The following is a 144179-nucleotide window of genomic DNA, read 5'->3' as shown; positions in this document are numbered from 1 at the left end:
AGTTCCAGTTCAAAGAGACCTCGTGACTGAAGGTGGGCAGCCAGGCCTACTGTTTCCTCCATGATGGAGCAGACTCTCCCCTATGAGCCCTGCCCAGGCACCTAGACGGGACCCTGGCCCCGTGGTCTGGGGCATGCGGTGTGAAGTTTAGACAACAGCGGTCTTCCTCCAATTGAGAGGGGTTTTGGAGTCCACGGTAGTAGGAATAAGCAAAGTTTTGGCAACGGTTTGGGTGCTGACTTCCTTAAGGGGCCAAATCAGGCTAAAATTGATGACTTCTTGGGGCGCCTGGGTGGCTCAGTCAGTTGAGCGTCTGCCTCTTGATTTCAGCTCAGGTCATGATCTCAGGATTGTGACAGCAAGCCCTTCGTTGGGCTCCGCGCTCAGCGGGGAGTCTGCTGAAGATTCTCCCTCTCCCTCTGCCCTTGCTCACTCTCTCTCTCAAAATAAATAAATGTTTTTTTAAAAATGGATGACTTCTCTAAATTCCCTCCTGCATGGAATCCTCAAACGTGTGTGCTCTGTTCTGTGTGGAAGCTGTGTGTCTCGTCCTTTAGAGTGTGAGTTCCAAGGATGGCCAGGGCCAGGCCCTCTGTTTCTGTTGTCACCTTCGAGCTGCTGCCGTCTCCATGCAGCTGTTAATGCAAAGAAAAACAAAAGGAAGAGAGAACAAAGAAACGTGAAGACAGAAGGAAATGGCCCATGTTCCATATTAGGCCACTATGGGATGGCCACAACAGTGACTTCTTCAGCAAGAAGAAAAACTTCACTCCAGGATTTGAGAGGGAAAATGAGAACTTAGGGGGCAAAAAGAAGAAAACGCCCACCTAGAAGATATGAAAAGAAAGGCAATGTTTATGAGACCAGATAATAAGTAACTGATTTGAAAAGAAGTCAAAACATAAATCTAACACTGGAGGTTAACTATACTGGAATTAAAAAAAAATTGGGGGGGGGGTGCCTGGGCAGCTCAGTCAGCTAAGTATCAAACCTTTGAACTCAGCTCAGGTCTTGATCTCACAGTCATGAGTTCAAGCCCCACATTGGGCTCCACACTGGGCGTGGAGCCTACTTTAAAAACAAAACAAAACAAAACAAAACAGGGGCACCTGGGTGGCTCAGTCGTTAAGTGTCTGCCTTTAGCTCAGGGCATGATCCCAGGGTCCTGGGATCGAGCCCCGCATCGGGCTCCCTGCTCGGCAGGAAGCCTGCTTCTCCCTGCTTCACCCTCTCCCGCTCCCCCTGCTTGTGTTCCCTCTCTCGCTGTGTCTCTCTCTGTCAAATAAATAAATAAAATCTTTAAAAAAAAAACATTAGGTAATGTGAAATTCTGAGCCTTGACTGTAACCTATATTCCATGATTTTTTTCCTAATTCGGTTTTGTCTGTATGGTATTCTGGCCAAGTGTTCTAACCAAAGCCCTGAGGAAAGGCGGAACATGAGACAATAGTTCATAATTCAATTCCATCAGCATTTACTGAATGCTCAACATTCTGTTTGGTGCTGTGGGGGACACGGAGGGAGCAGACAACACGGGTGATGCCTGCAAGAAGTTTGCCATTTTGTTGGGAGAGAGAGGACTTCCAAACGTAGAACAATCCAAATGATTAAGTTAGAAAGTAGAGGCATAAAGAACCAAGAGAAACATACTTCAGTGTAAAGATGTATGATAGGTCCAGGTGAGAACGGGCAATTCAACACCACAAGAATGCCAAAGATAGTAAGGAAAGGTCCACAGGATACAAATGAGGTAGACTTCTGGGCTGCCCGAACAGGTCCAGCCAATGGCATTCTGAAACTGACATTAGTGAGAAAACTCTCGAGTGTTGGTGCTTTTATGACTAGGCTACTGGCTCCAAATCAACAAGAGGCTGAGGATGGCTTCTAAACTCTCTAACCGTAAGGCATCAATTTAAAAGGCTAACTGATGCAAAATCAGTTATCTTGATGTGGTAGTGACAAAAGTCTTTGGTAACTGAGTGTGAACACCGCATGAGAAGACCTAGACTTACCTCACTTCTCCAAGTCTCAGTTTCCTCAGATAGGAATAATCGTAATAATATCTCCCCCCACTAAATTCTGATGAGGAGTCAATTAGGTAACACATGTGGAGTGCTTAGCACAGGGCTTGCCATATGGCAGGAGCTCAATTAAAGTTTGCTATTGGGACACCTGGGTGGCTCAGTCAGTTAAGCGTCTGCCTTTGGCTCAGGTCATGATCCCAGGGTCCTGCTTCTCCCTCTGCCTGCCGCTCCCCCTGCTTGTGCACACACACTCTCTCTCTCTCTCTGGCAAATAAATAAATAAAATCTTTTTTAAAAAAGTTTTCTATTGTTTTCCTTTATTGTAATCACCTCCTGATGGCCACTGAGGGCTAGATAAATTCGTAGTTAAGAGTTTGGGCTTTGTAGGGGCACCTGGGTGGCTCAGTTGGTTGGGCGGCTGCCTTCGGCTAGGGTTGTAGTCCCAGGGTTCTGGGATCGAGTCCCGCACTGGGCTCCCTGCTTGGTGGGGAGCCTGCTTCTCCTCTCCCTCTGCCTGCTGCTCTGCCTACTTGTGCTTGCTCTCTCGCTCTCTCTCTGTCAAATAAATAAATATTTTTTTAAAAAAAGACTTTGAGCTTTGTAGGTTAGAGTCTAAATCCTGTGTTCTGCCATTTACTAACTATGTCACTTTAGGCAAATCAGGCTGTTTTATTATTACTATTATTAGCCATTATGGCTATTATTCCTACCAACTTGGTTTCCCGGGTACCTTAATACTGGACAAGGAAGTTAGGGGACACAAGTATTCCAGGCACCAGAAAGGCCAACCTTCCACTGTCAATGAACAAACTGGTCTTCTGAATTAGTCTCCTCGGAGTCTAGTTGGTGTGTATCAGTCCCCCAGAGTCTCCGTGGATGATCTGGGAGTTCCTGTCTCAGCGACCAGCCAGCCTCTCTTGTCACATCTACGCCCCAGAATGAGAAAGGTTTTGGCTCCCAAGGCCGGAAGTCCAGAGTGAACACTGTGATTGCTGTAGCCGCAACTCCTTTTCCCCCCACTCTCCTCCCCGAGTTGCCTCTGTCCTCAAGTTCAAGTGAGACCACGCGGCATTTTCAGACCTCACACCCAAACATGACAGCAGATTAGAGGCAGAGTGACCTCTTAACACCGAGGAAACGCTCCTCAGAAGCCCACGGCAAACGTTCCCTCCTCTCTCGTTGATATGAGGCGGGTCACGTGCCCATTCCCAAACAAATCCTCGTAGCCAGGTAGACCTGAGGCATCCAGGGGCACGGCCTTACCAAGATTGGCTTAGACTAATGAGGCTCCACCCAGTGAAGCTGGAAGCAAATCCCCCAAACTACACTTGTGTTAAACAATGTGAGAATCCATGGTAGGATATCGACATGCAATGGCCACCATCTTAAGCGTAGGATATCCGTGCTCCCTAATGCTAGAGATAATGAAAAATAACCCCTACCACGAATAACTGGCCCCTCCCTGAAAGCTCTAGTTGAAGTTAAGGTCTACCCCAGTGACCTCTTTGGAACTATAGTCATATCCGGAGTAACAGGAATGTCACTGCCTGGAAAAACAGGGTCCTTTTCTAAAATGGGCTTTCCCTTCTGGCCAGACTGCTTGGTCCATAATGACAGTTGATAGGATCTTTGGGAGAGGTTTCCTTGGCCTTTTGTTTGAATGTTGTGCCCCCTTTATGATTCTATACATGAAGAGGAAACCAGCCCTTTCCAGGTTTGTCAGGACCCTGATTAATGCCTCGGTAGCAAGCACGACCCAAGCCACAGTGAGCCTGGTTCCTTCCTTTCCCAGAAGGAAGCTAACATGGCTTTCCCTTTGTTTGAAGGTGCTGGGTTAAAAAACACTAGCTGTAGGTTCAGAGGGAGGTAGGAGGCCCTAAAATCGGTTTCCCTCCTCACCTCTCTACTGTTTATGTTGAATTTAAAATGAACCAGCCCAGGAACGCCTCGGTGGCTTAGTCGGTTAAGCGTCTGTCTTCGCCTTGGGTCATGATCCCAGGGTCCTGGGATCGAGTCCCGTACCGGGCTCCCTGCTCAGCGGGGAGCCTGCCTCTCCCTCTGCCTGCCACTCCCCTTGCTTGTACTCTCTCTCTCTCTCTCTCTCTCTCTGACAAATAAATAAATAAAATCTTCTAAAAAATTAAAAAACAAAGAATCAACCTGAGAAACTACGATTCGTTCAAGCCAAGGTTGAGGCCTCCCTACGCTGACACAGACGAGGCCAGACTGTTCGCAGAGCTCAGCGTTACCCCCCCACCCCCGTTCTGGAAGGTGTACAGCCACAGGCCTGTGCCACAAACTTCCATTCCCATCATTGGCTTCCTCCTTGACCTGGTTTTAATTTGTCAAAACTCCCACCCCTCTTGCAGAACGGTTTCGGTTGCTTGCCTGACCTCTGCCTGGTCTCCCCGGGCAGGTTGCCTTGTTCTCCCTCAGCTAGCCAGGCTGGCTGGCTGCCTAATTGTCCCAAGAGATGGCAAGGCACCCTTTACCTCTCTCCGGTTTGGGGCCATTTTTACTGCTTCTCTGGAGTTACCATCAAGGACTTTAAAAACATCTTGGTAAAGGCAGATGTAGAGGCGAGATAGGATTGTGGTCACCTTGGCCTTCATTTTTCTCGCTGCTCACAGAGTAGGAAAATTCAGTGCTGTTTTTGGACTCGACCCAACACCTTTTCTGTCCAGAAAGCCAATAACTCACTCTCGGAGTGACTTGTTTGGCTCTGCTGGCTATATCACGTATCATATATTATAGATGATATATCACAGTCATTGGCAAAGCGAACCAATGCCCAAACTCCACTCCTAGATCCCAGCACCGACTGCCAGAGGTAACCATACATTAATATTAGAGAGACGTGCTGGGCTATTAAACCAATCTGCATGATTTGAGGTGAAAGGGTGGAAGCTAACAGACTTCCAAGTTTCTTGGATTAGTATCAGTATAATTTCTTTTGGACTGTAAATACCTCGAAAGATCATATTTTCTACATTACTTGGAATTTGTTTTCAAATCAAGTGAATATTGTATACAGAACACTGTGCTCAATGTTCAAGGGGCTACTACCGAGGTTTTAGTATGGGATACATGGCACGTGCTCTGGAAAGATGATAAACAATCCAAGGTACTATAGGCTGAGTCAAAAGGAATGGTATAGAGCAAGCTGTAAGTGAGGCAGACGCACAGAGGACTTTATCCTTAGTTGATGTATAACCGCTTAAACTCATTTCTAAGCATTGCCCTTAGGTCTTTTCAATCGGGACAATGACATACTCTGGAAGAGGTGGGGTGGAACACCGCTGACCATCTAGAGTTAAATGAAACCTCATTAACCCATTGCCACCCTGCACCCAGAGTGCCCTGTGCAGTTGCTGGCTTCCTGTGGTTAACGTTGGTCTCTCCAGGAGGCCAAAAAAGTGTCTGCCCGGTGGTTTACATGGCAGCTTGCATTCTGATGCGGAAGGGAAGATTAAATAAATGTGGAAGAAGCTGAGAAGACTGGTGACCTGACCTCCCTGGGAAACGCCCCGCTATATTTCGAGCTGCCTGGTCACTTCTTTTAATGATTTTAAAAGAAGACATTATTTTGTTCAGTGGCCTGTAGTGAAGGTTGCAGGGGAAGAGAAAATAAATGTCCGTGGGAGTGGGGAAATAGTGGGGACCTCCTTGGGAAATTATCTGCTGATCACTTAGCTTATTAATTTTTAAGAGACATTCTGAGAGCCTACGGTCAGGAAATGTGCTGTGGGGGGTAAGAAGCCATTTAGCGGAGATCGGGAGAATATCAGCCCCTGGGAACCTACCAGGAGCATTTATAAGGATGAGGACACGTGTCACATTTTATTACTCTACACTTTCCGAAGCACTTTCACGTTTACTACCACAGAATCATAGAATTTGCCCCACCTAAGAGTGGGACTTTAGGACTTATCCAGGACTTTATGGAATTATCCAGTATGGCCTCCCACCCCAGGCAAGACTGTCACCTACAAAATCCTTCTCATTGAATTTTTGAAGAAGTGCTCTGTGGATCCAGCTTAGCACCTTGCACCATCTCTATTTTACAGAAAAACCAACTGAGGAGGACATAGAGAGTTTCAGGCCAAGATGATACAGTCAATTCATAACAAAACTGGCCTTTGACATGGGAGTCCCAGTTCTTTCCAAGCTATCACATATCTCTTTCATCTTAAGACTAGAGTCTAGTCAATCTTCTGGTCCTTACTATGTAACTTAGTACTGAATTGTTCTCTCATTGCTTTAGAAGCTCCAGATCTGTTACCCCAACTAGAGTACAGGATCCTTGGGGACTAGATTCATAGCTCCTACTGCCTTTGAATCTCCATCCTCTCCCCACCTCACCACCAATGTTAGGGGTTCCTGGAAGATATTTAACAAACGCCTAGAATGAATGGATTGACATTCTACAATCTCTGAGTTATTCCTATTATACCTTAGAAGTATGCCAGATTCTACTTTCCATGGTTATACCATTATCTTTGGAAATTTCATTTGGTTATAGCTATTGGGGTTACTTAGGCAGGTTAAAATACTCTGCTATCAGGGCTTAAGTAGGGGGGATGTCTTGATACCTATAGCAGATCGCTTTTCCCAATGGATGAAACAAATGACAATTACCTAGGTCTGATATTGGCAAGCTGAGGATCCAACATCTTTATTTCCCTTGAAAGCCCCGGCTGGAATTCTAGAGAATGGAGTAGTCGTGTTGCCCCTTTCTGGCCATTGGAACATATTAAACGAGACATGTTGTGCTCATATTATATCTTAATGTGAAAGGAAGAGTTCTAATCAGGGTTATTTGTCATGGGCTTTTAACATAAACTAGTGTCTTCCAAGAGTATTAGGCCACAATAAAGATAAGAATCAATTACACAGAAATATCCATAGGATTGACTACTTAGCCAAAATACGTACTTTTTTCTGAAGTTAAAATTTGGGATTTGGTGAGATATTTCTATAAAAAAAAAAAGAAAACAAGATTTGGGGCTGGCTCAGTCAGTGGAGCATGCAACTCTTGATCTCACGGTTGTAAATTCAAGCCCCACACTGGGTAGAGCGATTACTTAAAAATTTTTTTAAAAAATCTTAAAAAAAACACAAGATTTTAAACTGCTCTCTATACCTATCTATACCTAGACTTAAAAAAAAATCTCTTTAGTTCATAATTCTTTTGTTGTTGTTGACATACAGAAAAACCCTAGCCAATCCATTTCCATTCCTCTCTGCTCGTTCTTTTAATTCTCCTTTCCCACAAATAGAATCTATATTGCAATAAGCATCTCCTACTCCTGCCCCCCAAGGAATCCGGAAAGGGTGTTAGTTAAGTAGCTATGAGTTTGCACAGCGCTGTAATTTTTATAGCTATAAGGGAGCCTCCTGCCACTGCCACTCCTATACCAGAGATGGGTTAGCTGCCCCAAAAGTCTTTCAAGAGGAGAACAAGCAATGGAATCTGGCAGATTACCCTAACCAAACACCACCCAGGTAGAAGGGGCCCAACCTGTCTGGTGAGATTCTTTCAAACACATTTTACACTATCAAGGCTTAAATTCACCAGGGGGGGAAAAAAAAAAAAAAACCAACAATGAAATTTACCAGGAAACGTTTAAAGTAGAGTAACAGAACTGCTAAGATACACTTAAACATAACTTTCTAAGCTTAAACTGCATAATAATCTTTTCCAGATCCTTTTAGCTGACGTCTTAGTCCAAAAAGAACCTTATATGGAATTGCACACATTTAGCCCAGTGCAAATTTGGCCCCTATCAAGCCCCTTAGACGTGGCCCACCACAAATTCACGCTGTCAACTGCAGTCTGGCTCCCATGGTGGCCGAGTTGCTCCTTACAACACCTTATCCTGTGAACATTCCAAGTCTTTCTCCTCAGGCCCCCAAGGCCTCTACCTCCCAACTCCCCATTCTTAGTAGATGAGCTTGACAAAGGTTGCTGAAAAAAAAACTGAAGCTAGGAGTCTGAACTCTTTTAGCGACTGGAGGTGTGAGACGTCTCCCATATCAGGTGACGACTTTTTTTTCTCAAGACTCTCAAAGCTATCCCGCCCTTTCTGCTTTAGAGTTCACCCCTTCCCACCTTCCTCCTTCACATTTCTCCTGTCCCTGTAGACTTGCACTGTCCTATCTGGTAGCTACTAGCCACTGGCCATTTAAATGTAAATGAATTAAAATTAAATAAAATGTAAAAGTCAGTTTTGCTCTTGCCTCAGCCACATTTCAAGTGCTCAGCAGCTACATGTGGCTAGTGGCCATTGTATGGGACAGCAAAGATATAGAACATTTCCATCACTGCAGAAAGTTCTAGCTTTCATAGCAATGATTGATAGGGTCCTCCGATTCCTTACCTATCCCATGGGTTCTTCAATCTCATCACAACAGCGACAACTACGTTACAATGACTGTCCTACCCTCATAGCTAGCAGTCTCTAAATGTCTCCACCATTTTTTAGTCAGTCATCACCCTCTTCAAATGTCTTCTCTCTAACCTGTTCCTCCCACCTCGGGTCCCTGGCACAGCACCACTGCTGAGGTGTTGGTAAGATGAGACCATGGGCTTCCCTCCTTGATCATCCACTCCTCCAGGATCCTTGCTTGCCTCCCTCCTGTCCCGAAAGTCCCATCCTCCATTTTTTCTGCCAGTCCTCCTCTGACGAGCTCATCTTCCCTTGCTCACCTTTAACTATCTGCTCTATGAAAACGGGATTCAATCTCATGGCTCAAGATGGTAATTTCGCACCGACATGCCTGGCATTACTGGGAGAGCACCAAGAATGTGTGTTTGTAATATCAGTGAATGCCCCCAGTTATCAATGAATGCAGGGCAATCCATCTAGCTCCCCATCCCAGTTCATTGCCACGTCCCCCGCGACACTGTGGGCATGTGAAGAGTCAGGGACTGAAGGGGGCAGAAACAAAGACTACAAAATGAAAGACGCATGAAGGCTCTGGCCAAAGGAACTTTGCTTATATAATAATTCTGCCGTAGTCTTTCTTACGGCTAGTTTCAAAGTCTCAAGAGGGCATAGAAGTTCTTTTTCTTTTCGACTTCTTCCTCCTTTTTTGGAGGGAGGGGCAGGTTAGTAACTTCCACACTGCCACTTCATAGCGAACTACACAATAGTTGTAGATCAAAATGGAAAACCAAGCACTTGCACAAAGGCAATAGCACTCAGCAAGGCTGCAGCAAATTCCACCCTGGTGTTGTGTGAAGGAAGCTGACAGGACAACACCTCCTTCCCTTCTCAAAACGAACGCATAAAGTACACTCCAACCTTTAACAGCATATGACGTCTATAACTAATGTGAAGGGAAGTCAGAACTTGTTTTCTCCCTTTGGCTTTTTTTTTTTTTTTTTCCCCAGCAGACACATTGCTCTGCTGATTAGAAAGCTAAGAAAGTGAGCAGGTAGAAATATACAGCTCATTCAGCTAAAGGAAAATTAAAGTAATGCAGACAACACAGGGCATGGTGCTGGAGTTGGTCACACTTAAAGACAACTACGTCCTGACCAGTGTTCCTCCCCAGCCCTCACCCCAGTCTTATTGAGGTATATACAGTTGACCCTTGAACTACTGGATTTGAACTATGGGCTTCTACTTATATGCGGATTTTTTTTACCGTAGAGTACTGTAAATGTATTTTCTCTTCCTTATGATTTTCTTTCTTTTTATAGATTTTATTTTATTTATTTTTTTTTTTTTTAAAGATTTTTTTATTTATTTATTTGAGAGAGAATGAGAGACAGAGAGCATGAGAGGGAGGAGGGTCAGAGGGAGAAGCAGACTCCCCGCTGAGCAGGGAGCCCGATGCGGGACTCGATCCTGGGACTCCAGGATCATGACCTGAGCCGAAGGCAGTCGCTTAACCAACTGAGCCACCCAGGCGCCCTATAGATTTTATTTTTTAAAAAAGATTTTATTTATTTATTTTGACAGAGAGAGAGAGCACAAGCAGGGGGAACTGGAGAGGAAGAAGCAGGCTCCCTGCTGAGCAGGGAGCCCTCTGTGGGGCTCAATCCCAGGACCCTGGGATCAGGACCTGAGCCGAAGGCAGACGCTTAACCCACTGAGCCACCCAGGCGCCCCTTCCTTATGATTTTTCTTAATAACATTTTCTTTTCACTAGCTTACCTCATTGTAAGAATACAGCATATAAAACATACAGCATACAAAATATGTGTTAATCGACTTTATGTTATCAGTAAGGCTTCTGGTCAACAGTAGGCTATTAGTCGTTGAGTTTTGGGGGAATCAAAAGTTATACATCGATTTTTTAAAAAGATTTATTTATTTGAGAGAGAGAGTGCGTGTGCATGCGTGTGAAGTGGGGGGAGGGGCAGAAGGGAGAAGGAGAGAAGCAGACTTTCCACTGAGCGCAGAGCCCAACCCAGGGCTGGATCCCACGACCCTGAAATCACGACCTGAACTGAAACCAAGAGTCGTGCACTTAACTGACTGAGCCACCCAGGCGCCCCCATCAAAAGTTATACATGGATTTTTGACTGCACAGGAGTGGGGGTCAGTGTTCCTAAGCCCCGTGTCGTTCAAGGCTCAACTATAGCTGACAAATAAAATTGCAATGTATTTAAAGTGTACAACGTGATGATTTGCTATATGTATACATGGTGAAATGATTAACGACAATCAAGTTAATAAACCCATCCATTACCTCACCTCGTTTCTTTTTTTTTTTTTTTTTTTTGGTAAAAATGCTTAAGATCTACTCTCTTGGCAAATTTCAAGTACCCAACACAGTATTATTAACTATAGTCACCATGCTGTATATTAGATCCTCAGAATTTATTCATCTTATGACTGGAAGTTTGTACCCTTTGACCAACATCTTCCCATTTCCCCCACCCTCCAGCCCCTGGCAACTGCCATTCTACTCTGTTTCCATGAGTTTGACATTTTTTTTTTTTTTTTAGATTCCACACATAAGTGATACCATACAGTACCTGCCTTGCTCTGTCTCCTGACCAATGCTCCTGAAATGTAAATTCAACATCCAAAATCCACAAGTGATGCTAAGGGCACTGGGAAACCGGAGAAATTTACACTGGACAGATGTGGGTAGTTCCAAAACTCAGTGATCTTTGACAGCTACAAGGTCAAAGACAGTTTTTCACAGTGATTTGTACGAAGTTTGCTTAGAAAAGAAAAACAAATTTAAAAGAGGGCATTCAGTTATATACAAGGTAATCAAAGTGGCAAAAATAATCTCTAAAGTGAGCATTTACTAGGCAATTTGGGTTAAAATGATATAAAAGGCAGATTGTTTGGGCCAGCATATCTGCTTTTCTTGCACTTGAAGAAAATTTATAGATGAAGAAACTGCTTTAAAAAAAAAAAAAAGAAAGAAAAAGGAAAGCCTTCTTTCCCACAGCCTTCTGCCAAACAGATTCTGTTGCTAGGTAAACATAAGCTACCAACAATTTATGTACCAATATATATAGCAAATTATAGCTGAGAGGAAGCTTGCTAGCTTATGAAACAGATGGTAGATTTGTGTCATGGCCCAAGAAAGAACAGGGCTTTGCCATTGCAAGTCTCTGACAATTTCCTCGCCTAATAAACACTCGGACTTCTTACGTTGTGAAGTTGGATGAGAGTGGAATCGTGTAGAAAAGGGAGGAGGAAGGAATGGCAAAGAGGATGCTGAGAGTTGGAATTACTGGTTTTAAACTTTGTGTTTAAATATACGGCAACGCAGAAAGTAAACCAACACAGCTCATAATAGATCCCTCAGACTTGCCATGTGGGTTGAAGTCAAATTTCATAAGCCCAACTCCATCAACTCCATGGCTGCAGCACTCTAACAAATTTAAGAAAGTCTGGTCAAACAATCAGGGGTGGGAAAAGAGGGTATAATCTTCTGTGAACTCTGTAACTAGAGAATGCATCCATGCTTATGAAAATTATGCAAAAAGAAATTTCAGCAACTTAAGGCCCTTGCTTGTGGCTCATATTTCTCATCCGAACTAAACTGGTGTTTGTGTAATAAGCAACTGGTTCACAACTGGACTTCAACTGTCCACCACATCCTGGAACAAACTGTTGATCTACACTCAGATCCACACTGACATCTGCAGGTAACTGAAACAGGACTTCTATGAATTGATTTCTAGACACAGATTCTCAAGCCAAATTCATCACAGTAGTGTGTGAACCCATAAAACTTAAATACCCTGGATGACTATTTCTTTAAAAAATACTCACAATGTTTAAGCCTTTTCAGAGATGAAAATATTGTATATAGAGCCTGAACTCAATTATGTAGAGAAAACCCACAAACATAGAGCTATTTCTCCCTGGTGTATTTAGGGTGACTTTTTATTTTCACTTTAAAATGTTCTATTTTCCATTGCTTTTCATTTATTCTCCAACGTCCATACAGTACTTTTATAATAACTTATCACTACCTCAATTTTAACCTCAAACCCTTCCTTGTCCCAATTTGTATTCACGTTCATCAAAGCCTTAAAACAAAACAACCCTGCAGAGCGTTGTTTTATTGTATTCAACTGCTGCTAAGCAGCGTGCTTATTTATATAGGCTCTCAAAACTCCCAAATACACACAGATTGGTAGCAGAGTCAAACAGCTCTCGTCTAATACATGTGATTTTTCTACGGGACCTTTCAACTGAGCGAAATTTCCAAGTCACATTTATTGGATCAATCTATAATTACAGTATTAGAATATTAGAGAAAATAGGATCGACTACCAAGAGGCTCCTTGTACAATGACTGGAGGAAAGCCTGTTTTTCTGGGCTTGAAAAATTCAAGTGACTCATTCAAGGTCTGAGGTAAAAATCAACATTCGAAGAAAGCCTTATTCTACACGTTAAAAAAAATTAAGTGTAATAGAAAAACACATGGAGGATTTCTAGTCGTAGAGAAGAAAGTACAAGTGCTGAAGGCTCATTAGCAAACTCCATCAACAGGCGCTCATAAACACGCGGACCCCCAATGACAGTTGTGCTACGTATCAAATGTTTATTGATGTATTTATTTTTGGGTGCCTGGGATGCATTTTCTTGAAGAACCGGAGCTATGGTTATTAGAGTTCCCAAGTGCACTCACAAAAGGAAAGCTCAAATACTGTAGGTTTACAGTAAAACTGTAGGAAGCGATTTTAGCAATGAGATCAAACAAACGTAGGAATGATCTTAGCAATAAACTACTCCTCAGTTTTCTTGTTTGGGTGCGTGAGAAAATAATTCTAGGAAGATAAGAAAGCAGGACTTTTTCTAGCCTTTTCCTCGCTGGCCCCTAATTCCCTTTACAACTTGCAACTTCTCTCATTTTTGATTTTATGCTTATGGGCCTTGCTTAACGTTTTACTTTAGGTAACAAATTGGCAAGAGATGAAAGTCTGGGAGAGGGGTGCCTGAGTGGCTCAGTCAGTTAAGCATCTGCCTCCAGCTCAGGTCATGATCCCAGGATCCTGGGATCGAGTCCTGTGTCGGGCTCCTTGCTTAGCAGGGAGCCTGTTTCTCCCTCTCTCTCCCTCTCTGTCTCTCATGAATAAATAAACAAAAAGAAAGTCTGGGAGAAAAATTAGGAGAGAGATTTTGCAATAAAAACCAGGTAGAAACTGAAACAGAATGGGGAGAGGAAACGAAAGAAACCATGGATGTTGCCTCCACTTGATTCACCCAGTCATCCATCCGACTATGAAGTGGCAGGACCCAAGTAGTTCATTCATTCAACTATTCAGCCCTCTCCCCAAGGACGCCACACGGTCAAGTTGACTGCATATTCTCAAAATCACATTTGCATCTCCCTTCACTATGTATGAAGTGGAATATCTTTTCATATGTCTAAGGGTCATTTGTTTATTCTGTGATCTGTGTATTCATGTTTCTACCCATTTTCCTTTTGGTATTTTTAGCCTTGTATCCCCCTGTGAAATTCGAGAGCTTTTTATGTATTGGGGATATTAACCTTTTATGTAGGATATAGTAGAAGTATTTTTCTCCAAGTTTTGTCATCTTGCTTTTGACTTTGCTTATGTGTTTTTTGCCATGCAAAAGGTTTTTACTTTCATTTTTATGCAGTTGTCATTTTCCATCTTTTTTATTACATCTGGATTCGGAGTCATATGTAGAAAAGTTTTCCCCATACCCAGGTTTTCTTCTAGTACTCATATGGCTTTATTTTTTACATTTAGATCCATCTGGAGTTTACTCCAGTGTATAGTGTAAGGTGTGCAACCAAATTATTTATTTTTTGTGGTTATCCAGTTACCCCAATAGCATTTATTAAAAAGTCCGTCTTTGCCCCAGTGATTTGGGTATTATTATATATTAAAAATATATTTACATATTTATATATAATAATATAAAAACATACAATATGTTATATTTATTATATATTACTATATAATATATTTAAATATTTATTATATATTAAATTTTCATATATACCTGGGTCTACCTCTGGACTTTTTGCTTTATTCCATTGATATGTCTGTTCATGCACTAGTACAATAATGGTAGCAGGTTATAGCACATTGAATAATAATTTAACAAAATAATTTGAAGTGATACGCAAAAAGAAGGGGGGGCAGCTTTCTTTAACAGAATGCTAGTTAATAAATGACAAAACTAGAAAAACATCATTTTGCAGCCACCATTAAAAAGTGATTCAGGGAGTGCCTGGGTGGCTCAGTCGGTTAAGCATCCGACTCTTGATTTCGGCTCAGGTCATGATTTCAGGGTCGCGACATCAAGTCCCACGTTCAGCTCCAGGCTCAGCAGGGAGTCTGCTTCTCTCTCTCTCTGCCCCTCCCCCTGCTCGTGCTCTCTCTCTAAAATAAATAAATAAATCGGGGCACCTGGGTGGCTCAGTCGATTAAGTGTCCGCCTTCAACTCCAGTCATGATCCCAGGGATCAAGTCCTACATCAGGCTCCCTGCTCAGCAGGAAGCTTGCTTCTCTCTCTCCCTCTGCCCCTCCTTCCCTGATCCTGCGTGCTCTTTCTCTCTCTCTCAAATAAATAAATAAAATCTTTAAAAATAAATAAATAAATCTTTAAAAACAACTGATTCAGATAGGCATCACTAGTGAATGCTAAAACTATCTGGTGAAAATGTTTGGGGAAGAGGACATGTACACGGTCACACCTACTTTTTAATGTCAATCCGTTAATTACAAAGAGGAAAGAGTACCTTTCCAGTGGAAGAATCTGGAGAACACTACTTTCACCAAGTGATCAAACTTGGCATCGCCAATGGGACAACCGACGTCACCTACCTCCTGATGTGGAACAATGGGAATCACCTACGTGGTATTCTTGCCAAAAATGTTTAACGTTTCACTGAATCTAATCATGAGGAAACAATCTGAAAAATCCAAATTACAAGACATTATGCAAAATAACTGGCCCAGGCTCTTCAAAATAAATATTTCATGAAAGATGAAAAAGGTGGAGGACTGTTCTGTATTAAAGAAAATTAAAGGGGCGCCTGGCTGGCTCAGGCAGTAGAGCGTGTGACTCTTGATCTCGGGGTTGTGAGCTTGAGCCCTACGTTGGGCTAGAGATTACTTAAAAAAAATTAAAAATCTTAAAAAAAAAAAAAACTAAAGAGACATGACAACTAGATGAATTTGCATGACCTCTGATCCTGAATTTTGGATCCTTGATTAAAAAAGAAAAGCTCTGGGGCGGCGCCTGGGTGGCTCAGTCAGTTAAGCATCTGCCTTTGGCTCAGGTCATGATCCCAGAGTCCTGGGATCAAGCCCCGCGTCGTCGGGCTCCCTGCTCAGCAGGGGAGTCGGCTTCTCCCTCTCCCTCTGCAGCTCCCCCTGCTTGTGCTCTCTCTCTCACTCTCTTGCTCTCTCTCTCTCTCAAATAAATAAACAAAATCTTAAAAAAAAAAAAAAAGAAAGGCTCTAAAGGAGATTATTGGGACAATTTGAGAAATTTGAATATGGACTGTGAATTAAATAAAATTATCTTATCGATGTTAAATTTCTTGGGTGTGCTAACAAAACTGTGATTATATAGGCAAACACCTCTGTGTCTCTGTGAGACCATTCTAGACCAACTGAACAACTGGGAACAGCTGAGCCTAGTCCTGAACAGTAGGACCTTCCAGCTTGCCCATAAACTCTTGAGAAAAAAACAAACAACTATTGTTATAAGGCACTACGGTTTGGGGGTGGTGGGGAGCAGGGGGAGAATACATAGTCATAGCTCATACAAACAATGATACTGTCTGTGTATAACTTTGGGAAAAAGAAAAAAAAGAAAAAAGAAAATACTGATGCATATGCAAACTCTCTGTAAGGAAACACAAGAAACTGAAAATACAACTGTTTGGGGGAAGATTAACTAGGGTGGCTGGGGGATGAAGATGGGAGGGAGACATTTCACTGTCTGCTCTTTTGTACCTATGGAATTTCGAAACATGTGAATGTATTTCCAATAAATGAATAAATAAGTGAATAAAATCTGTTACTTTTACTCAGATCTTTCTAGAACCCTTAAATCATCTCTAGTGGGTAATGGGAACTCTCATACCCTACAGGAGAGATTATAAATTGGTACAATCTGGAGGGGGGGTGGAGGTATGGTTTTAAGCAGTACCTATAAAATATGTAAATGCATATGCAACGCACAGACTGTCTCTGGAAAAAAAAAAAAACCCCACCAGAAGCTGGTAACACAGAATGCTTCTGAGGAAGGACCTTATGGAACTGGGGGTCAAGAGTAAAAGGAAGACTGGGGTGCCTGGGTGGCTCAGATGGTTAAGCGTCTGCCTTTGGCTCAGGTCATGATCCCAGGGTCCTGGGATCGAGCCCCACATCGGGCTCCCGGCTCAGCGGGGAGTCTGCTTCTCCCTCTGCCTCTGCCTCTCCCACTGCTCATGCTCTCTCTCTCTCTCTGTATCTGTGTCTCAAATGAATAAATAAAATCTTTAAAAAAAAAAAAAGAATAAAAGGAAGACTGACTTTTTTCTATATGCCCTTTTTACTACTTGAATTTTTTACACTGAATTTGTATTACCTTTTCAAAAGGAAAATTATGAATAAAATGCACATGCCCTTTGACCCAACGATTTATCACTTTTAAAAATCTCTCCTGCAGAAATACTTACAGAAGCAAAAATAAATGTATGTTATTACTTATGTATACTAATAAATTATAAAGAGCCTAAATGACCATCAAGTAAGGATTAGTTAAATAAATTATGGAATGTTTGTACAAGGGAATAATACACGGTTGCTAAAAATGAACCCATAAACCATCACCCAGGTCAACACAGAACATTCCAAAACTCCTAAAATACTCCCTAATGCCTACTTCAGCTATTCACCCCCTATGAATTATCACAAACTGAATAAACCCATGTAACCATCACCAAGGTCAGCACAGAACATTCCAGAACTTTTGAAGTGCCCCCTAATGCCAACTCCAGCCATTTAACACTCGATTAATTATCACAAACTGAACAAACCCATTTAACCATCACCCCGGTCACAGAAAATTCCAGAACTCCTGAAGCGCCCCCTAATGCCCACTTCTAGCCATTCACACTATGAATTATCACACACCGAATAAACACATGTAACCATCACCCAGTTCACACAAAACATTCCAGAACATTCCACAGAACATCTAGTTTGTGCTAATTCATCAAGCAGTACACTCTTTTGTATGTATGCTATAATTCAATAAAAATCTCTAAAATATGCATGTGTATCTATTATAAATGTTTGCATATTATAAAAAGGCTAATTAGTTATACAAATCAAACTATTACATTATAGATGAGAAGGCTGTGGGGGCAGGAGTTTATTTGATTCAAGAAGGTTTGAAATTTTTATAGTGAGCTTTTTTTCTTCATAACTGATGATTTTAAAATGAATAAAAAATAATGAAGAAAAATACACACAAAAAAGAAAATAATTTTAAGTACGGCTAAGAGATGTTAGTTTTGTCCTTGAGGACAAACTATACACCATCAGGATTATAAATCCTAGAATCCTTGACCCACCACCTGCAACAGCCAGCGTCCCCCTTCCTGCCACCCCTAGCCATAGGTCTTGGAGGGAAATAAATGCCTGAAGAACAGATTCAAAGAAACACTTTACCAGCCCAGGCTTTCACCTCAGACCTCAGTGTAGTCACTAGATAACTAAAAATATAGACTAAAAATTTTATAGACTAAAAAGTCCTTTTGCCTGGGATGCCTGGGTGGCTCAGGCAGTTAAGCGTCTGCCCTCGGTTCAGGTCATGATCCCAGGGTCCTGGGATCGAGTCCTGCGTCGAGCTCCTTGCTTGGCAAGGAGCCTGCTTTTCCCTCTGCCTGCCGCTCCCCTTGCTTGTGCTCTCTCTCTCTCCACCCCCCCGACAAATAAATAAATAAAATCTTTAATAAATAAATAAATAAATAATTCCTTTTGCCCAAAGTAGACAGGCTTCAGTGACCTAGACTAGAAACTTCTTTCTTTGAAGCTGACCTTCTGACCTTAGCTTTGGAGCCCTAAACACTCCTTCAGTCAGAAGAGAGGTAAGGAAAGAAACTGAAGGAAAACCACACCTAGGGAAGGCAAGAAACCTTTTAGGGTAACTGAACAGTCCTAGTTTGTCCAGGACTTTCCTTGTTTTAGCACTGAAAGTCCCCAGGAAACACCTCAGTTCCAAGCAAACCAAGACCTAACAAACCAGGCCTCAAGTCCTCTTTAGGCTTTTTCCCTGAGCCCCAACCAAATTCCCCCTTGGCCTTCAAGGTGAGAGAAGGGTGTCTTCTCCTCAGAAGCTAAAGAAGAGGTACCAGACTTCTCTTACCACACTTCACAGGAGAAGAGCAGAATCAGAATCCCAGAAAGAGAGGATCCAAGAGGCACCCAAGAAGAGCACTCTACACAGATTCAACAGCTTTTAACCGCTTCAAACCATCAGCTCCACACACACTGCGACCCAATGCTTTCCCTGGATCTAAATTCTGATTCAGATTTTACTTTGAAGATTTGGGCCATATCTAGGTATCACTCATTTCAACTAGCTTTTTGTTACGTTCATTGCTTAAATACACGTATTTAAAAATATTGTTTGCTAAATCTATGCCACCAGAAAACTTCACATCACCATCATAAATGGGAAATGGGTACCACATGCCACAAACAGAAGGAACATATTAGGTATATACTAATAAATATTACCTAAAGGTGGTGCTCCTTGACGCAGACTCCTCAAGCAAGTTTTCCTCAGCAATGCCTGGAAGAAGCCTGAAGCTCCTCCTAGAGGTCAGAGTGTGTGGTTAACACTTCCTCAGGGGTTTCTTCCAGCTCCTTCTACAGATGAGAGTGAGTTTTCTTTTAGCTCCCCCTATTGGTTAGACTGTGGGGTTATTGTTCAGCAAAATTTTATTGAGTGACTGTTATGTTTTGGATACAGCGCTAGCCGCCCAGGCTACAGAGGAGAAAACGGGGAGCGATTTGGGGTTGCAATCGAGCAAGGGCTGGAAGAGAAGGGAAGGAGGAAGTTAGAAGGTTTAAGCACAGACCGTGCTGCTTGTCTCCATTTCCTCAGCCACCCCCCCATCCTTTATTCAAGCCACAGAAACCCGACTTTTGTCCTTTCCACCTCACCAAAAGTACTCTAACAAAAGTCTCTAGGGGACCTGATTATCAGGCCCGATGGGGAGTTTTCGGTCCTCATCTTAAGTGACCATGGAGACGACTCTTTCCTTAGCTCCACTGAGAGTGTCGGCTTGTGTCTCCAGGTTTTTCTCCTACCTCTCTTGCCACCCCATCTCTCCTTCAGCCTGTCTCTTAGATGTTTGTGTTTGTCAGGATTTCGTCCTCAACCCTCAGCTCCATTAATCTCGCGACTTCCATCTACACGCATGGCTTCCATCTCCATAATCTGACTCTCGAGTCCCAAAAGACCACAGGTGGCCCCCGTTTCTCTCTCCAGCCTCATTTTCTCCTATTAGCAAATTACGTCTGTGTGATGATAGCAACTGTGTCCTATTTCCCTCCACCCGACTCCCACTGGCACCCCAGCTTTGTTCTTCAAGATTCAGCTTCCGGGTTACCTCTTCGAGCAAGCATTCCGGAAGCACAGCCCAGGTTGTGTTAGGTGCCCTCCCTCCATGTTCCCCTGCACACTCAGTGCTTCGCACACCTTCTAATGCTTGCTCTAGTTTTTATTGCACTAGGCTGGTCTACTTGAAGGCACGAACGTAATCTGCATTCAGTTCCCAGCACAGGGCTCAGTATTTGTCAAATTGATGAATATAAGAAATCCCTGAGCTGTGAACCATTCTATTCAACACAGAGGAAGAGGAGCTTGGGAGCGGTACCTGGGATGGGTGTGAGCCAGGGAGATTTAAAACCTGAGTATGTAGCCCTTCTTCCCTCTCCCTTCTGCAGAGGCAGCCATGGGTGCAGGGTCAGAAATTGTTTACATACAGGGGAAATGAGCAGTCACATTGAGGATAAAGGGAACCAGGGTGGTCCCTATCAGAGAACGGAGTTACAAATATGGATAGGGTGGACACTGGAAGGAACCCTGTGGTATTGAACTGGACTTGGAGGTACCAGTTTAAACTCATTTTTAATAGATGAACAGATATATATGTGTATGTGTGTGTGTATACACACATCTACATAGATTTTCTCTATGCTGAGAAAGCCTTTAAACCATGATGCCCTGGTAGCAATGATTATACTTAGTGCCTACACCTTGGCTTTGAAATACCACTTTCCATTAAAAGGAATTGGGGCTCCTTAGAGAAATGTCCGATCCCAAGGCTGGGGCAAGGAAAGTATGAATCTGGGACATCTTAAGCCAGGTAGTGAAACACCGCTAAAAAAAAAAAAAGTGAGATTTGTCAAAAGGACACAGGAGCCAGCTTGGAGGAGCTGTCAAATCTGAGATGTGAATATCAAAATAATGAAAATGATTTTTTTTTAACATTTTATTTAGAGAGAGAATGTGCGTACGCAAGTGGGGGGAGGAGGAGAGGGAGAATCTCAAGCAGACTCTGCGCTGAGAGCAGAGCGCCACACGGGGCTCGATCTCAAGACCCTGAGATCGTGACCTGAGCCAAAATCAAGAGTCAGACGTTTAACCAACTGTGCCACCCAGGTGCCCCAATAATGAAAATGATTTAAAACCCACTGACTGAAATAAGGAGTCCACGAGTCCACACTGATGCAAATAAATGGTGAAGGGAATTTTTACAGTAGAATGCCAACTAATAAATGTAGAAAGAATGATAGAATGAGGGTCATCATTAGGTGGCCATCCTACTACCATCAGGCACGAAAGAGCAACGGATACTAAAACTAGTGAGTGAAAGTTTGAGGAAACAGGATATTCATATACTGTCAAAGTATCTCCGCACAAAGTATTTTATTAATTTCAAAGGGAAAACATTAACTAGACAGGAATCTGGCAGACACCACCTTAACTGAAGGATCAAGGTTACCATCACCAGTATTAGGACAGTGACATCATGTGCCTCCCACAGTAATAACACAGAATGCAGCATCAATTCTGTCGTATTTCTGCCCAGAATGCATAACCTGAATTTAATAACTAGGAAACATCAGTCAAACCTAAATTAAGGGACATTTTCAAAATTGGCCAGAACTTTTCAAAAGATATGAAAATCACAAAAGGAAAGGCTGGGGGACTTCCAGATTGTGGGAGATCAAAGACCCATAACAACGAAGTGTAACACATTATCTTGGATTGATTCCTGGGTCCCAAGATGTTTTTTTTTTTTCCTTTTTGCTAAAAGAGCATTATTGGGACCACAGGCAACATTTGAATGGAGTCTCTAGATTAGATGGTAGTTTTGTATCAAAGGTAATTTCCTGATTTTGATAGTTGTAATATGGTTGTGTAGAATGTCCTAATTAGTCTTTAGGAAATGTACTGAAGCAGGTAAGGGTAATAGGGTATCATTTCGGTAACTTCTCCGCTGGTTCAGAAGAAATATGTGAATACTTAAGTACTTACACATATGGAAGGGGGGAGAGAGAGAATGATAAAGCAAATGTGGTGAAATGTTAACAAACAGGGAACCTGGGTGAAGGATGCACAGGAATTCCTTGTGCTATTCTTGCCACTTTTCTGTGTGAAATATCCCAGTTCGTGTTTTTAAGACATTGAAAAGAAAATTGAGTGTTTAGAACCTGAGTCATGCAGAAAAGGCTTTTATTTTTTACCTGTCAACCCCCCATCTTATTCAGAAGACTAAATTGTTTTGGAACATGTAAAAAAATGAAAAAAAAAAAAAACTGAAAATAAGAAATATGTGTGGCCTTGGCAAAAACTGTCTAAATTGTCCAGTTCTACAAAATGCTCATGAAAGTTTGACAGATTATGTGGAAAGAGGTTTCTTTTTGTTTTGGGAAACGGCCCAAACTTCAATGCAGCTATTCTTCTGTGCTTCTGGTATCATTTTACTCCAAACTTGACTGCAATTAGACACAGAGCATGCGATACTGGGACACGGAGGCAGAAAATAATTATTAATAAGGATAAAAGAGATAGACTTGAAAAACTTTTACAGAATTTTATGCATGTGTACACACTTTATTAAATTTGCATTCTAAGATATACACAAGGTCAGCATTTCACAAAACTTCCTATTATTTATTCCAAAAGCAGTTATCATGAAACAGAGTATGATTATATAAGTTAGTCAAGCAAAAAGAGCATCTATAGGATTTTCTTATCATATCATCTCTTGTACTTGCTTTCAAATAGAAGCCTGAAATATGATATATTAGAATAGGAAGAGAGAATTTTACTTTATAATAGTGACCACTTTTCAAATATTAGACTTTATATAAAAATAAAGGGGTACTGTCAACAAAGCTCATCTGAAGGTTAGCGTCTCTATCTTTTATTTATTCCAAAACAATCCCTGCATAAACTTAACTTCCTAGTCAATTTGAACAATAAAAACGAACCTCAGTTTAAACGATGAAGTGACTCATCTCGTCTCCTGGTTCTCACACTACTGTAACAACTTCATTTTCCTGTCCCAATTCTCACCCACCACTGAATTTCAAGAAGAAATTTAAATACCATCACATTCCGAAGGTTGTTTCTTTTGAGTCCTAAATTAGAGCCAAAAAATCATGGCCAAAAGTATCCCTTTAAGACAAAGAAGACAGTAGGGTGAAGGTGGATAAATATCCTGTAAAAGAGAAAACCATCTCTTGGCATTATATGGGCAGAAACGTGGTTCTTTCAGAAACAGAATAGACACACTGAATACCATCGAAGTAATTTTTCTTTAAGATGGCACGCTAGGGACCACGCTTCATAATATGTACACTGATGTTAGGCTTGAAAGCTTCTGGACTTTGCACAGGCGAAAGCAATACGAGAAATCAAGCCATTAATAATGGCCACCGTGGCGGTTATTACAGTTTAAAATCAACACCACAACTGATGCTGGACAGAACTACTTACTGCAAGCTAAGTGATGCTCTCTTGTAAGTCAAAGAGGCTAGATCTCCCTTCAAGCCATACAGGAGGACTACTCTGTGAGTGCCCTCAAAGCGCATCATCTTCCGTTAAAATTCAAGAATCTTGGCCTTCAAAGGACACAGAGGCAGGAGTTTCCATTTCTTACATTCATTTCAAAAGTGGAATATTATGATCCTAGCAGGCAAATTTGCATATTAAACACAGACAATCCAACCACGATGTCTGAACATTAAAAGAAACCTAGCACAACAGACATTTTTACACATTTTTAAATAATAAATAACACAACGATAGATTACACTCGGGTTTTGTTTTTTTTTTTAAATAGCTCTAGCAGGATTTTCCTCTCTTAAAAATTAAATAACTTACGGTACCTCAGACTTAACTATCATGTACACTGTTCACAGCTCAAACAGCTTCTTAAAAGCAGAATGCACAGTAACATTGACTTTTTGCAGCTCCTAAAAGCTTCCCCATAGATATTAAATCGCCCTTACTAGGAGGCAGCATCAACAAGAACTGGATTCGGACTCTGGTGGCAACACGATAGCCCACAGTCGGCAGCAGCACGCACTCACCACGTGACAAAACCAACAAATCCAGTAACAAGAAAAGTAATCAGGAAAAAAAAGCAGCAATCGAAACAGTATGTGGCAATCGGACACATAAAGCCCCCTCTTCTACCCTACCTTATGACATCCATCTTTACAGCACAACACTGTACCCCGAGGCACCTCAGGCCTCCTAAGACCACCCGAAACAAGCTGTCAAGCTCCATGTATGCTTTTCTACACAGTGCTTTGGGTGTAAATAACATTATTCATTCATTTGTAGATGCTCCACACATCTGGTCAAGGCAGGAATTTCTTCTCCTTGATAACACCACCTAGAAACATTAACAATATTTTATATATTCCTTCGGGCAACAGGTTTGGGGAGAAAAATATCAACTGTGGTGGCTAAGGCATAAGAACCTGTGGTGAGTCATCCAGGCATCCTGTCAAGTCCATTTACATTCTCAGCACTAAAATCAATCCTCACGTCATACACTCCACCAGCAAAGCGATATGGACAGTAATGAAAGCGACTACGTGTTTCTTCCCCTCTGAGAAATGGCAAGTAAGCAGCTCAAACAGGAAAGGGAAACAAAATGATGTACTTTAAGCTGATGCAGAAAAATAAAAATTTAATATAATCGAAAGCAATCCATCTATTATTGTGAAATAAAGAGATCTGAAACTAGTCAACAGAGAACAAAACAAAAACAAAACAAAACAAAACAAAACAAATCTCTCAAGCAAGAGAATTTCTGATCAACTTTAGCTGTCGTGTCACTGCTGGGAAAAAGAACTACACATCAGTGCTTTCCTTAAACGTATAGACTCCACAATAGGTGCTCTCTGAGGCACTGAGGACAAAATATATATGTATATATATATATATATGTATATACTCTAGGCAATCGAAAATGAGTATTGGAGATTTAGTCACTAGATCCAAAATGAGATCCACAAAAAGAGACATGAGTAAGGTCACTACACTCGTAAACTTGAACTTTTAGAGGAGAGAGATGCCGAAAAGAATGGCATCAAAGTGGTTTTTTTTTTAAGTCTGTCACACTTTAATCCTCATATGGATCAAAGTTCTCTGCGTTCCTCACTGAACATTTTACGCAAGGAACAGCAGTTAAGACGCTGAATCAGAAATGGGTAAGTCACTTGGGTGAGAGATCATCCATCAAGATGAACGGAGAGCATGAATTGGAGCATGCTACTGGAGACTCTGCGGTTGTGCTGCCTTTAGCCAGTGAGTCTGAGGATAAGCCACTGCTGCTACTACTGCCATCCAAAATATCTGAACTGAGGACAAAGCAAAAAGAATTATAAGCAGATGCATCTATCAGGGTAAAGGTAAACATAACATGCAACAACACAGTTTCAAGAACTCACACGTCGGTAAGAGCATTTGTAAATCATACCAAGCATAAGCAAGAGCAATGAACTACACGGGCTCCCTGCTTCGCGGGAAGCCTGCTTCTCCCTCTCCCACTCCCCCTGCTTGTGTTCCCTCTCTGGCTGTCTTTCTCTCTGTTAAATTAAAAAAAAAAAAAAAAAAAGAGCAATGAACTACATAATGTACTGTATTCAGATACCTGCACAAACAAGGTCACAGAAGCCCAAAGTAGGACGCTCAAGGTTCTGTATCACTTTAGGGCTCTCTTGGAGCCACCAGAACGTCCAACATAGAGTAAGCACTCCTCTTGACATGTCATGACTTTGGTGAGGGAGTTCCCTTACCTTCAGCTCAAGACATTGCTATCTTGAGATTTCGCTTCTTTCCTCCCCATCAGCCTTCGAGTAAGAGGACTGGCTACTCACTGAGGTACCCTGCATCATCTGAAGTACTCTAGTAAGTTCACTGCTTCATGGTTCCTCTACTCCAGAACATGGTCGTTCAACTACCCTAGATTTGACCACTTCCCCCTTCGCAAGAGGCCTTCAATTCAAACACATTTTTTTTTTTCTAATTTCTCCCTGCACTGTTTGTCTTTCTTATTCTTCTCATTTGATGAATTTGACAGTTTCCTTTTCTCTTCCTTTCAGAACCCAAAGGTGTCCCTGATATCTCTACAAGCCTCCCTCAGTTACTATCCAGTTAGACTGTTAAAAGGAATGTTCTATTGCCACAGACCCAATACCTTCACCCTCCGTTGGCCTCTTTGATTCTGACAGCTAGCTTCTGCTCCCATCCTTCCAATAAAACTCCCAGTCTGGGCATCAGAGCCTCTAGAATCCAGCCCAGGGATGCCTTACCCATCCAGCCCAGGCTCTCGTGGCTGCCGACCACCCATCTGGCCTGCTTCATAAACCTGGCTTCATACTTCAGTATTCACAATTAAGAGCCTTCACAATTTCGCACCAGGCTGCCTTTCTGGCTCTGAGTCCCATCAGTCCAACATTGTAAGTGCTATGCTCTATATCTGGCCTGAATTCACTCCTTCACTTATTCTAATATTTACCAAGGACCTGCCAAGTCCAGGAAGTATTATGCTAGATCTTAGAAATATAATGGCATCTAAGATAGACACGGTCCCTGCCCTCATGGAACTTTACAGTAAGTACAGTGGGGGACACAGGCTTTTAAGTAATCACGCTAATACATATGTACTTTGTGATCAAAGCAATAAAAGCAAGATACAAAGGGCTCTGCAAGCATATAACATGCGTAACCTGATCTAATTTGGAAGAACAGGGAGGAACACGTTCCTCAAAAGTGATACTTGAGCTGTCATCTGAAAGATGAGTAGGCATTAACTAGGTCTGGTTTGGGAGGAAGCAAGGGTAGTTTTAGGAGCCGAAAGCAGGCTAGTGTGGCTGTTAAGTACAGAGAGTGAGAACACAATGAGAGACAAAGCTGGAGAGGTAGTTGGGCAGTTTTAGGATTTACACAGACACACTTTAATTCTGAAAAGGGAAGCAAGCATAGAATTGGGAGAAGGAATAATGAATGAATCAGGAAATATGGGTTCTAGCTGAAGTCTGGTCACTAGCTCTTTTACAAAAGCCCACCCTGGTCTAATATGCTCTGAGGCTAAATATTAGGAGTCTTTAATATGATCACCTTTCTGGATCTCCAAGTTAATACATTTCCGGTGTTAAGCAACCCATGGTACATTTGGAAGTTTCTGGGCCCTATACCCTACCCCCCACCTCAATGACATGTAACGCTCTCCCCCCTCTTCTCTGCTATTTTTCTATTGCCTGTGGATTGTTTTTAGGTGGAGACAGAATACAAATAAACTTCGGAAAAGTAAACATAAAAATGGAAACAGTACAGTCCACAGAACTCCCACTCTATGCTCACTGCTGTGAAACGCATCATTAATAACAGCACTTTTAAGTAAGAAGTTCGGAAAATTTAGCTGGCACTGCTATTTTTTCAACCCAATGGTAAAACAGGTCTAAAATATGAATTATTCAAACTACTGAAAGAAAGTTACACAGATAATCTAAGGCATTGGAAAATCAAAAGACCTTTATATTTGCCTTTGGAACATATGTGATTTTTCTTCCTGCAGCATTTTGCCTAGACTAATATTAAAATGAATTTACTTTCCTAAAGCACATATTGGCCAGGCAGCCGAAGGACACGCTCTGTGCTACTTGGCAGGAAGAAACAGGCTTAGATTAAAATTTGGCCACCCAGCAGATAATCTGAATATAAATAAAGACTTTCTTATTCCAACCACCAGACTTACGGTGAGCCCTGGGTTAAAAGATTCCATTTGTAACAAGACCTGCTTGCTTAGGTGAATCCTGTATTCATTCAAAAACACAGAACATGGCTCATGAGGAGAAAGCTCTCATGTAACATGGTTGATTACCTTAAGAGAAATAAGCTAACAGGGAAATTACCAAGAAGTTACCAAGACAAAAAGAATACAAATCTGAACATTTCATTTCATATATTCCTTTTCAGGAATTTCTTCTCTATTATTAAATATGAACGTATGAAAAATTGTGTTCATTATTAGTGAAATAGCATACTTATATATAACCGCCAGTGTAATTTAGATACAGAACTTGGTAAACCGTTCACCAGGTATTTTCACTAAAGTCTAATTTCTGTTCTAATAAATCTGATACTACTACACTTGGTCATGGAAGCAGAGACTACAGGTAAATCCGTGTAAAGCAAGACTTACGTGATTTTTTTTTTTTATTCACAGAGAGGTCCCTGAATAAAAGTGACTTTCACAGCGTTCATTACTAAACCTTCCATCAGGCTTTCTAAAAGCAACAAAGTACGGTCCAATTTGAGTTTATCTTTTTCCTTTCCTAGCTGAAGCTCTGATGGAGGGGTTAATGGGCTTCAGACTAATGGCTGAAAGCCAGACAATGCAAGGAAAGCAAAGGACCTAGACAGTTCAAGTTGCACACAGTACACGAATCAAAAATGAACTAATTCTAATTCATTCTGGCCACTGAGTATACATATTGATGCAAAATCTGAACCACACATCAAAAACACTTACAACTATTAAGGTAGTGCCCTCAGTCAAAAAAAAATAAGGGCGAAAGTATAAGAGAATTATTAAAACATTCAAATGATAAACAATAAAATCAGGACGTCCAGTGTGACTCATGCTATTACCCATCTGGTTGAGCCACTTTGTGCCTTGTCCAGTCAATAAACTGGGTTCTATCCGATTAAGGACAGGCAGGTAAATGCACTAGAAATTAGACACAGCCCTATCAACCCCTGCACAGATTCTGGTATAAGCTAAGACTATGTAGCATCCCCTACCCCTTGGTGTGGGTTAAAGTGGTCCATTGGGTAGGTTTTCTGGTCTCTACTATCTTATCTTAGAAAGATCCAACATTGTATTTCTGCATAACTTCTAAGTTTTTAAGATCACACATTTAAATATAATCATTTCCATAGTCACCTTGGAGATAGTTTAAAAGTACCAGCACAGATGTCTAAGCTGCTCACTTAAACATGTTCAAGGTATATGTATACGTTCTATTATTAAATAAATCATGATTAAATCTTATTCTTTGTACATGTCACATATTCCTGATTAAATTTTCTTGCCATGACACATAAACCATTAAAAATAATGTGAAAACCACGAAATGAAATCCAGTGAAAAATGTTAAAATAAAACTGTAATAAGGTTAAATTACCAGTCATACTAACACTGATGCACTGGGCAAGAATTTCATGGGAGAACTTTTCCTTTCCTGTATGAGAAACAGACTATCACTTAATCTTCACCACATGGCTAGTAGCCCTCAAAACAGATCATCTTGTTCCCATAAGAATGAGGAGCAGAACAAGAGTCCACAACACACAAAAAGAATCAAAGCGCCATGGAAAGGTGTACTTCCAAGCTATGATCAAATTCTTGAGGTTCGGAAGAACTAAATGCAGAATGACATAATTCCTGCCTTGTGCTTGACAACGTTCCCCGGATTTGGCTGGCAAAGATTTCAGAGTTTTCATCTAGTAAAAAATACGGTATCAAGAGTGGGCCTACTATTCCTTTGGGCAGCAGTTGCCACATTGGACACAAACCCCAAATAAGTCTATACTCAAACTTCACGCTTAATTTACACTTCAAAGATGTCAGGTTTTATTTTATTTTTTTTTAATATATTCTTTTTTTAAGATACTATTTATTTATTTGACAGAAAGAGAGAGAGAGCGCGCGCACAAGCAGGGGGAGCAGCAGACAGAGGGAGAGAGAGAAGCAGGCTTCCCTCTGAGCAGGGAGCCCGACGTGGGGCTCAATCCCAGGACCCTACGATCACGACCTGAGCCGAAGGCAGACGCTTAACTGACTGAGCCACCCAGGTGCCCCAAGATGTCAGATTTTAAAGACTGTTACCTAATATATGAAGTTTAAGTTAAAGTTTTAAAACCCATCTTCCCTTTGTGGGGTGGGGCAGGGAAACAAACTATGACAACTGAAATGATGAGATACCATCTACTAATGATCCGGTACCTTTTCTGCTCCCTAAAATGTATAAAAATGGTTTCCTTGGTTATCAAGTAGATTGGCTATCCTTGGCAACAGAAACCAGAACACAGCTAGTCTCTGTCTCTGTCCCCATTTCTAAGAATACGGATGTCTGATCAATGAAACTGCATTACAGAGATAGCAAAAAAAAGGTTTTGCAAAAGCAGGATCCAATTTTTACGGATCATGAATAACTCCTGTTTAAAATCTCTTCGTGGCAGACATAAATGTCAGCAATATTAGGATACAAGGTGTCCCCAAAGTCGGAGCAATTTTAAGCTTTAATATCCTCTGGAGTCCAGACGCTACAAACTTACCAAAAACATCTTTTAAAGTTTAATTGCTTAAATATCTTTCACACTTAGTTTTGTGAATTTGGAGTAATAAATTTCTTTTTAACCTATGACTTGAGCCACACGTTGGCCTGTTACTGCTCTGACTGGCCGTAAATGAAGCAAATCTTTCCAGCGTGAGGCAACGCTTTTTGTCTTTATGGATCAAAAGTGCCCTTGGTTACCAGTGTCGAGGTACCCAGGGCTCTCATAGCTAGTCACAGCTCTGAGGAGAAAGAATGGGAGTAGTGGCAACAGAAATAGGACCCTCACCATAGCCACCATCACTGACAACTTAGGCTTTGCTGTTCAGAGGAATAAACATCTGGACAAGGGGTGAGGACCCTTGGTAAATCCCAGACCCTTCTCTTTCCTTTTTTCTTTATTTGTCTGAACCTGTTTCATGGCATCCTGTACAGTCAGTCTGTGACAGTATTTTTTTTTAAAAATCACTTCACCCTGTACGTTCTCAGCTTGGCAAAATGCTTCCCTATCTTTTCCCTAACTTGGTTACTTGGTTAGCAACTGGGTAAGCAAAGCTATTTATAATGTCATGTGCCTATATTAAAACACACTTTACCATAAAAGTGATAGGCAGTTTCCACTAAGTATAGAGTTTCAGCCGCTAGTCCTCTTGACAAGCCTTAGAAGTTTTCTCTTTGCAATCATCTACATACCTGGAAAGGCACTCTATACCAAAATTAGCACACTGAGCTACCAAGGACAGACACAGATGAGAGAGAAGAGAGACTGTGGGGCTGAAAATAGCTAGAACAATCTAAAAGGCATCTGTTCCAAGGTCAGAACAGTACTGATCAACGAGTCTAAGAAACTAGAAGAATCTGTGACTTCTTGGTCAACTAGAAGTACAGGTTATCTTACACAAAACAATTAACATGGGATCTGGAAAGACAGAATCACTAATCCTTATACCTTGTAAGTGGTGTGCACAATTCTTCCATTTAGAGTACACCATCCTTTTATTTTTAAAATGAATGTACTTTTGGGCTCTTAAAAAAGATCCTCAGCTATAAAACTCAGGAAACAAAAAGTCCTGAAAGGCACTACACAGTTGTGTCTAGAACACGGGTGCTCACTGAATTGATTAGAAATATGTACCGAGGGGCGCCTGGGTGGCTCAGTCGTTAAGCATCTGCCTTCAGCTCGGGTCATGATCCCAGGGTCCTGGGATAGAGCCCCGCATCGGGCTCCCTGCTCGGTGGGAAGCCTACTTCTCCCTCTCCCGCTCCCCCTGCTTGTGTTCCCTCTCTCGCTGTGTCTCTCTCTGTCAAATAAATAAATAAAATATTAAAAAAAAATGTACCGAGGGGCACTAGGGTGGCTCAGTGGGTTAAGCGTCTGCCTTCGGCTCAGGTCAAGATCCCAGGGTCCTGGGATCGAGCCCCGCATCGGGTTCCCTGATCCACAGGGAGTCTGCTTCTCCCTCTGCTGCTCCCCCTGCTTATGCTCTCTCACTCTCTCTCTCAAATAAATAAATATTTTTAAAATATTTAAAACAAAAGAAATATGTACTGAAAGATTTCAAAGTATTACCTGGCCACTGCCACTATCCCTTCCCCTTCTTTCCAATATGTATGTCAGCGTCCAAGTACTCAACTTCAGGTATATGAAAAGAAGTTAACTTTTGCACAAAAACACTTAAGGGCCTTAAGTTAGATACCTAAACTTGGATGAGTAAGGCTAAAAAAAATTATGTGACTAGACCACAGGAATCAGGAAGTGTATACTAACACTTGTTTTTATACTGAAAAAAAACAAAACCTGGGTAGGATTGTGACAGAATACCCCCAAAATTTAAAAAGATTTTATAACAACAGAAAATGCTATAGAAAATGCCATGCTTCAGAGGATGCTGGTATTCTCTGCTAAGTCAAAAGGATAAGTCAAACACAAGCAGAGCAGCTACAATCAATGCACATTATCCACAGCAACCCAGAAACTCTTTCTCACGCCATCCAGCTGTTGCCACTCTCCCACACCATTAGCACCTACTGAGAGAGGCTGACCTAACAGGAGTTAGGAAGGAAGGTGAAGGTGCCAAAAACATACACACACTTCTAAAGGAGTACTCAATGACTTTCAAATTATCTTTTTTTTCACATTTTCTGTACCTCCATGGAGCTTTCCCCTCTACAGAGCATGAATAAAAAGCCGAATATTATTTCAAATGATCCCAATATACTTTTGATGTGGCTCTTTTTTAACAGATCATACCCTAACATCCTTTGGATTTGATTTCATTTTTTACCATGAACTGAGATCAGACAGTTGCGCAGCCTCCGGAGACAGCATGCTGGTAGTGCCTTGGAAGAGCCTCTTGGGCTGGCTTTCTGTCTCCATTTCACCTAAAACAGAAAGAGATGATGCTACCGTAAAACAATTTTACAGATACAGGCATGGTGCTTAAATGGGATGAGCTTTGTTTAACTAAAGCTCAGAATACTTCGTCAAGCCATTACTTCAAAGCTGTTTTTCCACGGGCTTTAAGGTGGAAGAAATATACTTCCATATAACCTCAACCAAAAAGCAAGCAGCCCTAAAAAAAAAAAAGGCCTTCTTATTTAGCACGCTAAGGATATAGTCATGTTCTTTAATAGAAGAGCAGAACACGGACTGCATTGGGCAAAATGAATCAAGGCTTACCCCAGCAGAAATAAAGAATCCCCAAACAGCTGAAGTTCACAGTGAATAATGATTTATCCTGAGAATTAGTGAAGCCTATTGATTTTATATTACTTTAATATTGGAATATTTCCTGAGTTGAAGTCAAATGGGTTAAAAAGTATGTAGTCTAATAAATGGTGTATAAATCAAAGATTGCTTTAGACTACTTAGTGAAAATGAACTTTTTAAAAAGTAACTTTGGGGGCGCCTGGGTGGCTCAGTTGGTTAAGCGACTGCCTTCGGCTCAGGTCATGATCCTGGAGTCCTGAGATCGAGTCCCACATCGGGCTCCTTGCTCAGCAGGGAGTCTGCTTCTCCCTCTGACCCTCCCCCCTCTCATGCTCTCTCTCATTCTCTCTCTCAAATAAATAAAATCTTTCAAAAAAAATAAATTAAAAAAATAAAAAGTAACTTTGAATGCCCATCTGTAACTGAAAGCAATTATTAATCCATTCACGAAATTGGTGTTGTACTGGCCACCTCAATCTTATAAACTGTCTCAGAACATCTGTAAGGTAGCAGAAAAACTTTGCATCAATCGGAATAACATTTTGCCACCAGGAGTGCAAACACTAAAAACCCTCTGTTAAGACAGAAAAAGCCCCTTTCCAAATAAGCTATGATTTAAAACACACAAATACCTTAGTTTTGAGGCTCCTTATCTGAGCTTTAAAATGGAATATTAAATAAAATCTAATTCTTGGGCCTAACTATATGCTCCAATGGGAAATTAGTAACTGAATTTACAGCTGTACAAGATTCTTCTGATGGAAAAAGATCAAGCAACAACAAATGCAACATTCATTTTTTTCCTATTATCAATTAATTCATATTATCTTTCTTCTGGAGCTATTTTGAAAATTACTAACTCAGGAAAGGTTATATTTTTATTTGCTTTTGCCATGCTTTAATATGGAGCTTTTAAAAGCTATTGCCTGGCTTTCAACAACCCCTCATTAGCAAAAGACTTTAGCCCTTTTCAGCAAAGAATTCCTCCATCTGCTGGTATATTTTGGAATAGCTTTGAAACCAAACAACCGTACTAATTCCACCAACTTCCTGCAATATATCAAAAATTAATAATAACAATAATAATAATGGCTTTAATTTCCAAGTGTTATTTTCACCTAACAGCTCCTGAGAAGGTTCTTAGGGTTGTAAATAATTCCTTGCAGCATTAAGGTAAAAGACTACTAGGTTATAAAATAAAATTTATTCACTAAATACAAACATCGTCACCATATCAAAACCTATTTTCCAGAGCACACCATCTTTAAGTTACCTGCAATATCGTACTTTTTGAATCTGTGCATGATGCTGTATCGGTGGAAAGCTTCCACCAAAGCTGCAAATACCTGTTTACCTAGTATTAGGAGAGGGACTGTTTTCCTGGCCCCAAAGGTGATCTGCACAAAGAAACCACTTGCTGAACTGCTTTTTCAAAATTATGGTTAAAACTCTTGTTTAAAATGACATCCAACACTTGCAATCATATGGGTATAGCCCCAGGAATAATGAATGACTCAACCTATGTTAATTTTTTGTGCTTTTTTAAAATAGACTCCATCGGGGCCCTCACAGGCATCTGAAACTAGCACCGAGTGAGATCATTTTAGTTTACTACCCTGTGATTCAAAATAAGGTAATTAAGATCACCCCCATCATATCAAAAACCCTATGTGTTCGAATATGAGGCAGTCTCTCTCTGGGAGGCATAATTTGATGGTGGCTTATATCTGAATATGCAGCATGTTTAGAGACCTATTTACTAGGACATAAGCACATACTTCTGCAACGTATTAACTTGCATCTGTTTTCTATTCAGATCACTGAGAGGCAAAATTTTTGGAATATATATTGGTAATATGAATATATGAATAAGATTCAGTTATGAAGTGCAAAAAACATAGACAGTATCAGATAACTAATTTACAAAACTTAGTATCCGTAAAGCATATATTGGGAAGAATATTTCACATTTCTTTAGAAAAAAGGAGTCGTGCCTTGAGCTAATTTCAGACAAATTCTAATTTGTCATTCAAGCTCAACTACGTTTAGTATCAGAAGTGTGATGCTTACCTTTTCTTTTCAGAGGACCAAGAACACTGGGCCTGATGCACTTGACTGGACTCTGACTCCTCCTGCTTCAGAGAATAAACAAACAGGAGGATGTGAAGTGCTTCTAAGATGCAAGATTAACGTTATAACCCACCAAACAAATCAATAAAATTGACAATCATCTAGAAAACAATGGAAAATGCCTCTGCTGTAAGCTGAGGAACTGAAATACCAAAACATGATCTTAGCTGGCCTATGGCAATCTGAAACAACACGGCGTTTTAAGCTATTTTTAGAAATCATTCTATGAGACAAGATATCTACAAGTTTTGTTTTTTTTTTCTAAGATAAACCTTATTAAAAAGGTATTTAGATTTGACTGGTCTACAATCTTACATTTTTTCCCTTATCCTTACAAAGGATATATTGTGTGTGTGTGTGTATCTGGTAAAATGTCACTGGTAGAACATAGGTGATAGGTATTATATGGAGGCTCATTGTGTTCAATTTTGTTGTCTGTTTGAAAATTTCCATAAGAAAACCTTGGGGAAAAAGTTCATCAGGAGAGACAAATTTTTGAAAGGCAGGTTCACTTACCTGGTAAAGCGTCTTGGACTAGGAACGGGACTTGGTGGCAGCCCGCTGCTGCTCACAAACATTTGTAAGGATGGTGAAAAACATTGCTAGAAAAAACGTATTTAATATTAACATAGTTCTAGTGCTCCAGCTTTCAAAAGGTTCTCATGATAATAGAAAAAACACCCTAAGAATTGCTTAGCGCGCACACACACACGAGAGAATATATATATATATTGATAGACCGTTTTTTCAAGTTACTATCACTGACTTTCATTAATTTTCCTTCTAGTCATCGGATTCTTCACAAATGAGGGTGTGTGTGTGTGTGTGTGTGTGTGTGTGTGTGTGTGTGCGTGCGTATTTGAGAGAGTAAAGAGCTCAGTGTGTGAAAGAGAGTTAGCATCTTGTCAATGAGCCTACCTTTCCAAATCCTCTGGTGGGTGATGGTGCCGGAGAAACTGGAGTGAAGTCAATCCTTTTTGGAGAATATAGTTTCTCCGGCTTCTCAAAATCGCTGTCACTCTGTAAACATAAAGTGTTATTTCCTCACAATTCACAATCCAGCACATCACAGCTCTTTACTACTCAAGCATGCCTACATTTTTAGAATAGAAATGTACAGACTCTAAAAAGTTGCAATCTCACGTTCTGGTGGAAAAGCAGAGATCATAAACGAATACAAATTTGGAAACAGGGGTGGACGAAACGGTATGAAAAAATTAATGAAGCCAATGAACAACATAAAGGTTTCCAGAGAATAAAAAAACAAGTAAACATGGGATTAACTTTACCAGGCTCAAGCTCTCATCCCATGATTGGCTTATCTGCATTGCGGTCTGCACTTCCCTAAAACAAACAGAAATGAAAGGCCATCAGTGCTCAGGAACAAGACATACAACCAGCTAGGCCCTGTTCTTATGAAGCACTAACCGTTCGTGTGCAGTTTCCCTGTTCATCATATCCATGCCTTCCTCCTGCAAAGATAAACATGTGCTGAAAACACAGTATCCACATCCACACGGTTCTCTACTTCGAAGAAAATTTTAAAAGACTTTTTTTTTCTGCCTTCTTTGACATCATCACAGCGCAAGCAGAACATTCTAAGACTGTCACCCCTGCCACGTCTGTGTTTTACCTGCACACTCGGAAGAATTTCCAGCTGTCTGTGGCTACCCAGAGTGGCAGCCTGACTCATGTTTAATGGATAAATCTTCAGAATGAAAATAAAAGCAAAGTGGACAATTCAGACAATTGTAGCTCTGAGCTAGGAAGTAAAATTTACCCTTTTGATCTGATGCAGTCTGCTGCTAGGAACACGGTTAGGCGAGGATGACAGCAACTGGAAAGGAAAAGTAAACATTTACTATTTTCTGAATCACAAAGCAGCAGTCTGCTGTCAGTCCCAGTGTCCAACTTCCTCCCAGATAAGATTTCATATTCTTCTCAGAGATGTAGCTCTTTAGATCACTGAACATTAACGCACTAGAGGCAGGACATTCAGTCTTTGGAAAGTACACCAGGTGTCCAACCTCAAAGCACCATCTGTCACTAGACAGGCACTGACTTTAACACTTTTCCCAAATGAATGCAGGGCTGTGTACATTTACGTAAAAAAAGAAAAAAGAAAAAAGATTCCAGGCCTTGGAAATATCCATTACCCCACTTATCTAAAATAAGGAACTAGGTAAGAAGGGAAAGAAAAAAACTGATTCTAGTCATTTTAACACCAATGCACCAATGGAGGAAGGCTCAGAAGCCCAGTATAATATTCTGTCTATGATTAGGGTTGATCAAAAACACTTTAAAACTGCAATCAGAAGACTTTGCTTGTGTGATCTAAATCAATTATAAAATTTGGCCACTACCACTATCACCGCAAACCCTACTTACTAGTTAAGAAAAATCAATGTGGAAGGCAATGTGTATTTTTCAGATAACTGCTGCTTTCCGTTAGATCATCATTTTTTGACAACACAAAGCTAAAATGATTTGGCGGGGGCAAATTATGTTCCCTCAAAATAATCACAATCTGATCACAAGATGAAAGGTACAATTCATCTCAACAGCTCTTACAGGGTTCTAACAGCCATAATGTAAACAACTGCTACTTATTCCCTAATTAAGTGCAAATAAATCTGTAGTGCTGTAAAACCAAGTAAGACAACGATCTTGTTACAAGAGGCCCTATCCTATTAAAATGTCTAAAAATCCTAATGTAGTGAGTAGTATAAAATGGTAATAAACTACTCCAAGTTTTTTAGGCAAAAGCTAATCTGGGTGAAATTTTTTAAAGTTACACACTAAAATGGGATTTTTACCTCAAAGGATATCTCTTCAGTACCCACCCCTTCCTCTTACTTTTTCCTCTCCTGGGCTCTGAAAACAGAAAAACTTTACGAATAAAATACTCTTAAAGTTTTTTTTTCTACTAGAAAACTAATATATGTTTACTGGTCAACTCTTAATAAAGGTCATTTGAAAAACACTAAGCGGGGTGCCTGGGTGGCACAGTCGGTTAAGCAGCCAACTCTTGGTTTCGGCTCAGGTCATGATCTTGGGATCCTGGGATCGAGCCCCAAGTCAGGCTCCGTGCTCAGCCGGGAGTCTGCTTGTGATTCTCTCTCTCCCTCTGCCTCTGCCCCCTACCCCCAATGGTGCGCGCTCTCTCTCGCTCACTCTCTCAAGTAAATAAATAAATCTTTTTTTAAAAAAAGAAAAACACTAAGCTACTAGGCAAGTAAATAAGGCAGGAAAGACTAACAGGATACCATGGAAGAGAGCATGGATGTGTCCATCAGAGAACAAAAGAAACCCTAGAGGCCGCGAAATCATCAGGAAAGCCAAAGATTGCAAAAAGCTGATGGCAGAGAAAGTCAGAAATTTAGATGCTTCATCTATATGATGTACAACTTGTCAACGTAGGCAGAACTGGAAAGAAGACCCAAAAGGGGCACAGGGAAGAACAATGCTGTGTCTAGTACTGGAAACAAGCGTTAATGTACAGGCTGAGAAAAAAAGCCAAGCACGTCAAGGAGGGTGCTGGTTAGTGGTGTTAAGTGAAGCAAAGAGCTCAAGTGGGGTAAGAAAAGAGGCCCCTGCCACTGGCATCAAGTGGGCACTGGTGACTTTTGCAAGAACAGGTTTTTTAAAAGATTTTATTTATTTATTTGAGAGAGAGAGAGCATGCGAGCAGGAGGAGGAGCAGAAGGAGAGGGAGAAGCCAGCTCTGCACTGAGCGCAGAGCCTGAGTGGGGCTCGATCCCAGGACCCCAAGATCATGACCTGAGCCGAAATCAAGTCAGACGCTTAACCGACTGAGCCACAGGCGCCCCTCCAAGACAGTTTGGTTTTTTTTTTTTAAAGATTTTATTTATTTGAGATAGAGCAAGCGAGTGAGTGAGAGAGAGAAAGAGAGAGAGCACGAGTAGTGGGTGGGCAGAGGGAGAGGGAGAAACAGGCTCTTCACTGAGCAGGAAGCCCGACGCGGGGCTCCATTCTAGGACCCTGGGATCATGACCTGAGCCGAAGGCAGAGGCTTCACTGACTGAGCCACCCAGACGCCCCTGAGAACAGTTTTTTAATAGTATGGTGATAGAGGTAGTGAGATCACAAACAGGCTGAGTAGATGGCAAGAAACTAGGAGACAAGGAATTAGAGGCAGTATGGTGTGGATTAAGCTCTGTGAAAGCTCAGAGGGGTGGAAGGAAAACAGGGAAAGAGAGACCAATGAAAAAAGACAAGTCTGTGTTCCAGATATTAGATATGTGAGTCAGAAGAAAGTGGGAGCAAAAAAGCCAGGGAGGAAGGGACTAGAGGGGAGACAACAGACCGAGCAAAGAGACAGGAGACTCAGAAAACCTAGGAATCATTAGGACACAGCACCACATGTGGAGGTAAAGACATTTTCAGAAGAAAGCCGACACGTATACAAGATAGCTGTCTGCAAGCTCTGTGAACAGAGAAGGGTCATCTGGCAAAAGTGAAAGGTGGAGGAAGCCTGCAAAAATTTTTTTTCCAAACTAGAATATTGCTTTGGAGAACAGCACAAAGCAAGCGGCACCTTGAGCCCAAAATGCCCAGGAAGAGTTTCTCTCCTGGCCCTTCAAATGACCAATTCCTTGACATTTCCCTACTCGTAATATAGACAACATTTTTCCCCTGGTCACTAAGAAATAAAAGTTCAGTCCCCTGGTGTCCTCCTACGCCCTGCATTTACACCTAATCTGTTGTCACATCATGAAGAAACGACCTCTGCACGTCTTCTTGTGCCAATCCCCTCCTTTCCATTTCATTCCTCCCCTTGCTTTTGGCAGCAGACACAGGGAAGTGTATTTAAAGATTTATAGAGGGGGCGCCTGGGTGGCTCAGTGGGTTAAGCGTCTGCCTTTGGCTCAGGTCATGATCTCGGGGTCTTGGGATCGAGCCCCCCATCAGGCCCCCTGCTCAGCAGGGAAGTCTGCTTCTCCCTCTCCCTGCCGCTCCCCCTCCTCTTGTGCTCTCGCGTGCACTCTCGCTGTCAAATAAATAAATAAAATCTTTAAAAAAAAAGATTTATAGAGGACACTGTGATATAACAGATAAGGTGTAATCAGTGGCGACCGAAGTACCCAAATGGTGCTGCAGAAGGCCTCCCGAACCAGGAATCAAGAGGAGAAGGGGACGGAGGGAAAGACGACATAAGGATCAACAAAGAGCAGTGAATCAACATGGCTCCTCCCGCAAACTAGGTATTTAGTGCAGCCAGAGAAAAAGGTATTTTGTCAGGGGGTAGGGAGAGATGAGCCTAGACAGAGTGGACAAGAATCTTCGCATCTTAGAAAAGAGCAAAAGTCAAGTGTAAAGAGGCAAATTCATTTTCCCTTTTTTTTTCCTACTACTGATATCAGGAACATAGCTGTGTAACAAGTGGAAACATTTTTCATATACACAGCAAAATTAAATTCTACTTTCCAGTATCCTCAGGGAAGGTGACGTGAATCAAAACTCCAGATAGCAAACATTTTCCCCTTTAAGTATTTTTGGCCACTTCAGCTGGAAATCTTTCTTGAAAGTGTTGTATCTACCCCCCCCTTTCTTAAACAGATTTTACCAAACAGAATGGCACTGGCATATCTCTATTCTAATCCCAGCCCTGCCGCTTACCAATTATGTGATTCTAAGCAAGTCGCTTCTATCAGCTGAGTCTTAGCTGCTGCCTCTTTTAACTGGGAAAAACATCTTTTGTCCTGCCTACTTCACACGGGTTGCTATGAGAATGACAAGTGTGAAAGGACTCTGTAACATGTAGAATACCATACAAGCATAGGTACTACTATAATTTAAGAAAAGGTTAATGACCCAGGTATCTTTAAGAACATCAAGTATTTTACAGTTCTATGCCAGCAAGACCCTCAGGGTCTATTAACGGGCTCTTAGCCCTTGTACTAAGCCACGGACTAATTTTTTAAAAGCCTCTTTCTGCTTTTCAGTTTTTCCCTCTCCTCCCTTGCTAGCAGCTATTAGTATACCTTAAACCCGAATGTACCTCTTCTGATTTGCTCTTTCTCCACACTACCGAGTTGGAAGCTTATTATAATTGTGCATAAATTTTAGATGATTCAGAGGTCAGAGAGGCTCCCTATAAATAAACTGATGAACCTTTGTGCACAGACTATGGAAATCAAGCGCAGCCATTCAGAGGTCTGTTTGCTTACATCTCAGATATCTTCCAGAGCGCTGCAGCTACTGGATAAGTGGGCCCCGCATGTGAAGTGCTACTATATAAAAAACCTCATCATAATTTCTCCCAATGCGACCAACTAATAAGGTGATCCCTGACAGCTCTGGCTGTACAAAACAGTCACTATTAGCGACTCTACCGGGAATATAAATACAAGCATTATAAAGGAGATCTTACTGTGGATAAATAACGTTGTCCAACAGACATGTGTCAGAAATAAATACTCTGCTACAGTCTAAATGATTTTTGCTTCCTAGGACAAATAAAGACCACTTTTCTCAGCTATATTTAGAAGTTAATCCTGACTTACCTCATAACCATGATGCAAGTAGTGACAAAAAAACAATGAATAGTTTTTAAAAATACGAAGTCCCACAGCCAGGAAGAAACTTTAACCAGATCTCTTTTTTGGCACCAAAAGCTGAAAATGGCCACAGCATAAGCAAGGGAGGTAAAATGTTTTTTTCTTTTGTGAACAATGGTGCACAGCACATCATCTTAAGAGCGAGTAACTACGTTTGAAAGAGTTTTCTCCAATCCATGCCACTAAAAATACTTACTTCTATACTTACCAGGCTATGACGGCTCATAATCGTTGTACTATTCCTCCGAGTTCTAAAGGTATAAGGTTGAAAAACCTGTGAAAGGTCACTAAAAAAATAAAAATAAAATTGTTAATGTCTTCTCATTAAGATATCCGTCAACTCTCTAGTCAACAATGAAATCTTCCATGGCTCCTCATTTCGTACAATGGATAAACTCCTCACCGACCTCTTCAGAGCTTCCGTGGTGATGTGCTGTGGATCACAGGTTTGCCCAGATACTGATCTCCTCAGTGGTTGGGGGGCGGCTAGGAGAGGTATGGGGCGGAGCTCCAGACTGGTTGCCTCCAGCTGCTTCTGGTCAGAGCTCACGCCCCCAAACCGGTTCCCACCAGACATGAGCAGCCTCATCTGTTTACCCCAGAGGACCCAAACATATTACTGCTTTCTGTGTGTGCCATGATGGTGAGAAGGGCTGGGGAAGCCCTGTTCTACAGCACATCTCCCACTATTGCCCTAAATACGTGTTCTGCCCATGAACCTGCTGTGCAACTAAATAAACATGCCTGGAGTTTTGCTCCTGTTGCCTCTTCTGCCTCTAGCGTCCTCCCTCCCACCACCATCAGCCCAAATCCTCCCTCTCCTTGAGCCCCCATTTCGATGCAATACGCTCCGTGGGGCCTCTCTTCAATCCACAAACTGAATGCAATCATTCCCTCCTTTGAGTCCAAAGAGCACAATGGGAAAGGAGATGCTTGAGACACCGACTTTACCTTTTATTACAGAAAAGTGTGCGTGTGTCTTATTAAACTCCGTGGTCAAGGCCTTTTGATCCTCTTTGTATAACATCCCTGCAGTGCCTAGCAGAGTGCCATGCCCATGATAAGAAGTCAAGAAAGATTTTCAGGACTGAACTGAATTGGGCTTCAAGGGACCACTGAGATCACCTAATTCAGCTCTCCTAAGTTTCAAATGAGAAAACAGACACTCAGAAAGGCTAATTCATTCATTCATGATCACAGTTAGGGAGAAATATTGGGACTAGGTCTAGTCTCCTCAGCCCTTCTTCTGTCACATCATACTACCCTGCAAGTAATCACTTGATTCCTGATTCAAAAAACAGTGTGTTATTTCTACAACAGTCTAAATGCAGGTCAGCAGGATCGCCCCTAGTCCCTAGCAATTGCTTGCTTACCAGATTTAAAAAGACAACCCCAAAAGACCGATTTATTCCTACAGAATCAAAAAATAAATGTAGAGCTGAAGACAGCATTAGGAAAGCAGTCACTCCATCATTCCCTCAGTTTCAAAATTTAATAAAAGAAAATGAGTTAATTCCATTTTCCCCCAAAATACAGATATTATAATCAGTTTGATAGACAAGAATTACCTATTTCTTTGCCTTCACTGTGCTTGATTAATGATTTTGGCTAATTCTACTCCCATCCCCTTTTTTGGACTAATTCCATTTCTACAGGGTCTCGCAAATTAGCTCTCTACTAAGATGAATTGTCTACTTAGAAGAGTGAAATGTAATAGGCTCAGGAGGTCTGCCAACCTAACCTTCACTATCATAAGATTCTACCTTAAAATAGACCCTTTGGTGACTTATTCACATGAAAATACAAGACCCTACCACTAAAATTCAAGGGTTGATTTTTTTCCATTGTTTTCTAAAACCTGTATTTTCACTGACCTAAGCTACACGACACCCTTCCTTTTTTTATTCACTGGAATGCATTTCTGGCTGTTTTAGGATCTGAAAACATTACGACAAATCCGAATCACTTAATGTGCCATGAACATGCCACTTGATTACAAGTTATTAGATAAATTGTGATTTATTAAAGTAAATGCTCTGTTAATGCCAGGGTTCCTAAACTCAGCTTAGAAATAGCAGCTCTTAGAGACAGGTGTCAAGTTGCAAGTCTAGTTCCAGGGGCTTCAGTCTGACATTCAGTGGTGTAAATTAGGCAGGGCAAGCAACCTGTTAGAAGAGCCAGAAGCTTCTTGTAGATCCTTTCAGAGTGGGCCAAGAGAGCCCCAGGTAAAGAGGGCCCCATTTTTCCCACAGTTCCCAGAGTTTGGGGTCAAACTTTCACTCCACCTTGGGACCCAAGTCACTGTGTCAAGCAAACAAGTCCCCACCCCCTCAGTTTAGAAAACCCAAACGAGCGCCAACTCTCACTTTAGGGAAAGAAGACTGCTTGCAGGGGGTCGAGGAGGCCCTGAACCCCATACCCGTACTTCATCGTCCCCAGCCCGCCTCACCTGAGCCCATGGATCAGGGGAGCGCTGCTGGATCTCCTCAGGGTGCCCCCATCAGATGTATCAGGCTCAAAGTCCAGCTCCATTTTCTCCTGAGCCATGTCGGAGACTTGCAGGCAGGCACAGCGGACAGTGCTCAGCTCCTGGTGCTTAGCTATGGACTCCCAAGACTCTCACTGCAGGACTGAGCTGCTGGGGACTGGCAGCTGGGGGCGGGGGCTAAGGGGCGGAGGCTTGGGGGCGGGGGCTGAGGGGCGGAGAAAAGCAGGAGAGGAGGAGGAGGGAACGAGGATGAGGATGAGGAAGGGAGGATGACAGTGAGTGAGGGGAGGAGGAAGGGGAGGCGGTAGTGGAGAGGGAGGTGGTGGTGGTGGACGGTGACAGAATAAAGGAAGAGGATGGAGGAAAGAGGAATGGAGGGAAAAAGAGCAAGAGGCAGGAAAAGCGGATAGATGGAAAAGCAGGAAAACAGAGAGGGTAAAAGGACAGGATCGGGAAAGGAAGAAGATGGGGGAAAGGAGGAGGACCGAGGGGGAGGAGGAGGGCAGGGTGGAGGGAAAAGAGGAACACGAGGGAGGGAAAGAAAAAGACGAGGTATGGGGAAGAGGAGAGAGGAAGGAGAAGGAAGCGGACAGAGGGAGAAGAGGAGGGGGAGGAAACTAGGCAGCGGCGGAACTCATGTTGCTATCTTTCGGCCGACGACCTCAAGCGGGGCCGGGCTAGAAACACCGCAGCTGCCCGGGCAGCGCTAGCACCGAAAAGCTGACAGTCGGGCAGGGCCCGGCCGGGTGGCCTCGACGGCTCCAGCTCCCCATGCTCGGGGACCCGGTCCAGCCCCCCATGCTCTGGGACCCGGTCCCGAAGGCTCCTCAGCCCTGTGAGGGGTGCTTCTCCCCTCCCTACCCCCCCACCCCGCCTGGGGGACAGGTGGGGGGTTCGGCCCCTCAGCCGCCGCCGCGGTGCCTCCTCTTCCTCTCTTGGGTTCTAATGGCCCGGGGGAACCCCTTGGGGCCAAGACCAAAATCTACAACCTGCCGCCTCTTCCGCCTCCCACGCTTCAGAAGCGGGAACCTCCGCGGTGCCAGGTCTTCCGCGTCCGGGCACCCATCGGGTCCTGCGCACGCGCCCGGCGGCCGCGCCAATGAGCCCGCGGGCACGGAGCATGCGTGGGAGCCCCGCCCCGCAAACCTCCTCCAAAGGGGAGGAGCGTTTCCAGTGGGCCCGGCGCCTTCCTCTTTGGCATTGGCCCGGGGACCCTGGCGCCCGATTTTGAAAAGAACCAATAGTTTGGAGGCACTGGAGCATCCTCGTTCAGAGGAGTTTGGGCCGATATTCATGGGAAGTAGAAACCTGTGGTTTCCAGGTTTTTTTCAATGCCAGTTTGTTTGCTCTGATCTCTGTGATCTCCGCCCACTTCTTAAATCCCTTGATTTTGTTGGTCTTTGGAGGGGCTGATTTCTTTTTCAGATAATCCATTTGGATGCACTAGACAAAAGAGAAATGAAAAAAAGCAATGGTGTAAAAATAAAGAGAATCTAATGAGAGTTCATATAGCGAGTGGCAAGCACTCATCTCCATTTTACAAGCACTGTTAGCTTCAACGATATTAGGAAAAGTCCTGAAGAACAAGTAGCAGAGCCAATTTTTTTTTTCTTTCTAAGATTTACGGAGACCCTAACAATAGCCATTCAGCATGTGTGAGGCCTGGAATAATTTATTTTATTTAACAAACACCTACATAGCAGTTACCGTGTGCTAGGCCCCATTCTAAGAGCTTTAGAAATATTAACTCATTTAATCCTCACTACTTGAATGACCCTGGGATAAAGATGGTATTGTATTGTGTTAATCAAACATAGAGAGAAATATAGGAAATTTAATAGTTATGAAATTGGTTTCAAAATTTAGCCAAAGTAGTTTTACCTGCCTCTTCAACTTAGTTGTCCCATATTAAACTTGCCAAGCCCAATCATTTTATTCTTCAATGTTAGTATTTGCTGCTTGTAATACAGAGTTTTTAAGAGTTTTTGGATAGTTTCCTTTAAACTGCCTATATTTTTCTGCCAACTGGATTAGAAAAGCAAGCTCTGTTTCGATCAATTTATGTAGCTCTTTTTATCTCAAGCTCTCAGCAACCCCCTCATCTGCTCAAAAAAATATAGTACATTCTATTGTTCACAATAGCTAGTAAATAATCATCTGTTGACCACATGCAGAGTCCCTAACTCTGAGGAGTCAAACAATTTAGTAGAATCCCTGGGGCGCCTGGGTGGCTCAGTCGTTAAGCGTCTGCCTTCAGCTCAGGTCATGATCCCAGGGTCCTGGGATTGAGCCCCGCATCGGGCTCCCTGCTCGGCGGGGAGCCTGCTTCTCCCTCTCCCACTCTCCCTGCTTGTGTTCCTTCTCTCACTGTGTCTCTCTCTGTCAAATAAATAAATAAAAATCTTTAAAAAAAATTTAGTAGAATCCCTAACTTTCAGGGGTGCCTGGGTGGCTCAGTTGGTTAAGCCGCTGCCTTTGGCTCAGGTCCTGATCCCGGGGTCCTGGAATCGAGCCTGGCATCGCATCGGGTTCCCTGCTCATCGGGGAGTCCGCTTCTCCCTCTCCCTCTGCCCCTCTTCCTTGCTCATGTTCTCCCGCGCGTGCTCTCTCTCAAATAAATAAATAAAATCTTAAGAAAAAAAAAAAAAGAATCCCTAACTTTCAGGAGCTTAACAATTAGGAGAAACTCAAGGGCATGTGAGAAGATGGATGCTACTTTGGCCATTATTTCCAGATTCTATTCATATCATTCTTGCCTATCTAGTTTCTTTTACCCTTCATGTAAATCTTTTGGGAGGTTTGGGGTATTTGTGGTTTGTGGGCTTGAGTTCAACTTGTCTTTGACTTGCTCTTGTGATAATTAAAAGTTAACCAGTTGCTTAAAAGTTGCCATGACGACTGATAAATTAACAACTGATTATGACATATTTGTGGGACACCTGTTATAAGTAAGAGGCCTGGTTCAAATGGCAGCAGACCGGGACAAAGCAAAAACAGGAGTAGCGTAAGTGGCAAGGTATAGATCTAAGCAAACCAGCAATCTAAGATCACGGCATATTGCTATGGAACAGCAGGAGATGATCATGACACACAGCTAGGTTGGTATAATAATGCATGAAGAGAAAGGGGAAAATGTAAAAATAATTTCTTTAAATGTTGTGTTTGCCACTGTAGTATATAGAATTGTTTTTCCAGTACTTGTTCCTTTTGACATTCTAACTTGCTTATGTACTATGGGTTCCTGGCATTCAGCTACACTTTAGAGAATTCCTCCTCTTTGATAATAGCTGAAAACTTCCTGCCATCTCAAGCATGTAGTCGTTTCATATTACTACCCCTTTTCTTGAAAGTCTCTCAGTTGCTATTTCTTTGTCATTTTATTATCTATTTTCTTAGTGTTCTTGTACTTAGTTTTTAAAAAATTAGGATCTGTGATGCTTAGGCATGATAAGATTGTCTATTCATTCAAAATATATCCTTTAAATCTTATTACTTGCCACAAATATTAACAAACTCTTTGAAAAGTAAAATGAGCAGTAGAATGGAGGGAAGGTCTACTTACTTTCTGGTGTACCCACCATTTTTCTGCTATTCAGTTTGGCTTTGACCCCTGTTCTGTATTTAACCACTGCCTTCTACATTCACCCTGTCTTTACTCAGCTTTAACTGCCATCTTTTGTAAACCTTCCAGGTACCCTGGGAACTTTAACAGTGGCCTTCAGGAGATCTTGGTATCAGCTCAGATTCTACTGCTACCTAATTATGTGCCATTAATCTCCCTGGAATTTTAACAACTGTAAAATAGAAGTGACTTGCGTACCTTACAAAATAGCTGTGAATGACAGGTTATTTAAACTTGCATTTATTCATAAAATAATTTAATAAATATTTATCAAAGTGCTTATGAGTATAGAAATAGTATCCAGAGAAATATCCAGAGGCCCCTCATCTGTCTTTTCACTTAAATAAGAGGGCAGAGGAATCTTGGCTTTGCCACTTAGCAGTTATAATTTGAGTAACCCCTCTGGGCTTCAGCTTCCTCCTTTGAAAAATGGGCATTGTGATGGTGCCTACCTCACAGAGTTACTGTAAGTATTAAATGCAATCACATATTTAAAGTGCTTAGGACAGTGCCTGGCATATAATTAAGTGCATGAAAAATGGTAGCTATTGTTAACCTGTCTTACATTAGGAAAGGAGACTCCAAATCGTCCTCATGTCTGGGATTTAGATAACCCAATTCTGCCTAATATAATTAAGCTTTTCTTATTCTATTCTCAGAATGAATGAAGAATGATTATGATCATTCGTGTCATAACTTGTCATGAACTCTTTCAAGATAATCCCATTATTTTAAGTTCACCACTGATTAGCTGAGCAGGGTTCATGACTGAACCAATTGAGATAAATATGTGAAGACATTTTTTTAAACTGTAAAGTGTTATACCACGTAATGATTATTTTAATTAATAACTCTAATTTCAGTAGTTTCACTTGCCTTCTCTGCCAGTCCTCTATATGGTTCCTTTTTAAAAGGTATGGTTTTACAAAATTGTTAGTGTGGAGTTAAGATTTCAGTACTCAATGTGGCTCATTAACTGGTGGTGAAAAATTCTAAAAGAGCAATTCTTACAATGTTTGAGCCATGACAGCATTATTAAATGGAAACCCTGATCTGGATGGATACTAAATTCTGAGATTTGTTTTAAGTAAATAAGCTTCTCTAACTCAAATCATTTTCTTAGATGAATAGCTTTGAGAAGCTAAATTTTATTTAGTGTAAAAATACACTTACGATTATGGTTAAAAAACAAACAATGAGATCACATGGAAAACAATGATTCGTCCGCACAATTGGTTCAACTGAGTTAGCGCCCTACAAGGCCACTTTAGCGGCAGGTGGCAGGTCTTGGGTTGGTTTCCGCTCCCCCCCGCCCCCGAGGTATAGCTTTTTTTTTTTTTTTTTTTGACATATAGCGTTTTTTAAATTACAATTGTGTAGTGTTGGCTATAACAGGATGGAAAAATTCGTCACGGGAGTTAACAAGCTTATTGGCCTCAGTTATACGGGGATAATGGGCTAATCAAACCAGAGAAAATTGAGTATTAGACATAGCGCAGAAAGGACGGCGCTCCCATACAGCTTACTCCTCCCCACCCTTTCTTTCCTAAATAACGGTCAGTGAAAAACGATCCCTGGGTTCACATAGAAGCAGAGGAACAACCACGGTGAATCTCCACGAGGAATAAAGAGAGGACCGGGCTTGGAGTAAAAAGTCGGCTCCTAAGACTGCGCGTGCGCCCCAGGCAAGGCTGACAAAGACGCCCTCATTGACTCTCATTGCTTGCGTAATAAGCATGCGTCAGCGGGCAGGGCACCGGGCGCAGGTGCAGAGGGGCGGCACCCGACGGATTCGCGAAGGCGACAGGTTGTAGTTTTTGTTTTGGCCGGAAAGGCTTACCTGGGGTTTCTTTTGCTGAGAGAAATTAAGAACGATTCACGGGGTGACTAAGATAAATTCCTCATTTTCATTATAGACTTGGAGGTGGAAGATCTCAGCGTTAGGGACCCCGAGGTTGGGGGATAGGAGGTTCGGAGCCAGTCCTGCCCGACTTTGTGCCCACTGGTATTAGGGATGGTAGGGCTGCAAAGGTGAGCACCTCACTCGTCTAAGAGGTTCCTCCTTCCTTCTCTTTTCCCCCTTTTCCTCTCTGCCTGCATCTCCTCACCCAGGTGACTTGTCCTTATGTGAATGGGAGCCAGAAAACCTTGAGAACTTGGAACCAAGCAGTGGTTTCTTCCTCGACGTGGACATGGCACAAGAGAAAATGGAACTAGACTCGGAGCTGCTGCCGAGTTCAACTACCACAGATGACATGCTGAGGAGATCCAACAGCGCCCCTTTGATCAATGGGCTTGGGTGAGCAAGCAGGGGGTGGGTGGCAGGAGGTGGGGAAAGTGACTTCGATAGCATTCCCATGACTCTCTCCATCGAGGTTCTACAGGTGTCTCCCTTGTTCCTGCTGTCGGGAGATCTCACCCTCAGCCTTGGGGGGAGTGGGATGGGCAGGCCGGAGGGAGAGCGAACACCTCCCCTGAGGTTGACACACATGTGAACCTGGACGTCCTCTTCTGACAGTCCACCAGGACCCAAAAGCAGCAACCTATTGGTGTGGAGCACGACTTTTTTTTTAACTTCACCCCACCTCTTACCCACTCCTTTGAAGAAACTGAGCATTCCCCACCCTCACCTCCAGATCTTCTGTGATGACTGTAATTTTCTGTCATTCTCTCAGCTGCTTTGTCACCTCTGACCTTCACCTCTAGCAAATGGAAGTGGTTGCCAAGCGAAAAACCTTGGGCCTTTTTTACACCTAGTTTTTATTTGAACAAAAAGTTTGTTAGGTACCACAGAAACTTGATCTCCTAAATTTTGCATTCTCAATGGCCAGTACTGCCCCAAACTTGGTTCTTGGGGGTGTGTGAAAAAAATCTTGCTCTTTTTATGTATAAGCCACAGCTATAAATACAACAATTACGTGAGAATTTTCAAGAGGGAGTAATTGGTGGGGGGGAAATGTCAAAAACAGTTCCTTAGAGGGCTGATAATGAAAAGCATAAGATTTAAAAACACTGTCCTAACTGATGGTTCACTATTTCCTGCACATATCCAAAAGTCTGGCATGACACATGCTTATAATTTCTTAAAATAGAATTTGAAAGTAAGATCTTGGATCTCACATCCAGTGTCATGAAGTTTTATCAGTATTGTGAAAATGTTTGAAAAATGCATTCACTCCCTGTGTTAGTAATTTTGCTCCTCCCTTTTCCTAGCATCATTCTAATTGATAGTTATAAATCACAACTGTTAGAAGTGAACTCAGAGACCAGATCTACCCTCCTTATTTAACATATGAGGAAACTGAGGCCCATAAGTCTCTAAAATGACATAGTAATAGAGCCAGTATGTCCTGGCTGTGTCTCCTGATTCCTAAGCTAGTGATTTGTCCACTACTAATCAACTTCTAAGCTTTTTTTTTTTTAAAAAAAGATTTGTTTATTTTTGAGAGAGTGCAAGTGTCGGGGGGAGGAGCAGAGGAAGAGGGAGAGAGAAACTCCAGCAGATTCCGTGCTGAGCATGGAGCCCGACTCGGAGCTTGATCCCACGACCTGAGCGGAAACCAAGAGTCAGACGCTTAGCCGACTGCCCAGCCAGTGCCCCTCAGCTTCGAAGTTTATTTAACCAAATTCAGCTTTCTGGTCATTTGAGATAAGGAAGAATATAGTATACAAAAGGAAAAGCTAACTAAGATTTAACAAAAAAAAATACGTGATCTTTTCTAATAGGCAGAGAAATAAAGGGGCAGCAGCTGTGCATGTTGGGCTGAAAACAAGAACTTCTACAAATTCAGGATTGACTCTAATCCTGTTGTATGAGAACATGAATTGTTATGAACCTGCTCTGCTAGAAGAAAAGACTTGGGGAGAATGTTGGTTTTATTGGAAGCCTTTATGAAACGTAAAAAAAAAACAAGTTGCAAACAGTCTTAGAAGCAGAGTGATGGCAGTTATCCCTTCATGCTTTGTTTTGTTCTGCAGGACTTAAATTTTTTATTTTTTATCATATTAGAGTATAGTTACAGTGTCAGATTCTGTAGCTTAAGCTCCTGATGGATGAAGTGAAATTGGTACAGAAAGGTAAGAGGCAACTGCATATTTACCTAATAGGAGTTAAAGATAAAGAAACTGCAAGGTGGACCAAGTCCAGGGACTCTTGTCTATCAAAAAAAGGTAGCATGAAGATGATACATGACATGCCTGAGGTCAGGGAACTTGGCCAAATGATCTCCTGAGGGCAGATTTTGTGCCGTTGTGGCCAGTTTAGGATGTGGCCAGGGAAGTGAGAACAATTTAGAGTAGAGTTACACAAGGCCTCTGTTGAATTCATGTTCACCTCCATTCTTTTCAGTTGCATATGTACACTGCTCACTTCCCTCACTTTCACTTAATTGAGCCTCTAATACTTGTTGCCTTGCCTCTTTCACCGCTCACTAAATAATTGTTGCACTTCTTTCAAGTAATTTTCTAATTTTGCTTGATGCTTCCTGTATATAAACACAATCTCTCTTGCACCAGCATTTGCAGAAATTTGTTCCTTAAATATAAACTCCTTAATACAAGTATTAATGTTTTTAAAGTTCCTGCACTGTTTTGTGTACATCTTGTATTAATAAAAATACCAATGTCAAAAGTTTTGAACCTCTTGGTTCTTTATCCTCTTTAGCCCTCTACTTAACTGACTTCACTATTGGTGTCAATAACTTTGTTTAAAGGTAGTAGGTTTTTTTTTCTTTCACTTCTCTGGCCCTAATGAGAATTAGAGAGTAAGTTCTGGGATTTCTGCCATTGCCTTCCCCCTGTAAATACCTCTAGCCTGATCCTGCATTTAAACTGTTTGAAAGTCAAACTACTGCCTGTAGGCCAAATCCAGCCTGCCACTTGATTTTTGTAAATAAAGTTTTATTGGAAGATAGCCATGCCCATTTGCTTACTTATTGTCCACGGCCACTTTCCCACTATAGTAACCAAGCTGAGTAGTTGCCACAGAGATTGGATGTCCCACAAAGCCCAAAATATTTACTGTCTGGCCCTTTGCAGAAGTTTGCCAACCATCTGTTTTATTAAATTCTTACAAACCTGGAAAGAGAATAGTGGCCATAGAGAATGATTGCTTTGAGAATATAACTGGCATAAACATATTGCAGTTTAGATATTTAGACATAAATAAGCATATTTATGCTTATTGATCATTTGATGTGGAGCATTGAACATGTATCTAGTTATCACTTTTTCTAAGTTGTAGCACTTAACTCAGTTGTAGATATCACCTAGGATTTTATGAATTCATGTTGAATGATTCCTACCAATTGAAATATATGCTTCCTCAATGATTTTTTTCATTTATAGTCATTAAATTGACAGACAAAAATTTAGGCGAGAATATAATTGCCAGCCTTAAGAATTACCCCCCACGTACAAAAAAGTGGAAATATGTAACTCATTAGTGACCCTCCAACTTTCTTATAATGATTGCTAGAATCCATTCCTATTCTTGTAGGGGAAAATTCCTGGAAAATGAAGTAAAACTTAGACCCATGTATACACCCATCCTCTCATAAAATATTGAATTACTGCCTGTTATATACACATTACCATGCTGCAAAGATGTATCTCGACCCAATAAGCTTTTAATTTAGTAGGGCAAATATATAATCAAAGGATTTAAATATATGATGGAGTAAGATCTATGCATAGGGAGGGAAAGAAAGTGCTAGGGAGATTCGAAGAATGGAGTGAGAAATGACAGCAGGATTGGTGAGGGATAAGGAAAATGTTCTTGGAGAGGAGGCATATGAGATGGGTCCTGATGGACTGATAGGAAGCAGACAGGAAGAGGGGACCCAGAGAGCTGGGACAGCATTCCAAGTATATGGAATAAGCTTGGAGACAGAAAAACATAGGTGTATTCCAGAGAGCTTGTCAACTCTGCCTGGATCACTGGCTCCCAGATACTCATCTGCTGACCAGTGCTGATCCTAGGTGACTTTTTCACTAACCCATGTTTTTAAAAAAGTTAAGTGCAGAGTACTTAAATACGTTGTGATATAGTTGGCCAAATGTCTTTTCCTGGGCAGGACTGTACTTTATCCTGAGGTTGTTTTAATTTTTTTAATACCAAAATGCCCTTTTATAAATGAAATGATGGTGTTGGTAGATGGTGGGATTTTTTTACTTGGCAAAAGAAAGATGGTTAGCAACTGTATGTTTGTGCCAAGATTTTGTTTTGAAATTTTACTAGTCCATGAAATCCAAAAGGCTAGAGCTAAATGGTGGCGAGCTTTGAATGTCATTGTAAAGAATGTAACTGAATTCAGCTCACAATGAAGAGTTACTGAAAGTTGTGAGCAGGTAGACTGCCGTAGGGACAAAAGCAAGATGAAGGGACAAATTAGACTATTGCAGAGTACGTAGGAAAGTACAAAGGCTTTGAATTGGTTTTTGGCCAGGAGTCTGAAAAGAATAAGATGGCTATAAGAGAGACCTAGCACCTGATTGGATGTGGCAAAAAAAAAAAAGGAAGTGCTAACGTTGACTTCTTACGTCATCGGGGAAACCTGGGTATAAGGTACATGGGAACCCTCTGTATTTTTGCAATGTCTTGTGAGTCTTAAACTCCTTCAAAATAAAAAAGTTAAAACAAAAAGAAGACATGAAAAAGAAAAGACTTGTTCAGGGTCCCAAGCTCAAATAGGGCCGAGGCACCACGGAAGCTGAGGAAGACAAGCCCCTGCGTAAGCAGGGAACAGCTGCTTAGCTCCAGTCTCTTGTTGCCATGTGGGAATGTGGCCCAGTGTGGACCCAGCTTGCAGATTTTCAACAGAAGCTAGAAATCCGGAATCTGGATTATTTATGTGAAACCTCTCAGCATTTCAAGTGTGTGTAACTAACTTAAAAACGTTTTGATCCCGAGTAGGTCAAACAAAACACATCTGTGAAAATCTCCATTCTGTTAACTCCTGCTATTGATTATCCCTCTTGTTCATGTGAAAACTTCAGAGTTGAGAGGGAATTGGGACTGCACATGGTAGCTGCAATCATAAATTTAAATCAGTTACAGGTTTACACAGAAAATGATGCATTTCCAGGGTCACGATAAATTATTCTTATTCTTGGTAGCATGATTAGTGGCATGCTTGAGAATTCCTTCCCTTACATGGAGATTTGTTTAGGCTCAGCCAACTAAGGCTTTGTGTGCGTGTGCGTGTGTGTGTGTGTGTGTGCACGCGCATGTTCTAATTTCTCCATCTGTACAGCTGTCTCCACAAAGAACCTATTTACATTAATGGCATTGCTGTTTAAGTATTTGAAACCTTATTTCTTTAAAAAAATTTTTTGTAACGGATTTCAAATGTTTTCTTTTTCTTCATAGTGATAACTCACAGGTGTTCCAAGCTGACACGTTAACAACTCCAAGAAATAACACAACATTTATGGTACAACATTGTCTGGTAAGAAAATGCTTGTAGCAGCCTCACTGGCCAAGACTTGTGCTATTGGTCTTAACTAGTGGTCCTCAAACTTGAGTGTGCACCTGGAAGGCTTGTTAAAACAGACTGCTGGGGGCGCCTGGGTGGCTCAGATGGTTAGGTGTCTGCCTTCGGCTCGGGTCATGATCTCAGGGTCCTGGGATCGAGCCCCACATCGGGCTCCCTGCTTGGCATGGAGCCTGCTTCTCCCTCTCCCTCTACTGTTCCCCCTGCTTGTGCTCTCTCGCTCTCTCTGTCAAATAAATAAATAAAATCTTTGGGGGAAAAAAATAAATAAAAAATAAAACAGACTACTGGCCCTCAACCCCAGAGTTTCTGATTCTGGGGGTATGGGGCAGGGCCTGAGAATCTGCATTTCCAGCAAGTTCCCAATTTGAGAAACAGTGCTCTAAACATCACTGAAGGAAAAATAAATACGTTGACTACAGTTTTGATTGCTTGGCTGCAGCTGCAGCAGAATTAACTTTTAAATCCCATCTGGATTTAACATTGAGATTTGTTTTCATGTATAAGACCATCTGGCTTCCAATTTTTAAAAGAACATTCTAATTTTGAGAGGAAAATTTGCAAGCTCTCCTAAGAGTAGTTTTTAGGCTTTTACTTCAACTTTTATCTCTCATTTATCTTGAATTGAAAATAAGGTTTGTTTTTCATGGTGTTATAATGTAATCTCTAAATTATAACTCTTATCTACTAATTATCCTGTAAACATAGGAAATATGCTTGTAGATCAGTAAACCAAAACGAACAAATGATTCACTATATGAATCTTTTTATTGATGTGAAATTCATATAAGATACAGTTAACTATTTTAAAGTATACAATTCAGGGGCATTTAGTGCATTTACAGTGTTGTTCAGCTACCACCTCTCTTTTCTTTCAGAAAGCATACATCCTAGGGCGCCTGGGTGGCTCAGTCTGTTGAGCATCCAATTCTTGATTTTGGCTCAGGTCATGATCTCAGGGTCATGAGATCCAGCCCCATGTCAGCTCCGTGCTGGGCGTGGAGCCTGCTTGAGATTCTCTCTCTGCCCCTCCCCCATCCTCCCTCTCAAAAAAAAAAAAAAAAAAGCACACATCCTTCTCTTGTTCCCTAGGTGGAAAGCTTGCAGTCTTTCATCATTGAATATGATATTAGGTATAGGTTTTGGTAAATGCCCTTTATTGTGTTAGGGAAATTCCTTTCTGTTCCTACTTGCTGAGTATTTTTATCATGAAAGCATGTTGAATTGTTTCAAATGCTTTCTGCATCTATTGAGATGATCATGTGTTTTTTTCCCCCTCTGTTCTAATATGATGCATTACATTGATTTTCTTATATTGAACCACCTTTGCATTCCTGAGATAAATCCCACTTGGTTCTGTTGTATAATCCTCTTAATGTACTGTTAGATTTGGCTTGCTATTATTTTGTTGAGAATTCTTCCATCTGTATTCATAAGGGACGTTTGTCTGTAGTTTTCTTATAGTCTCTTTGCTGGCTTTGGTATCAGGGTAATGCTGATCTCATAGAATGTGTTAGGAAATGTTCCTCTTCTTCTATTTTTGGAAGAGTTTGAGTAGGACTGGTATTGATTCTTCTTTAAATGTTTGGTAAAATTCACCAGTGAAGCCATATCCGGTCCTAGACTTCTTTGTTGGGAGGGTTTTGAAACAGATTGTATCTCTGTACTTGTTTACAGATCTGTTGAGATTTTCTCTTTTCTCTTGAGTCAGTTTGGTAATTTGTGTGTTTTTTAGGAATTTGTCCATTTCTTCTAGATTATCTAATTTGTTGACATATAATTGTTCATAGATTTCTCTTACATGATTTTTTAGTGAAATGTTACAGCTTGGAACCCATTTTAAAATATTGCCTCCTAATCTTGAAACTGGATATTTTCCAGGGTGCCTAGGTGGTGTAGTCAGTTAAGCGTCCAACTCAGTTTCAGCTCACGTTGTGATCATATGGGTCATGGGATCAAGCCCCACGCTAGGATCTGCGCTCAGCATGGAGTCTGCTTGAGGCTTTTTCTCCCTCTCCCTCTGCCCCTCCCCCATATGCATGCACACTCTCTCTAAAAAAATAAATCTTTTTAAAAATTATTTTAAAAAGAAACTGGATATTTTCTTCTTTGTAGAACGATATCCAATATTATTTCCACAAATGCAATATTATACTGGGGAAAAAATAGAATTGTTTATTAAACAAATCTTCCTTCTTCCATTCACTCACTCATTTACTCATTCATTTAATGGTATTTATTGAGCACTTGCTTGTATGTCGAAGACCTCCATACCTAGTCGTTCTTCTTTTCTGCTCAGCCAAGTCTACAAATTTTTTTAGGAATCTCCTATGTATTAAGCCCTGATCTAGTTGCCAGAGAGATCTAACCTAGTATGAGGGGCTGAGGTAGGAAATGACCTCCTTTAGTTGAGCTCTTACTGATGTGTAGGAGTTAGCCAGCTTGGGATATGGATCATAGGGGCAGACAAGATTCCAGGTAAAAAAATGGCTTGTGTGAAGGCCTGGAAACGAAAGGGAATGTGGTGCGTCGAGAATAGAGTGTGTAGAGAATTTGAAAGAAGTGCATTGTAGCCAGTGTGGACGTAAAGATGAAGTGGTGAGAAATGAGATCGGAGATGTGGATTAGTACAAGATCTCGTAGGGCCTTCCAAGTCATGTTAAAGATTTTTCACTTTGTCCTCCTGAGGTCAGTGTGAAGCCATTGAAGAATTCTGAGTCTGTGATTGACATGACCAGATTTGAATCTTTAAAAGATTACCCTGGCTGCAGCGTGGTAAGTAGATTGGAAGTGGGCAAAAGGAGATGCAGGATGATCACACAGGAGGCAAGTGCAGTGACCTTGGCTACTGTGATGGCCATGGACGTGGAGAAGAGTGAGATTCATGAGATATTTGAAAGGTAGAATCAATTGCTGAGAGATTTGATGGAAGGTGGTCAATGCTTGTGGCAAAGATGACTACTAGGCCTCTCACTTGGGCAAGTGATGGGTCTGGTGGGGCCACAGAAGAGGGGAAACTTTGGCAAAAAAGTGGATTTAGAGGGGAAGATAAGTTTATTGTTGGACATGTTCAGTTTGAAGTTCTCTGGGATCTCTCAGTAGAGATATTAGTTATACTAGTTTGAAGCTCAGGATAGAGATCTGGGCTAGAGACACACATTTAGGCATCATCAGTAGATCCTTATTTAAAGCTGTGGGAATGAATGATGTGACCTATGGAGAGAGTATAAAAGGAAAAAAGAGGCTATAGGAAACAGCTTTAAAGATCACTAGTAGTACCATGAAAATACAAGGAAAAGTGTTAAGTTATATGCTGTCAAGTGGTCAAACATGATAAAAACTGAGTGTCCTTTGAGTTACCAAAATGGAGATTATTAATGAATTTCTTGTATTCGAAAGCAAGTTCCATGGAGAGAGGGGTGGGGTGAGATGAAGCCAGATTGGATTGGGTTGAAGAATGCCTGAGAAGTGAGGGCCTGTAAGTGGCATCATACAGACTAGCTTGGTTATTTGTATGCACGTTACCCTTTCTGCGCCTTAATTTCCTCTTCCGCAAGATGGGAATGTGACAGTATCTGCCTCATAGGTTTGTGGAAGTTGAGTACATTAATCGATGTAAAATATCTCAGAAAAACTGGAAGAAAGAGAAAAAGAGAAAAACGTAGAGCACATAGCACAACAATGTGACTATACTTGACACTACTGCACTGGTGCATTTAAACATGGTTAACACGATAAATTTTATGTTATGTGTATTTTACCACAGTCTAAAGAAAAAAAATGCAGGGCGCCTGGGTGGCTCAGTCGGTTAAGCATCTGCCTTCGGCTCAGGTCATGATCCCAGGGTCCTGGGATCGAGCCCCGCATCGGGCTCCCTGCTCGGCGGGGAGTCTGCTTCTTCCTCTGCCTCTGCCCCTCCCCCCTGCTCATGCATGCTCTCTCTCTCTCTCTCTCTCTCAAAAAAAAATAAAGAAAAAAATGCTTATAGCATATAAAAAAATCAGCGTAAAGCACTCAGCACAGCACTGACACATACTAAGCGCTCAATAAGTACTAGATGTTTTATTAGCAATAGTACATATAGAGAGCAAACATGTACCTGGCAGTTTTTTAAATGCATAATTTTCCTTAGGAATTCTAGGCTCTTAATTTGCGTAAGGTTCAATTTAATATGATACACGTTCCAAACAAACCATCTTACAGAACGGTTGTGTTTGGCAGAACTGACGTCATTCACACGGACTTGATGATGGGAATTTCAAGACTTATTGGTTTGGTTTGCTGTAACAGCATAATGCATAGGCTTTTATTTTGCTCGAAGTATCGCTTCGTTATTATTGTAAGACTTACGCAGGTTGATACTTGCTTTCAGGATAAATAGGCTGAATTGTCTGGGATAATGACATGATAATTAGAATGCTTTCGGCAGAAGTAACAAAATCCTGATATATCACGTTACAAGATAGAAACATCATTTTTGAAAAAATACACGTATTGTTGAGTGATAACATAAATCCTAAGTGTAAGGGTCCTTTCCCATACTAGACTGTCCTTAAAATTGGTGCTGCAGGAGCCTAGAGTTCACAGAGACAGAAAGTAGAATGGTGGTTGCCAGGGGCTGGGGTGGGGGTGGAATGAGAGGGGTTTAATGGGTATAGAGTTTTGGTTTTGCAAGATGAAAAGAGTTCTGGAGATTGGTTGCACAGCAACATGAATATACTTAACACCACTGAACTGTACACTTAAAATGGTTAAGATGGCAAATTTTATGTATATTTTATCACAATTAAATTTTTTCAAAATCAGGACTACTTTTCATGTATTTCACTGTAGGTAAAAGTGTTTTAGAAAAAATTGCAGTGGTACAGGGCACTGAAGAACCATGGGTGCCATTTAACATGCAGATAAAGATGCACATTTCCAATCCTTGTAAAAATCTGTTCTCTCACAATTATTTTCTTAATTAAGCTCCAATATTTTCCTCTGCACTCTCAGAAAATCACTCCATCCCACTTCTGATGAGCAGAAACCCAAGGCCCTCTTCTGACCTTGGGGACCGTGCCTTCCCCCTGATTATCCCTTCACTGTATCTCCTAAGAACTCCAGGGTTGGCGTGCCTGTTCCCCACTCTTCCACTAGGAATTCTCTTCCTGGCACCTCTGTTGAATTTGGGGCGGCCACATCTCTTCTCCATCTCCACCCCCTCCTACTCCAAGAAAAGCAGGAGAAATTTTTCATCTTCCTGTCAGAAATGATTGTGCTCTTCTTGAGCAATTTGTCCCTTTTAATTTTATGGCTACTGATATTTATCTGATTAGGTTTTGCTTTTCATGTGGCAACTACAAACTAATTTAATTTATGGCCCACCCCGTAGTGAGTGTATAATACATTCCTGGCCCTGCTTTATTCTCTGTCTTGCTAGCCTACATTCAGTTCATGTTCAGGATCAGTCATTGCAGGAACTAGGAAGAGGCATTGATAAACATAGCATACAGCTCCTGTTCAGGATTTTCTAAGCGCTTTATCTCTAGTAACTACAGAAGGAATGGGTTAAAAATAGCAAACGTAGTGAAGTTAAAATTCTTTTCAAAGAATTTAATGTCTTTACAATATTAGTTTTCTGCGGTTTCTCTTTTAAATGGAACTAAGCTTGATCTTTCCTATCTTAATTCCTTCATTGAAGATAATGCTTGGGAATCCGCTTCACCCAGCCCGCTTCCGCAACGCCCCCTACTCCTCCCCACCCCCATGACCTCGTTCCTTGGTGCTGGTACTCTTGCTTCCTCCCAAGGACTCCTCTCCCCTCCCAGAGTGTGAGAAACAGGCACAATGAGAAATTTACATAAAAGACACCAGTGAGGTTTATTGACCTCTCAGAAAATGCTTTGTTTCTATTTTAATACTTTGTTTCATGTAGAAGAATTATCTGGGGACTCCTGGGTGGCTCAGTCGGTTAAGCATCTGCCTTCGTCTCAGGTCATGATCCCAGGGTCCTGGGATCAAGTCCCGCATCGGGGCTCCCTGCTCAGCCAGGAGCCTGCTTCTCCCTTGCCTGCTCTGCCTGCTGGAGCCCCCTGCTTGTGCTCTCTCTCTCTTTAAAATCTTTAAAAAATTATCTAAGGTAATTCCCTTTCAAACCACCTGTAGTGCTTAATTTGTGGGAGATTGTCTTCTAGAAGCCTTCTTTTCTCCAATTAATTTTCCGTGTTATTCCTAAAAAATCAGCCAAGTCCAATATTTAATCCACATTTTGTGGCTTATGATTCTATAGCTCAAGTTCAAATCCTACCTCCCCCAGACATTTCACACTACATTCCTGTTGATCTCATTAATTTTAGTCAGGTAGTCTTCTCAGGATTTCCTAGATAAAGTTTTCCAGTAGGAAATTCTAAACCTTTATCTGAAACTAACCAGTTCCTTCCCATCTCTTAGATTTCAATTAAAAATAATCTCTTCCAGGGGCGCCTGGGTGGCTCAGTCGTTAAGCGTCTGCCTTCGGCTCAGGTCATGATCCCAGAGTCCTGGGATCGAGCCCCACATCAGGCTCCCTGCTCCGCAGGAAGCCTGCTTCTCCCTCTCCCACTCCCCCTGCTTGTGTTCCCTCTCTGGCTGTCTTTCTCTCTGTCAAATAAATAAAACCTTTAAAAAAAAAAAAATAATAATAATAATAATAATCTCTTCCAGGAAGTCTTTCATAGTTTGGGACAGTTTGCCACACCACGCAATTCTCTTCTTTTGTTTTTTATAACATGATATCATAATACAGTTAAAGTACCATAATTTCTTTATATAGTGCGTATGTATATATTTAAGTTCAGGTTAGCATGTCTTTCCAATTAGAGTGTTTCACATTTTATATTGTGAACTTTCTGGGCATTTGAATGATAACAATATGAGCATCAGTAGCATGAATTAAATGTATTAACATTCTGTTTGTTCAAAAGATGTGTGTGGGTATTTGATGGGGTTTTTTAAAGGGAAAACCTGTTTTTCAGATTTGGTTCATGTCACTGTATAACAGCTTCTCAGTGATCAATGCTAATAAAGGGAAGCACTGGGGGAGAATATCCCAAACTGTGGATAAATCACAATATTTTCTACTTGCTTTGGAAAGTAGATTATTTTTATAGCATGCTTTAAAAATGGCTGTACAATTTTTTAAAGTTAGTAATAATATCTAATGTTGGAGAGATAGAAGAAAATTGATATTCTCATACACTGCTAGAAAGTAAATTTGTATAAGCTTTCTGGAGGACAATTTGGCAATGCGTATCAATAGCATTGTGACCTAGAAATTCCATCTCTATGAATTTCTCCTAAAGAATTCTTTAAGGATATGTGCAAAGATTAGCTTCGAGGTTGTTATCACAGCATTATTTATGAGTGAGCAAAAAAATGTGGCAAAAATATGAATGGTTAGGGAATAGGTTAAATGAATGAGCTTTCATTATCTGTGTTTGAATCCCAGTTCGAGCAATTACTAGCTGTATGAACTTGAACAAGTGGCCTAATTTCTCTGGCCCTCAGTTTTCTAATCTTTAAAATGGAGACAATAATAATGTCTACGTCATGGGGTTGTTGTGAGAATGGAGTGAGATAAGACATGCCTGGCACATAATGAGTGTTTCTTATTATGGTACATGCATATAGTATAATATTCAGCCTTTAAAAATGCTGTTGCAGGTGGGGTGCCTGGCTGGTTCAGTCCGTAGAGCATGTGACTCTTAATCTCAGGGTCATGAGTTCAAACCCCACAATGGGTGTAGAGCCTACTTAAAATAAAAATTAAAAAAAAAAAAAGAAACAAAAATAAAAATGGTGTTGCAGGTGAATTTTAACATGGAAAGATATGTGGAATGTATTAAGTTATTTTTGTTTTGTTTCTACAGTAAAAATTCAGTTTATCCATCTGTTTATAACACAATACACAAGAAGCAAAGTGTTTCACATCATAGATTTCACTTCCAACTCCCTGAACTGTTCATTTTTTTGGCTGAAAGGAGATACTAGTGGGGAAAGCCAAACAATGCCTAGGCAACTAAAATAAAGTTGGGGTGGGGGGCAACACTAACATCATCCTCACAGGGATGGGCACAAGGGGCTGTTCATCGCAAGCTGATTTTCTAGAACTGCTAGCTGGAAGCACAGGAGCACCACTTGGACGTTTGCACTTCATTCTGCTCCGCCCCACGGGCACAGCAACACCTCCCGGTAGTTGCCCTTACTGTCTTCCTGGATGTGCTAGTGCAGGGACATGCCATGCTTTCTCTTGAATTCAGACCTAATTTTTAACATGTCCCCTTCCTTCACTGTGGGTGACCATGATCCTAATCAGGACCTTATCATGAGCTCCCTTACCCTTCATGGAATCAGTCAGTCATCAAAATAGGGGAGCTTGTTCTGAATACACTGGACCAGTTGCTGAAAAGCATTATTTTTTTTAAGATTTTTTATTTATTTATTTGACAGAGAGAGACACAGCAAGAGAGGGAATACAAGCAGAGGGGGTGGGAGAGGGAGAAGCAGGCTTCCTCCCTGAGCAGGGAGCCCGATGTGGGGCTCGATGCCAGGACCCTGGGATCATGACCTGAGCCGAAGGCAGACGCTTAACAACTGAGCCATCCAGGTGCCTCTGAAAAGCATTTTCCAGGTCTCTTTTGACCTCCTCCTTGATCATAAGGGCTGTAGCTCTTGTACCTTTCAAATTCTTTCTGGATGTGATACACACTTGCTCGGTCATGATGCTGATCCCCTTGGGAACATCAGTTCCTTTCCTCTTCACTCCAACATTAGAGATCATAGGCATCTAGGGTCAGACAGTTCATAATCAATGACAGAGTCATCCTCTGCTCTTCTACCCTTTGCAAGGGCAACCGTCAGCTTGCAGAAGTCACCAGATGTGTTGGAAACAATGTCCTTCTCCAGATCAGTCTTGTACATCTCCTTGTAGACTGTTAATTTCCTCTAGCATCTAATTGGTCCTTGAGCAGATGATCTCAGTGAGGGAGTCCTCATCAGTCCTCAGCACCTTCATAGGAGAGGCTTTCAGCTTGGAAGCCTCATACTGAGCAGGTGTTTTCAGTAGGTCCCAAATCACCTTCTCCAGGTGGCCAGGTGGCCAGGCAAGGCTGAGTTCAATGCTGATGCAAATTCCTTTTTGGTCCTTGTCTGGTTGGTGAAGACAATATCCTGTCTCTCCTCGTTGCTGTCATTGGTCAACATGTTGATGACAGTGACCTCATCCACACCTTTAGCCTTGATGCCGTTTCAATGTTCAAAGCATTACACTTGACATCAAAGTTGGTGTATGTTTTAACTGACCTGTATGCATTTGGGGGTGTAGAGTGGTCACCCTCCAAGCAGAGTTTGCACAGAATTCGTGAACAGTGGACATTTTGATAGAAGCTGGCCCATAAGCTGAAAGCTGTGAGCATCCTCAGATGCAGAGCCAGAATGTATTAAATTATAAAGAAAAAAAAAAATGGGGCACCCAGGTGGCTCAGTTGGGTGAGCATCCAACTCTTGGTTTCGGCTCAGGTCATGATCTCAAGGTCATCAGAGCAAGCCCTGTGTCAGGCTCTACGCTCAGCATGGAGTCTGCTTGAGAGATTCTCTCTCCCTCGCCCTCCCCCTCTGCTCTTCCCCCCACTCATGCACTCTCTCTCAAAGAAATAAAATCTCAAAAAAATTATAAAGAAAAACCTAAACTGCAAAATAGTATTGTGCAGTAGGATCCAGTTCTGGAAAAAGAAACACTGAGATCTTTACTATGGTCATCTCTGGATGGTGGGTGCTGTTGTTTTTTTTTTCCCATTAATTATGTTTTATACTGTGCATGTATTGCTTTATTATGAGAAAAAAGTAAGTCAGTTTCTATTGAAAAAAAAGATCAGGATGAATAGGTGGAGCACAGAGGGTTTTTAGGGCAGTGGAACTATTCAGTATGATACTATAATGATGGATATGGGTCATTATACATATGTCCAAACCTGTAGAATGTATAACACGAAGAGTGAACTCCAATGTAAACTATGAACTTCGGGTAGTAATGACATGTCAATGTAGGTTCATCTCTTATAACTATTTACCACTTTCGTTCAGCTTTTGATAGTGGGAGAGGCTCTGCTTATGTAAGAGCAGAGGAAATCTTTGTACCGTCCACTCAGTTTTGCTGTGAACGGAAAACTGATCTAAAAAATAAAGTCTAGGGGCGCCTGGGTGGCTTAGTCTGCCTTCAGCTCAGGTCATGATCCCGGGGTCCTGGGATCGAGCCCCGCATCGGGCTCCCCTGCTCAGCAGGAAGCCTGCTTCTCCCTCTCCCACTCCTCCTGCTTGTGTTCCCTCTCTCACTGTGTCTCTCCCTGTCAAATAAATAAATAAAATCTTTAAAAATAATAATAATAAAGTCTATTAAAAGTAAATCAAAAGATCAGATGGGAAAAATAATAAAGAATGCTGGGTAGCAAGGAATAGATATCTAAGTCTTATAAAGCTACCATATATAATTCTAGTTGTTGTTTTTTTGTCATTAAACATTGATTGTAGAAATATTTGATGATGGTGGTGATAATGGTGGTAGTGGTAGTAATAGTTACCATTTACTGAGCACATACTATGTGCCAGGCACTAGGTGAAGCATATTACATGCATTATCACCATTACCATATTTCATACAAATAGACACTTGAAAGAGAAAGTCTTGTTACATCTTTCATAGCACTATTCCACATAGCAACAAATCATATGTCCAATATATCCCTTTTATGCAAGTTTTATGGAGAAAAGTGCTGACTTTTGTGAAAAGGGTCAGCTAGTAGCCTTATTGATTTGAATTAGGAATTTTCTTTTTTTTAAACTATATATATATATATATAATTTCTTTTTTTGAGAGAGAGAGAGAGAGAGTGTGTGAGCGGGGAGAGGGGCAGAGGCAGAGGGAGAGAGATCCTAAGCCGGCTCCCCACTCAGCACAGAGTCTGACATGAGGCCCAACCTCACAACCCTGAGATCGTGACCTGAGCCAAAGTCAAGAGTTGGATGCTTAACCAACTGAACCACCCAGGCGCCCCAAATTAGGAATTTTCTTGAACTATCAACCCTGGAACATGATTAGTACAGGCTAGTCTGAATTTCTGGCCAGTCAACAGTCATTAGCTGTCTAATACTCCTTCTTCATACCCATCCTGGATAGAGCCTGAACCAGGCTCAGGGCCGATGAATATGTGAGTGTGTCTCTTCCAAAGTTAAATAGACAGCGCTGTTAGGTATAATCTGCTCATCTGTGTATACCAAAGTAAATCATTTTGCCACAGTTCAATTTTTTTTTTTTTTAGTGTGGCATTCAAGGCTTTCCAGCATCTTCACCCTCTTGGCCTCAGAATCTTCTATCCCTCCAGAGACAACTCGCATTGCACTCACACAGGACTAACAACCTTTCCTAAAACATGTTTCCTAAAACATGCCTAGCACTTTTCCTTTTCTCTTGCTTATGCTGTCAAACTCTTCGCCCTACGAGGCCCAACTCACACCGCCACCTTGTGCCTTACCTGTCTCCCATCTCCCACTCCCTGTGCCCATTCACTTAATCTTTGCTTTTTATCCCCACCCTACTTTGTCTCCATTTGACACTCATTTCCTTGTCTCTTATATAATAATTAGCTCTCGTGTCTGGACTGTAAGGTGTCTGTGGGTAATAACTATGGCTTATTTTTCTTTTAATCTCTCCTTCCCCTCTGTAAGAAAAACAGTTCCTTAAACATAATAAGGGCCCAGTAAATATTGAAATACTTAAAGAGCCCTATTTTTCTGAGTGACTTGTTATGATGGAGTGATTATGGCTCATTGTCCAGTGTAATTTAGATGTAGAGAATTTTCAGTGATCCTCATATGAATTTTCTTTCTTTCTTTTTTTTTAAGGACTTTATTTATTTATTTGACAAAGAGAGACACAGCGAGAGAGGGAACACAAGCAGGGGGAGCGGGAGAGGGAAAAGCAGGGAGAAGCAGGCTTCCCGCCGAGCAGGGAGCTGGATGCGGGGCTCGATCCCAGGACCCTGGGATCGTGACCTGAGCCGAAGGCAGACACTTAACAACTGAGCCACCCAGGCGCCCCCCCCTCATATGAATTTTCTGTTGTTACTTCTATACCTTGGCTGTTGCCTCCACCCTCTAGCAAATGATTAGAAAAAACAAACTGGTTTTAACACCTTTCTTTCTTTCTTTTTCTTTCTTTCTTTCTTTTTCTTTCTTTCTATTTATTTGTTTATTTATTTATTTATTTTAAATTTTATTTTGTTGTTAATCACCATACATTACATCATTAGTTTGTTTTTTTTTTAAGACTTTATTTATTTATTTGAGAGAGAGAGAATGAGAGAGAGAGCACATGAGAGGGGGGAGGGTAAGAGGGAGAAGCAGACTCTCCACTGAGCAGGGAGCCCGATGCGGGACTCGATCCAGGGACTCCAGGATCATGACCTGAGCCGAAAGCAGTTGCCCAACCAACTGAGCCACCCAGGCATCCACATCATTAGTTTTTGATGTAGTGTTCCATGATTCATTGTTTGCGTATAACACCCAGTGCTCCATTCAATACGTGCCCTCTTTAATACCCATCACCGGGCTAACCCATCCCCCCACCCTCCTCCCCTCTAGAACCCTCAGTTTGTTTCTCAGAGTCCATAGTCTCTCATGTGGTTTTAACACTTTCTTAAGCAAAATATAACTAGTGAGAGAAAATGCCCCTTAAAGAGTCACATGATACATTTTAAAATCTAATAAAAATTCAGACTAGCTACTTCATAAAAATGCTTATATATCCAACACACCTTTTTGAACACTCATCTTCTCCCCACACACCAACTCATTCCTCTTACTGCCTTTCCTGGCTACCACCCACCCATGGGTTTCAGCTAGGAACTTCAGACCAATCTTGAGCTCTTTTCACTCTTTCTTTTTTTTTAAGATTTTATTTATTTTTTAATTTTTTATTGTTTTAGAGAGAGAGCACGTGTTGAGTGCAGGGCGGGAGGGCCAGAGGGAGAGGGTGAGAGAGAATCTTAAGCAGGCTCCATGCTCAGCTCGGAGCCCCACTCAGGGCTCAATCCCACGACCTGAGATCATGACCTGAGCCAAAATCAAGAGTTGAACGTTCAACTGACTGAGCCACCCAGGCACCCCTAAGGATTTTATTTTTAAGTAATCTCTACTCCCAACATGGGGCTCAAACTCACAACCCTGAGATTAAGAGTCATGTGCTCTACTAACTGAGCCAGCCAGGCACCCCTCTTTTCACTTTCTCATCATTTCTCCAGTCCGCCTCCTTCTCTTCATCCCACCCTTTTTCATTCAGACTCTCATTTTCTTTTACCTGGCCTTTGATCCTGCTTCTAGTCCCTCTTCCCTCCACCCTCAATTTGTTCTGTATATGCTGCTAGGGTTGCCTTTCTAAAACAGATATGATCTTGTTTAAAATGCGTTGAGTTTTTTTTAAAAGATTTTATTTATTTATTTGACAGAGAGAGACAGCGAGAGAGGGAACACGAGCAGGGGGAGTGGGAGAGGGAGAAGCAGACTTCCTGCCGAAGCAGGGAGCCCAATGCGGGGCTCGATCCCAGGACCCTGGGATCATGACCTGAGCTGAAGGCAGATGCTTAATGACTGAGCCGCCCAGGTGCCCCTAAAATACTTTGAGTTTTAAGAACTCAGAAGGATCTATGCTTTAGGTTTCCTATTGGGCTCAAAAGACTAAAGTCCAAAATCCATAATCTGGTTTCAGCCAAATTTCCCCAGATTTGCTTCCTTTCATGCCCTATCATGTACCAAATTTCAGCCACCCTGAATCTCCCTGTTCCCCAAACATGTCTCTGCCTGAGCATCTCTTCTCACTTCCTGAAATACCCTGCTTCCTCTTTCCTGTCTATTGAATTCCTACCCTCCTCTATGAAGCCTTCCCCAGGAACCCCAGGCAGAAATATAGTCTCTGTGCTTTGACTTCCCACGAATCATAACTTGTTCTGGCACACTGACCTATGGCCTAATTTTTCCTACCTACACTTTGAATTTCTCAAGGACAGGAAAATGTTTTATTTCTCTTTGGATCCTCAGGGTCTAGCACAGTGGTTTACCTCATTAAATATTTCTGAATGCACAACTCAGTGTGCTCTTAAGATATAATGTAAAAGTAAGATATGGTAGATTCATTGTCTGGCATTTCAAGAACTAACCAGGATACAGGTAGAATGGATAAATGAATTCTAAAGGTACTTTTCAAGCCTCATTTTCACACTTAGCTTTAAATCCCTCCATTCTTTCATGCCCCTCTTGTGTGGGTCCTCATAAGCTTTGAGATAAGACAGAACAGGAGAAAGTAGTCTAAATGACAAGTATCTGAACAAGCAAGAGAAAATGTCCTGAGCTACTTGGAAGTGACTGCCTTAAGTCATTTCATGTTATGAAAGTGTGGTTTCTTCAGCTGGGTTCTAAGATATGTGATGGGGTTATTTTGTTTGTTTTTTGCAAGATAAAACTGGCAAGAAAAAGTGAGGTGATTTCAAGATCCAGTGACTTGGGAAAGGGAAAGTAGAGATAAATAAAATACTCTGTTGATGTTCTGCCCGGTATCTTTTATGTTAACTCAGTTATTTTGTTCTGTTCTGTTATATATATGTACTTTTGATTAGTATAATTTTCAGTCAAGAGTCAGTTGGATCTTTTATTATTTCTTTAATTTTAAGTTTAACTAATACTGTTGCTAACATGCATTAGGCACTCAGACATTTTAGGTAATTCAACATTGACTTAATTAATGTTTAGAAATAATTAATCAGAAACATTCAAGCCAGCTTGACTTCTGTTTATTTTTTTATTGAAGTATGATTAATATTCAATGTTATGTCAGCTTAGGTGTTGACTTTTATATTTTAAATTTCAGTTTTTGCCACCCTCTCACATCCCCATCCGTGCTTCCTATGGTCGCCTTCATCAAATCAAACAGGTAAGAAGACTTTCAAAACTGATAGCTGTTCAATAAAAAGAAAACTTTATTTTTCTTTAAAAAAATACCTGTGGTTCAGTAATTCCAAATTAGGTCACATGTGATTCTGTTTTTAATTCTAGTAATGGTTCCTCTAAAACAAAAACAACTAAGGAGTCCTATATTTCTTTGAGTTATTACCTATTTTAATAAACTGATAGTTTCCAGAAAGACAATATACTCTTCTGCCTTGAATCTGACCTCTTTCAGAGATCGCAAAGAAAAAAGAAAATTAATTTTTAGGTTCATAATGACCATAGTTATCATGGTTTTTTTAAACCGTCAGGTGAAGAAATTTTTTTGACAGATGAAATGGCCTTTATGCTATCATTTTGTGTTCATTTCTTAGTGATCTGAGTTCAGGGACACATTGTACCTCACTGGCTTATGTTCTGTGCAGGCGTGTATGTGTGCATGCATGCGTGTGCATGCGTGTGTGTGTGTGTGTTTAATAGCAAATGCCTAATACACAGTTAAACCTTTTAATTATCCAAAGATTAGCCACAGAACTCAAAAGATCAAATCACCACTCCGCCACAGGTGGTAGGATTTTTCTGACCCAACTACAAGCAGATTTTTGTTCAAGGGCGGCTTAACTGTTATGAAGCACTTATTATTTACTTAGCGCTAAAATAGGTACTTTACATCTGTGCTCTCATTTTATCTCACAACATAAGATCAGAAACTCATGACAGGAGAAATTTAGTAATTTACCCAGTGTTCAGAGTTAGTGAATGTCAGAGCCAGAACTAGCCCCAAATTACTGGATTCCTTTCCAGCTACCTTTTCCCCGTGTCAGTGGCGCAGAAGCCATAGTATCTCAGGAGTCTGGTGTTTAGGACTCCAACTCCTGCTTCCTTTCCCTCCCTCCCTCTCACACCATGGCTTCCCTGAAGTCCAGCCTGTCATCCAGTAGCAAACAAGTATGGTAAAAAGATTCTTTTACTTTTTAGTGGATAAAACATTCTTTAACTGTCTTTGCAAGTATGGAGCTCTTTTAGAAGTTCTTAAGGAAAGAACCTAAAATTAGTAGGTAAGATGACCTCTGGTTTATCTGTGCAATTTGTTTTGTTGCTTCCCCTAAATGAGATCACTACTTTAAAATTGACTATATGTTGCTATTTGATTATGAAGCTTGAAATCAAGGTAAATATTTGAAAATTGATTACATGTTGCTATTTGACTATGAAGCTTGAAATCAAGAAAAATTTAACTGGTCAGTAAATTGTAAAGCAGTCTATTTCCATAGTGACAGAATATATGTTATAAACATTTAAAATGAAACACAAGTAGAAAGTGAATTAAATGGGAAAATAGAAATAATATTAGCTTTCAATCTGGGCACTGATTGAATGGAAAATCAAGACTTATTTTCAGCAGCTTAATGGTCTGATAGATATCTTAAATTGCATATTTCTTTATATGCATTCTTTTTTTTGAGAGAGAGAGAGAGAAAGAAAGAGAGAGTGCGTGAGCCGGGGAAGGGGTGAGGGGCAGAGGAAGAGGGAGAGAAAGAGTCCAAGGCAGGCTCCATGCCCAGGGCAGAGCCCAACACAGGGCTCAATTTCATGACCCTGAGATCATGACCTGAGCTGAAATCAAGAGTCAGACGCTTAACAGACTGAGCCACCCAGGCACCCCTCTTTATATGCATTCTTTGACCGTGATTTCTTTTTAGCTGTTGAACTTACTAACCTTTTGGGGAGGATGCCTGAAAGTAAATCCCTGATCTCTTTTTACCCACTAACACTCAGTATGAGTCTCTGAGAAGGACTTTTTTTCTTACATAATCACAATGCCATCATTACATCTAGCAAAATTAAGTTATTCTTTAATGTCATCTAATAACCAGTCCATGTTAAAATTCTCACTGTTCTCAGAAATGTCTGTTTTACTGATTCAAACATGTTCCAACCATGATCTCTCAGATCTCTCTCTCTTTTTTAAAGATTTTATTTATTTATTAGAGAGAGAGAGAGCACGAGGCAGGGGAGGGTCAGAGGGAGAAGCCAACTCCCCACTGAGTGGGGAGCCTGATGTGGGGCTGGATCCCAGGACCCTGAGATCATGACCTGAGCTAAAGGCAGTCCCTTAACCGACTGAGCCACCCAGGCGCCCCTCAGGTCTCTTTTATTTAAAACATTCCCTTCCCCTCCTGGTTTTTGTTCCATGCCACTTATTTATTGAAGAAACCAGGCCATTTGTCCTGTAGACTGCCCCACATTCTGATTCTGTTTCCATGTGGTGTTTAATATGTTCTTTTGTTCCCTGCGTTTCCTATAAACTGATTTGATTACATTTTTTTACTTTTAAATAAGCACACAGCCCAAGTCAATATTAGGTTCTGGGTCAACATTTAAGTCAATGTATGATTTAAGTTACCCCTTTCCTAGCAGGCAGTTAGTGCATAATTTTTTCTCAACTGGGGCTACTAGCTGTTTTCTAGGCATTAGGGAGCTTGAGAAAATGAAGCTGGAAGTTAATGTTCTGTTTTCCCCCCAGCTTTACTGATATGTAATTGACATATAACATTGTCTAAGTGTAAGGTGCACAACATGATGATTTATGTATATATTGTGAGGTGATGACCATGGAAGTTAATTTTCTAAACACATAGGACTTCCTAAGTGTTCAGGAACTATTCTTTTTATGTAATTTTCCTTTCCTAGTAACAATCAAGTTTATGTTTCAAGAGGTTTGGAAGCGCTCAGCTTTTAGTTCCCTATCCCAAAACCCTAAACATAATTAACCACCCTGCTGAAATAGTTTGTGTATTAGTTTGCTAGGGCTGCCACAACAAAGTACCACAAACAGGGGGACTCAAACAACAGAGATTTAGTTTCTCACAGCTCTGGAGGCTGGAAGTCCGAAATCAAGGTGTTGGCAGGATTGGTTTCTTCTGAGGGCTGTGAGAGAAGCGTCTGTCTGTTCCAGGCCTCTGTCCTTGGCTTGTAAATAGCCATCTTCGTGTTCAGCTGGTGTTTTCCCTACACATATGTCTGTCTCCAAATTTCTCCTTTTTTATAAGGACGTATTGGATTAGGGCCCACACTCATCACCTTATCCTAATTTGATTACCTCTGCAAATACCCTATCTCCAAGTAAAGTCATATTCTGAGGCGCTGGGGGTTAGGACTTCAACATACTAGATTTTAGGGGGACACAGTTCCACCCATAACAGTTTGTTCACAGTATATGGTTCTATAACTTTACCTTTATTTCCTGCCTTGTTCAATAGGATAGAAAATCACTGAGACCCAGTAAGAACGTGACTTTTTCCAGCAGTGCCTTAAGTAGAATCAGTCAGATTATCTACTTGCCTGTCACCTCTGCATTTCTAGCATCTCTTCCTTTTATATCTTCACAAATGTAAACTTTAGCAACACATATTCCAGTCTTTGTTTTATCTTAACCTGGTTTGGATAAATTAAACTGGGTTTAGACACAAATGTAAGGGAACTTTATGAAATGAAGCTTTGGAGACAGATGGTGCCAGCTGAAGTGCAGGGCGTGATTCTGAGAGGGGCCATCTAGGTACCACAGTGTAGTTTCCGCAGTCTAGGAAGGCGCTGGCATTAGATCTCGGTGGTATGTTCTTCAGTTTTCTGGTCTTCCTTGAAACCTATGAAGTACGCAGTCTTTTTTATGAAGAGATGTTTAATTTGATCTTAGTGTACCAATCGTTTCATTCTTTCAGCAAGCATTTGTTAAGCACTGTGCCAGCACTGGGCAACTAAAATCTTTCAGGCATACTCAACTTCAGAGAGCACAAGTGGCTAACTTACTATTTCCATTTTTACCTTGGATCCTAAAAACCTGAAAGCTAAGTTTAGCACTCAAGTGCAGCAACTCCCCTTAACCTGGGTTTCTAGCATATAGTACTCTTTGCCCTTGACTGGGCAAAGAGTACTATATATAGGCAATAGTACTATATAGTACTATATAAGGCAAGCATGGCTCTTGACCTTATTTTAACAATTGTATTTCATTATAAGCACCTCATAGCCATTTTGGAAATAGGCAAGATATAAACAATTAAAGAGTCAACCTGCTTTTACTAACAACCCTCAAAATGTCTGATGTTGGCTAATGCTCTGACTTTCAGTGGGAGGAACAACAGGCAAAATCCTGTCCTGCTTTGGGAAAAATTGCTCTTGTTGGTTGAGTAAATTACAAAATACTTTGAACTTCTCACTACAGGAAAACACCTACATAAAATATTAAATGGAAGGACTATACTAACCTTACATTGTATTGAAAAGATTTACTGTTATTCCATTATTTTTTTTTTTAGATTTTTTTTTTATTTATTTATTTGAGAGAGAGAGAATGAGAGAGAGAGCACATGAGAGAGGGGAGGGTCAGAGGGAGAAGCAGACTCCCTGCCAAGCAAGGAGCCCGATGCGGGACTCGATCCAGGGACTCCAGGATCATGACCTGAGCCGAAGGCAGTCGCTTAACCAACTGAGCCACCCAGGCGCCCCCTTTTTTTTTTTTAGATTTTTTTTTTTTACTTATTTATTTGAGAGAGAGAGCACATGAGAGGGGGGAGGGTCAGAGGGAGAAGCAGACTCTCTGCCAAAGCAAGGAGCCTCCATTATTTTAAAAGACTAACTTCTTAAACTTCCTTTCCCAATTTCCCTCATTTTCCATAATGACATCAAAATAACTCAAAGCTCTAGGTTCACCTTCAGTTCTTCCTTATTTTCTCCTGTATCTAAGTAGGCATCTAATCCTATTAATTCTTCCTTGACAACATCCTCTGTTCCCACTTCCTTCTGTCCCTTGGGTCCAGATTACTGTAATAATATTCTAAGAGATTTCCTATCTCTGCCAGTACAATCCAACTTCCACAACCAACACCAAGATAACTTCTCGAAGACATCATTTTCACCTTTTCCTCCCCTGTGCAAAAAGGTATAATGGCTTCCCATTACCTATTGAAGAGGAGTAAGAATAAGAATAGCTAGGTTGTAGTGAGTGCTTACTTACATAGGTTTCCAGGCACTGTGGAAAAGAGCTGTACACCCGCCTCATTATCCTCAATTCTTATCATCATCTTCATGTGGATGAGGACACTGAGGCTCAAGTTCAGTCACTTGCCTAGGGTTGCACAGGTAATAAGTTACAGAGCTGAGATTCAACCCAGTTCTATTTGGCTCCAAAGCCTGTGGTCCTAACAACTATGCTATTCTGCCCAAACTCTTTAAGCTCAAACCCTTCAGTTATTTAAGATCCTGGAAATCTGGCCCTATTTTACCTCTCTAGTTTTCTCTCTCATTACTTCATTGTACAAACTCTGTTTCAGTCAAGCTAGTCTCACTACCCTGAAACCTGCTGTGTCTTTCCCTCTAAGCTTTTGTTCACATGGTTCCTTCTGCTTGGAATACCTTCCCCTTCACCCTGTGTTTGTCCAGATTTTAAACTACTTTCAAGGCCTAGGTCACATTTTATTTATTTTTTTAAGATTTTATTTATTTGTCAGAGAAAGAGAGAGCACAAGCAGGGGGAGCGTGGCAGGCAGAGGGAGAAGTAGGCTCCCCGCTGAGCAAGGAGCCCGATACGGGGCTCGATCCCAGGACCCTGGGATCATGACCTGAGCCAAAGGCAGACGCTTAACCGACTGAGCCACCCAGGCACCCCTAGATCACATTTTAATTCACACAACTCAACCCACTTTTCTATTCCAGACTACCCATAACGTGTATTGTTTATATTGACAATAATATTTAAACTCTTGATCATACACTGCATCAATACAAAATGTTTTAGCACATCCTTCCAATATATGTAAATAATGTATCCTTAATACATGATGGACATATACTACCAAGCTAGTATATAATATGAATCACTGAATATATGCAAAATACAAATATAAAAATGATGAGCTAAAGATGAAATGATGTTTTTAGAACATTTTAAATTGTATTTTATTAACTATAGGTCATTATTGAGAGTGAATATGAGTTCATATTTCCAGTAGTCTTCATGATTTAAGATTATTTTAGCCAGTGCCTTGATAGAGATTAGCTCAGCATTGTGTTTTCACAAGAAGGTGGCAGATGATGTGTGCTTTGCTAGGTAGGAGCTTCACCTTTGTCATTTCCCTGTCATTCACTTAGACTTGTATTACAAATCTTCTGTCCAACATTTCTTTATAGAAATCTTGTTAAGATACTTGTCTATTTTGTGGAACTTGGTTTAATTAAAACTAGATAATATATCCAAATGGCCACCTAACTTGCAATTAGTTATAATTAGCTAAAGGCCAAAAACATGCTGGTGTTTTGCAAGATCTTTGGACCCTCTGGGCTGATGAGGGCACCTGTGTCAAGATGGCTACTATGAGCAAACCTTCCTTCCTTACTATCTTAGATTTTAAAATATATAAATTGAATTTCTGTGTTTTTCTTTTTGCTTCCCAGTGGATCACCTTGTATACTTCCTGGGCTATGATCATGCTTACTTTGGAGAGCACCAACTTAATGTGTATAAAACTTGTCTCTCAAATGTGATTCTAGGCCATTTTAGGGAAAGCTCATCTGCTTATTTCATGTGTTCCCCATAATATTTAGCACCATATTTGCCCAGCACTATCCTAGGTACTTTATTATGTGTGAAATACGTTTTTTAAAATACCAGGACAAATTTAGACTGTGCAATTTCTTAAAGCCATTTCAACCATTTTTAAGAGTACAATTCAGTGTTATTAAGCACATTCACAATGTTGAGCAACCATCATCACTTTTCATTTCCAGAAATTTTTCATCATGCCAAACAGAAACTCCATACCCATTCAGCAGTAACTTCCTTTTTAACCTCAGTCTCCTGTAACCTCTGTTCTACTTTTTGTCTCTATGAAGATTTGTATTCTAGGTACCTCATAAAAGTGGCATCATACAATATTTGTTCTTTTGTGTTTGTTATTTCACTTAACATAATGTTTGCAGTATTCATCCATGTTGTAGCATGTGTCAGAACTTCCTTCCTTTTCATGGCTAAATGATAACTCCATTGTATGTTTATATCACATTTTTTAATCTATTCATCTGGTGATGAACACTTGGATTGTTTCCACCTTTTGGCTATTGTGAATAGTGCTACTAATGAACATTGGTGTACAAGTACCTGTTTGAGTCCCTTTTTTAATACTTTTGGGTATATACATAGGAACAGGATTGGTGGATCATATGGTAATTCAATGTTGAACTTTTTGAGAAACCATCGAATTGTCTTCCACAGAGTCTGCACTATTTTACATTCCCACCAACAATGTGTAAGAGTTCCAATTTCTCCACATTCTCACCAACACTTGTTTTTTTCTGCATTTTAAAATAATAGCTATCCTAGGGGCACCTGGATGTCTTAGTTGGTTAAGCGTCTGCCTTTGGCTCAGGTCATGATCCCGGAGTTCTGGAATGGAGTCCTGCACTGGGCTCCCTGCTCAGCAGGGAGTCTGCTTCTCCCTCTCCCTCTGCCCTTCACCCTGCTTGTGCTCTCTCTCTCTCAAATAAATAAATAAAGTCTTTAAAATAAAATAAAATAAAATAAAATAAATAAAAAATAATAGCTATCCTAATAAGTGTGAAGTGTTAGTTCATTGTGGTTTTGAATTGCATTTCCCTAATGACAAATGTTAAACATCTTTTCACGTGCTTATTAACCATTTGTATGTCTTCCTCGGAAAAATGTCCGTTCAAGTCCTTTACCCTTATTTTAATTAGGTTGTTTATCTTTTTGTTGTATTATAGAAGTTCTTTATATATTCTGGATATATAAAATATAAGATTTGCAAATATCTTCTCCAGTTCTTTTTTCAAAAGATTTTTTAAATTAATTAATTAATTTTTTTTTAAAGATTTTATTTATTTGAGAGAGAGCGAGAGAGCATAAGCAGGGGGAGTGGCAGAGTGAGAGGGAGAAGCAAACTCCCCACTGAGTAGGGAGCCCAACACGGGGCTTGATCCCAGGACTCCAGGATCATGACCTGAGCCAAAGGCAGATGCTCAACCAATGAGCCACCCAGGCGCCCAATTAATTTATTTTAGAGAGAGAGCACCAGAATGGTGAGGAGGGGCAGAGGGAGAGAATCTTCAAGCGACTCCACACTGAGTGCCGAGCCAGACGTGGAGCTTGATCCCACAACCCTGAGATTGTGATGTGAGCCGAAATCAAGAGTCAGACGCTTTTAACTGACTGAGCCACCCAAGAGCCCCTATCTTCTCCAATTTTGTAATTGTCTTTTCACTCTCTTGATAGTGTCTTTTGATACACAAAAATTTTAAACTTTATGAGTCTAGTTTATCTGTTTTTTTCTTATGTTACCTGTGCTTTTGTATTATATCCGAGAAATCATTACCAAATCCAATTCATGAGGTCTTTGCCCTATGTTTTCTTATAAGAGTTTTATAGTTTTAGGTCTTACATTTAGGTCTTTCATCCATTTCAAGTTAATTTTTATACATGGTGTAAGGAAAGGATTCAACTTCATTCTTTTGCATGGGGATGTTCAGTTTTTCCAGCACCACTCGTTGAAAAGACCATCCTTTCCCCAGTGAATGGTTTGGCACCCTTATGGAAAATCAATTGACCGTATGTGCGGGTGTTCATTTCTGGGCTCTCTGTTCTATTCCATTGATCTATATGTCTGTCCTTATGCCAGTACTGCACTATTTTGATTACTGTTGCTTTATGGTAAGTTTTGAAAGCAGGAAGTGTGAGTCCTCCAAATTTATGCTTCTTTTTCAAGATTGTTTTGGTTATTCAGGGCTCCTTGAGATTCCATGTGAATTTTATTTTTTCTTCCATGTGAATTTCAGGATGGGTTGTTCTATTTCTGCAAAAAATGCCACTGGGATTTTGATAAGCATTGCATTGCATCTGTTGATCACTTTGGGTAGTATTGCCATCTTAAAAATACTACATTTTCCAATTCATGAACACAGGATATCTTTCCATATGTGGGTTATTTTTTAAATAACTATTTATGTGAAAAATGATACTTGCATTTATTAAAAAAATAAAGGTCAAACAATATGGTAAAGTACAAAGAAAGAAAGAACAAATTACCCTAAATCTCACTACTCATTGATAAGTACTGTGAACTTTTTGGTGAACATCCTTCAGAACATCTCTTGTTTATAATTTTACATAAATAGCCTCTGAGGGGTTTTTTTCCTACTTAATATGTAATACATGTTTTTCAATGTCAATTACTAGATTTAAATCATGTTTGCACATAGGGGTGCCTGGGTGGCTCAGTCGGTTAAGTGTCTGCCTTCAGCTCAGGTCATGATCCCAGGGTCCTGGGATTGAGCCCCGAGTCAGGCTCCCTGCTCAGCGGGGAGTCCGCTTGTCCCTCTCCCTCTGCCCCTGTCCCCTTCTCATATATGCGCTCTCTCTCTCAAATAAATAAAATCTTTTAAAAAAATAAATAAATCATGTTTGCACCCTCATTTAATTAAACAAACCGATACTGATAAACATTTAGTTTGCTTTGGACTGTGAGTAATACTTATTAATATCATAGTATTAATGGTAGGAAAAATAGTATAATAATGAATGTTTGATGTTTGCTCTTTTGAATGAAGAAAGCTACAAAGTTTTTCATCTAAAAAGTTTCTGCATATTTGATGTACTGTAATGCATTAGTAATAGATCTTTGGTGTAGTAGGTGCAACAATTAAAAGTAGAGAACTAGACACTTGTTTAGAGATTTTATACTCTAGCTCTTCTATAGCCCAGTGAATAATAATAAAGGTACAGCCAAATGAAATAATTTTGTAAAACCATAAGATCTGGTATTCATTTATTCTCACGTTCTGCCTTTCAGGAAGAAGGCATGAATTTAGTAACTAGAGAAGCAATGCATGAATGGTGAGTAGTGTACTTTGAATTACTAGTCTGATCATCTCTATATTCAGTTACATCTTTTTTTTTAGTTAGGCAAACTCCAGTACTGATATCTCTTCTTTTGCAGGGAGGTACAAACCGCAATACGGATAAGTCGGTCTTGGGAAGAGAGTTTGAAGCTGGTATGGTATTAACACTTCAATTTTATAGAAAATTTGCAATTTTTACTGATTTTTAATATTGGCACTACCTAGTTTTGCTGTAATTTCTAGAAATCTAAGCTCTCACTTGAAATTGAAATTTATATGCTGCATAAATAATTTTTGATTGCTCCTAAGAAACAGTTGATGACTTACTCATAAAAATAACTGATATCATTTGAAAGTGGGGTTCAAAGTAAATAGTTGTCTGATACAAAACCATTGTTGTTGTGGACCAGCTTCCTCTCTGTCCTAGTGAGTCTAAGAAAAGTTCAGTTCTGCTGGTCAAATTGCTTAGATGACAAAACAATAAATGATTTCACTCCTTCCTACCTAATTTATTAACTAGGTATTAGAGTTTCAACCCACAGACAATGGGTTTCCTGGATAAATACTACATTTCTATGCCTGTAACACATATACTCCCACTAACACTTTAACATGCAACCTTTAATTTGAACATATTTGGAATTTAGTTACATCCCCTGCTAACATTTTTTAATGTCTCTGTACACATTATGATTACTTAGTTGTGGAAGTTGAGCAATGTTTAGGGTTCTTTTCCATGGACATTTCAGATAATGATAGAGAATTGAGCTGAAAATTGGGTAGAAGAGATTCTGGCTAGATGTCAGTGTCCAGATTTGGGAGTCACTACATTAGGAAATGGGTCATCAACAGAAACAATGACATCTTATTTTCCTTTGGCCCTGAGTGCCTTAGATGGACATCTGTTCCTGATTTAGGAGTAGGTCCTGAAGATTGAGTAGATAACCTCTGAAGCCTGCCCCTTTTCATGTTTAGTGCTAATACAATTTATAGATGCTGTTGGATTCCCTTAACTGACCCAGTTCTAATTACTTCAGGGGTTGGCACGAGTGAGTGAATCTGTGAATGTGTTAGGAAGAGGAAGGGAACATGTAACATAACTGTACTGTGTCTTAGGAAAGAAAAGAGCACATTTTAAAGTCCTGAATTATGCAGTACTGATTTTGTCCACATAAAATCTATAAACATTTTTTAATAACTGTAATTATTTTTACTGTCCCATTTGTATCTTAGTTCTAACCAAATCCTTTTTTATTGTTTCCTGGACATAGCATTGTAGTTTTCAACAACAAAGCACAGGTCAGATGCCAAGAGAAAAATTTTAATTTAGGATTTGTGTATATACTAGTAAGTATTGCTCGATATCAAGTGCTCACATTCTAGGCCTTTTGGGGACACTAGGGAAGCCCCTCAACTTGCCATGAGCTCTCTTTCCCAAAAGGAAAGAGTGAAGTGAATCTTGGGTTCCCTGCTTGCTTTAGGATGATATGAGCTCCTCACCATGGTACAACCACTGATTCAGTAAGGATTCCCTTGCCTGTGCAGCAGCTATCTCCCTAAGTATGTGCTAGGGAAGCAACTGGTGCTACAATGGTACACTGCTTTCTGCTTACACAGAGTGACAATGATTTAGAGAAACCGTCTTCAAAGCGCATCAATTTAATTCCAGTGTCCCCAGCAGCTCCTCCCACCAGGGGGATTGGGAAGGTAAGAAAGGAGAGCCTAAGAATCTGTGTCCTTTGAAATTTTTATAAAATATTAATGTTTCACTACCCACATTTTGGGGGGATATGTTTTGCCATGGGACATCTGATTCTAAATGACATTTTTCCCTTCCTTTTCATCTCTTGAACTATTATTAACATATAACAAAAGTCACCAACTTTGAAGTATATGATTTGATTAATTTTCGTAATTGTGTACAGTTCTGTAACCATAACCATAATCAAGATACAGAACAGTTCCCACACTCTAAACAATGTCCTCGTGATCTTTTGCACTTGATATCCTCTTCTCCCACCCCCCCGCCCACCCTAGAAAACCACTGATCTGCTTTCTGAGAAGAGTGGTGGTTTTAAAACCTCTGTTCTAATTTGGTTTTAGCACTGTTTTCCTCCATCGTTACAAACTTGTGTGAGTTGCACCACTATGCCTCCAAGCCCTTTTCCCAGTCCTACGCGACAATTTACAATGTAAGTTCATGTTGTATGAAAATATACCAAATTGCTTATAAAATAAGAATTTTAGAAACTTACAAGAAATAATAGCTCCAGGTTCTATGACAACCAAAGAAGTCGTGTGTTTTTAGCTAAATTAAAATGCCATTGTTTTGATTTATTATTTTGTATATTGAAAAGAATTAAGTGACTAAGAACATGTGAGAACATGCGAACACACGAAGAATCAGTAATTCATTAGCCCTGTTGAACATATGCTTCCTCTCCAAGCTTGATGATAAGGATCAGAGCTAATTCTTAAACTGTAAACAACTGTACCTGGTCATTTACCCATGATTTTCACCCTGATTCAAGGCAAGTCACAACTAGAACTGTAGGTCTTTCTAGCTTTTCTCCCCCCCACAATTTCAGAGAATCCTGAATCCTTACAAATTACAAGACAGTTTGCTATCCTGAAGCATTCCTGTTTTTAACCCAGATTTAGAGAAGAGCAATAAAACAATGTGATACTACACAGTCCTTTTTTAGTGTATGTCCTTAGATCTATTATAATGAAATAGTCATAGCTGAATTTGTTCAAATTTTTTCTTGTAATGATTGTCATAATTTTATTTTAGAAGAAGTCAAAACCCCACCAACATTATTAGACCAAGTATCTGTGGACCATTAAAAAGAAAAGGTACTTTTATCTACCAGCAAAAATAAATATAACTTCGAATTATTTTTATAAAATATCATATAAAATCAAGTGTTATAAGAAATTAATTTTAAAGGATTTTTTATTTAAAATATATTTGATAAGTTACTAGAGGCCTTTCGTTTTACTCAAACAAAACTATATGTAAAGATAATTTTAAAAGCTGTAAAGTACCATATAAATGTGAATTGAGAAATTTAATTCCAGTTTAGTCAACTATTATGATTTTCATTATATAATTCACCAAGCTAGCTGCCTTAAATACTTTCTGAAACAAGGTGGGGGATGAATGAATGAACAAACAGAATGAATCAGTCCTAGTATTCCACTGAATCTCGACCCCTACCCTGCCTGCCGCTGTACCTACTTGTTGACTTCATATGAATAAGTTGACACAAATCAGATCCACTTACTACACTAAAAATATATGCTATGTTTCATGCTATCTTAATTTTGGTTAAATATATGGAAAATGACCCACCCAGTAATAAAAAGGCAGAAGAAAAAAACAGAAGTTGTTTTTTGTTGTTGTTGTTTTTTGTTTTGTTTTTTTTTAACTCCCACAGCCCTGGATCCCATTTCTCAACCCTGCCTCATAAGCTAGGTTGTTCTTCCTTTTTTGTTAATACCACTACTGAGTTTATAATAGGGAGGGAAAATGGATAAATAGGAAAGGAGGTTAAACTTTTAAAATGCGTCTTTGTGAAAAATCCATTAAGATAGGAAAGAAGAAGGAGAAGAAAAAAAAGAGGAGGAAAAGGGGGAAGAAAAGGAGAAGGGGAAGGAGGAGAGCGAAACTATAGGGAAAGAAATTGAAATTTAAATGTACTTCAGTCTTGCTTGTATTTTGGATTACTTAATGGCAGTTGTCCTAACAACACATCTAACTCAGCATGTACTTATTATATTCTAAGACTAAGACTAGATCAATTCCGGAAAACACTCTTTCAAACTAAGCACTTTGTTTTATGATGATGGATCAATGACCTAGCTTAGGGGTCTTTTGCCTGTGCTGTGAAGTTAGGGGCTAGTGTTGACAAAACATTTAAATATATTAAGTTTAAGAGCTGTTAGAAAGTTGGGGTCATTTGAGTATTTAAAATAAAATATGCTGGAGCGCCTGGGTGGCTCAGTCGTTAAGTGGCTGCCTTCAGCTCAGGTCATGATCCCAGAGTCCTGGGATCGAGTCCCACATCAGGCTCCCTGCTCCACAGGAAGCCTGCTTCTCCCTCTCCCACTCCCCCTGCTTGTGTTCCTGCTCTCGCTGTCTCTGTCTCTGTCAAATAAATAAGTAAAATCTTAAAAAAATAAAATAAAATATGCTTAGGGGCACCTGGCTGGCTCAATTGGTGGGGCATGTGACTGATCTCAGGGTTGTGAGTTCAAGCCCCATGTTGGGTGTAGAGATTACTTAAAAATAAAATCTTAAAAAAAATAAATCAATAAAATACGCTTAAATTGAAGACAGTGTTTTACTAAATTAAAATAATTCTCCTTTTGGGGAGCCTGGGTGGGTGGCTCAGTCAGTTGAGCGTCCAACTCTTGATTTTGGCTCAGGTCACAATCTCAGGGTCGTGAGATCGAACACCTCGTTGGGCTCCACGCTCAGCACAGAGTCTGCTTCTCTCTCTCTTTCCCTCTCACTCTGCCCTTCCCCCCATTCGCATGCTTTCTGTCTCTAAAATAAATAAATCTTGGGACACCTGAGAGGCTCAGTCGGTTAGGCATCTGCCTTTGGCTCGGGTTGTGATCCCAGTGTCCTGGGATTGAGTCCCACATCCAGCTCCTCACTTGGCGGGGAGCCTGCTTCTCCCTTTCCCTTTGCCTACCACTCCCCCTGCTTGTGCTCTCTCTGACAAATAGATAAAAGCTTTAAAAAAAATAAAATAAATAAATAAGTCTTTTAAAAAATAAATAAAAATAATTCTCCCTCTAAGACATTTACACATAAAATGTTTTATGACATTGAAAATTCCTGGAATTTTCTTAGAATTTATGATTTAAAAAATTGTTTTTATATTATAATTTTCACACAATACATTTGGTTTCTGCCCAGTATCTTGGTGGATGTGGCATGTCTCACACAAGCCTCTCATACTTGGTTTTCAGTTCCTCTGGAGGATGACTGCCTCCTTTCTTTGAGGTATCCCTAAGAACTCCAAAGCAAATTCTATATGTACTGCATAGTCTGTATTTTAAGTCAGACCCTTCCAAACACAGCCTATACAAGTTTAGTCAAAATTCTTGTGGAATTTTAGATATAGTAACAGATTAAACAGAAATTTAATTTTATTTATCTATTTGGGAATATGAATATCCATTTGGGAAACAACAAATGATGTCTTATTTGGAGCCTATTAATACAAATGAAATGTGGGGAAAGAAGGTATAAAAAAATCCAAAGAGGTCTTGGGTGGGGGAGAAAAAAGAATGAGGACTATATAAAATGGGAGAGAGTATGAGATAGCAGTTAAAATCTCCAAGCATATGAAGGCGCATTGTATGGTGATAAGCTACACCTACTTCCACTAGAAATAAGCAAGAGCAAATAAGACTTCAAGTGGGAATTCTGAGAAATCTGCAGAAATCAGATAGCTATAAAGAGTGTTTTACAAGTAATAATGGTTTCAGCAAAGATAATTTTTATATGATGAATTTGTCTTGGTATGTCTGGCTTTTAATTTAAACCCAAAAAGAAAGGTGAGTAGTTTTTCCGTAATGATGTAATTGTAATCTGGCATGGGACAGGATGCCCAGACCTCTTTTGAGATTTATGAGCCATGATTATACTCCTAAGGAAGGTTTGTGGAATCTCTACTTCTAGCGATATATATATCGCTTATTATATTATATTATATTATATTATATTATATTATATTATATTATATATATCGCTAGAAATGAGATTATATTTATTTAATTTAAAGATTTTATTTATTTCTTTAAGAGAGAAAGTGTGTGAGCAGGGGAGGAGCAGAGAGAGAGGGAGACAATCTCAGCAGACTCTGTGCCTAGCACAGAGCCCCTTGTGGGGCTCGATCCCAGGACCCTAAAGTCACAACCCAAAGTCACAACCCCAAAGTCACAACCTCTCTTCTGATACTACTCAACAGTCTGATATGAATGTGTGGTGAGTATTAACATGAGGTTTTAAGAGTCTAACACTTCACTGACTAAGCCACCCAGGTGCCCCAGGATATATATATATATAAATAAAATATATATATATATATTTATATATATATAAAATCTTTTTAAAAATGAAAAATTTTTAATTTTTAAAAAGATTTTATTTATTTATTTATTTGAGAGAGAGAGAGCAGCAGAGGGAGAAGGAGAAGCAGGCACGGAGCCAGACTCAGGACTCTATCCCAGGACCCTGGGATCATGACCTGAGTTGAAGGCAGACGCTTAACCAACTGAGCTACCCAGGTGCCCCATTTCATTTTTTTTTTAAGATTTTTAAAATTTATTTTATTTTATTTATTTATTTGAGAGAGGGAGAGAGAGAGGTCAAGCAGGAGCCCGATGCGGGGCTTGATCTCAGGACCCTCAAGATCATGACCTGAGCTGAAGGCAGACACTTAATCGACTGAGCCACCCAAATAGGTGCCCCTATTTTATTTTATTTTTAAGTAAACTCTACACCCAACATTGGGCTTAAACTCACGACCAAGAGTCACATGCTCGACTGACTGAGCCGGCCAGGGGCCCCTATTCCTAGGGATATTTTTTAATGAGTAGTTGGCCTTAGTGTTTTACCATTCAAATTCCACCCTATGAGTTATGGGCTTGAACATCAGTTTTCTCTCATCCAGACATGGTTATCACATGATGGTGTAATAATGTGCAGATTTTAGCATTTACTTTGATGTAAAGATTACAGCAATGCAGTTTTTTGAGATTAGATGTGTCTCCTTAATCTTTAAAAATATATTTATTTTGATCATTGTATGCTATAAAAGAATTGATCTATTTAGTTCATTGTATATGTTTGGCAAAATAAAGATAGCAACAGCCTAAACATTTAAAATAAGGAATGAGATTAAATTATGGTATGGCCATACTACATAGCTCTATAAAATCACGTTGTAGAATTTAGTTAATAATATGAGAAAATTATAATCATTAAAAACAAAAAATAGGTTACATGTTGGTATTATATATGATACAAATCAAATTTTGTTTAAAAACAATCATGTGTACACACACATATTTAGGAATTACTGAAAAGTGGTTATCTCTGGGTAATGGGGACATAAAACTTTTTCCTTTGTTTTTATGTATCTTATAAATTATTTGCAATGAACAAGTTTTACTTTTACAATTAAAAGCAAAAGCATGTTAGATAAAACATATCTACTTTGATCTGCTTTTTTGTCATAGGTGAAATGACATTTGAAGATCAGCCAAAGAAACTTTTCCAAGGCACAACCAACATGCTTTCTTCTGATACTACTCAACAGTCTGATATGAATGTGTGGTGAGTATTAACATGAGGTTTTAAACATTCATTGGCCATTTTTCACTTGCTTTTTAAATCTGTTCTTACTATTGTATATATTCAGAAGTATTATTAAATATTTTTAGAAGTTATAAAACTAATATCCCAAATGAATGCTATTAGCTTTAGTTCTTCTCCCTAACATTTATGTGTGACGTTAATATATGCTGGATACATTTTTAGAAGTGGGGTCTTGGCATTTGATTAAGAGGTATTAGAGAAGGGGCTCCTGGACAGCTCGTCAGTTAAGCAGCCAGCTCTTGGTTTCGGCTCAGGGCATGATCTCAGGGTCATGATCTCAGGGTTGTGAGATCGAGCCCCTTGTTGCAGGGGGTTGATGGTTGCTCTGAGCTCAGCACGGAGTCTGCTTGAGATTCCCCCTCCCTCTGCCTCCCCTTCTGCTCCTCCTCTCTCTCTGTCTCTCAAATAAATAAAATCTTTAAAAAAAGAGGTATTAGAGAAATATATAAAAATGCAAGCTTGGAAAAAAGTCATCTTCTGCCCATCTTTTCTTCCTTGGATTTTTGTGTGCTTTGTTAGGCTGAGCGTATTATTGAAAGGCGTGCCAAGAAAGCATGTTTTAATAATCAAAATGGGAAATGCAGTGAATGGGTTTTTATTTAATGTTACTGTTGGCTTTGTTTTACTGCTCTTGTGAAATTGCTCTTGTAACTAGTGCCAGTTCTTTGCTTCATATATTTTGTGTTCATTTGTAGACAAAGCAGAGTGCACAGAGATCTTTTGAATTCTGTTATCAACGAATGGCATTTTCTTCTCCTAGTCTATCTTTAGATATTCTTGATGGAAACAATAGTGGTACAGGATCTTCTTGAATTCATCAGTTAGAATCAGCACTGTCACATTCTCCCATATCATCTTCTGATTCTCGTTCTCCATGTATGTAGTAGATGAACTTTCAACCAAGTGATTCACCCATCCCAAGACTGTCTCACCAGTGGAGAAACACGTTTGCTTCTCTCTCCCTGCCCCCACACACACACAAGTTAGAGCAACTATTTCTTATTACCTTATTTTCTCAATTTCCTAAAATTCTGTTTATCTATGGAATTTGCATATCTAATTGCTCTGTATGCCCTTAAAACCAATGTAGTGATACTTTCAAAGATGTTTTCCAAATAAGAACTATATTGAAGATACAATCATGTCTTCAAGCTGCTAAAGTGTAGAAACATGCTGCACCTTGGTTTTTTAAAAACATAATTGAGAGCTCTATTTATTTATATGAATAAGTAGATAAAATTATAAGTCCTGATGAAATATAATTGTTCCATTAATCAACAAGTAAAATAATTTTTTAGGTTATATGCTGAGTGCCCATGCTAGTTCTTTTTTTTTTTTTTTAAGATTTTATTTATTCATGAGAGAGAGAGAGAGGCAGAGGGAGGAGCAGGCTCCCCAAGGAGCAGGGAGCCTGATGCGAGGCTCGATCCCAGGACCCTGGGACCACGATCTGAGCCGAAGGCAGACGCTTAACGACTGAGCCACCCCAGGCGCCCCCCATGCTAGTTCTTAATGATATTTTCAATAATTGCTAGTTTCCTCTTGGTAAGGAAAAATCACCTATCTTAGAGCAGTTTTTAAAACTAAGCTAGTTATACTATGCTGATACAAGGATTGCCTATTTTGCACATGAATCCTTGGATGTTTAATTTGTTGGGAAGGAATAGGTAGGGGAAACAAGATGAAGAAAGGTAATTGAATAGCATGAAAATAATATGTAATTGGCTTCACTCAATTTGTACTTAACCTGATTATCCCTGATCAACTTTGTATCCTAATTCAGTATGGAAAAAAGACAATGTTGATAAATTGTGGTCTTTTACATTTCTATGAATTACTTTTTATTCATCATCATGACTACTGATTTGATTAAATAAGGCTTAATATGTTAGAGTTTTTCTGCAAGAATCATATACTTCCAGTTGTTCCCTAAGGACTACAAATGTTTGTTTAAACTTCAATTTTCTATTCAAAAGTAAGGGTTTTCTGAATAAGAAAAATTATTTGCTAAAAATTTAAAATCTAAAGTGAGTGCTTTAAGTAATTGAGGATGGCATTAGCATTTTGAAAAATAGAAATGTATCCTCATGAAGTTCAGAATTGGTTTAAATTTCCTCAGCTAATGAAATAGGAATGGTTATCTAAAATATTCATAAAAAGTTTTTCCTTGTTATTAGAAATAATCAGAATGACGAAAATCAGATATAGGTATGCCCCACATGGGAAAAAGACTGTTACATCAAGAATTGTTTGCCAGGGGCACCTGGGTGGCTCAGTTGGTTAAGCGTCTGCCTTTGGCTCAGGTCATGATCCCGGGGTCCTAGGATCAAGCCCCATGTCGGGCTCCCTGCTCCTGGTGAAGCTCCCTCTCTCTCAAATAAGTAAATAAAATCTTAAAAAAAAAAGAATTGTTTGACAGTGGCCCCAATGAAATTGAGTAGCATGGCTAGATATGTGGGAGAAGATTTTGTTCACCAATGAATAAATGAATATTTATGAGATGACTGGGATCCTGATGGTCCCTGGAAACTGGGACAGGATTCTACAAATTGGTCAAGGACAAGTGAACTATCAATATTGCCTTTGTAACTCAGCTCCTATACTTGCCAGACCCTTAGTGGACCAATTGTGAACATATACGGGGGCCCTCATGGGCTGAGGTGTGACTGCAGTGATGTTCCTTGCTGAAATTGTACATCATTGACAGACAGTGTCCTCATGTATTACTGACACTTGAGCAAAAGGAAAAAAAAAAAAAGGTTTGCGAAATATTCAGGTACAAAGACCAAGGATGGAGAAAGTGAACAGTGGGAGTAGGACTACTACTCAGTTGTATAAAGAGCTTTTATTTTATTTATTTATTTTTTAAAGGTTTTACTTAGTTATTTGTCATAGAGAGAGAGAGTACAAGCAGGGGGAGCGGCAGGCAGAGGGAGAAGCAGACTCCCTGCTGAGCAAGGAGCCCGATGTGGGACTTGATCCCAGGACTCTGGGATCATGACCTGAGCCGAAGGCAGACACTTAACTGACTGAGCCACCCAGGCGTCCCATAAAGAGCTTTTAATCAATAAATCTTGGTAATACTGACAATCTGAACACACCTCTTTCAACTCAGACAATTCCTTTCATTCTATTCAATTAGTTTTTATTGTTTTAGTTGTACTCCAGGATGCCACACTTACTATAATATGCTCAGAATCAAGGACTTCGTAGTTGGTTTTCCCGTCTGTTGCCTTTTGAGCTTTTGTATTGGGAAGATCTGTTTCTTATATGATTTTTCATTTCTTAAGTGGTTTTCAGACCATAGTAGTTCTAACTTTTACATGATATTTTTTGTGGTTGATTTTTTCTTTTTTGTTGTTGTTTTTGTTTCAAGTTTTTATTTAAATTCTAGTAACATACAGTGTAATATTAATTTCAGGAGTAGAATTTAGTGATTCATCACTTATATATAACACCCAGTGCTCATCACAACACCTGCCCTCCTTAGTGCCCATCATCCATTTAGCCCATCCCCCACCCACCTCCCCTCCATCAATCCTCAGTTTGTTCTCTATAGTTAAGAGTCTGTTTTATGGTTTGTCTCTCTTTCTCTCTCTCTCTCTCTCTCTTTCCCTTAATGTTCATCTGTTTTGTTTCTTAAATTCTACATATGAGTGAAATCATATGGTGTTTGTCTTTCTCTGATTAACTTATTTCACTTAGCATAATATACTCAAGCTCCATCCATGTCATTGCAAATGGCTGAGTAATATTCCATTATATATATATATATATATATATATAATATATATATACACACACACATACACACACACACTACATCTTCTTTATCTGTCCAGCTCTTCCTATAGTTTGGCTATTGTTGATAATGCTGCTATAAACATCGGGGTGCATGTGTCCCTTCAAATCAGTATTTTTGTATCCTTTGGGTAAATACCTTGTAGTGCAATTGCTGGGCAGGGAAATACAAATCAAAACTACAATGAGAGTGGCTGATTATTTTTAGTTATGGTAAGACTATATTTTGTCATCCTAAACATGCCAAGGAATTGTCATGTCAGTTTTCATAGTAAAAGACACGTATTAGTTTCCTAGGGCTGCCATAACAAAGTACCACAAACTGGGTAGCCTAAACAAAATAGATTATCTCACAGTTCTGGGGGCTAAAAGTCCAAGATCAAGGTGTCATCAGAGTTGGTTCCTTCTGGAGCCTCTGAGGGAGAATTTGTTAATGTCTCTCTCTAGCTTCTGGTAGATGCCGGAAATCCTTACCTTGCAGACATATCACTCCAGTCTCTGTCTCTCTCATCGTATGGGCTTCTCCCTGTGTTCCTGTGTTTTCATGTGGTTATTATAAAGACACCAGTCACTGGATTTAGGGCCCAAGCTAATCCGGTATGACTTCATCTTAGCTTGACTACATCTGCAAAGACCCCATTTCCATCTAAGGTCACATTTGCAGATACCGGGTGTTAGGACTTCAACATCACCTTTTGGGGTACACAATTTAATCCACAACAGAATACTTCTGGGATTTTTATTTTGCTTGTTTCATTTTTCTTAAGTTAGTTTTTTAAATCATCTATCTTATAACCCATTTTAAACAAGAGGTGACCGTATTGAACATAACATTGGTATATCTCCTTATATATTATACATATATGCTTATTTATATATATATATATATGTATGCTTATGTACAGATATACTAGTTTTCACATTGTCAATAAAAGGATAAATGAAAGTGGAAGTATGGTTTTAAAATATTTTCAAAGCATCATTTTTAAGCCTTAATATATATTCGTGTTCAATCAAATATTCCTATTTTACTTGTAATGTTATAAAAGAGCAGGACTCCATGGGACGCCTGGGTGCCTCATTCAGTTCAGTGTCTGCCTTCAGCTCAGGTTATGATCCCAGGGTCCTGGGATCGAGCCCCACCTCGGACTCCCTGCTCAGTAGGGGGTCTGCTTCTCCCTCTGCCTGCCGCTCCTGCTGCTTGTGCTCTCTCTCTCTCTCTCGCTCTCTTACTCTCTCTCTCTGACAAAGAAATAAATAAAATCTTTGAAAAAAAAAAGAGCAGCACTCCAGATTCATCCTAACATGAAGACTCACTGCAGTAATAAGTAAGATTCTCAGGTCAGGGAAAAAAATATGGTTCTGAAGATTTATAATGACTAAATCAACCAATCAAGCTTGTAATTTCAAGTATATTCAATTAAGTATCTAATGAGTACTTTCTCTGTACAGGAAACTATACTTAAAATTGTAGGATATAGGAAGATGAGTGAAATACCATCCGTCTCTTCAAGCAGGATAAGTACAAAAATAATACTGATAGCAGCAGTCTAAGATGACTACAGATATGCATATGAAAGTACCTCTGAACTATGAAAGTAGGAGAGGAAGACAATGTTGGAATGATAGGATTTTTAGAAGCCTTCTAGTCTACCTTTCTTTTTTTTTAATTTTTTTAAATTTTATTTTATTATGTTATGTTAGTCACCATACATTGCATCATTAGTTTTTGATGTAGTGATCCATGATTCATTGTTTGCGTATAACACCCAGTGCTCCATTCAGTACGTGCCCTCCTTAATACACATCACCGGGCTAACCCATCCCCCCACCCCACCCCCCGCAAAACCCTCAGTTTGTTTCTCAGAGTCCATAGTCTCTCATGGTTCATCTCCCCCTCCAATTCCCCCCCCTTCATTTTTCCCTTCCTACTATATTCTTTTTTTTTTTAAACATATAATGTATTATTTGTTTCAGAGAGTCTACCTTTCAATGCAGAAATCCTTTTAAGAATTCCAGACAGGGCGCCTGGGTGGCTCAGTTGGTTAAGTGACTGCCTTCGGCTCAGGTCATGATCCTGGAGTCCCGGGATCGAGTCCCGCATCCCGCATCGGGCTCCCTGCTTGGCAGGGAGTCTGCTTCTCCCTCTGACCCTCCCCCTCTCATGCTCTCTCTCTATCTCATTCTCTCTCAAATGAATAAATAAAATCTTTAAAAAAAAAAAAAAAAGAATTCCAGACAAATGATCTTTTAGCCTTAGTTTGAAATCTTGTAGTAATGAACTGACTTTTGTCACACAACAGTTCATTCTGCTGTTGGACCACTCTCACTATCAGAAAGCTCTTACGTTAAAAGAGGGGATGGGGTGAGAATTTGTATCTAGGTGGCCTGTTTCATTGGCTCTTTAGAACTGAGGCAAATCAAATGAGCTATTAAAAGCAGATGAGTTAAGATTCTAATTCTGCATTAATCTTTGTCCCTGCTCCTTGTTTTTTGTTTTGTTTTGTTTTTAAAGATTTTATTTATTTATTTGAGAGAGAGAGAGAATGAGAGACAGAGAGCATGAGAAGGAGGAGGGTCAGAGGGAGAAGCAGACTCCCTGCCAAGCAGGGAGCCCGATGCGGGACTCGATCCCGGGACTCCAGGATCATGACCTGAGCCGAAGGCAGTCGCTTAACCAACTGAGCCACCCAGGCGCCCTGTCCCTGCTCCTTGAATTGTTACTACTCCCACTACAGGACATATTTAATCTCATCTCCTAAATGAATTTTTAAAATTCACCTAGAAGCAACTATATATAAATATCCATGATGAAAATGCATGTATGATACTTTGGATATCTATGGAGAAAACTAATTACAATTTGCCTCAAGTGTTTTTAAATATTTTAGATCTTTAAAAGTTGAGCTTGAAAGATCTATCATATAGGTAGACTTCACTGTCAGATAGTTGAAACTATGCATTTAGAAAAGGCCAAAGAACAGTAAGTACTGCGGCAAAAATGTAGCTTTGTTTCCCTTAAGTTCCATGATATCTCAGATTTCTTCCAATGTGGTTCTTAACCCAAGAGTAAATGAGATTGCTTTTTATAAATGTCTATAATGTATGGGTGGAGAGCGTCATCTGTCATATTGGAATCTTGGAAACTTGCTCAACTTTCTTAATTAGCAATAATCGCGCCTCGGATAAACCTCATTGGCTACGATACTGCCACTGCGCAAAGCTTCAACTTTCTTAATAGTGGGAGACTTAATGACCATGGCTTCTCAGAAGAAATGCATTAAATTAATGCAGTTATTAATTGAATCCTGTAAATTGACCAGTAAGATATATATATATGAATATGATTGGAGAGCTCTGTGGCATCAGTGACAGCAAACTGGTAACATAACTTCTTATATCAGCCTTTTACGGGAATGCCCAGACTACATTATGTGTGCAGGAGTCAGGAGACCTGACTTAGGGCTCCAGCTCTGTCACTCGCTGTCTATGACTTCCAACAGGTCACTTCACCAATCTGGGCTTCAGATTTCCAATATGTAAAATAGAGTTGAACTAGGTATTTATAAGATCCTTTCTGCCTCTTAAAATTTTATTGATTCTGTAAAAGCATCTGCCTTCATCTTTGCTCCTGTAACAGTGAAAGTCACGATGGCATTAAGCTTCAGAAGGCTTTAAGAAAATATTTAGGAAATTAGAGAGCTTTATGCCTAGTATTTTTATTCTTTCTGGCAACAAGAAACTCATTTTGTTCAGCCTCATCAATAGTTTCCTCTCTTCTATGAATTATGCATGCTTTATGATGAAATGTAGAAAGCTAATTTCCCCCTGGTTTCTTGTTTTGTGTGGATAAATGATCCTCTCAGGATTTCCATATTAATAACAAGTTCCCACTGACAAAGCACTCACCATAAAATTTTCTTTCTAGTAACTACAGCTTGAGACAAAACAAAATAAAGATACACTTGGTATGTTTGCTTCAGAGAAGCAAAAGAGACAGGGCAAAAAAGCTACATCAACTACAAAAACTCATGCACAATTCACATTCGGAAGTGCTTAACTAGTACTAAAACGCAGACTACCAGCAGAGTAGTTTTTCTTTTTCCTTGACAATCATTATATGGCTCTAAGAAAAACCCTCTAACTTCAGTTTAGTTGATTTCATGGCCTGGCTCTTGTGCTTGGTAACTCTCCACTGAACACAAAAAAAGGACACACTTGAAAGTCGCAAACAGCTGGTTTGTGACTTTGTGCTGAGGAAGGAAATATTTTGAAATTGCATTATCCCGTGGAGGAACCTAATTATAGTTTCCGTTTCTAGCCCCACTCTTATGAGGGGGGGGTTTAGTTTGCTTGCTTAACTAGACTTATATTAAACTCCGAAGTGGTTTACATTGAGTCCTATTCTTAGATAATCTTTTCATAAGTGTGAAGCCTTTGGAAAGGAAGGTGCTGGGCGCCTGGGTGGCTCAGTTGGTTAAGCAACTACCTTCGGCTCAGGTCATGATTCTGGGCTCCTGGGATGGAGTCCCAAATCGGGCTTCCCCTGCTCAGTGGGGAGCCTGCTTCTCCCTCTCCCTCTGCCTGCCCCTCTCCCTGCTTGTGCTCTCTCTCTCTGTCAAATAAATAAATAAAATCTTTAAAAAAAAAAAAAAAAAAGAAAGGCTAGCATGTTGGGGCTATCAAGGCAAGTTCAGCTAAAACTCTCTTAAACTTTAATTGGAATACATTCCCATGCCACATTGATTAGCAGAGATTTAAAATTTGATTGTAGTATACATGGCTGTTGAGAGTTTGGTGAAACTGGTGTTTGAATTCCCTGTGGTGGGTTCTTAATGTCCTTTCTGGAGGAAGTTTGGTAGTATGTATTACAAGCCTTCAAAATGTGCACATCTTTCGATACAGCAATTCTTCTAGAAATTTTTCTTAGGGAAAAATATGGGACAGGTTGAAAAGGATGTTTACTGTAATGTTATTTGTAGTTGTGAAAAATGTAATGTTTTCAACAGATGGTGCTGGAGCAACTGAATATCCACCTGCCAGATAATGAGGTTGGACTCTTACCTCACAGTGTATACAAAAATTAACTCAAAAATAGATCAATGACCTAAATATTAAGAGCTAAAACCATTAAATTCTTAGGGAAAGAACAGGGGTAAATCTTTATGGCCTTGGATTTGGCAATGGATTCTTAGATATATCACTAAAAACATGAGCAACAAAAGAAGAAAACAGATAAGTGGAACTTTATCAAAATTAAGAACTTTTGTGCATGAAAGGACATTAACAAGACAGTGAAAAAGATAACCTGTAGAGTGACAAAAAATATTTGTAAATCATATCTGATGAGTTTAATCTAGAATATGTAAAGAAGTCTTATAACTCAGCCACAAAAAGACAAACAACCCAACTAAAATATGGGCAAATGACTTTATAAATAGACATGTCTCCCAAGAAGATATACATATGGCCAATAAGCACATGAAAAGATGTTCCACACCTTTAGTCATTACGGAAATGCAAATCAAAACCACAGAGAGAGAAATCACTTCATACCCACTAGGTTGGCTAGAATCAAAAAGATAGTAACAAGTATTGGTGCAGATGTGGAGAAATAGAGGACTCTTGTACACTGCTGTTTGGAATGTAAAATAATGCAGTGACTGTGGAAAACATTTTGGCAGTTCCTCAAAATATTAAACATTAAACATATAAAACATATTAAACGTCCACAAAATATTAAACTCTATGATAACATAGAGTTGTCATAAGATCCAGCAATTCCACTCCTTGAAAACTAGCCCTCAGACAGATACTTGTATGCTAATATTCCTTGTGGCACTATTCACAATAGCCAAAAGGTGACAACAACCCAAGTGTCCATCACCAGATGAATGGATGAAAATGTGTTTGATACATACAATGGGATGTTCTTGAGCTATAAAAAGGAATGACATTCTGGTACATACTATCACATGGATGAAATTTGAAAACATTATGCTAAGTGAAATAAGCCAGACGCAAAAGGACAAATATTGCATGACTCTGCTTACATGAGATATTTAAAATAGACAAATTCATAGAGATAGAAAGTAGATTACAGGTTACCAGGAGCTGGTGGGAGGGGGAATGGAGAGTTATTCTTAATGCATATTAAGTTTCTGCTTGGGATGATGAAAAAGTTTTGGAACTAGATAGTGGGAATGGTTGCACATCGTTAATATAATCAATGCCACAGAATCGCATACTTAAAAGTGGTTAAAATGGCAAGTTCTATGTAAAAAACAAAAAAACCTAGTATTTAACACTAATGGATCAGTTAAGCCATCATTTCTCAGGGTGTTTTATAAAATGTGAATAAATAAGTGTCCTGAAGAATGAAAGAAGGGGAAGGCCATGGGGAGTCTATGGTCAAGTAAGTTTAGGAAAATCATTTAAAAACATTTCTTTACCATTGTGAAAGCCCAGCGAAAGAGATACGGTATGAAGCATTTTTAAACTGTTTAAGTTCTTGTTTTTGAGGGTCATCTTGTGAGATTTATGTTATGTAGACCCTTTGGAAAACATTGGGTTAAACAAATTACAGTACCTTCATTCCATGGAAATCTGTGCACCCATTAAGAATGATGACATGGTCATATATCACTTGACATGGAAGGATGTTTATACTATATTGTAAAGTAAAAAAGCAGTGTGATTAATGGGATTTCATTTTTGTTTTAAAAAAATATATGTATATATTTTATATGGATATATAACAGAAAAAAGTTTGTAAGGCTGTATGCCAAAATGCTTAAGTCTCTGGGTGGTGGGAAGATGGATGATTCTGTTTTCATTTGTTTTTCTCTTTACTTGTCTGTATTTTCGTATTTTTCCACATGGAATATTGGTTACTTGTATAATTGAGAAATAATAGAAGTTAAAATAAATATATTTTAGAAACCTATCTGCAGTTATTAATTATATGAGGGAGGGGATGAGAGGATCAGGATTCCCTTACCACTTATTGGACTATTCACTTACTTCTATTTGAACTTTCACTAAAGGAGAGTCAAAGGGCCTTTCAACTATTAGAAAGTTCTACTCATTCAAAAATGCTTCCTGATAATGAACTGAAATCTACCTTCCATCATTTGGTCCTAATTTGTCATAGGGAATACCACAAAATAAACAAAATCCAGCTCCTAGTAACAAGGATTGGTGAGGATATGGAGAAATAGGACCCTTGTACATTGCTGGTTAGAATGTAAAATAATGCGGTGAGTGTGGAAAACATTTTGGCAGTTCCTCAAAATATTAAACATAGAATTATTATATGATCCATGAATTCCACTGCTTGAAAACCAGGACTCAAACAGATACTTGTATGCTGATGTTCCTTGCAGCATTATTCACAATAGCCAAAAGGTGGCAATAACCCAAGTGTCCATCACCAGATATTTGGCAAGAGCGACCATCTTTCTCCTCTAGGTTTCCATTCTAGTCTTTATGAGATGGTTTCTAGACCTTGTTACCATCCTAGCCATTGGCCTCTGAATGTTTTCCAGTTTGTCAATATCCTTCAAGTGTGGTACCCAGAAATGACCACAACACTCCACATGTTTCTTTTCCCATCTCATCAGTTCCTTAAAAACTGTGATATTCAGGGGCGCCTGGGTCGCTCAGTTGGTTAAGCGACTGCCTTCGGCTCAGGTCATGATCCCGGAGTCCTGGGATCGAGTCCCACACCGGGCTCCCGGCTGGGCGGGGAGCCTGCTTCTCTCTCTGACCCTCCCCTCTCTCATGCTGTTTCTCTCTCTCTCTCTCTCTCTCTCTCTCTCAAATAAAATTAAAAAATCTTTAAAAAAAAAAACTGTGATATTCAATTTCTCTAATTAAAAAAGTAATTTCAGAATACTTCCCAGTTCAGTGTGACTGTACTTGAAATCCTATCATAAGATTATATATGAGAGATACTCAATTAGCTATTTTCCCATCTTTTAATTTCTAAGCTATATAGATGAATAAAATATTCCAGATCAGTTCCTTATCCAGTCTTCTGCATTTATTAAAAAGTTTAGTAGAACTTTTTATCAAGCACTAAAAGGAGCATGAGAAGAGATTTCATACTGATGGGGAGGGCAAGAAAGTCCCTGCAGTCTGGCCAAGGAATGTGAAGAACCTCTTGTCCTATACCATTTTCTACTCTTTTTCCCAATCATTGGTCCCAGTTTTTGGACAAGGTCCAGCTGCATCCAGAGTGACTGGCCTCTCTCTCAAGAGGCACCTAACAAGATGACAGCAGCATGCCGGGGTTCATGGTGAGGTAGAATATCATTGCTTGTCCTTAATCTGATCCCAGTTCCCCTGACCAACCTAGTTTATACATTGGTCTTCTTTCCAGCCTAATGACTCCTTTGCCTTTTATCCCTTTTGCCCTGCCTCCCACCTGGTAGGCACTATTTAAAAGAGCCTAGTAAACTGTATATACCAGCTCCAAAGAGCATCAGCCCAATGCCTTCCACCATGCATCTGTGCCTGTGTGCTCAGTCGTTTTGTTGGTTGGTTTTTTTGTTGTTGTTGTTTTTTTCACTGCTCCAGTTAGTGGAAGGCAAGCTTTATTGAGGCCACAGGGCCTTGAGGCTTGGGCAAGAGGCTGCCCTGCAGGCAAAGTAAGCCAGTGGAGGGGCCTCATTTGACCTTCACGCGACACAGCTTGTGGATGCAGCCCCACTTTTTCTCGGCAGCAGGTGACAGCACCGGGGTGCAGATGAGAATAACACTTACGGCAGATCACCTTGTCACGGTTGTATTTCTGAGCCAGCCGGTGGAGGGAAAGCCCTATGATGCCACCCCACAGGCGAAGTACCAAGTGCAGGGTGGACTCTTTCTGGATATTATAGCCTGAGGGAGCGTGGCCATCCTCAGCTGTTGGCCTGCAGAAATCAGACACTGCTGGTCAGGCGGGATGCCCTCCTTGTCTTGGATTTTGGCTTTGACATTTTTAACAATGTCACGGGGCTCGACCTCGAGGGTGATCGTCTTGCCCATCAGAGTCTTCACAAAGGTCTGCATCTCTGTGTCCACAAGGCTTCCGCCATCACCCCACTATGGCCACCTCATTCTGTGTGCTTCGTTTTTTAGTTTCCCCTTTGTAGGGACTGCATCTCGGTGCATCATTTACACAGGATGTTGAATACATATACTTGCTAAGCAGAAGTAACTTTTTTTTTTTTAAGATTTTATTTATTTATTTGACAGAGAGACACAGCCAGAGAGGGAACACAAGCAGGGGGAGTGGGAGAGGGAGAAGCAGGCTTCCTGTGGAGCAGGGAGCCCGATGCGGGGCTCGATCCCAGGACCCTGAGCCGAAGGCAGACGCTTAACGACTGAGCCACCCAGGCGCCCCTAAGCAGAAGTAACTTTAAATCTTCAACTTTTGGGGGTACCTGGCTGGCTCAGTTCAGTAGAGATGTGACTCTTGATCTTGGTGTTGTGAGTTTGATCCCCACATTGGGCATAGAGATTACGTAAAAAAACATAAAAAATAAATTAAAAATCATAAAAATATTTTTTAAAGTCTTCAACTTTTGAAGAGTTTTCCATTTACACTAATTCTTAAAATCAACTTTATTGAGATATAATTTACATACTTATCACAGATTGCACCCATTTTAAGCTTGCAATCAAGGTATAGACCACTTCCATTGCCACGGAAAATGCCCCTTTGTAGTTACTGCCCACCCCCACTGCTGGCTTCAGGTCCTCACTGATCTCCTTTTCTTTATCACTATAGATTAGATTCTCTTTTATAAAATTTCATGTACATATATAATGATATAGTATGTACTCTTTTGTGTCCGGCTGGTTTTGCTTAGAATGTCCTTAGACCATCCATGCTGCTTCCTATATCAGTAGTCATATTTCATTGTATGCATAAGGCACAATTTGTCCGTTCACCTTTTGATGCACATTTGGGTTGTTTCCAACTGGGAGCCATTATGAATAAAGCTGCTAGGGATAATTGTGTTTTAACTTTTGTGTGGATGTATATTTTAATTTCTCTTGAGTAAATACCTAGTAGAATTGCTATATTATAATATATTAAGTGAACACAGTGCCTAAAACAGCGTATGGCCTATTGGAGATGGTCACTAAATGCTTGATGACTGACTGAATGAATGACCATGGCCTTGGCCATCCGTTATAATCTGGTCCCGCTCTGTTTTCCAGCCTCACCTCTTGTCATTCTCTCTCTGTGTGTGTCCCAGATGCCAGCAGTCCTGGGCACACCATGTGCCCCCCCATCTCTGTGCATTTTCTTACACTCTTTCCTCCGCCTTGAATAAATAATCATGGATCTATGCAAAGATTTGGTTATAAAAATGTTCATCGCAGTCTGAGTTTGTATCCGTGAAAAATTTGAAACAGCCTCAATATCCATCAATCAGAGTTAAGTTCGAGAAATCACAGTAACTCCCACTTGATGCAGGACAGTTGGGCTGGGTAGGGGATCTGAGCAGAGGGAGAGGATTTGTCATCAAAATTACAAATGCGCCTCGCCTTTGAATGAGGAACTCTGCTTTTCGGAGTTTATCCCACAGATATACTTGCTCACATACCAAATCAATGTGTGTTGGTGACTCACTGCAGTGCTTTTGTCACTCCTATTAGACACAGCAGTGACAGAACTCATTAAATTATTATGTGGAGCTATATTGATTGACATGGGAAGATCATAATAGCTAGCATTAATTCAGGCACTGTGTTAAGTGTTTTTATATATTTTTATCTCATTTAATCCTCGTAACAGCCCTGTGAGGTATTACTATAATAGTCCTCATTTTACACAGGAGGAAATGGATTCAGGGAAGTGAATTTACTTATCCAGGGTCAGACAACTAATAAGTAGCAAAGCTGAGATGTCCGAAATATATTATGACAAAACAATATGTACACTATGATCCACTTTTTTTTTTAAAGGTTTTTTTGGTTTTTTTTTTAAGATTTTTTATTTATTTATTTGAGAGAGAGAGAATGAGAGAGAGCAAGCACAGGAGAGGGGGGAGGGTCAGAGGGAGAAGCAGACTCCCTGCCGAGCAGGGAGCCCGATGCGGGACTCGATCCAGGGACTCCAGGATCATGACCTGAGCCGAAGGCAGTCGCTTAACCAACTGAGCCACCCAGGCGCCCATGATCCACTTTTGTAAGAAAAAATACACATAGGGGACGCCTGGGTGGCTCAGTCGGTGAAGCGGCTGCCTTCGGCTCAGGTCATGATCCCAGGGTCCTGGGATCGAGCCCCGCATCGGGCTCCTTGCTCAGCGAGGAGTCTGCTTCTCCCTCTGCCTGCCACACCCCCTCCTCTTGCTCTCTCTCTCTCTCTCTCTCTGACAAATAAATATAATCTTTAAAAAAAATACATATGGATATATAAATGTATAGATGTGCACATAAAAAACTTGGAAAGAAATATATCAGAATATTAACAGTAGGCTGATGTGATTGTGGGTGGTTTCTCTTTTCTTCTTTTTGCTTATAGTTTTCTGATTTTTCTGTTAAATTTGGGGGCTGACTCGGAAGGAGGATGTGCCGCCAGGGGAGGCATGAATTACTTGTGTAATTTTAAAGATGACTAGATTTTTTTTTTTTTTTTTTAAAGATTTTATTTATTTATTTGAGACAGAGAGAATGGGAGAGAGAGAGCACATGAGACGGGGGAGGGTCAGAGGGAGAAGCAGGCTCCCCGCCGAGCAGGGAGCCCGATGCGGGACTCGATCCAGGGACTCCAGGATCATGACCTGAGCCGAAGGCAGTCGCCCAACCAACTGAGCCACCCAGGCGCCCCTAAAGATGACTAGATTTTAAAAGTTTGGTGGTAGGGTGCAGCAGTGACACAGATTTGTGGGAAGTGTTTCTAGACTGAGAGGAGAAACACCAGCGGGGAGGGAGAGCTTGCCCAAAGGGAAAGAGGATGGCTCCTGGGACCAAGTGCAGGAGAGAGCACGGGTGGGAGAGGCAACCTTGAGGAGGAAGTCCCTCATCCCCGTGAGGCTGGTTGGGGTGGGGGGGAGGCAGAGAAATGGGGGAGGGCAAGGAAAAGAGGGAGAAGTGAGAGAGTTCCTGCCCAGTGATCTGAAATCCCAAGCTGGCCCCCTACTGAGGGGTCAGGCGGAGTGGGCTGGGTAGGGGATCTGAGGAGAGGGAGAGGATTTGGAACAATCACTGAGAGCCATTTGATCCAGATATATAAAAGGACTGCCTCGCAGCCCTTGGGGCCCCGCTGAGGCTGGCTGGCCTGGCTTTGTAGCAGAGCCAACTTCATGACCTTCTCCAGCAATAGCTAGCAGCCTGGGAGTGGGGCGTGGAGAGAGTGGATGGTGGGGTTTTCATAGGGCTGGGGATCGGCAGAGCAGGTGCTGCTGAAGGTCACTGGGAGAGTGAGGCCAGGGGTCAGTGCTAGCATGGCTAAATGGCTGGTCACGGGCCCAACTTGGAAGAGGGAAGGGTGCCAACAGGCTACTGACGGCATCTGGGAAAGGAGAAGGGAGGAAGGACAGGCCGGTGGCCGCGGGGGCCTGAGAGGGTAGAGGGAGACCAGTAGGAAGCTGAGGTCAGGGGGCTGTTTCTGAGTCTGAGATGTTGAAGCCTCTCGTATGGAGCCCTGGCTGGCAGCAGGAAAGCGTGCGGATGAAAGGGTGAAGAGAGCATTACAATACCGCCTAGCTGACAGAGGACAGCTTGGGAGTACCCATCAAAATTGCAAATGCAACTTCCCTCTCATCCAGCAGTTCAGCTTTGAGGAGTTTCTCATCCGGATATACTTGCTTTTGTGCGAGATGAATTTGTAAAAGCAGTCATCGCAGCGTTTGTCTGTCATGGCCACAGGTTGGAAGTAGCCTAAAAGTCCAGCCATAGCGCACTCGTTAAACAAATTGTGGCTCATAAAACGGACTGCTAGGCAGCTGAAAAAAAGGAGGACGTTTCTCTTTTAAGTGTTAGAAGCGAGGTACAGAGATCAGTGGGAATAGTTCGCAGTCTCTTTGCTAATGCATGCTTTATAAAACACCTCCAGAAGGACACAAAAAACTGTTCATATAGGTTGTGTCTGAGGAGGGAGAGCTGTTGGCTGGGTGACTTGATTTGTTTGGAAAGCAACTTTTCACTTGTCCTTTTGTTTTGTAGCTTTTTTCTTTTTCTTTTCTTTTTTCTTTTTTTTTTTTTGCTTTATGGAAGTATAATTGACAAATAAAAATTGTATATATTCAAGGTATACAAAGTGATGTGCCTTTTGAATTTTGAGCCATGTAAATATATTACTTACTGAGGGAATAAAGTAATTAACTAAAAATATTATATAGAGATATACATATATCTATGTATAATTTGGAGCTCTTTTCTAGATAGTAAATCATTCAAATAAAAGCACAACAAGAACTCCCACCGGAGAGTTTGCTCCAAACCAGTTTGCCAGGGTAACAGGTGGGAATTTGGCCACGATGAAATTGACCGTGTGTCTAAAATAATTACTGAGCCTGGGTGACAGGTATATGTTTCATCTGAAACATGAATTCGCCACTTTAGTAAGGCAAAAATGGTCACGTCGCAGCCATTTCTTGCAGTTTAAGCTAATGGTGTCCTCATTATTTTTGTAAAATTTCCATAATAGAAAAGTTTTCAAAGGAAGGAAAACAAATGAGCTGCCACCAGGCTCTTGCTAGGAATATTCAGGTTCTTTCCCATCCCAGCTCTTGTATCCTCTAATTGAGCGGAAATTCCCAATCCCCCATCTACCCTCTGAAACAGCAGTACTGCCTCCTGATTCCCTTTATTCTAAGACCCGGTACTATTCTCAGGACTTTTCCTGCTAACAGCAACCTCTCCCACCCTGTTGTGTGTTAATTGGGTACCACCTTATCCTCATTGCTGGTGAAGCTCATCGTGTTCTCAAAAAAAAATCACTTCTTTAGTTTCATATGATCACTTGACGTTCTCTTCCTGCCTCGAAGTCTATTATTAGCCATCCTAACTAATTTGGGGCCATGCCCTTATCCAGGTTACGTATAGTTATCATTCTGGGGGCTGATGTCTCCAGGACATCCAGTGTACAGCCCCGCCAGGTTCATCCTATGCCATCAGTAACCACACTTGTGTTCAGCTTTTCAGCCTTAAGTTGTTTTGCTTATGTCTGCGCTTCTCCTGTTACCTCAGAAGCTATGGTGACTTTGGCCTGGCCCCCAACACCTGCTAATCCATGCCTCGTTGTCTGTCCTCAGGGGGGCAGATGGCTTCCCCTTGCTGTGTCCCACAGTCTGTCAGCCAGCCCTGCTTGCATAGCCCACCAGCGCCCCAAACTGAATGAGTTCCCCCAACTTGAAGCCTCCCCTTTACCTCCTCTGCAAACAGCCTCCTCTGGCCCCCTTCCCCAGGCAGCCTGGGTTTAGCGTACCTTCCCTGTGCTCTCGCAGCTTCCTTTATCACACCGAAATGTGCTGGCCTCTTTTTTGGTCCTGTCCATCCTAGACTATGAGCTCCTGGGTTAAGGATCAAGACCGTGTCTTATGCTCCCTTGAATATCTCACACTGAGCACAGCATCAGTCACATGGTTAAATGCTCAAAATAATCCTTGTTTACAATTTTAATTTGAAATACTTTCAAGGTCCAGAAAATCGTATGCAAAAATAGTAAAAAGAACTTTCACATGCCCTTTATCAGGATTCATCTGTGGTTAGCATCTTGTTATATTGACCATTCTCTCTACACACACACACACAGACACACACATTTTTGTGTGTGAAGCACTTGAGAGTGAGTTGCAGACATCATATTCCTTTGCCCCCAATACTTCAATATGTATTTCCTAAGAACAAGGACATTCTGTTAGATAAACACAGTAAAGTTGGCAAATTCAAGAAATATAACACTGATATACCATACTATTATATAATCTACAGGTCATATTCCAGTTGTGCTAATTGTCCCAAGAATGTCCTTCATAGATATTTTTTTTTCTGGTCCATGATGCAGTCTGGGATCACACATTGTATTTAGTTGGCATGTCTCTTGATTCTCTCAAGTGTCCTTCAATCTGGAGCAGCCCCCAGCCTTTCTTTGTCTTTCATGACATCAACCTTTTAGAAGAGTATAGGCCAGTTACTTTGTAGAATGTTCCCCAGTTGGGGTTTGTCTGATGTGTCCTCATGATGAGAGGTTATACATTTCTGGCATGAGTAAAACATAAAAAGGCATATGATGATTGTTGATGATGTTAACTTTGATTAATTGGTTAAATGCCTACCATGTTTTTCCACCATAAAGATACGATTTTTCATGGGGCGCCTGGGTGGCTCAGTCGGTTAAGAGTCCAACTCTTGATTTTGGCTCAGGTCATGATCTCAGGGTCTTGAGATCAAGCCCCGCATGGGGCTCCGTGCTAGGCGTGGAATCTGCTTGATTCTCGCTCTCCCTCTGCTCCTCCACCCCCCTCCCTCTCTTAAAAAGAAAAAGATACGACTTTTCTTTTCGTACTTAATAACTAATGTATGAGGAGATACTTTGAGACTACGTTAAATAACATGTTTCTCATAAAACTTTCACTCTCTAGCTTTAGGATCCATTGATGACTCTTGCCTGAATCAGTTCTTACTATGGTGGCTGCCAAATAGTAATTTTCAAAATAACACCTATGCATTGATTAAATGAATTGCTCATTTGTCCTCCTTTGCTAGCACAAAGTCTAGGTAGTGAAGTCTAGGTGCAGACAAGCTGGCAGGGCTTGGAAACCTTAAATGAGGTCAGTTCTCCTCCAAGCCCCGCTGGCCTTTAGCAGGACCCAAAATGGACTCCATGGCCTTCCCAAGATGGTCTCCATGCTGAGGGCCCACGGCAGCCACTTGCTTAGTCGGCCCCATGCCTATAGGACCCATGCCTGCCTACTCTTACTATTTTCCATCAAACTTGGGGGCAGAGAAGGTAAAGGTTGGGGGTGGGGAGGCATTCTTGCCTTCCATTTTGACTTATTTGAAAAACATAAAACAGAACTCAGGATTCCACCCAACCTCTTCTGCCATTCTGGAGACCCACATTTTTAGGCACTGGGATCAAGGCATCATTTTCACGTGGGTTCCTGACAGAAAAGGAAAGTCACCATGACTACATGGAGGGCAGAGGGAAGTCCACAGGGGAGCTATTTTTGTTTGGGGACTGTATTTGTTTCCTAGGGCATCCATAACAAATTACCACCAACAGGGTGGCTTAACACACTAGAAATTCATTCTCTCACAGTTCCAGAAGCTAGAGTTTGAAATCAAGGTGTGGCAGGGGCATGCTCCCTCCAAAGCCTCTAGGGTAGGATCCTTCCTTGCCTCTTCCAGCTTCTGGTAGCCCCAGGTGTTTCCTGGCTTGTGGCTGCACGGCTTCAGTCTCGGCCTCCATCTTCCTCTAGCTATCTTCCCTCTGTGTCTGTGTGTGTCTTCACGTGACATTCTCTCTGTGTCTGTGTCTGTTCCCATTTCCCTCTTCTTATAAGGACATCAGTCATACTGGATTACAGCCCACCCTAATGACCTCATCTTAATTACATCTGCAAAGACCCTATTTCCATAAGGTCACATTCACAAGTACCCAGGGTTAGGGCTTCAACATATCTTTTTGGAGGGGGACCTGATTCAACCCATCACAAGGACCATGTCTGAAAATCCAACCCATCTGAGAACAGGAAGTGGAGTGCTATTCACTATGACGCTTCAGCCTAGTATCATAGAGCTCTCTGTCCCTCCTGCTCACTCTGGTCTTGGTCGGCTTGCCAACATGTAAGGAAGGAAAATGAGATAGGCAGAACATCCTCAGCCCCCTTGAAATAGAGTTTGGACATAATTTTCAAATGAGCGCAAGCTAGTCACATGACCATTACCTAGAGGACAACAGTAGAGAACAGTAACAGTCTGCAAGCCTCTGGCCCCTGCACTCCTTTCTAGAATTCTCATAATTGCCATAGAAATAGATTTGTTACCATTTGACAGCTGGGGAGCATGAGACCCAGAGAGATGAAGTGACTGACAGTAAATTTCACACAGGGCAGTTTCGTGTCTATGGAGCATAGAGCCTCGCCCCGTGGCAGGCAGGCAGTAAATATTTGTTGCCTGAATGAGTGAATGAATGACTAAATCAGAGACGGTATCTCTGGTCTTCATTTTCTGATCCATTCCTCTTTCCACTGTCCCTCACAAATGACTGCAGACTGAGGTGTGGTCCCAAGACAATGGAGTATAGAAGGGTCACTTCTTTTGCTATCTTTAATAGCAATTTGCTATTAAATTCTTTTGCTATCTTTAATAACCTTCTGAATTCTGTGATAATGAACATGTCAGTCTAGTTGATTTCTTTTCCTGCTCCACTTCTGATAAACTGATCAAGATGCCATTTTGTCAAGATACTTAGGCATTGGCTTTAATTTTACTCGAACTATGTAACTGTCTAAAAATTATTTTTAAAATTGTATATTTTAAAATATAGATTATAAAATTATATTTGCACTAAAGGCAGGCCTTAGCACATAGACTGTTTTACTGTAACAGTGTATCAAGGAAGTAAAGAATTCAGCATGTTACTTTCATATCTTTGAAACAGAATATTGGGGCGCCTGGGTGCCTCAGTCGGTTAAGCGTCTGCCTTTGGCTCAGGTCATGATCCCAGGGTCCTCGGATCGAGCCCCACATTGGGCTCCCTACTCAGCAGGGAGTCTTTAAAAAAAAAGAAAGAGAATATTGATATTCCCTTACACCCATTTCTGGGTCTCCGTCAGCATCACTGAGGTACCCAGGAAGGGCCATGCAGCCTAGCCAACAAGGACTCATTAACAGTGTGCTGTGTACCCAACCACATGCTAGGTGCTGGGGTGGGTGGGGGAGAAGAGAAGGAAGCTCTCTCAAGGAGCTTCCAGTCTAGTGAACCATGTGGCATCCCCATGGGAAACAGTGAGCAAAGAGAAGTTGACACTTGCTAAGCACCTATTAGGTGCCAGTCACTGGACAAACCCTGTGAGGCAGGTATGACCCCTATTTAACAGATGAGCAAACTGAGGAGCAGAGAGGTTAAGACGACTTGCCCAAGATCACATCGCTAGTAAGTGGTAGAACTAGGATTTGAACCCAGCAGGCCTGGGACTCACCATAAGAGAATAAGATGAGACAGCTTATAGTCAAGTATTTGGTTGAATGGGCCAGATGAGATGCACTCAAGAAGGTTCAGTGAGATGGGTGGAATCTAAGAAGGCCAAGATGGGGCCTCTGGGAGATAGAGTGTGTCAGGAAACTGACAGCCTGTGGCAGGTGCCCCCACGCCAAATTCCTGTAGAACCTGCCCATTCCAACCACCTGTTCCCACTGAAGGGCCCAGGCTCGGTCCATCTCCTTGTCTGCTGTATTTGGGAAGGTGGGGAGGAGAAGCTGGGTCACATTTCTCCCTTCAACTCAAACTGGCCCTCTCTGAGGCTAGCTGAGCCGTTTATCTTCCAAGTGCCTGACCTCCTGGGGCAGTTTCTCAACCCAGAAGCACAGCTCCGTTTGAGCTGAGAGGAGCCTCTCTTTCAAGAACCACAAGACCCCACATCCCCCTGGCCTGCCCTCTCCCTCCTTTCCTACCCTTATGCTTCTGTTCATGTAGAAGGCATGAAAGGAATTTAACGTGTTTCTGCTTTTTTTTCCATGGCAGGGAGAAGAGCTGGCCTAGTCAGATATAGAATCTTCCCAGTCTGCTCAAGGCATTACCAATCAAATAGCCTCCGTCTGACACATCAGATTTGTAGAGTAAAATAAAAGAAGGGCACGTTCACTCTTCTTTTCCCCCCAGTGAAGAAAAGGAAAAGTTTCTTCCTAAGTTTGTAGTTCTAATTCTCAACAGTTATGGTGTTTGGGGGTGGGGAGGTGGGGGTAGGGTTCTCTCAAAAGAAAAATGGGATAAATGAAAGGTTTTGTACGTCACTTAAAAGAAATGCAGAGGGGCACCTGGGTGGCTCAGTTGTTAAGCGTCTGCCTTCAGCTCAGGTCACGATCCCAGGGTCCTGGGATCGAGTCCTGCATCGGGCTCCTTGCTCGGGGCGGTGGGTGGGGGGAGCCTGCTTCTCCCTCTGCCTGCCACTCTCTCTACTTGTTCTCTCTCCCTGACAAATAAATTTTTTTAAAAGTCTTTTAAAAAAATAAAAAGAAATAAAAAAGAAAAGAAATGCAGAATTGTGCTCGGATCTTTTAGACTTTTTATTTTGAAATAAGGATAGATTCACAGGAAGTTGCCCTTCACCCAATCTCCCGCACTGATTATATCACACATAATTGCAGTACCATATAAAGCCCAGAAAATTGACATAGGTACGATGTGTGTGTATAGTTGTATTTTTATTACATGTATAGATTTGTGTGACCACCACCACAATCAAGATAAAAAACTATTCCGTCACCACAAAGATCTCCCTGGTGTGTCCCTCTGTATTCACACCCACCCTGCCCCCCACCACCATCCCTAACCTCTGGCAACCATCAATTTGTTCTCCCATCTCTATAATCTTGTACTTTAAAAACTACAGTTCCCTTATCAAAATGAATTGGCACCTCCAGCTTTCACAGAGTCTCAGGCTCGAAGGAGTGACTTCTCCAGCCCAGTTCCGCGCCTCCCCCCACTCCGGCCCCTGTGCCCAAATTCCCTCTCTAGTCCTTCCAAGCATCCATCCAGCCATTACAACGTGCAAACCAGAACCTTCTCCAGGATCCTGAGGTATGTGATATAAATATTTAGAGCAAGAACATCGTTTCCTCCTACAAAATTATAATTATCGAAACTCTTACCCTTAGATTAAATATTACAAAAACCTCACTCATGTGCTGATTTTCCCATCACAAGCTGTTCTATCCCAAGCGAGCATCTCCTTTTTCCATTCTTTGACCTAGTGAGAGGGAGGAGGTGCAGGAGGCCTGGAAGGCTCACAGAAAATTCCAGAAATCCCTTCCTTACCGATAGGTTAAATCGTCTGGCCTCCAGCAGTTGGGGCCTTTCAGATGTAAGTGGCGCATGTGTGGAATTTTATTTCTCATCTGATGGTGACTGTGTTATCTCCATCCTATCTACAAGTCATCCCCAGGGAGATAATCTGAACTGGAGCCCAACCGCCCTGGAGCCCAACTCCCCAGGACTCACTTGTGGTGGGTCAGAGAGCTTCGCAGGGCGCTCCGTAGCCTGGAACATTAGAAACTCATGACTCAAAATCATGCGAAGACCAGAAGGGGCTAGCAGAAGTCAAGCCATGGGGCTTCAATGTCTAGGATTAACTTGGATCCCCCACCTCCTCTCCCCTGGACTGTTTTGAAATCTTTCCACTTTGCACAAACTGAACTTGCTCTTCACAAGGAGCACCTTGTTCTCCTCCCCCAGAGAGCAGCGCGTACACAAATCCAGACTCAGACCCGTTAGGATGTGCCCTTTAGAAGAGATGACTTCAAAAATGTAGAGGTGGGGAGGGCACCTGATTGGGGGGACAGGAAGCATTGCAAGCTGATGAATACCTTCCTCCTTCTTGAAGTATGGCCAACAGTACCTTAGCTTCCCTTAGCTTTCTGAGTGGGGGGCTCCTGCCTTCCAGAAGTGGGGGGCTCCTGCCTTCCCTTAGCTTTCTGAGTGGGGGGCTCCTGCCTTCCAGAACATTCTGCACTTCCCCTTAGGTGAGGAGAGTATGAGCAGCGAGGGAGGGAAGGAGAGACGACAGCTAGCGGTGTGCCCCACCCCAAGTGCCATTGCTCTGGGTCCCCATCGCAAGGCTGGCGGCCTGCAGTATGCATGGTGAATGCAGCTATTCACGGCTCAGTGTTTGCCCCTTCGCCAAATAACCTGCGTGTGTGATTTGTCATTTCCAAAGTGAGAACATATCTCCAACCGCTTTAATAATCCTGACATGTGCTGAGCTGCTTTGGTTTTTAGGGGGTAATTTCTGTGGTTCCTCTTGGGCTAGTTCTTCAACCTGTGGTAGCTGGATAGACCACAGGGCCAGTTCCTGGTTGGGAAGCTGCTCAGGGCTCTGCCCCTTGCTCGCTGGGAGGCCTCCTGCCGGGAGGAAGGTAACTTCAACCCTCCTGGCCTCAGTTCCCTCGTTGACAAAAGAGGGATAAATAACGACTGCCCTCCTAACCTGACAAAGGAGGTCATTTAGATAAACACAGTAGCAGCATCTTTGTGCAAGTTTCAGAGGGAAAATGTAGTGGTCAAAACATTCAAATACAGTGTTAAAAATATTGTTTAAGATGCCTGGGTGGCTCAGTCCTTAAGCTTCTGCCTTCGGCTCAGGTCATGATCCCGGGGACCTGGGATCGAGCTCCCAGCTCAGCAGGGAGCCTGCTTCTCCCTCTCCCACTCCCCCTGCTTGTGTTCCCTCTCCAGCTGTGTCTCTCTCTGTCAAATAAATAAATACAATCTTTAAAAAAATACATTGTTTTAAAATGTTCTTCGATGTTTAGAAAAACATTTTTTTTTTTGTAATACAAATGGTTACTTTTATTTATTTTTTACTATGTTTTTTTCTTTTAATTCCAGTATAGTTAACATACGGTGTTATATGAGTTTCAGGTGTACAATATAGTGATTCAACAAGTCTATACATGACTCAGTGCTCATCATGATAAGTGTCCTCTCTTAGTCTCCATCACGTAGTCCACCCAGCCCTCCACCCACCTCCCCGCTGGTAACCATCAGTTCGTTCTCTATAGTTAAGAGTCTGTTTCTTGACTTCTCTCTCTCTTTTTTTCCTTTGCTCATTTGTTTCTTAGATTCCACATATGAGTGAAATCCCATGGTATTTGTCCTTCTCTGACTGCCTTATTTCACTTAGCATTACACTCTCTGGCTCCATCCATGTTGTTACAAGTGGCAAGATTTCATTCTTGTTATGGCTGAAGAATATTCCATTGTGTATATATATACCACATCTTTATCCATTCGTCTGTTGATGGGTATTTGGGCTGCTTCCATAATGTAGCTATTGTAAATAATGCTGCCATAAACATAGGGGTGCACGGATCCCTTTGAATGAGTGTTTTTGTATTTTGGGAGGAAATACCCAGGAATGCAACTACTATATTATAGGGTAGTTCTATTTTTAATTTTTTGAGGAACCTCCATACTGTTTTCCAGAGTGGCTGCACCAGTTTGTATTCCCACCAACAGTGCACGAGGGTTCCTTTTTCTCCACATCCTCGCCAATACTTGTTGTTTCTTGTGGTTTTGATTTTAGCCATTCTGACCTGTGTGAGGTGATAACTCGTAGTTATGATTTGCATTTCCCTGATGATGAGGGATGTTGAGCATCTTTTCGTGTGTCTGTTGACCATCTGTAGGTCTTCTTCAGAGAAATATCTGTTCATGTCTTCTGCCCATTTTTTAATTGGATTATTTGTTTCTTGGGGTGTTAAGTTGTATCAGTTCTTTATATATTTTGGATACTAACCCTTTATCAGATATATCATTTGCAAATATTTTCTCTGATTCAGTAGGTTGCCTTCTGGTTTTATTGACTGTTTCCTTTGCTGAGCAGAAGCTTTTTATTTTGATGTAGTCCTGATCCTTTATTTTTGTTTTTGTTTCCCTTGCCTCAGGAGACATATCTAGAAGGGTGTTGCTACAACCAATGTCAGAGAAATTATTGCTCGTGCTCTCTTCTAGGATTTTTATGATTTCATGTCTCACATTTAGATCCTTAATCAAATTTGAGTTTATTTTTGTGTATGGTGGAAGAAAGTGGTCCAGTTTCATTCTTTTGCATGTAGCTGTTTGTATTCACCAGTTTGTATTCAACGCCATTTGCTGAAGAGATTATCTTTTCCCCATTGCATATTCTCTCCTTTCTTGAAGATTAATTGACCATATAATTAGGGGCTTATTTCTGCGTTTTCTCTTCTGTTCCATCGATCTATGGGCCTGTTTTTGTGCCAGTACCATACTATTTTGATTACTACAGCTTTGTAATATAACTTGAAGTCTGGAATTATCATACCTCCAGTTTTTTTCTTTTTCAAGATTACTTTGGCTATTTGGGGTCTTTTGTGGGCGCTTTTCCCCTAAGGTCAGGAACAAGACAAGGATGTCCACTTTCACCACTTTTATTCAACATAGTACTGGAAGTCCCAGCTACAGAAATCAAACAGCAAAAAGAAATAAAATGCATCCAAATTGGTAAGGCAGAAGTAAAACTTTCACTATTTGCAGATGACATGATACTATCTATAGAAAACCCTAAAGACTCCACCAAATACTAGAACTGATAAATGAATTCACTAATGTCACAGGATACAGAACCAATGTACAGAAATCTGTGGCATTTCTATACACTAATAATGAAGCAGCAGAAAGAGAAATTAAGAAAACAATCCCATTTACAATTGCACCAAAAATAATAAGATACCCAGGGATAAACTTAACCAAAGAGGTGAAAGACCTATGCTCTGAAAACTATAAAACACTGATGAAAGAAATTGAAGAGGATACAAAGAAATGGAAAGACATTCCATGCTCATGGACTGGAAGAACAAATATTGTTAAAATGTCTCTACCACCCAAAGCAACCTACAGATTCAATGCAATCCCTATCAAAATGCCAACAGCATTTCTCACAGAGCTAGAACAAACAATCCTAAATTTTCTATGGAACCACAAAAGACCCCGAATAGCCAAAGCAATCTTGAAATAGAAAAACATTCTTAAGGGACACCTGGGTGTCTCAGTCGGTGAAGCATCTGCCTTCGGCTCAGGTCATGACCCCAGGGTCCTGGGATCAAGTCCCACATCGGGCTCCCTGCTCAGTGGGGAGCCTGCTTCTCCTTCTCCCTCTGCCCCTCCCCCGCTTGTGCTTTCTCTCTGACAAATAAATAAATAAAATCTTAAAAAAAAAAGAAAAACATTCTTAAAATAACTCTTAGTCTTATCTATTTTACCTTAGGCCTGGTTTTTTGGCCTATTTGGACTCAATTCTTACTATTCATTATATTTTTTAGCATGAGGGTGAGGTTGGCTATAAAATATTATGAAATCGTTAGAATGTGGGGTTAAAAAAAAAGAGCGTGGGATAAAGTGATCCTAATACATTCTGATCTCATGCATAAAGACAGTTGGCTTTGTTAAGCCGGTATGCTTACCACTTTTCAGAAAGATTGACTGTTGCCCAACAGCGAGATGTGCCCAGGTCATTGGGTTGTAAAGTGCAAAGTCAATCAGAATCACCCCTGTAGCGTCTATCAGCAGGCCAGTTTGCATGCCTCTTCACCTGGCCTTCTTTTGTGAGAGCAGATTGCCCTGAACTGGATCCCGGGGGCTTTGAGCTGAGAACTTCATCAGGTTCCTGCTACCAGCTAATTAATCATCAAATCAACTCACTGCAAAACCAAGTAGCCATGCTGATCCATTAATGCAGGTCCCCAGAGTCATTAGGACAGCTGAAAGAGGAGGAAATGGACTGATCTCCTCCCGGGGTTACAGGGGAGAAGCTCCTAAAATCTGATGAGTCCCTGCTAACCTGGCGGTATAATCCAGGAATGATGCTTTTCCTACCTTTTCCTGTAATATTCCTTTGAAAAAGCTACTCAGCAAACAAAAGGTCCTGTGGCCTTGCCCAGCAGTGCTCAGCCACTGAGAGGTCCCCCTGGCGTGTAAGCCACGCTCTTGCACAGAGCTAAAGGCTCAGACCACCCAGCTGGTTGGAAAGTGAAAACGCAGTCAATTATCTACCCTTTCCGGCCATGCGATGTCAAACCGGTCTGGCTGATAAACTGCGTTGCCCAGCTGTTCAGGTCTGTAACCTATCTTCCCTTCCTTCTGGGAGAGCTTGTGGTTACAGTTTGGTTCATATTTGGGTCAAAGGTCACTGTCAAGAGGGAGGAGCTTTGTTTGATAATTGCTCCAGTTTTTTTTTTCCTGAAATATTGAGCTGTCTACATGATGCCATAATAATGGATGGAAAAGTGAAAAGGTCTTTCAGTGGAGTAAGCGATCACTTGCGTGATAGCAGACGGTTTGGTTTTCTGTTGCTGTTGTTGTTGCCAAGACGGCTGGTTGGTGTGTGTTGTGTAAACACATACTCTTTTTTTTTTTTTTTTTTTTTTTTTACTGAGTTGCCCCAAAAGTGAACTCCCTAGTGGGGAGCCTGCATGATATTAAGTGGTAAAATCATCAACTGTAAAGCCAGATGGACCGAAATGTATTTGCTGTGAGATCTTGGGAAGGCTGAATAATATCTCTGAGCCTCAGTTATCTCATCCGTAAATTGGGCAAGATAATATCTGCCTTGAAGTGTTGTTGCAGGATGGTTAGGAGGCTATTTTAAGTGTCTACCTTGGGTCAGGCAGTCAGTATTTCTTAACTTTTAATGCACATACAGATCACGCGGGGATCTCGTTAAACTGCTGACTCTGATTCAGTAGGTCAGGGGTGGGGCGGGAGGTTCTTCATTGCCAATTCCCTCCCAGCTGATACCCATGCTGCTGGTCCACGGACCATACTTGGAGTAGCAAGTAGGTCATTTGCAAAGCGCCTAGCACAGTTAGTGATTAATACATGATCACCCCACAATAATTCAACCAACTCACTTAAAAATTACTGAGAAGACATTTCCTCAGTTTTGTTTTTTTTTTTTTTTTTCTTTCTGGGGCGCCTGGGTGGCTCAGTCGGTGAAGCATCTGCCTTCAGCTCAGGTCATGATCTCAGGGTCCTGGGATCGAGCCCTGCATAGGGCTCCCTGCTCGGCGGGGTGTCTGCTTCTCCCTCTGCCCTCCCCTGTGCGTGCTCTCTCTGTCTCAAATAAAATAAAATTTTTTTAAAAAAATTCCTTTTTCCTCAAATGTAATATCGGTCTGCCTCTAGCTATGTTCCCATAGCCTTTGCAAAATGGCTCTTTGAGATTGGCCGTGGTTGGTCATTTCTGAAGGCAGGTAATGGGTACGTGGGAGGGGTTCATTATACTAGTCTCTCTTCCTTTGTACATGTTTAACATTTTCCAAAATACATTTATTAAATTAAAAAAAGAAAACCCCAACAGAAGATTTTTAGGGCAGTAATACTCTTTTGTATGATACTGTAATGGTGGGTCATGTCACTATACATCTGTCCAAACCCACAGAAAATACACCATGAGTGAACCCTAATATAAACAATGGACTTTGAGTGATAATGACCTGTCAGTGTAGGTTCATCCATTGTAACAAATGCACAGCTGGGGGTTATGGATAGTAGAGAGGCTATGGGTGTCTTGTGGGGGGCAGGGGATATGTGGGAACTCTCGGTACTTTCTGTTCAAGTTTGCTGTGCACCCAGAACTGTTCTAAACAGTAGAGTCTATTAAGAAAAACCACACAAACAAACAAAAAACACCTGTTTCCTAACAGCCTGAGAACAGCGGGAGATACAGGTTGCCTGGTAGAGTGATTACCTCCAAAAACATGTTCATTAGAAGAGAGAAAGCTTTCATTTCGATTCTGCAAATAAATCCATTCCTAACCTTGCCTTCTGTGACCTATGATTACATAAAAGTAACTGACCCATCCACCCCAGGATGTAGCACATTTTTTCCCGTACCATTAGCACAGTTCACACTTCATTTTATCACAACGCTTTGTGCATTGTTTTTCTCTGCCGTGGTGGACTAAAATCCGTCCACATCCTCAAAAAATCACTTATTCTTTTCCCTTTGTTGAATCAGGGCTTCCCTCCACCTACCTGGATCACGTCCTGAGCTGCGCAGCTCGTGTGTTCATTAAGCCAGTGATTCACAAAGCAAGGGCCAAGCTAATTGGAAAATGCATTTGGTGAGCTGGACATTGCCCATTGAACTGGGCCCAGTTTTTATTAGGCACTGAGCTGACATTAAATCTTTGGACATCTTTTGATTAACCAAGTGACAGGGGGGCAAATCAGAAAGAAAGAAAATGAACAAAATAAGGAAAGGGCCAGCTTGAGCTTGGTCCATTTGCCATTCTTTTTTCTCTTGGTTCTATAAAGCCTCTCTAAACCAGTGTCCTAATTGATTCCTCTCTTTTCTGCCTATGACTTTACTTAAAGGGTCTTTGATGTGGTAACTGGACGAGGCCTCATCCCAGTAGCCTGTAGCTGGGTCAACGCTTTGTGACTCTGTTTGGTATTTAATCCTGGAGAGTAATGTTCTGCTCTGGTATGTTGTTTATCACTTCCAGATTATAGGTGTAGCAAATATTTTCCTAATGAAATAATCACGAACTTGGCATTCTCCTGCTGACATAACACAGCCAGGCTCTGCGGGGCTCTCCATCCGAATCTTCTAGTGGAACTGTGGGGTCCCACCTCCACCGCACGCCCTCCGATGTCCTTTGGGTCCGTTTTGAATTGTTCCCTTTGTGTTCTCTCAAAATGTCAGGGCTTTCGGTGCTACTGGCAGTCTTCAGTCTTTTTCATAATAACAGAGTTTTGAAATGTCAGCGTTCTGTTTCCGTGTGCGTGTTGAAACCCGTGGGTGTCTCCTGGGCGGCTGCCCTGTCGCCGCTCCGCTCAAGTGTTCCCCGAGTGAAAACATCCAGGAGAGACGCTCGTCTCCAGAATCCCTTCTAGAAACCTGAAACTTGACAGGCTGCCTTTGTCCAGCTCCTTTTGAAGTTAACTTGGGTGGCAGAATTGTGCAGGCCTCACGATTTCTCGAGGGGACAGAAACACCTGCAGCGACAGATAATTACAGCGCCTGCCATGCGTCTTGCCGTGCATTTCCTGTTTGCTGGCTGCTTTCGGGATGAATCATATTTGCTTGCACGGTGACAACTATTTCTTTACCCTGTTCCTGATGAAACTTTGCCATACCTGGGGCCCTTGGGGTGGCTGGTTCTTCCCTCAGCAGCCCACGTTCGGCCCCTGGAATCATGGCAGGGGAAAGGGCTTTCTTTGTGGCACACGGGAAATAATGGCCCGTCCCTCGTCCCTCGGAGTCTCGACCATCTCCCTGGAAAGTGCCTTAAAGCCACCTGCCTCACCTCGCGGCACATTCACCCTTGCCTTTGCTTGCAGGCCCAGCCCCTCTCTGGGTGGGACTCCAGCACAGCCTTGAAGGGGGGACCGCAAATCCACGCGGCACCGACACGCACCGGACCTGTGATCCCTTGCCGGTCACCCAGCTCTTGAGGGTGAGAGCCTGTCCACATGTGACAGGGTTCAAATGAAAGGGAAGGCCTTAAGTGAGTTGAATTAAGTAATCTCTAATAGGGAAGATCCAACTGCTTGATGATTCTGGGAATCTACTTGAGAAACTCATGGGGAGGGGGTGTCCTTTTACAAAACGGGGAAATTAGACACTTCAGAGAGGGGGAAAGCTGCCTAGGAGAGACACTGGTTACAAATTTAGTCTTTGATATGAAATACTGCTACTGAGTCATCGACAATAAACCCCTTCCAAGATTATAAGGGGATAAATTCTCCCGTACTGTTATCTAGCACCTTTATGGTTTCCTTTTTTTTGTTTTTTTTACATTTAAGTTGTTGATCCATTTAGAGTTTATCCTGGTAGCATGCATCAGTCCAACTTCAATTTGTTCTAGATGGCTATTCAGTTGTTTTCATGCCATTTATTGACCAGTATATTGTTTTTCTGTTTTGAGAGGACACCTCTAGCATATACGAAATTCCCAGATGCCTTTGGGTCTATTTCTGTACTTTCAATTCTTTTCCATTGGTCTATTCATGGGCCAAGGCCACAGTTAGAATTATTGGGGTTATATAAATGTTTTAATTTCTGGAAGAATTTCTCCCATTAATCTTTTGAAGAGTTTTCTTAGCTGTGCTTATTTCTCCGTATGAATCTAGAATCAACTTGTCTAGGTTAAGAAAAGACACCAAAACTCTTGGTATTCTTATTGGAACCATATTAAATTTATATAACTTAGAAACAATGGAGGGGCCCCTGGGGGGCGCTCAGTCAGTTGAGTGTCTGACTCGATCTCAGCTCAGATCTTTTTTTTTTAAAGATTTTATTTGTCAGAGAGAGAGAGAGAGAGAGCACAAGCAGGGGATGCGGCAGGCAGAGGGAGAGGCAGGCTCCCCGCGGAGCAAGGAACCTGATACAGGACTCGATCCCAGGACCCCGAGATCATGACCTGAGCCGAAGGCAGAAGCTTAACTGATTGAGCCACCCAAGCATCCCTCAGCTCAGGTCCTGATCTCAGGGTCGTTTGAGTTCAAGCCCCATGTTGGGTTCCACACTGGGTGTGGAGCCTACCTTAAAAAAAAAAAAAAAAAACCTATTAGGGGCGCCTGGGTGGCTCAGTCCTTAAGCGTCTGCCTTCGGCTCAGGTCATGGTCCCAGGGTCCTGGGATCGAGCCCCGCGTCAGGCTCCCTGCTCGGCGGGAAGCCTGCCTCTCCCTCTCCCACTCCCCCTGCTTGTGTTCCCTCTCTCGCTGTGTCTCTCTCTGTCAAATAAATAAATAAAATCTTAAAAAAAAAACTATTAAAAAAGAAACAAGGGAAATTTTAATGATGTCAAGACTGTATGTCCGAGAACAGTAAGATGGCTTTCCATTTGCTCAAGTCTAGTTTTCTGTTTACCGAAAGTGTCTTATAGTTTCCCTCATAAAAAATTTTGAACTTTAAATTTAAACCTAGGGTTTTTGAATTTTAATTTTTTTGCGACCACAAATGGATTATCCTTCAAACTGGTGTCTGTGTGTACGTATGTAAATATGATCTGTAACCTTGGAATGATCTGGGGTTTTCTAGGATTCAAAATCCAGAAGTCATCAAAGATTCATAAATTCGACTACCCCCAGATTAAGTTTTCCATGGTAAACATACTATAAGCGGAGTCAAGAGAAAAATGAGAAGCTAGAAGGAAGTCTTTGCAACTCATTATCACAAAATGCTCCTACAAGCCAAGAACAACCCACCCACCAGAGAGCAGGGGGTGGGGGAACAGAGGATATGAACAAATAGCTCTCTGAAGATGTGGCCCACCTCACTTTGGGGTTAATAAAGAAAGTACACTGAGATGCCACTTATCCATCAGATGAGCAAAACACACGGCTGCTGGGACGGTGGGAGAACAGACACTTCTCGGGCAGTGCTGGTAAAACCGGTCAGGAGGGAACTGGCTAAGTGAATTATGCTACACGCCACACAAGAAAACACTCGGCAGCTATTAGGAAAAAGAATGAGGATCCTCTTTAGCTACTGATCCAGAAAATTCTCCTGGATATAGTGTCAAGTGGAAAAGAGCTAGGTGTTTGCAACGATGTGGATGGAACTGGAGGGTATGATGCTAAGCGAAGTAAGTCCATCAGAGAAAGACAAGTATCATATGATCTCACTGATATGAGGAATTTGAGAAACAAGACAGAGGATCATAGGGGAAGGGAGGGAAAAATGAAACAAGATGAAACCAGAGAGGGAGACAAACCACAAGAGACTCTTAATCACAGGACACAAAACTGAGGGTTGCTGGAGGGGAGGGGGATGGGGGGATGGGGTAACTGGGGGATGGGCATTAAGGAGGGCACGGGAGGTAATGAGCACTGGGTGTTATGTAAGACTGATGAATCACTGACCTCCACCTGAAACCAGTAATACATTATATGTTAATTAAAAAAAAAAAAAGAGCTGGGTACAGTATAGTATATAGAATAAGCTACCATTTACATATAAAACCATAAAAATGAAAATATGTATTTAGATAAAGAAACAATGGAACCATATTTAAACCAACAACAGTGGTCACTTGAAAGGACCTGAGTGGACAGGGAAGGCAGTGATTTTTTTTACTGTACACCTTTTTATTTTTTAAAAAAGTCATCTCTACGCCCAACATGGGGCTCAAACTCAGGCGCCCTGGTATACCTTTTTATAGTTGACTTTGGAAGCACGTGACTATTACCTACTCAAAAATTTAAACAAATTAATTCCCCTGGTAAAATAAGAAACTTAAGACATTTTAGCTCATATATTTCACTTATTTTTCCTGTTTAACTCACAGGAATAGGAGACAGCTCTAGGAAACAGGAGACTAAAACGGAGTTCCTCAGCGGTAACCAGAATAAAATGTGTACGTCAGTGTGAAACTCAGGCCTCCATTTCCATTTATTTTTTTAAAGTAATTTGTCCTTTACAATGTGTCATCTCATACACACACGCGCGCACACGCACACATACATGGGAGGGCTTGAAAGGGACAGAGAAACAAGAATAACCTCCAAACATAATTTTTTTTACAAAGTTTAAAATAAATTACATTTCTGTCTTCTCAGTCATTACATAATGTACAGACATGATCCATTTAATGATTTAGCTTTCCCAAATTGTTAAACAATGAGGATTTTCTGTTAAAGAAGATATGTAAAAGCTTTCACTTTAGAAGCAAAGTACTATTTCCTGCAGAAAACCAACCTCGGGCATACATTTTGTGGTTATGTATATTCCTTGGGAAGACTACAGTAGCAGTGCAGAAGTTCACTCTATAAAAAGATCTGAAAGATGATTTTCAAGAGACTCAATGCATTGTGCTCTCAGATAAAAATCCTAAGTCAAAAGATCAGTTATGACAATAACAGTTAAAACTGCATATATATGTTAAAGATCAGAAGAAGCTATAAAGAAATGTAAATATTTGTGCTTTGGGGACTTTTTTTTTTTTGGTAAAGTTGTTTTAATAAATAGAAACTTAAAAAATGTCTCAGTGACTGATATAAAATAGACACATATCAAGGATTTCCTATACTTGGCTTAGAGTTTAAAGGTGAAAAACATCTCTACATATACCACCCGGCATCTGGTAATCCCAGTCCGGGCTAGTTGCTGACAGTCAGGCAAGGGGTTAGGAAGAAATGATAAAGTGATTTTTTCTCCTCCTATTAACATAAAGCATGATCCAGAGGTAAAGCCAGGGTGAACCAAATAACTAAACAAATGCCTACCTTCCTTTCAAATTCTTAGACCAAACAGAGAAGTCATGCTACTTCTAGGAGTGTCAAAGAAAACCCTAGAACTACCTATCCTGTAGTTCACCATATGAATTAAGTATGTCTGGTCTTCTGGGAGATCCTAGGACAGGATAAGCATGATCCCTCCATACTTTATGCTTTTTCTTTCTTTCTTTTTTTTTTTTTTTACCCTCCACACATTAACTGTAAGACTTATTTTTAAAAACACCATGGCAACTGTTTATAATGACAGAGGACAAGGTATCATTTACATAGTAACACTGCTGTTTGTAGTTAGGGAAATAAATGTCATTTCATGTTTAGGCTGGTCAGTTTGCTCTTTCAGGCCTTTCACTTGGAAGGACATATAACCTTAAGAATCAAAGTGAATTAGAAAAAAAAAATGAGAAAATAGATGTTTTAGTTAAAGTCTTTTGCACAACAGCTTTAGATATAAAAAGAATTTCTTCAAATAATTTCCTAGGCGTCACTCAGAAGCATCCTTGCTGTCTGTAACATAATGTATTGGAGTCCTTCCAATAAAATTATAGAGTAATTTAAAATATATATTATACTTTTGCAATTGTTGTAAATCATTCAATAGTTTGTAGCATGTTAATGGAGTGAAAGAGAGATAAAAGGCAGTCCACATTCATATTTGCAAGATAAATTTACTTCAGAAGTCAACTGAATTCCTTGCTCATGTTCTAAGTATAGCCATTGTGATAAGACCTGAAAGAAAAAAATTGGAGAACAGTTAAAGCCATGCATTTTACAAAGTCTTCCATTCAATAAGCAATTGTTTAGATCTCAATGAGCAAATAAAATACAGCACATAGACAGGCACTCTACCAAGAATCCAAAGTCAGTTTGAATTTAGTTGATATTATACAGAAGAAATCCAATTTACAGCAATGGGCAGTCACTGGATAGATTTAATTAAATCACTAATGTCTGGCCATAGCTAATTTTTTAACCATCAACTATACCTCCCACTTTATCCAGTCCCATCAGCTACAAGAATAGCAGTAAAGCCAGCCAAGTTCATCAACAAAAACAGGTCGAGCCTATTTGAATCCCAGGGCTCTAGGACCACAAAGAGACAGAAGCATAATATTCCTGCCGGGCTTGTCTCTTTTGAAGAGACTCCATACATGAAACCATAAACATTTAATAATGTAAGAATATGCTCAGTCCTAAATAAGTGGTTAAAAAAAAAAAAAAAAAGTGGTGAGTGATAAAGTACAGAGAGGGAGAACAATCCCGTAGGACCTGGGCAGGTCAGAAAAGATGCCCCAAAAGGTAAAGCTGAAATAAGCCTAAGAGATGGACAGGAATGATAAAGAACAAGGAGATCAGCAGGCATTTCAGGTGTGGGGACGGCAAAGCGAGGACCAAGAGGCTGACCAGACTCTTTGATGAGCTTTTCAGGACTAACCTCACAGGCTGTGATCAAGGATTTATACAGGCGATCAGCTGGACGAGACTGGCTCAAAGAGGTCTCAGGATGGAGAGCCTCGGATGCCCAACTACGGAGTCCTACTTCTTTCTCTGGGCTGTAGGGAGTCCTTGATGGCTCCCGGGTAGGGAGTGGCGGGGGTGAAACCAAAGCAGAATGGAAATCCATCTGACAGCAATGCAATGGGGCATTTGGGGGGTTAAAATAACGGGTTGGGGGGGCAGGAATAGGAAGAGAAGGGGCACAGATAGAAGGCAGGAAGCCAAATTGAGAAGACAATTTTGAAACTTAAAGGGAGCATAGGGGCACCTGGGTGGCTCAGTCGGTTAAGCGTCTGCCTTCAGCTCAGGTCATGATCCCGGGGTCCTGGATTGAGCCCCATGTCAGGCTCCCTGCTCAGCGGAGAGCCTGCTTCTCCCCCTCCCTCTGCCCGTCCCCCCTGCTCGTGCACGCCGTCAAATAAGTAAAATCTTTAAAAAGATAAAAATAAAAAAAGAGAGCATACCAAGGAGTACTGAGAGAATAGTGAAGAGAGTTGGCCTCTCGGAAGAGGTGACAGGAGACTATGAAGACAGTCATGACTGGATCCCTAATCCCTGACACATGGCAGGGACTGAGGAACTGTTTGTTCAGTTAAACTAATTATAAGATTTCAAGCCAGGATGACTGAAAGAATGATTTAACGGAAATCTGGGAACTGGTTTAAAGAGAAAGGTTCACAGTGTTAAACAAGGCTGCATTGTTCACCTTTATCACTGTATGCACTTTGTCTAAGGGTTTCCCTGGGATCAGTTCCTAGAAGTAGAAATGCTGGATGGGGCAATATACACATCTTACATTTTAGACCTGTTTTATACCATCGCAAGTCAGCAAAAGGAAAACAACTGAATACAGCATTAGGTGCCGGATCAATCAGCTACAAAGAACTCATCGTCGAGGCGCCTGGCTGGCTTAGTCAGTAAAGCATGGGACTCTCGATCTTGGGGTCGCGAATTTGAGTCCCCACGTGTGTAAAGAGAACTTACATCAACTTAAAAAGGAAAATAAAAAAGAACGAAATGTAAGCCAAAACATTAAATCTTAAAATGCGCTTCACCTCAACACATGCTTTTGAAGCAATCTTGCCGGTTTTTCTATTAAAAAAAAAAAAACAACTTTAAAGCAGCACCAGCCGCATGGCCCTTACCCGTCTAAGGCCACCACTAGCACCTCCGGGCACACGCACGCCCCACGCGCAGCTTTAGCACTTACCTAAGATATAAGCAGCCACTAGCTTCTGATTCACACTTAAGTGGAGGTAGAGGGGCACCAGTGATCCCGCATCCCCCAGTGTGGGGAGCATCAGAGCTGCGATGCACACCACTCCCAGGAAGACAGTTAGGAAGCTAGGTCCCGAGGACACAACTCTGTTCTCTGTAAAAAGACAACACTTCCTGAGCGTGCTTCTGAAAATGCCCCAAGGCCAAAGTTCATTCGCATAGACGGTCTACCACTCACCAGGATGCTGGTTTTGTCTTACTTCTCTGACTCTTTGCCCATCATTTCCATGCCACAGGGACGTATCTGCTGGACTTATCTGGAAGCCCAGAATGTCTCTGAGTCGTTACAGAAATGGAATGTTGAAACGGCATTGTGAGGTAGTAAGTTCCTACTGAGGGGTCACCGTCCTTACCCACCCCCGCCTCACCCTAATGAGTAGAAAGCGGTCAAGCATGCATCGTCTGTGTTTATAAAATACACCAACAGAATTTTTAAAGAATGGGCTAGAAATAGAAATGGAAGTTCTGATCTTTTCTTCCTGTACCCCAATGGATGGCTTGTGTCTCTTACTCCATTCTGGAGCCCACTGCCTTCTGAGAGTATCTTAGGTAGACAGGTTTGGTCCTCATAACTGTAGCATCCTGCTACCATTTTTGAAAACAGTAAAAGCAGCAGAAAAGCACTACATGAGTGTTTTAAAGCTACCTGTGGGGGCGCCCGGGGGGCTCAGCTCAGTCGGTGAAGCGTCTACCTTCGGCTCAGGTCATGATCCCGGGGCCCTAGGATCGAACCCTGCATCGGGCTCCCTGCTCAGCAGGCAGTCTGCTTCTGCTTCTCCCTCTCCCTCTGCCCCTCTCCCCCCTGCTCGTGCTCTCTCCCTCTCCCAATAAAATCTTAAAAAAAAAAAAAAAAAAAAGCTACCTGTGAAAATTCTTGTCCCCTGCTCTATTCCATTTACAGCAAAGGAGGAAGCAGAAACAATACCTGGCAAGTATTATGCTACATGAAATAAACCAGTCACAGCAGGACAATTACTGCATGACTGCACTTACACGAGGTATCTAAAACACAGTCCAACTCAGAATCAGAGAGTAGAACGGTGGTTACCATTGGGGGTGTGTTTAAAATGGGAGTTACTGGGGCGCCTGGGTGGCTCAGTCGGTTAAGCGTCTGCCTTCGGCTCAGGTCATGATCCCGGGGTCCTGGGATCGAGCCCCGCATCGGGCTCCCTGCTCAGAGGGGAGCCTGCTTCTCCCTCTGCCTCTGCCCCCCTCCTCCTTGCTCATGTTCTCTCTCTCTCTCAAATAAATGGAATCTTAAAAAAATAAAATAAAATCTTTAAAAAAAATAAAAAATAAATGGGAGTTACTAATCACGGGCATAATGTCGCAATTAAGCAAGCTGAGTAAGTTCTACGGGGCGCCTGGGTGGCTCAGTGGTTAAGCGTCTGCCTTCGGCTCAGGTCATGATCCCGGGGTCCTGGGATCGAGCCCCGCATCGGGCTCCCTGCTCAGAGGGGAGCCTGCTTCTCCCTCTGCCTCTGCCCCCCTCCTCCTTGCTCATGTTCTCTCTCTCTCTCAAATAAATGGAATCTTAAAAAAATAAAATAAAATCTTTAAAAAAAATAAAAAATAAATGGGAGTTACTAATCACGGGCATAATGTCGCAATTAAGCAAGCTGAGTAAGTTCTACGGGGCGCCTGGGTGGCTCAGTCGTTAAGCGTCTGCCTTCGGCTCAGGTCATGATCCCAGGGTCCTGGGATCGAGCCCCGCATCGGGCTCCCTGCTCCGCGGGAAGCCTGCTTCTCCCTCTCCCACTCCCCCTGCTTGTGTTCCCTCTCTCGCTGTGTCTCTGTCTGTCAAATAAATAAATAAAATCTTTAAAAAAAAAAAAAAAAAAAAGCAAGCTGAGTAAGTTCTAGAGCTCTACTGTACAACACTGTGCCTATAGTGAACAATACTGTATTGTACACTTAAACATTTGTGAGTTAAGTGTTCTTACTTCAATAAAAGAAAATTTAAAAAACATTAGCCGTGCTTGCTGTATGTGTGCAATATTCATACCCATATTTTTAAGAAACCCGGTAACAACATATTCTGTCATAGAGCTTTTCCCACCACCCTTCTTTCATTAAAAGGAATAGCCAACAGCAACACAATCTTGTGTTTTATTAATGAAATAACACTGTTCATTTTATTATTAAATGCAGCTTTTCTAAATTATTAATACCTTAGCTGTTGTGCAAAGTTTAATTGAGCCTTGCCAAAGCCAGACAGGTGGAAACAAATTCAAATTTTATAGTGATTATTGCTTGAGACGAAACAACAGCATAAATACCTAAAAACAAGTCTTCTTTTTAGTTAGTAAATGAAGTATCTTTGTATTTATATTTGCTGCAGAGATAAGCTTTCAAGGCAAACATTTATTTAGGACTACCACACCGCTGGCTGAAAACCCACAATAAAGATAATTTCAAGGAATTCTTAGTATTTAGAGAAATTCCAAAGACATTTGCATAGATGCTTGCAATTTTTCAAAGTGGAAATGGCTTTTCTTCTGATACTACAAGATTGTTGTAAAAATTTTATAGAGCTATAGAAAACATAAAGGCTCCTGATCAGTCTCACCCTCCTAGAGAGAACACTGTTAACAGCTTGGTACAGATCCTTTCAGAGTTTATAAACACCCACATAAACATGAAAAAAAAAATTTTTTTAACATAAATGAGACCATAATATGCATACTGTTCTATAACTGTTTTTTCCTCTCCGAAATATATATATGAGCCTCGTTCTATGTCAACGTATAAGCATCTGTCATTCTATCAGATCCTTGGAAATAAATGTCTGCCTGGCATCCCATCTTATGAATATTCATAATTTAATCCAATCCCCAACTGATGGACTTTTAGGTCATTTTCAATCTTTTATTATTATAAACAATAATAAAGAGTGTAATTTTCTTAAGCCAGAGGGCACGGACTCAAAACATTGCACAGACATAGCGGTTCATTAGCAATGTAATTAAGACAAACCCACCAAGACGCAGCTGCATCTTTTCAAAACATCTTTTTAATAACCTGGGCTTTGGTATTTTGTTCAAGTATGCTTTGTGGGTTTCTCTTAAATTTCTGTTAAATGAAAAAAAAAAATATATATATATATATAAATGTACTTATGCACATAGACAAGGTCTGGAAAAGAACACGGAACACTTATGTAAGCAGATTTGTTAAGTGTGTGGGACTGTAGGTGCTGTTTTCCTTTATGAATTTGTTACTGCTATGTCTTTTATAGTAGAATCAGCTCGAGAAGAAATTTCTCATTTTCCTGCCTTTTGATACACTTATAAGAACACATTTATAAAATCTGCATCTTTCGCAATCTAGCCTCTGACCATTTTCCGGCTGGTCCACAGAGCCTCACAACACTGCTGCACTTGGGGTATGTCTGATAGTCATTTCTCTAAGCTAAACATGTGCAAAAATAATGACATTTCAAAACCTCCCCCCAAACAATCTCGATTCGTTTCAACATTTTAGTTCAGAGACACTTAATGAAAAACCATAGAATTTTACATACTGGAAACCACATGTAATTTACTATTCATTTAATAAACAGAAGTGAAAAATATCACTTTGTCCACATGGACTAAATCAGGCACCATTATACACTACTAAAGAAGAAAACTTTCCTCAGTTTCCTACCACGTTATTAGGAACGTGGGGGGGAACTCCTTGTAAACTGGACATGTGGGCCAGGACTTCATACGGGGCTCTACCGTGGTGTCGCTCCTTGCTCTGAAGAGTGGCAAGAGCCATGGAAACCTTGTGAGACAAAGCAAACCAATCCAACAGACCCCACTGGATGAGAAGTCCAGCCCTCGTAGTGAAACCCATGCACACACTACTCTGTGCCGGGCACTCTGCTCGTGGCCGAGGACATGAGAGTTAACTAGACAAATAAGGTGCTTGTCTTCATTGGGCTTCCTGACATGGATGGCTTAGAGAGGTTTTTTTTCCCAGAACAGAAATCACCTCCTTTCTTTATCTACTTTGATTTTACAATTAGAAGAATTCTCTAATATGCTTCAGATACCAAAGGTTCACTGTCCAGGGAAAATAAGAATAAAATGCTCAATTAATACACACTGTAATCATTTAGCCTTTTAGGATGATTTTCACCTGAATTCTAATAAGTTTTAAAATAAAGGGAAAAAATATAAAACTTTTAATCCTTATTATTTGGGGGGGAGGGCTATTAAACTGGTCTGTTAAATACAGAAATGAGCCGATGGCCATTTTCCTTTAAATTATGAATTGAACATCAAAAACCAAATAGTCATTATATGACTTTTCTTATTCTAGAAGAGGTACCTCCAAGGGGGAATCTTGCATTTCCATAAACATGTATAAGCCAACTTCATAATACTGATCGGAGATCAAAGTGACATTTACCAGAGGCTCTCTTTCAGCTTCAAAAGATGAAAATCTGGTCCTATCGGTCAATAACAGTTGCTGAGAAGAAGCAATCTACTGGCTTCTACCTAGTCCCTAGTCTCGGGGTCACCAGAAAACCTGGGCACTCCATACATGGATGGAGAAGACTCTTGCCCACAGTAAATCAAAGAGGCATTACTCCCTGTGTTATCCAAATAAACACTCTAAGCTCTAAGATGAACAAACTGATAGGGACCTGTGAATTAATGTAATGACAAGTAGATTTGTTTTTAATTCCTCATAGACAATGTTGCAATTTCAAGGACAGCTGCTATCACATTCATATATCACTATCAAAAAGTTTCCATGTTTTTCTATGGAAAATTTTATCTTCCTCCTCTTATAATGGGGTTGGAAGGAGATAATGAGACGTTAAGAGGGAGGAGGAATGACGTCCAAAGAGTTGAATATGAGGATAGTGTCAATGTTGAAAGAATATATCATAACACTTCTGAATATCTAAGCTGGAAGGAAATGAGGAATGGAGAGGGATTCAATTAATAGCCCACAGGGGATATTATAATCTACTTAGTTTAATTAACTTCAACTTTAATGAGATTTTTTTTTTTTTTCAAAATAATATGAACAGCGCACCAAGCTTGGCCTATTGCCAAACACAATCTCTCTCCTTCTTCGAACTAATTAAATGAGAAAGGATACGGGAAAGTCACAGAAACAAAAGTATATAATTGCCAAATTGTGCTAGCCTTCGAAAGTACAGGGGGGCTGCATTCTCGGGTCGACACATTTCAGAGGCGATAGCAACACTCGGCCTCTCCTTACAGCCTCGGCAGCCAAGAGCTTCTCTCCTCATTTCAAGTCCAGCTCTAGGCCTCTTGCTCGATTTTTCGGTACCTGATCTCTAGTTCGGTTCCGTTCTGAAGTAGTTAATTAGGTGGAAAGTGGCAGATCATTTTTCTAGTAATGATTCTTAGCTCCCTGATGACTTTTTCCAGTTAGAAATGCGTTAAGAGCGCCAACGGGCTTTAAAAGCAACCCCAAAACTACCTGGTTGAAAGGACTGCTCAAAAAATAAACTTTCGGTTAAATGTTCCTTTATCCTTTTTTCCTCTTCTTCCTTTTGTTGTTCTTTTGCAGATGGGAGAAGAATAGCCACAACCTCTTTCCTTCCTAAAGCCTTCCTCTGGCTTTGCTCGGAAACTTGAAAGCGGAACTTGTCTTTTACGCCATAGTGACAGGATTGAACATCTCTATGACGAATCACACTGAAAACATTAAAAAATAAATGCTGTTTAGGTTTCTGGGGGCCTGTCAAACAGAATTCAGCCTGAGATTTCATACAGGAGAACATTAACTAACTGTAACCAAATGTTCAAATACAGAAAGTTGCTAATGATGCTTTAAAAAAAAAAAAAAAAAAAAGCCACAGCATAACCCAAAAGGAAATGGGTGATTCTAAAATATTTGATGAAAACACATACTCTACAACACAGAATAAAAGTCTGAAGTAAAAGAACGATAGGTAAAGGAAATTCCTTTTAGCAAGGACATTTTTTCCCCCTTGAGATCTGCGGGCAGCCGTAGTTACTGAATAGGATATATGAAATACCTTCTTCCTCACCAAAGTCTCGTGGGTTTCTACTGCCGCTTAGTTACTGTGCAAGTAACAAACCTCACCTAGACTCAAAACTGAAAGTCGTGCACACAGGTAAAAACAAGCAATTGAATAAGTAACCAGTATGATCAATGCAACAGAAGCCTAACAATACACTTCTGTCTTCCTCTGAAAAGAGTATAAGGCACTTGCAATTTTACAAGAGCGATCTACAATTCCATTTATCTTACTTCGTTCTTAATAGAGAACACAAACCAATTAGGTCAAAGATAACACATTTCTTTGGCAAGAGACTACATTTCTTTGGAATAGTCCTTGCTTACTGTGTATTGAATGAAAATCAAACGAAACCTGTGAAAACACGTCCTCAAAAGATACATCATTTTATGGATATGGGAGGATGAAAACATACTCAGAAGAAAAAACTTCTGCTTCTCATTCTCATGGAAGGTTTAAACAAACACAGTTGACTTGGTAGCTTAAATTAAGAGCTGGTCAATGGCTCCATCTGGTCACCACTAGCTCTAAAGTGAAAATTACATATGAACAGCTTGAACAAACAATCATCTATCTGACACTTAATTTCTGACAAAATTATCTGGAAGAACTCAGATAACCTTTTACAGATGAGTAGCTACACACTTGCTTCCTGTTTGAAGAGATTAACTTCCAGGCTTATTAGCTGAATCATTTCAGATGAACTTTTTTACCATTGTTCTGTGAATGTAGTATTACTAGTTTCCCAAATGTCACTATAATAGGATGTTCCAAAGAAAGCTAAATTCCATTATAGCTAGAGAAATGTAAAGGAATGAGTTAGAACTTGAACTTCATAAGCGACCCCGCTATAACAAGCACAACAATTGAGGAGATGTTCACAGAAACATTAACACACACATCAGCTCCAGCATCGTGAAATATTACTAAGGATTTGGTCGACCTGTTTAGCATCTTAAGGGCTTCTTAAGAATTGTGAGGGATCGGGACGCCTGGGTGGCTCAGTCGGCTAATCATCTGCCTTCCGCTCAGGTCATGATCTATCTCAGGGTCTGCTTCTCCCTCTGCCCCCGCCGCCCACCGCCCCCCCTCCCCCGCTCATGTGCGCTCACTCTCTCTCTCTCAAATAAATAACCTTTAAAAAACAATAAATAAAATTTAAAAAAGAATTATGAGAAACTACAACTCCCAGCAAAAATTCAAAATGTAATAAATGCCTAAGTGGGAATGGCTTCAAGACGAGATCCTTTTCAAGTTAAACACATAAATATTAACACACGTACAACATGTTACCAGGAAGGGATTTTGACTTACATATCCACACAACACTGAGGCTTTACTGCACCTGCAGCGTCAGCGACAACATACTTATTTGGAGTAGTACACAAAACTGAAAGAAAAAGTCACAATGGCCATTAGTGTTTTTTAAAAATTAGTTTCTACAAGTAAACAATTAGTAGGGACTAGTTACAATCCATAAAAGAGACCTAGGAGACTCACCTTTGAACTTTAAGGCAAACTCATAGGGATTATACAGAGTCAACACTTGCTTATGTGTTGACTGGTCATCTGCATAAAATATTAGCTCCGTGGGAAACACAAAAACAGGAAGATTTCCTTCCACTAACTCTGGCTGTCTTTTTTGTTGATGCATTGGCACTGAATCCCCCTTGCTGCAGCTTCTGTTTTTACAGTCTCAAATCTATTTTGGACTTTTCTTAAGTCAGTTAGTTAAAAACTCCAAAGCATTTTGGCAATCTAGAAAGAGAAGAAGAGAGAAGGAAATCGAATGATACCTGTTTTCATTTGCTGTCCCTCCAACAAAAAGCTTGCATTAAAACAGGTCCCCAAACCATTTAAAGCTGCCCTTGGACTTCTCCTCGTGGCTTACTTACACAGCTTGTTCCAAACTATGCAAAGAAATTTACACATGCTCCTTTCACACTCAAGATTTCAACCTATGATAAATTACATAAATACTAGAATAAAGAAGTCTTGCTACCTCAAATTAATCACCCTCTTTCAAGGAGGTGAGATCAAAGGGCCATCACTCTTTTTAAAACCTCGGATTTCTTGGGGCGCCTGGGTGGCTCAGTCGTTAAGCGTCTGCCTTCAGCTCAGGTCATGATCCCAGCGTCCTGGGATCGAGCCCCGCATCGGGATCCCTGCTCGGCGGGAAGCCTGCTTCTCCCTCTCCTACTCCCCCTGCTCGTGTTCCCTCTGTCAAATAAATAAAATCTTTAAAAATAATAATAATAAATAAATAAATAAAACCTCGGATTTCTTAAGAAGTAGAACAAATTAAGTATTGTCACAACTGATTTTATGTGAGTTAATCAGAATTCTCAAAGGCGAAAAAATAAAAATTAAGTTTCCATGCGTTATGGGAGAAAAACACGAGACTTACTTTTACACTCGTTTCAACAATGCCTTAGTTAATGCCTTCTGGCAGCATGGGTGAGAGAGTTCATCTTTTTTTCTACCAAAAACCCAAGACAAGCAAAAATGTCTTGAAAGGAAGCCGAAAATCCAAACTCGTTAAGGAGTCCTTGGGAGTTTTCTATGAAAAGTTCAAAGTCAGTCGGTAGGCTCTGTCAGGTACACAGGCTTCAGGAGAGCCCTTTGCTTCCAACTTAGAGACCTTTGGGATTCCTTGTGGGGTTCTTGAATATGTCCTGAATAGTTGTAGCTAGAAGTCTGTCTGATAGGTGTGATGTTGCTGTTTATTTCCTAATCTCATTTTAATCAACATTTTTTTTTAATTAATCAACAACATTCTTATTTAGCTAGCATCCTAAGAATGTGGCTTCTGAAAATGCAAAAGCTAAAACAATACGATCACAGAAAATGTCTGATTTTCACTCTGTAGATGACACCTTTAAAAGAGCCCATAAACCATTTCATACTTTGTGTTCAAGTTCCCACACCTTCAAAGAGCAATATAACACAAGATTAAACTGTTTGGTTTTACCAGCTATCGGGCTGGTGTGCCGACTCTGCTTGAGGCCCTTCCAACTTTTACCAAATGAGATACTGTATAATCATGTATGCAAATTTTTATTTTCTTTCAGCTGAACACCTGTTATAAGGCAGGAACTGTGTCAGGAGCTGTGCAGAGATACAAAGATGAATAATGCACAGGCCCTGCCCTCAAACGACTCAAATTGCGGGGCACCTGGGTGGCGGAATTGGTTGAGTAACCAACTCTTGGTTTTGGCTCAGGTCAAGATCTCATGGTCATGGGATCGAGCCCCGCGTTGGGCTCCGTGCTCAGTATGGAGTCCGCTTGAGATGCTCTCTCTCCCTCTCCCCCTGCTTGTGCTCTCTAAATAATAAATAAAATCTTTAAAAAAAAAAAGACTCGGGCGCCTGGGTGGCTCAGTTGGTTAAGCGACTGCCTTCGGCTCAGGTCATGATCCTGGAGTCCCGGGATCGAGTCCCACATGGGGCTCCCTGCTCAGCAGGGGGTCTGCTTCTCCCTCTGCCCTCTTCCCTCTCATGCTCTCTGTCTCTCATTCTCTCTCTCTCAAATAAATAAATAAAATCTTTAAAAAAAATAAATAAATAAATAAAAATAAAAAAAAAAGACTCAAATCTAACGGACAAAACAGTATTTAAGCTACCTCTATTATAATGCATAGCACTATATATATATAAAGTGCTAAGGAATTAGATTACATGAATAATTCTACCTGGAAGAGAGGCAAGGAGAGGGCATTTGAGGTAGTCTCTAAAGAAAAAAAAAAGGCAGGAGCGTCCGGGTGGCTCAGATGGTTAAGTGTCTGCCTTTGGCTCAGGACATGATCCCAGAGTCCTGGGATCGAGGCCGAGGACCGCATCGGGCTCCCTGCTCAGCGGGGAGTCTGCTTCTCCCCACCGCCCATTCCACCCCCCCACCCCCGCTCATGCTTGTTCGCGCTGTCTCTCTCAAATAAATAAAATCTTAAAAAGAAAAAAAAAAGGCATATACTTCTGTGTCGGGGGGGGCACTGGTAGGAAGGGCATTCTGACCTAGGGGACAGCATATGCCAAGGCACAGAAATGTGAAGGTGAGGGACAACACTGGGAAGATCATAATCCACAAGCTGTCCCAGATCATCATACTACTTCCTGTGTATTTTACAGCATGCATGTAGCTCATGACAGGGTAGGGTTTTGGGGTGTTTTGTTTTTTTTTATTTCCAAAGGGCCTATTTTTTTGAAAGGGCCTACTACATTTTTATTAGTAATAACATGTAATATGTGTATCATTCATAACAGATTACAAACTTTTTATTAATTACATATACTGAATTAATTAAGACATGCAATGCTTTTAGCACTTACTGTAGGCCAGGCAATGTTCTAAGTGTTTGCTGCTGTTATTAAATTAGGAAGAGACAGAGACAGATACTGTCAGCAGGCCTCCCGCCTACAGTTCAGCATTTCCACTCCAGCTAACTAACTCTCCACTGTAATACAATAAAACTAAGATTATTCTGAACAGCATCCGATGAAATCATTCTAATTTTGAGTTTTTATTTGCCACATATTTCTTTCTTTTGCTAAGGGCCATACACATTTCTATTTGGATAATGTGCTCTCAGAAGTTTGGTATATTTTTTCCAACAGAAAATAATTAGCTCTATTACTTTCTTAGTGAGCTTGGCTATCAGAAACACAACATCCGAGTTTGCCATCACTAAATAGTATTCAACGTCTCATTCTAAAACGTTGTTAGGATGAGAATTTAGGGGCCCCTGGGTGGCTCAGTTGGTTAAGCATCTGCCTTTGGCTCAGGTCATGATCCCAGGGTCCTGGGATCGAGCCCTGCATCAGGCTCCCTGCTCAGCTTCTCCCTCTTCCTCTGATCCTCCTCCCCGCTCGTGCTCTCTCTCTCTCTCAAATAAATAAATAAAATCTTAAAAAAAAAAAAAAAAAAAGGATGAGAATTTAGCTTAGGATAAAAAGGTGGCATGGTGGGGCACCTGGGTGGCTCAGATGGTTAAGCGTCTGCCTTCGGCTCAGGTCATGATCCCAGGGTCCTGGGATCGAGCCCCGCGTCGGGCTCCCTGCTCAGCGGGGGGCCTGCTTCTCCCCCTGCTCATATTCTCTCTCTCTGTATCTCTGTGTCTTGAATGAATAAATTTAAAAATCTTAAAAAAAAATTAAAAAATTAAAAAAAAGGTGGCATGGCATCTCTGATTTCTGGAAAACAGTTTAGTCAATAAATGTTGGTAAAACCGGGTATCCACCTAGGGGGAAAAAAAAGTTGAATTTATCCCTTATTCCTTACAAAATTCCAAAACTTTATCAGGGTAAATTCAAATGGATCCAAGTTTTAAATGTAGAAAAAGAAAACCGTAAAACACTAGAAACCATGGGAAATCTTTTTTCTTTTCTAATCTGAGCAACCAGAAACCAAAAAATATTGACAAATTCGACTATTGAAAAACTCTTAAAACACTGCATGGCAAAAAAAAAAAAAGTCTAGGGGCGCCTGGGTGGCTCAGTCGTTAAGCGTCTGCCTTCGGCTCAGGTCATGTTCCCAGGGTCCTGGGATAGAGCCCCGCATTGGGCTCCCTGCTCGGCGGGAGGCCTGCTTCTCCCTCTCCCACTCCCCCTGCTTGTGTTCCCTCGCTGTCTCTCTATCCAATAAATAAATAAAATCTTTAAAAAAAAAAAAAAGTCTATGCAAAGCCAAAGAAACTTTTCCAGTCATAGGCCAGGTCTGATTTCCCTACTAGATGTAGAGGAAATACCAATTATTATGAAAAAGCACTCACCATAAAAATGAGCAAATGCTGCAATGTTTTATAGAAAAGGACCAACTGTTTTTAAACTTCCCAGGGGAGGTGGAACCTCACTCACAAGAGAAATACAAACTAAAGCTACACCGAAATACACGTTATTACTTGCCAGACTGTCGAAAGACAACAAGTTTGATAGCATGGAGCATCCAGGCATGTTCCTAACGTTGCTGACAGGGATATAAACTGGCAGACGGACTCTCCCTGCCACAAGTAAACACACACGTCCTCCGATCTAGAGATTCTACTTCTAGGAATTCAGCCGGCATAAATATTCCTCTTGTGCGAAACCACGTACGTGGACGTGTTTTAATCCTCAGTACTGAGGAGTAAATAAAATGATTTATGGGAGGCACACAGAACAAAGCTTGGCACTCAACAAGGGTTAGCTGTTGTTGTCAATAGTCAAAGATGGAAACAGCCCAACTGTCCCTTAAGGGGGGGGGGGGGGTGGGTCATGAGATAAAGTATGATACAGCCATTTGCTGGGAGGCCAGGAAGCTGCCAAGAAGAAAGAGGAAGCCTTCTGTGTCGTGGAGGTATGGACTGACCGTCAAGTTCAGTGTTAAGTGAGAAAAGCAAGGTACAATGCAGAGTAGAGAGTATGCCATCATCTGAGTGGGAGAGGGAGGTCTCCCCGCTCTGGGTAAAAGATCTTGGGAAGGATGGCCAGGGCTGCCCCTGGAGAAACTACCTGAGCAGCTAGGGACAGGGGTGGAAGGGTGGTTTCCTCTGGATACCTTTTTCCATCTTCTATCTTTTGAATTCTGAACCCTATGAACACCTATTCAAAAGCTTTTGTGTGTGTGTGTGTGTGTGTGTGTGTGCGTGTGTGTGTGTGTTTAAGTCAAATTAAACAACTCCTCCAGGGCCTAATTTGGAAAAGGTGCCAGTTTTGAAACTCAAGAAGGAATTTAGAAACAATGTGTGAAAAATCTCTGTTAATTGCATTTTCCAATTCATGATCCTTTAATAAGATGGAGAACCTTAAACAATGTGTTAAATGCCAGGATTTCAATTCTTTAAAATCATTTTAGAGCAACAGAAGCTCATGCCAGTGAGAAAAACAAAGGTTTAAGAAGGCCTGCAAACTGAGGGAAATGTGCAACTTTTTGTTATAAAGGAGTATGACACGGTTTATAAATCTGACTGGGAAGTCAAAATTAACCACACAGAACAAGCACTAAACTCTTCCAACCTTAAGGGGAAGTTTGTTGGCACAACAAGAGTAGAAATTTCGCTAGCTTTCCATAATGGTTTAGTAGAATTCTTACTCTTCATTTTGAAGCTTTCTCTTGACGAGTTGAATATGAATGCTTTTCCCCAGGAATTGTCAATAAATAGGCTGTCTATCCCCCGATCACTGTTTAAAAAGTGTTTCATCGGTTTTTAGCAGTTTATTCTTTCTTTTTGTATCCCTGTTCCCATTTCTCACTTATCTTGGCTAAGATATAAATTGCCTCCTGAACTCCAACCAATGGAAATTAGGGGGGAATTAGCACCAGGTCACCAGAGCAATATCAGTGATTCGGCCAACAAACATAATGAAGCAGAACACCTGCCTCTAATTGATGGTTTTCCGGCGACTAACACTTTCTCTTTGCTCCCGTCCATACTGCAAAATGATAAAGTGCAAAAATTCTGGGGAAAGATTATATACTAAGCCGGAAAAACCTGACTCCAAATCGGTTTATGAGGTTGCTTTCCAAAAGTCAAACACACACAAAGTCAAAGAGTGTGAGCTCCCAGCGCTTCTCATTTTACCTCTGAGGAAAGCAGGCCCAGCATAAAGGACTTACCCAAGGTCACACAAGGTGCTGGTGGCAGATCTCTGGTCTCCAGACTCACACTTTCCTAAACGGTTCCATCTCCTCTGTGTCTCGTTCCAAAAGTCCTGCCTCTGATGCTCACTGTCACATTGTCACACATGCCCTCATCTCTAGAAAGTTCCCTGCTTCTCCAGAAGAGTTCTCAAAGGATGATCCAAAATTCAAGTCTTGTTACATGTGTTTCCTTTTCAGTTTTATAAAGAAAAACAACTGAGAGACAGTTTCACTTACTAAGCTGGGCATGCTTTCTTTTCCTGATTATGAAACAAGACCTACGGCTGTCGGTAACTATCCATGAGAGCATTAGTAACCAAGGTTTATTCTGTAGTCTACCTCTCTGGACACCAAAATGTTCCTCATTCTTCAAAGCTGCCTTCAAATTTCCCCTTTGTGCTCTTCCTCTACTTCTCTGATCTATATGATCTCACTGATTTTATTACCTTTTAATGCACTTATTGTATTGATTGAATATTCTGACATTTGTTTTGTGTGGGTTAATTTGGACTCCCCAGACTTCGAGCATAATGCCATATTGTTTTTCTGTGGGGTTTTTGTTGTTTTTCCTCATCCTACATAGACCCAAGCTCGGTGTTAGGCATTTAGCAGATACTGAACTTATCAGCTTGCCTACAGGTGTTTACTAATAACGGTTTCCTCCATCAAGGGACATTCCTCTTCCTCATGGCTGAACACACTTTGTCCATAAAAGACAGGGAAAGGATCCCACTTAAAAGAACAGCCAATCTATGGCAGCTGCTTACCGTGGGTTGGGGTAAGTGGAGAACAGAGAATCCGCACTCCCAGCTGCCTCTCCCCACCCCTCCCCGTTTCCCTCTCGTCATTAGCCCTGGCTCCTCAGTGCCCAAATAGGCTCCAAGGTGGCCCCGACCTCACAGGGAAGCAGTGCAGCTGGTGACTCGGGAGCCGCCTCGTCCTTGCCCTCTGTACCAAAGGCACAGAAATGCAATCGTGAATGAAATTTGGAAAGAAAACCTTATGTGTGTACACCACCTTGTGACCAGTTTGCAAACTACTCTCTCTCTCTCACACTCACTCACTCACACACACACACACACACACACACACTCGCCTAAACACATGAAGTCCTCACACTTTCCACCATCAGTCCAGGGAGACCAGTACCCTAAAGTGTGATCATTTTCTGTTTTCCTCACTTTAGACTGACAAGAAGGAAAAGATCAGACTCAGATAACTGAGAGTTTCAATACCTTTGCTCACCACAGATTCAAAATGGAGATTTAAAACAGAAACCACTTTAAAAGCATATTGTCATTTACCCTCCCCCCTTTTTTTGGAAAGAGGAGGCTGCGAGAAAATCAAATGAAATAAGTGGTCCTTGGGGATTCCTGTGCTGAAGTGGTTTCAAGCTTGAAACAGCTAAGGATTATCCCAAGTCCAGATTCCCCAGAAACCCATCTGCTGGGCCACAGTGCACCAGCTCCTTACGGCCTCTTCCTGCTTGTCTTTACTCTGATTAGGGTTCCCAGCTCCACCTCTAGGCGAGCTCCCTTTTATCTGGGCACAAAGACTATCTATCTCCTTCCTCCATACTTGGTGTGGTCTGCCAATGGCCAGCGAAATTCTAAACAGTTAAGAGCAATTAAGTTCTTCTGCTTTAGTCTCACTGTTATTCAAACCTCTTTTTTCCTTCCCATTTCATCAGCTCTACTCTCTTCCTCTTTAAATCTCCAGTATTGTCTATCAGGATTTTTAATGGCTGGTATATTCCTAAAGTCAAATGTTTCGGGGACGTCTGGGTGGCTCAGTTGGTTAAGCGTCTGCCTTTGGCTCAGGTCATGATCCCGGGGTCCTGGGATGGAGCCCCACATCGGGCTCCCTGCTCAGTGGGGAGCCTGCTTCTCCCTCTCCCATTCCCCCTGCTTGTGTTCCCTCTCTCGCTGTCCCTGTCAAATAAATAAATCTTCAAAAAAAAAAAAAAGTCTTTCACAAGCCATGTTCTAATGTCCACTTTACAGGTTCAATCGTTCATTGTGCAATATTAGGCCATTTGGTTTCTATACATTTTCTAGGTTTTTCATGTAATGTGATGTCTTACCAATGGGACTGAACTGCTATAAATAATGTGATGACAGGCTATTATCTATTCAAGATGGAAAAGTTGACTAGAGTACATTTTAAGATTTATAAAAAATAAGGATGCCCTCTAGCAGCATCAGTTTGAAAAGCATTTTTCTTAAAACTACTTATTTCCCATCTTTGTTTTACAATATCTCAGTGTCTTCAGGTATTTCAAGATGTGCGATTCTCAAAGCAAAATCCGTATAACTCATTATATGAAATACACATGTCGTGGGGCGCCTGGGTGGCTCAGTCGGTTAAGCATCCGCCTTTGGCTCAGGTCATGATCCCGGGTCCTGGGATCGAGCCTCATGTCAGTCTCCCTGCTCAGCGGGGAGCCTGCTTCTCCCTCTGCCTGCCGCTCCCCTGCTTGTGCTGACAAAATCTTTTAAAAAAAAAAAAAAAAAAGAAAGAAAGAAATACATATGTTGCTACCTATGGACCTCTCCAGAGTTTTAGAATCACAAGTTCATTCATGGAACATTAACTGAGCACTTATTATGTGCTAGGCCCTGTGCTGAGGAATATGGAGAAAAGATGAAAACATTGTCTCAGCCCTTGAAAAATTCAGTCTAGCAGGAAAAACAGATATACATGGTAATTAGGATATGATGTGACAAGTGTTAAAATGCTGGTAGATAAAAAAGCTCTAGGAGCATAAAGAAAGTGCCAGGCTGCCTTAAATAGGAGTTTGCAGTAGGAGTGGAGAGGGGGGTGAATTCCAGGAAGAAGATGTGTAGAGGCATGAAAGGGACTCTTAAGATGAGCTTTGGCACAGCACATGGTTAAAAAATAGCCTGTATGGAGGAGTGGCGGGAGATGGTGAAAACTCCTATAAGCCAAGTTCGGGGGTGGAGACTTGCTTCTGGGTGCCAGTGGTTATCAAAATGTGGTACCGGACCAGCAGCAGCAGCTTCACCTGGGAACTTGCTAGAAAAGCCAATTCTTGGGTCCCAGGCCAGACCTGCTGCCCCAGAAGTCCTGGGGTTGGGGCCCAGTCACCTTTGTTTTCACAAGCCCTCCGGATGATTCGAATGCATACTGCACTTTGAGAACCACTGCTTCGGGTGATGGGAAACCTCTGAAGGGTCTTTTTTTTTTTTTTTAAGATTTTTATTTATTTACTTGACACAGAGAGAGAGACAGCTAGAGAGAGAACACAAGCAGGGGGAGCAGGAGAGGGAGAGGGAGAAGCAGGCTCCTGGCTGAGCAGGGAGCCGGATGCAGGGCTCAATCCCAGGACTCTGGGACCATGACCCGAGCCAAAGGCAGACGCTTAACCTACTGAGCCACCCAGGCACCCCCTCTGAAGGGTCTTAAGCGGAGAACGGACTGGATAAGATCTGGAGTAGGAATCTGGTTGCCACTGACCAGTTAAGCACAACAGCGGACTCCAGAGGAGTTACAGGAAAAACCAAGTCACCCTTGAATCAACGTGGCATGAAGTGAGGGCCTAGATGAAGGCAGGAGGAATGGAGAGCAAACCGATTTGAGAGATGTCTTACAGGTGGCCCAGATTCAATCAGGTGACTAGGATATATCCATACGAAGGTGTGACTGCAAGGGTTTTCACATAAAAGCTGTAACCTTGTCGAAGGTATCAACCACTAGGTGTTTTAAGAAAGGAGTGTTCCACACAGTCCCGAGAAAAAGGGGGGAGATGGAGCACAATGTCTGTGTTTCCGTAGCGTCAAAAGCAAAGGGTACCCGGGCTTATCCACGAGTCGTCTTGGTCAGCTTGGCAGTTCGACTTCTCACGGGAAGTTAGTCAACTGGCGTTCATATATTAACATAAAAATCTTTTTAAGTTTGGTTAGCGTGAATCAATCCTTGAGACTGCCAATTTGGGGATGTGCTGGCAAAATTAAATCTCAAACGCTGCAAAGCTGAAAAAGGCCATTGGTTCTGGGGATCTATCTAACCAAGGTGAGACCCTGCTAGAGCCTTCTTTTCATCCTAACTTCATCACTGATCACATAGCCCACTTAATTCGGGAAGAAGCTGGGATGAATGAAAGAATCACGCTGTGCAATGCCCTAAAGGTCAAGAAAGTCGGGTGTGAACTGTTCTTTCTAATTTTGGAGGCAGGATTTAGCTGAGGCAATCTTCAATTTCCTGACGGAGAGGAGAGGAGAGAGGGGTCCAGGTCAACCCATATGGCTAATTTACCTAATGAGAATTTTGCAGAGCACAATCCTTATTTCTTTAGGACTCTGGATAGCTCTTGTTATGG

General features: G+C 41.1%; 3 protein-coding genes and 2 pseudogenes across 7 annotated transcripts in view; 1 reads left to right on the top strand and 4 right to left on the bottom strand.

The window, feature by feature from the left end:
• Nucleotides 1–22602: 22602 nt before the first annotated feature.
• Nucleotides 22603–45367, bottom strand: FAM122B (family with sequence similarity 122B). 4 transcript variants are annotated; one of them, XM_032428331.1, is made up of 10 exons: nucleotides 44242–44469; nucleotides 42001–42079; nucleotides 36992–37048; nucleotides 36640–36683; nucleotides 36501–36555; nucleotides 36130–36231; nucleotides 35728–35813; nucleotides 35152–35216; nucleotides 32657–32753; nucleotides 22603–24415 (listed from the first exon to the last, which is right to left on the bottom strand). In XM_032428331.1, the coding sequence occupies exons 1-10, from the start codon at nucleotides 44337–44339 to the stop codon at nucleotides 24346–24348; spliced, it is 753 nt and encodes a 250-aa protein (XP_032284222.1). In that variant the 5' UTR covers nucleotides 44340–44469; the 3' UTR covers nucleotides 22603–24345. The 4 variants fall into 4 exon arrangements, with proteins under 4 accessions (XP_032284222.1, XP_032284223.1, XP_032284220.1 ...); XM_032428332.1 differs by having other exon boundaries at nucleotides 35152–35213; XM_032428329.1 differs by lacking the exon at nucleotides 22603–24415 and adding an exon at nucleotides 24423–25388 and having other exon boundaries at nucleotides 44242–45367.
• A 4272-nt stretch (nucleotides 45368–49639) lies between these two features.
• On the top strand, nucleotides 49640–97035 carry FAM122C (family with sequence similarity 122C). Of its 2 annotated transcripts, XM_032428366.1 has the most exons (11): nucleotides 49640–49709; nucleotides 50015–50201; nucleotides 55272–55350; nucleotides 70328–70390; nucleotides 80265–80308; nucleotides 80412–80466; nucleotides 81931–82020; nucleotides 82417–82505; nucleotides 83108–83169; nucleotides 87574–87670; nucleotides 96523–97035. In XM_032428366.1, coding segments are annotated over exons 2-11 (687 nt in total). In that variant the 5' UTR covers nucleotides 49640–49709; nucleotides 50015–50094; the 3' UTR covers nucleotides 96524–97035. The 2 variants fall into 2 exon arrangements, with proteins under 2 accessions (XP_032284257.1, XP_032284258.1); XM_032428367.1 differs by lacking the exons at nucleotides 83108–83169; nucleotides 96523–97035 and having other exon boundaries at nucleotides 87574–87659.
• On the bottom strand, nucleotides 63511–64829 carry LOC116647093 (annotated as a pseudogene).
• LOC116647215 lies at nucleotides 94583–94738 on the bottom strand (annotated as a pseudogene).
• A 25321-nt stretch (nucleotides 97036–122356) lies between the features above and the next one.
• The window catches only part of MOSPD1 (motile sperm domain containing 1), a 24217-nt gene continuing 2394 nt past the window's right edge, over nucleotides 122357–144179 (bottom strand). Inside the window, exons 2-6 of the mRNA XM_032428335.1 lie at nucleotides 133729–133986; nucleotides 133543–133618; nucleotides 131664–131881; nucleotides 126148–126309; nucleotides 122357–124169 (exon numbers count right to left, since the gene is read on the bottom strand). Coding sequence (XP_032284226.1) covers nucleotides 124138–124169; nucleotides 126148–126309; nucleotides 131664–131881; nucleotides 133543–133618; nucleotides 133729–133882 — 642 coding nt within the window. The 5' untranslated portion in view covers nucleotides 133883–133986 and the 3' untranslated portion in view covers nucleotides 122357–124137. The remainder of the gene's footprint in view (nucleotides 124170–126147; nucleotides 126310–131663; nucleotides 131882–133542; nucleotides 133619–133728; nucleotides 133987–144179) is intronic.

This window comes from Phoca vitulina, unplaced genomic scaffold, assembly GCF_004348235.1.
Source record: "Phoca vitulina isolate PV1807 unplaced genomic scaffold, GSC_HSeal_1.0 scaffold39, whole genome shotgun sequence".
In the NCBI taxonomy this organism is placed as follows: Eukaryota; Metazoa; Chordata; class Mammalia; order Carnivora; family Phocidae; genus Phoca; species Phoca vitulina.
Note: the sequence above shows the minus strand (reverse complement) of the source record. Positions and strands in the feature narration are given on the sequence as shown.

What these genes read in the sequence shown, in the direction of transcription:
- FAM122B (XM_032428329.1), bottom strand. Translation starts at nt 44,339, where the DNA reads ATGGCTCAGGAGAAAATGGAGCTGGACTTTGAGCCTGATACATCTGAT. An exon ending in AGGGAAACTGCACACGAACG is followed by an intron (nt 36,556 to 36,639) that starts GTTAGTGCTTCA and finishes TGTTTGTTTTAG; the next exon opens with GGAAGTGCAGACCGCAATGC. An exon ending in GGGATGAGAGCTTGAGCCTG is followed by an intron (nt 36,232 to 36,500) that starts GTAAAGTTAATC and finishes TTATGTTTACAG; the next exon opens with AGTGACAGCGATTTTGAGAA.
- FAM122C (XM_032428366.1), top strand. Translation starts at nt 50,095, where the DNA reads ATGGCACAAGAGAAAATGGAACTAGACTCGGAGCTGCTGCCGAGTTCA. An exon ending in CCTTTGATCAATGGGCTTGG is followed by an intron (nt 50,202 to 55,271) that starts GTGAGCAAGCAG and finishes TTTTCTTCATAG; the next exon opens with TGATAACTCACAGGTGTTCC. An exon ending in CCTACGCGACAATTTACAAT is followed by an intron (nt 82,506 to 83,107) that starts GTAAGTTCATGT and finishes ATTTTATTTTAG; the next exon opens with AAGAAGTCAAAACCCCACCA.